Genomic DNA, 144,179 nt, shown 5'->3' with positions numbered 1-144,179 from the left:
AATCATTGTGTATTCTGATTTAAAACTTACTGCTGAGAGAGTAATGGAGCTTAACCTAAGCTTGAAAGAAGGGTAAAGTAGAGGGAAGTGCTACTTTATTGGTGAAAGTAAAATTCTGTGGTAGAGAAGAGGTAAGCGCTGTCTACGGGAAATACAGAATTCTTGTATAATTGAGAAAACTATCACTTTGGTTTTAGCGAAACAGACGAATGGTGTTGTTTTATGTAGTTACTAACTGGTTGGCTGTATAAAAGTGTAAATACAGAGCACAGATACATTTTGTAAAGGAGGGGTCAGCAGAAGCTGCAGAAACCGGAGCAAGATTGACGTCAAAAGTATCGCGCTGGGATTGGTCCACATGACCAAGATAGGGTTAGAGCTGATTGGTGCATCAGGCGAAACAGCGGGATTATTGGTTGAGCAATAAGGAAACGTATCTTGTTCTAATTGGTACGATAGTGTGAACCGCGCTGTAATAGGTTGGTGTTACGAAACAGTTTACAGAAGGGTGCGCGATTGTTTCGAAAGTCCGGAAATCATCAGAAAAATGTAGTTTTATTATGGAGAGGAGAAAGAGAAACCTTCATGGTTTGAGAAATTGAAAAATGTACTTAAAAAGGACAGGGCGATAATAACAAGAGAGGAAAAATTACTCCCTCCGCCTAAAAAGCATGCTTCGTATATGATGCCAAAATATGGCTACCATACATGCATATGGTTAGCAAACTGGGCAAGATATACCAAGAATGATGGTGCGTTAGCATTTCCACAAGTAGGATCCTTTAGCCTTGCAGTATTACGGAATTTGAGAGAGAAAATGATGAAGCTTGAACCGAGACCTAGACCGACTCAATTTGAAGCATTAGTTGAGTGGGAAGATGAGATGCATGAATTAGAGCGAGACAGGTTGGAAGATTATAGAGGACCAAGAGGTAGATTTCTTTGTGGATTTTGGAAAGAAACTCATGAAAGTAGAATGCAAAGGTGGAGAAATTCTGATATGTGTGATGGGATGTATCCGGTTAGAATGATTGATGAAATGGTAGGACGAAAATGCATGGGGAAAAGGGACAATGTGGAGACAGGAGGGAAAGGCTATGAGCATTGTGAATCAGAGGATACGCTGCTGAAGGAAATATTAAATAGAAGACCACCATAGTATCAACCAAGTTTTATAAGTACAAACCCAATTGCTCCACCTGTTGAGGATAGGTTTGCTGAAACTCCAAAACGATTTTCAAATTTTAAAGACCTTCCAGAAAGAGTAGAAATGAGATATGATTCAAATACCCAATTGATAGAAACTAGACTTACCGGTACCCCTAAACAAAATGATGAAACCAGAAGGAGTGTGACTAGAGTAGAGAGACAAATTGAAGAACAACCGAGTACCTCTGAATATATTCGTTCCTACAAATGAATTAACCGAAAAGATACAGGAACTTACTAAAAACATAGAAGCTGTAATGGTCCCAGTAACAATAGGTCCTGTAATTCCAGTGTTTGAAAAACAGAAAATAAAGGAACCATCTTTGACAATTCCTTTGAATCAAAGTTTACAAAAAGTAATAGAAAAAATGTATCCAGATTTTTCTGAGGTTAGGCGTACAAGTCATATAACACCGCCTGACTTGACTTTAAATCAGAGTCTACCATATAAGTTTCCAACTGGTGCAGAATCTGATTCTGCGACTCCAGAAAGGAGTATAGAAAAAATTGCTTTATCACAGACCCCAGTAGGACCACCAGAACAGGAATTAAATGATTGGATCAAAACTTTAAAAGTAAAAGATCATTAACCCGAAGTATTAGATGTGGCTAGACTAAAAATTGACATGGAAGAATTAATAATTGGAACAATTGGAACAGATAGGCTGAAAACATACCAAGACTATGAATTAGTATTCATGTGTATGGAAAGCAAAGTCTCTGCATGGCCGATTGGAATGACTAGCTAGTGAATTAAATGTAGACTTTGTAAAGAATACAACATTACAAAAACCTTACAGAGTAGATTTTCCAGAAAAGGACATTGACAATAAGAATACCGCAGGAAGATTAACCTAAATAAAAGAACTAATTGTATTACTGAGAAGATGGGGAGATGTGGATAAGTGGAAAGTAAAATGGGCAAAGAAAAGGGAAGAAGGCAGTGATAAATCCACATTAGCATTCCCAGTGAGAAAAAAGAACAAGTAGGAAATGAATTCCCTATGAGAGAAATACCAGGAGGAGGATATGTACATGTCCCTTGGACTACACAGGACATATTATCATTTACTAATGATTTCCCCAGATTGAGAGAAAAACCAGTAGAATGGTATCGACAGGTGGATCGATTTGTAAAAGTCTTGAAAGTACTTTGGGAAGATCTAGATGGATTATTTGACATAGTAGTACCAGCAGATTTATGGTCTGAGTGCAAAATAACAGTGGATTGGCCGAAAGAAGAATATCCACGAGACAAAGTGACAGGTGTTCCTGGACCTGAAGTAAAGCGAAAGTATGAACAAGTAATAGTGTTTTTGAAAAATAAAATTCAGCCAAAAGAAACAGATTGGGTAAAGATTGACAGGACATTACAAGAACCAAAAGAATCAGTACATGCATTTTATGAGAGACTGTTGTTAGTGTTTAAACAATACAGTGGATATGAAGAGTTAAATGAAAAGGATATGAGTCATTTTGTGCATCGCTTTGTGTTTGGATTAAGACCAGAAATAGGAGACATGATTAAACATAATTTGATGGGTTGACAATCATGTTCCGTAGATGAGGTATTGAGACATGCAAAATATTGTAGTGATGAAATTGAAGTAAAACAGAGAAAGCTTAAAGAAAAAGCCATGTGGGCACAAGTGAAGGTAGCCGTACATCAAGGGGCCCAATTGGAAAATAACATTGCAGATAAGAGTCAAGGAAAAATTAAGGGACATTTTATTAAACCTAAATTAGTAGGAAATCTGGATGAACTTAAGAAAAAGTGTCCTTGTCATAATTGCGGCAGAATAGGGCATTGGAGGAAAGAGTGTAAGTATCCACTAAAGGTTAATACCGAAAATACATAATTGAATCTGCAGGTGCAGAATGAGGTAATTCAGCAGCCATCGCCACAGCAGCAGGTAGCACTGGTTAAAGGAAGATGGGAGTGAGTCGGATAACAGTTTCTGACAGTGCCTGAGAGAGGGAGAAGAGTGTGTACTTGGCGCCACTCTCGAGGTAGATCAATCTGGTCCTTTTGTGAATGGAAAGGTGAATGATGTAGATGTGACTTTCCTAGTGGACACAGGTGCTACCTGTCCTACTGTCAGATCAGTAGAAGGTGAAAACCTTCCTCTCTCTGGAGAACATATCCAAGTTGTAGGTGTAGCGAATAGACAGATCAAAACTTCCCTAACAAAGCCAGTTGAAGTAGAAATTGGGAATTTCAAAGACATTCACCGATTTGAAGTGTGTGACAGTAGTCCTGTTAACTTGCTAGGTAGAGATATTCTATGCAAAATGAACTGTGCTATTTACTGTTCACCAGATGGCATTGAACTTCAAACCTCAGATGAAGATAGCCTGTACAAAATGACTATGTCGCTGATAGAATCGGAAAAGAATGAAATATTTCCTGTGTTTGATCGAGAAAAGATACCTGTTGAATTGAAAGAGGTAGTCAAAGAACAAGTGTGGGATTTTACAGAAGAAGATATTGGACTAAGGAAAGATGTAGATCCTGTAAAAGTTTCTGTAAAAGAAGGAGTGAGTTATCCAAACATTCCCCAATATAAAATGACAGCAGAAACAATTGAAGGAATAACCATAATAATAAACAAAATGATTAAACAAGGCATTCTGGGAGAGATAGAAAGCAGTCCTTGTAATTCGCCAATAATGGGATTGAAAAAGCCTAATGGAACGTTTAGGATAGTGCAGGATTTGAGAAAAATGTATAAACTCGTTATCCGATGTTGTCCGATTGTACCAAATCCACTAGTATTCCTGTTAGAACTGGGGGTCTCTAGTTGGCAGAGGTAGGTACCACTGTCCAAATAGGGACCCTTGCTTCTAGTCAGGGTAAGGAGGAAACCCTCTGAGATAACCCCTGCTCACCCCCTTGGTAGCTTGGCACTAACAGACAAGGCTTATAAAAGGCAATGTGTAAAGTATTTGTACCAACACTCCCAGTAACACAATGAAAACACCACAAAACGGACTCCACAGCAGTTTAGAAAAATAAATGCATTTAATCTAAACTACACAAGACCAAAACAACAAAAATCCAACATACAGAGTTCAAGAATATGGTTTCAAAAGAGTACTTAAAGTTGCGATAAAATAATCCACAGTTGCGGGAAAAGTTCACAGTTGTGTCACGTTTAGCCAACAGTACCATTAAATGCGACAAAGTTCCAAAACAGAAACTGGTGCGGTGGAAAACAAGCGATGCGTCACTCCTGAGACCCTGGGGAGGCGATGCGACAGCTCCGCTGGATGTAGCGGGCGTGATGCGGTGACTCCGGTCTGTATGTGGAGGAATGCGATACCTTGTATGGATTCCGGTGCGGAGGTTCCTTTGTGAAAGAAGCTTGAAAAGGCAAGATGCGATGATCTTTGGAGTAGCGACGATTTCTGGGGCGACGATGGGCGGACCAGCGATGATCTTCCTCTCGCAGCTCCTCGATGGGATGGCTCTGCGACGACACTCACAGCGACGTGATGCGGTCCGCAAGCAAGCGGTGCGACAATCTCACCCAGCGACGACAGGCTCTGCGACGACACTCGCAGCAATGGTAATCTTCCCGCACCGGTCTGGTGCGTCCCGCAAACGAAGGATGCAAAGACTCTGGTAGCGGCAACAGGCGCTGCGACGATCTCAGCCTTCGTAGTGGCAGGAATTACCTCGCACTGACGGGGATGCGCTCCGCAAGCGAGCGATGCTAGTAAACTTGCAGAAAGTCTTTAAAAGCTTGATTTCCAGCTACCCAACACAGGTACAACTTACAGAGGCACCACGACTGGCCCAAGCACTCTCGGAAGGACAGAACTCTCTCAGCAGAGTTCAGGGAAGCCCTTTTGTTCCTGGGACTTCTTAACAGGGAGCCAGATCTCCTCAGGCCCTTGGAGATTCCTTCAAGCAAGGGGACACAGCACCAAAAGCAAAGTCCTTCCCCTCTCCTTCGCAGCAAAGCAACAGCAGGTCAGTCCAGCAGAGCAACAGCAGGACAGTCTTCCTTCTTCAGTTTCAGCTTTCTCCTTGGCAGAGGTTCCTTCTTGATTCCAGGATGATCTAATTTTCGGTAGTCAGGGGTCCCTTACTTACACCTCTAAACGTCTTTGATCCCTTTGTGCAGGAGGGCTCTGATCCCGATCTGAACCAGTTCTGGGTGTTTCTTGAGCACTTTGTTTTCTTGGCCACTCCATTGCTTTCAGGGAGAGGGGCAGGGTCGTCAGCCGCCCAGCAGGAGGTGGAGCCAGCATTGTGGAAGGCAGGCACAGCCCTATTCAGGCCCAGGTGCTATCCCCTCCCACCACTCAAGAAGCAGATGCAGTCATTCAGCCTAGGGCTGACTCAGCCAGCCTCCTGGGGGTTTCCAGCCCCTGTCACTCTCAAACCAGACTGCCAAGTCACAAACAGGCCAAGGCACACAGAAGGGTCAGACAAGAGAACAGCAACTTTCTCAAACACAGGATTTAAAAACAACCTTTCCTAAAATATGTGTTATTATTTTCTGAGTTCAGGGATACCAGATTTGTATGTCCTATCTTGCTCCTATGGGATGGTATGCTGGTAGCCACTGTAGCCAGCATCCCCCATGAAAGGCTATGGGGCGAGATAACCTTACAATAGTCAAAAACGAAAAAGGCTGTAATTCACTACCAGAGCATGTCACCTGCACACGTACATGCTCTACCTTTCACAAACACTGCACCATGCCCAAGGGGGTCTTCCATAGGGGTGACCAATGTGTACAGAAAGGAAAGGGTTAGGCCTGGCCAGTGGGGACACTGACCAGGAGGACATGGCAGTTCACAGACTGACCACAGGCACTGCGGTGGCAGGACTGAGACACCATTTTAGGGCTACTTATGTGGGTGGCACAACCAGTGCTGCAGGCCCACGAGCAGCATTTGTTATCACCAGCCCTGGCACACTCAGTGCACTTTGCTAGGGACGTCTTGGTGACACAAATATGCCAATCATGGATAACCAATCTCAATAACAATTTACACAGGGAGCACTTGCACTTTGACACTGAACAGCAGTGGCAAAGTGCCCAAAGCATCTAAACCAGCAAAAACAAAATCCAGCACAGCAGCAAAAATACAGGCGGTAGAGGCAAAAAGATAGGGAGAAATCACGCCAAAGATGGCAGGTCTAACAAATCCTATATCAAATTCCGCATGATGCCGAATGGTACACCATCATTGATCTATGTAATGCGTTCTTTACTGTTCCATTACATCCTGAAAGCCAGCCAATATTTGTGTTACGGTTCGGAGAGAGTGGTTTTGGCATGGTTTCGATTTCCTCCGGGGTATACTGAGAGTCCATCCATCTTTAATCAATTGCTAAAGAAATCATTAGAAAGTTTCAACATACCTGGAGAATCTGTATTGGTTCAATGTATTAATGACCTGTTGGTGGCATCAAAGACAAAATATGCATGTGTATCAGACACTGTTGCATTGCCGAATCATTTGGCAGAAGAGGGACATAAAGTGTCTCCATCAAAATTACAATTTTGTCAGAAAGATGTAAAATACCTAGGTCATAAAATTTCTAAAGGAATTAGACAAGTCACTATAGAAAGAATCAAAATGATACAAGGAATGCAACCACCAAAAACACAAAGACAAGTGAGAATGTTCCTAGGAATGTAGGTTACTGTCGGCAATGGATTAGTGGGTTTTCACTGATAGCTAAACCATTACAAAGAATAACAAGAGCAGATGTAAAAGACCCTGTAGTATTGAATAAGGCTGAAATAGAAGCATTTGAACAGGCAAAAACAAGTTTATGTGAAGCACCAGCCTTAGGAATGCCTGACTATGAAAAAGAGTTTGAGCTTTATTGCAGTGAACGAGAAGGATGTGCATTGTCAGTCCTAATTCAAAGCCATGGAAAACTGAGAAAACCAATTGCATATTTCTCAGCTATTTTGGATCCAGTTGCAAAAGCCTTACCAGGTTGTTTGAAAGCAGTAGCAGCTACAAGTGTAAGTCTGGAACAAAGTGAAGGAATAGTGATGGGATTTCCTGTGAGGGTATATGTACCTCATTCTGTGGAGATTCTTCTCACTAGGACGAAAATACAGTTCCTTACTAATAACAGGATGACAAAATATGAGAAAACAATTCTGGGTGCAGATAATGTGACAATTTCACGATGTGTGAATGTAAATCCATCTACATTGATTTGGATTTACATCTACATTGGGGGGGGGAATGGCAGACTGAAGACGCCACTTGGTGCAGCTCGAGTCTGTAGCTCCCTCACCTCGATGCTTTAGCTGATGATTATACCCTCTGATTTGGCTAGTTAGCCCTAACTTTAAACAAATGATAAACGACCAAAAAAGAAACTGTACAAAATCCTTTTTTCTACAATTCTGCACAGAGGCAATTACCTTCGGGAGAGCAGCAATCACCTTCGGGAAAACGGCGGATGAAGCTTCTATTCCTGGGCAGACACGCCAGATGGGTCGACCTCTGTCCTGGAGCAGGCTGGGCTCGTTGGGCTCGCTGGACGTTGTTTTCCTGGCTCGGCTCTTTAGGTCTGGGTCGTGGCTCTGGCCATCACACCAGGCGGGCAATTGGTGTATCTGGCATGGAGAGGACGCAGTGGAGACTGAGCCCAGCGCTTAATCCTATAGCGCGAACAATGGCTCCGAAGAACCCTCCAAGGGGATCACAGACTGTGAAAGGTGCCCCGGCAGCAACGGCGGAGGAGGGCGGTAGTCAGGGGAATGTTGCGGCCGCTGCGAGCAATGCACCGGCTGAAACGCTGAAGATTTCCGCGAAAGTCTTGGCGAGTGCACCAGCCCCAACAGCAGGAGCGAGTTTACAAAGTTTGGAGACTACGGGGAGACAGGACAAGGCAGCAACTCTACCCGGTAAGCAGCAAATCATCCGCCCCCCCTTTGTTTACTGTCGCTGACAAAAGTACATTGATTAAGTTGAAAACGGCCACGGCTACTGTTACTGCTGCAGTTAATGACATTAAAAATAGGCAAACTGGTACTAAGTTAAATGATCAATTAAACATGGATACTACAGAGAATAAACAGCGGGATGTGGGAGAAGCCCTTAGTCAAGAAGCAACTGATCAGACTGAGATGATTGTTATTGTTGAAGGCCCTATAGATGGGGATAAACGTGTAGCAGTGGCATCAGTGGTCTCAGCAGCAGATAAAGAAAAGGAGCCGGAGCAGGAGCTGGATTTGGAGCTGTTAGATGCTGATGCAGAGCTAGATTTAAGTGGCTCTGAACTGAACAACGCAATAAACGGTGCAGCTCTTAGTAACTTGGAACCGGCTAAGCCTACGCAGGTCGCTGTTGCGCAAAAGGCCCTTGATTGCAGTGAATTAAACAGGCCCCCCGGCGATCTCCTTTTGGGGAACATGGAAAAGGCTGATGGCTCTAATGATGAATACGAGGAATTGATCGATGAGGAAGAAGACGGGGGGTGGACTCTTCTTTGGATGCAGCGAAGCAGCTTGGTCGGAAAAAAGGAAGGGGTAAGGCCAAAAGCAAAGTTAAGAATAAGAAGAATATTAAGCCCTCCACTCTCTCTACGGTTATATCATTCTCGAACACTAGAGGCAAACCTATCTTAGACGAGAGTCCACTGCGAAAGTGGATCCAGGCCAAGGGGGGGGGGTCAAAACCATGGCTTTACGGCTATCAGGAAATAGCCCAACGGAGTTGCTTCTCCCCTTACAAGATGCAAGTAGCAACGCCATCTCTCCTAAATCCCTCAATCAACCTCCTGCAGACAGATCTTTGGACACTACCACAAAAGAGGGGAGATGCCCGCAGGCAGCAACTGATGGAAGAGAGGGGGCCAATAGTACAGCTCCTACTCACATTGCTAACACAGGCTCTCCTACAATAGTTTCTATGGCCGAGGAGAATAGTCACCTTGGTATGGGCACGCATATCCCTTCAAAATCATCTTCTGAGACATTATCCTGTATGGATATCCTGCCTGGCTTACCACAGTCTGAGAACCCTTCTCTAGCTCTAATCCTGCACACTCTGACCGAACAGCGGCACAAAGCTCAACAATATTTTTTACAGTTGAAAGAAGACAATACTAAGATGCAAAATGATCTACTTGAGGTTAATAGCAAAATGAGTGGTCTCACTCAAGAGGTAGAAGAATTACAGCAGAGGGTGGTGCAGGTAGAAGAACAGTCAGCAGGTACAGAGCAAAAGACTGCCCGCCATGACGAAGAGATACGAGCCTTGCAATATAAAATCGAGGACATGGAGAATAGACAGCGAAGGCAGAACCTTATACTCTTTGGGATTCCAGAGGGCTTGGAAGGCTCAGACCCTCGCGCCTACATCGTCAAACTCTTTCAACGTGTCTTTCCCGATCTGGCGGATTGGGACTGGGACTCTCAATTACAGAGGGTTCATAGACTGCCGCTAGTAAATAGAAACAAGGGAAGTAAATTTCCTGATCTTTTTTGGGAACTTTTTACTTAGGCAGGCGGTCTCTTTGAAAGCAATAGTGACAGAAGATGTAACCTTTTTTGTCAGGTCAGATCTATGTAAGAACACAATGGAAAGGCGCTGGAATCTACGACAACTAATTGATTCTTTTAAAGCGGCAGGGGCACAGGTCTTTCTCCAGGAACCGGCCTGCTTAAAAGTCACCAAATCAGGTCATACGTATTACCTCAATCAGGTTAAGGACGCGGAGGCGGTGTTAGCAAAAATTACTAATGTATAAAGGTGTTAGGATGCACAAACTTTCTGAAATATAATGGAATTTGACTAGGAGAGGATCGATTGATATTGTACTTGGGGGGTTTAGATTTATACATTTTCTGGTGAGGGTTTTATAGATAGCTGCACCTACAGGTGGCTGCCCGTCTAGCGGCAGCAGGTGTGTAAGGGGGTGTTTTCCTAATGGTACGGGGGTGGGGGGTAGGGTAGGGGGCGGTATAGGGAGGGGGTGGTGTGGAGGGAAAAAAAACAAAAAAAGACATGACAAGTCTAAGTGAGAGCAACTTGACAGTTATCAGATTAGAAAAGAGTAGGAACTTAAGGAAAGGTACAGATCACTATGATTCAATATTTACTCAAAATGTCGCATTTTAGTGGCTTAGCATGGAATGTGTCAGGCCTGAATAATAAGACTAAAAGAAGCTTGGTTTATGAGGAATTGAAAATGTATGATGCACATTTGGTTATGCTAACAGAAACACATATATGTTTTAAGGACAAAAAACTTCTGGCCCAATTGGGATATGAGTTGGTGGTATGCACCACCTTAAATGCTCCTATTCGGGGAGTGGCAATTTTGAAAAAGCGACAAGTGCGTGGAGAAGTGATTAAAACTGCTGCAGACAACGGGGGTCGATGGGCAATAGTGCAAACACGGATAGAAAACTGCAACTATGTCTTCTGTGCCATCTACGGGTCGAATAGGGAGGAACCACCCATTTTTGATTGGCTGAATGTAGAATTACTATCTTGGGAGGGAGAACTTATTTTGATGGGGGACTTTAATTGTGTGCTAAATTATGAACAGGATGTGACGATAGAGAGGGATATTTCCACGCATGCGTAAAACCAGGGCTGCAATTTTGGAATTAGCAAGGATACATAATGTAAAAGATATATGGCGTAATTTCCATCCTGGTATACCAGGGTTCACCTACTATTCATCCCCCCATAATCTATGCTCTCGAATAGATCTGGCGTGGGCATCGGATGAACTAATTGATTCAGGACATATGGAGATTATCCCAAGAATATCTTCCGATCACAACCCTATTCTTTTTACATTCAATATAGCTCAAAGGCTATTAGAACTGCGACCCTTTACGTTCCCAAGATATTTATTAACAGATGTAGTTTTGTAGCAGCCCTTAAGGAACCTATAAAAGAATTTATTGAAAATAATAATAATACGGCTACTCTTCTATCAGTGTGGGATGCTTGTAATGCCTCAATTAGGGGGCTTGCACAACAATATGTATTTAAACAAAATGCATTGCGTAGGAAAGAAACCAAGGCGGCAACCGCTAATATTTTACTTGTCGAAAATCAATTAGCTGACAATCTTAGGGCTGGTGGGCTAAGCAGTCAAGACATTGCTCAATTGGAAAACAAACTTGTGACATTACGCTCAATTATTAAAAGTTCCCTCAGGGAGAAAAATAGTTGTAAAATACTTAAATATAAACTGTCCCAATATGAATGTGGGGATAGAGTTGGGAAGCTCTTGGCTTACAAAGTTGCTGATGATCGGGTAACAACTTTAATTAAATCCATAAGGGGCCCCAACGACATTTTATACTCCCAACCTGCACAAATTATGGGACAGTTTGCCTCATATTATGAAAATGTATACACCCCTGAGAGTAGGAGCACGGAAGATCAGATTCAATCTTATATAAACGAGAAACTACAGTTGAGAGAATATTTAGATCAGGAAAGCATCGACCAACTGGAGGAGAAGTATACACTAGCAGAATTGTGTCTGGCGGTTTCCTCTCTTCCATCTAACAAGGTGGCAGGTGAAGATACACTTCCGATAGAATTATACAAAATTTGCGCAGACAAAATTCTGCCTCTTTTTTGTTCAGTAATTAATTTGATTGGTGCTACAGTGAAGGCCCCGGACTCTTGGAGAACAGCTAAAATTATGTTCTTTTTAAAAAAAAATAAACCACCTACGGATTGCGGGTCTTACAGACCTATTTCTTTGATAAATGCCAACGCTATGGCTTACTCCAAACTGTTAGCAATGCGAAAGGCACCCCTCATGCCATATTTGGTAAATGATCATCAGCATGGCTTTGTTGTAGGGAGGGATACCACCACCCATCTCAACATGGCCATCACTGCTTTTGGTGTGGCTGCAACTAATCTCACCCCACTCGGTATGATACTTCTAGACGCAGAGAAGGCGTTTGACTAGGTGGGGTGGGATTATTTGTGGGGGGTCCTGAAGCAATTTGGCATTAAAGGGCAGTTCCTCAGAAGCATACAGGCACTATACAGAGACCCTAACACTAAAATCAGCTATTCTGGGTCACTTTCTTCAACTTATGTGATCTTAAGGGGGACTCGGCAGGGGTGCCCGTTATCATCCCTGCTTTTTGCTCTCTCTATGGAGCCTTTTATCAATGCCCTGCAAAATCAAGTTAAGATCGTACTGATGCAGCATGAAGACAAAATCCTTAAAATAACCGCATATGCGGACGATTTAGCTATCTACACCACTAATGTGGTGGCTGCATTAATAGGAATAACAGAGGAAGCCAAAAACTTTGGAGTTATCTCCGGCTATAAATTAAACATCAATAAAACTCAACTTATCATGAATTATCAAGCTAACTCTTTAGTGCAAGGACTCGGTAAATCCGCAGTTTACTTAGGGGTAAACATTTCTTCTAAGGTTACTGAAATAAACACGTTAAACTATGATCCCTTACTAAAAGAGGTGACCATGCTGCTCAAAAAATGGCACAAGATCCCGCTCAATCTACTTGGTCGAATCCATCTGATCAAGATAAACATTTTGCCGAAATTTTTATATTTCTTCCGCTCCATTCCTTTTCGGGTTAATAATTTATACTTTAAAAAATTAGATGGAATCCTCAGCAGTTTTATTTGGGGCTATAAGAAGGCTAGAAGGTCTATGTCTATATTAAAATTACCACCTGAAAGAGGGGGTTTGAATGTCCCGGACTTAAGTGCTTATTTTTTTGCATCCTTTTTAGGCCGGCTTCGTAGTTTGTTTATAGTTAGCGATCAATACTCTTTTTATCAATTTATGCTTGGTACTAACTCAAAACAGTTCTTGGCAAAAGTGCAAGACCCAAACTATTTTAAACGTGTAAAATTTAAGACCGCGAGAGATGCAGTACGTATTTGGAACTCGATCTTGAGCAACTGTGACACTTCCTTTTTTCATATTGAGCTACCACTCTGGGACAACCCAGGGCTTCCTGATATTTTCAGTGATAAAACTGGGCAGGACTGGGCCAAGTATGAAATTAAGATGTTAGGAGACTTATATGGTTCAGATGGTTTTCTACAATTTGCAACATTGCAAACTCTGTATAACCTGCCCGAAGTAATGATATACAAATACTTTCAAATCAAGGATTATATGATACGCAAGATGAATCTGAAACAAATGAATAGCTCAGGTATATGGAGTTGCTTCTATTCTACGAAAAAGAAGTCACTAATTAGTCTGAGATACAAATGTCTCGGGCAAAACAAATTGGACGATTGCCTTAGATTGGCGTCAAAATGGACTGCTGATTTGGGATGTAATGTGACATCCCAGAATGTTTCAGCCGCTTTAGATAATATTAACAAAGTAGTCCGCTCTTCTAGCCTGAAACTACAACTTTATAGGACGGTTAGTCAACTTTACTATACTCCATTAAAAATATCTAAATGGTCACAAAACATTTCAAGTAGCAATCGCACAAAATGCCCTAAATGTGGTCTGGTGGCAGCAGACCTCATACATATGATTTATTCATGCCCATTGTTAACCAAATATTGGTCAGAAATTGAAAATATTTAATTTCAAAAACAGTTGATTATTACTTTAATTACTGCACCTTTGGTACTACTATCTATATATCCTACGGGCACCACCAATAGGAGTTGGTTAAGTATAGCTCTGTCCTGCGCCAGATTGGTGATAGCTAGGGCCTGGATCTCACAGAACCCCCCTCACACGATCGAGTGGTGGAATCTTTTACATGAAATTTACACTATGGAAAGGGCACTGGCCAAGAGCAGAGGCTTAAAAACAATTGCTAAGTTCGAAAAGATTTGGGTCAACTTTTTGCAAATTGTACACGGATCTGGTCAATGGAATTTTTGTGTTTTAGTTGATACTATCGATTTTGACAAGAAGTTTTTTTTTTTTTTTACTATTGTACGTTGATCTTTACCTGCAATAACCGAAAACATTTTCTTTCTGTATGTATATGAAAAATGTTACACTGCTTGACTTACTTGTCAAATATTTTTTTTTTTTTTAAAAGTACATCCATCTACATTGTTACCTGATGTCATGGAAGCTGAAGTAAGAAATGAGGTTGATCACAAATGTTTGGATGTTCTTGAGTATTGTACCAAACCAAGACATGACATCAAAGATGAACCATGAATCTGACTATGTAATGTTTGTTGATGGTTCATGTCTGAGAACAGATGAGGGTGCTCTGAGTGCTGCATATGCTGTATGTACAGTAGCAGATGTTCTGGAAGCATCTTGTCTTTAAGGAATTCGTTCTGCCCAAATAGCAGAATTGATTGCTTTGATTCCAGCATGTGAATTGGGAAAAGAGATAAGAGTTACCATAGTGACTGAGAGTCAGTATGGATTTGGGGTTGTCCATGATTATGGGCAATTGTGGTCCCAAAGAGGTTATTTAGCTTCTGCAGGATCCCCCATTAGAAATGATGAATTTGTGAAAATGTTGATTGATGCAATTCAGTTGCCTGATAAGATCGCTGTAGTCAAGTGTGCTGCCCACAAGAAAGGAGATGACTACATCACCAGAGGCAATCGGTATGTTAATTCCATTGCAAAATACTGTGCTAAAAAGCTGGCATCTATAAATCGGGACAGAAAAGAAGAACATGTTTCAAGTCCATTAATGCTAACCACAGTAGTTCAGACTTGGCAGGAAGTGAGACAGATGCAGGAAGAAGCTAGTGAGGAAGAGAAAACCATCTGGCTAAAAGCAGGATGTAGACAGAGGAAAGAAGATGACATTTGGATTTACAAAGATGAAAGACCAGTAATGCCTGATAACATGATTTCAAATATGGCCCAAATGTACCATGGTCAAGCTCATATTGAAAGAGACGCAATGATTAGAATGTTTAGACAGACATGGTATAACCCTAAGTTTAGGATGATTGCCGAGAGTCTGTGCCAGAGATGTCTGGTATGTCAGCAATTTAATCCAAGACGAAAAAAACAGTTGTGAGCTTGGGAACCATAGGATGGGAGGAAGGTCCATTCACACGAATGCAGTTAAATTTTATTAAACTACCACCCTGTAACAGACTCGGATATGTACTTGTGATCGTTTGTCTGTTTTCTCGGTGGGTAGAAGCTTTTCCCACTAGGAGGAATGATGGAGTAACTGTTGCAAAATTGTTGTTGCATGAAATTATACCACGCTACGGTTTCCCAGCAACCATTGAGACAGATCTTGGAACACATTTTCAAAATGAGCTATTGCAAATGATTTGTGAAGCACTGGGAACTGAGTCTAACTCGAAAGAAAAACATCCAGCTCATTATCTAGTCCCTGGAGATTGGGTCGGATAAAGGTACTCCGAAGAAGAAACTGCTTAGTACCTCGCTGGCAAAGACCAAAACAGGTTATTCTGGTCAGCACAACTGCAGTTAAATGTGCTGGAGTGAAGAGGAGGGTGCATGCCAGCCACACCATCCGTGTGCCTGAGGCTGAAAATCCACAGAAGGGAGGTGAAAGCACAACTGATTCTGATTCCGAAGGTGAACCAGAAAGAAATCCAGATACTGAAACTCGACCTGGTCTTCGACATCTGGAGATATCAGATGCTAGCTCTGCATCTGGAGGAGAAGGTGAACCTATTGAAGTACCAAATTTTGAAGATCGACCTGAAAGTCGAGATTTGGTAGGGACTGATACCAGTAAGGACACTGAGCAAAACAAAGATAAAACTGGTAATCAGGAAAATACTGAAGAAAAGTCAGAAAGCTCTGGAAGCAGGAACCAAAATCCTGAAGCTGGAAAAGAGGAAATAACTCACGATAAGGATGAGCTTCCAGGTACCAGTTATGGAGATGGTCCTAACAGAGTGAAAGTACTAACCAAAGAGAAATACTTTCTGGGAAAGGACAAGACATTATAAAGTTCATCATAAATTAAACTGTTGAAAATTCTGATACTGAAACGGATGACAGTGAAGATGAAACTCAATTGAGAAGGAGTTTAAGGAAAAGAGCTTGGAGAGTAGAGCGGAACAATATTGAACCAAAAACAAAAAGAGCTCGTAAAGGATATAATTGGCCTAAAGGAGCTGATGGACTGACATTTAAACTGGTTAATAAAGCTAGAGAACCAGAAGATCAAGTAAATGAAATAACCAATCAAAGGGAGTCATTGGGAAAGAAAATAGAGGTTGTTCAAAGGCCAAAAAGAGTAAGGAGACCAAATCAAAAATATAAGGCACCTGAATGGACTTACATGATCTTACCTCCTATTGGTGAAGTAAACAGCAGCCAGGAGAACCTGAATTGTCCAGGTGAAGTAAAAGAAAGTGAGTATAACTGTGACTCAGAGAAAGAAAAAAGATATTTGGTCTGAAACTTGGAAAAAGAATAGTATAACCAAAGACAAGATTTGAAATCTTGGTAGAAGAAAACATTATAATTGTAAAATAAAGATTTTTTTAAAGAGAATATTTTTCGAAGAATACATTTTCAAGGTTATTATCTGAGTATGTCAAAACTATGGATGCTAATGACTGCTATGTATTTGTAAAATTACCAGCATCAGTTTCGGAGGGGGTGACTTACCACCATCTTCCACTCACATATGGAGTTACATGTTGTGTATTAACAAGTTTATTTTATAGAACAGGTAAATTGGAGTATTATTAGAACATTGGAATGTTGGGAGCTCCATTGCAGACAATGGAGTGCTCCCTGCTTCTACAGGCCGGTAAAGGCCTGCAGAGCAACATTCCAATGTTCTACAAAGGCTTCTCGAAGTTCGAGGGGGTTTATATCCCCTCGAGCTTCGAGAACCCTTTGTTTAATTTGTTAGAACATTCTGCCCTCTAGTGGCAGAATGTTCTAATAGCCATATAGCCCTACGTAGCTGGGCTACACGGCTATTACTGTCCCGCTGTTTTGTTAAAGTCCCTTGCGGGCCTTTAACGATTCAGCGGGCCTTTAATAGCCGGTATAGCCCGCTACGGCAAGCTATAAGGCTATATTATTCAAATTCTGATTATGTTTTTTGCGAAACTGAAAATTGTAGCTGAACTGAACAAAATTAAGCCTTCAAAAGTTGACTCATGATTATGCATTTAAACATAATTTGACTTGTAAAATGAGGAATGAAGAAAAAGCATTTTTAGATATGGTTGAAGAAATCAGTACAAAAGGAGGGAAAAAGCGAAGAACACTAAATCTAATATGTGGACATTTGATGATGATGAAAATATTGAAGGGCATTATGTAAATGTGGCCATAACCATAGATACACCATTATTAGGGAAATTAGGTATTTGAAGAGATAACAATTATTTTGTGGGAGCGAGTCAATGTGAAGATACGTATATCATAAAGGCTGGTTGGGGATTTAAAGGTGGTAATGACCCTGTCTTTCCTGGAATCTATTTCTTATGTGGGAATAAAGCCTATTATAGATTACCTGATCATTGGTACGGGTCCTGTTATGTAGATTTGGTCTTTCCTAAAATCCTCCATGTAGATAGAGGTACTAATGGAATACATGAGATAGGTAAACCTTTAAGTCGTAGAAAAAGAGAAAGTGTGTTAGAAATAATAGGTGATGTTTTTGAAGCACTGATACCAACAGTGGAAATATCCTTTAATGCAAACAGAATTCGAAATTTGTCAACAGATGGATTTTTAATGGTAAACACTGAAATGAATGCTATGAGGACTTTGGTGATGCAAGATCGTCTTACTCTTGATATAATTTTAGCAAAAGAAGGAGGAATTTGTGGAATTTTGAAGCTACAACATTGTTGTACATAAATTCCAACAGTACAGCAAAGACCTAGACTATATAGGCACTTATAAAGTTTATCTTTGTTTAAGATATACCATTTGTTGCATTATATTTGCAAACCTTACTCCCCTTTTACTAATTAATGGGGTAGTTGGTATATCTTAGGGTTGTGCCTCCTTTAAACATTCGCCTGGTGCAGATCTCAAAAAATGAAAAAACGCCAAAAGTCAGTTATTCCATCTTCCCCTTCGAATTTCGCAATGGTGGAAGATATCAGGCCGTATCTCAGCCCCTTGGTGGTGCGCCCGTGAGGTGCCATCTTGCTCTCACGCACTTTTTTACGTTTTAGCACTTCACAATTTGACATGAAAGTGTGTGGTATGAGTGGTCTCACAACTGTCTTTTAGCTATTGGGAACCAGGCGAATGTTTCAAACTACACCCAGATGGCAATCTAAACTAAAAGGAGACTCGCTTAAAAAATTGGCTGAATTGGGTCACTCCCGTTCCTGCTGTAGCACTGTGAAGATCCGGCCGGAGAGGGGGACAAGGTGGTGTGGTGCCCTGACTCCGGCTACAAAGGCTACGCAAGTCCGCTGTGGTCCACGAGGCGCCCAGGCTTCGCAACGCGGACTAGGAGGAAGAACCAGAGGCCTAAGACTGAGTGAGAGCAACAACGCAATATCGGGGAAGAACAAAATGGCGGCTCAGGGCGGCTTCAGGCAGTGAAACTGTGGGGCTGGATCAGCACAGGACGGCAGTGGCGGCAGTGGGCGAGTAACGTGCTGCACGGTAGGACATACACCACAAGGCCCACCGCGGCTGGGAGGGCGGTAGCAGCCGTGGTGTGGTGGGGCTAGAGCGTCCATAAGCACCTGAGTCCTGAGCCTGGAGAGTGTGGGGGGTAGCCCCTACCGTGACAGTTTTGCGGGTCCTGGTGCTGGCTTGCGCGCACATTGAAGATTGGCAGCTGGTGTGGCAGAGCGTGCTGCCCCCTGGAACACGTGGAGTTCCCCTTGCTGCAGTACCAGAGTTCTCCCCCTCAGCGCAAAAGGGTCCGCTCTGCACCGGGATCTGCTCAGGTGGTGCCGGCCTGGTGAGTGTTACAAGCCATTGAGGCGCGGATTTCCTCGGGAGCCGGACGAGCTGCGGGAGGTCCAGAGACTTGGAGATCGGCGGGGTGGGGCTCGGAGTCACCCAGCGGACACTAAATCGAACCCCAAGGGGCCTTGTGGTGCAATACCAGCTGCACCCTCGCTAGTGTCTTGGATAGGCCTTAGGGAGTGGTACAGCAGGCCGAGGCGACTCCCGGGGTGGAACCCGGTGCAATGGGCAGCAACAGACTGCCAGCGCAGGGTCAGACAAACCATATCCACAAGTACACGGTCAGCATGGGTAGAGAGGAAGATCACCTAGGAGGGAGCCAGCACTGCGAAGCGGTGGACAATGGGCCTGACCTATCGCTTAGAGACATTATGTTGGCCATACAGGAGATGCGTGGCGCCATAAAATAGATGCGTGGCAAAATGGATCCCAAGTTGGACTCAGTAACGAAAGAAGTCAACTTACTCCGTGCAGACTTTGGAAAGATGTCCGACAAGGTTGCGGAGGCGGAAAGCGGCATAGGCAGCCTACAGTCCAAAACGAAGAGGCTTGAGGAGCAGGTAGTCACAGTTACAAAAAATCAAGCAGATATCGCCGCCCGCCTGGAGGATCAGGAAGGCCGGGCGAGGCGCAATAATATCCGTATAGCGAGTGTTCCGGAGGGCATTGAGGGCCCGTCTGCAGACAGCTTTGTGGAGGATCTTATACTTAAGCATCTCAAGCCGAAGCGCCTCTCAAACTTCTTATCGGTTGAGAGAGCCCACCGGGCGCTGGGGGGGAGGCCCAAGCCGGAGGCCCCTCCACGCTCTATCATTGCCTGGATCCTGGACTATAGAGACCGGGATGCTATCCTGCAGGCCTCAAGGCTGTCCGGAGACCTGCATCTGGACAACGCTTCTTCCCAGATTTCACGCTCAATGTACAGCACCAGCGCAGATCGTTCAAAGGGGTCAAGAGGGCCCTCAGGGATCAAGGAATAAAGTACATGATGCTGTACCCTGTGAGACTTAAAGTCCTGATGGTGAAAAGTTGTTCTTTTTCAACTCACGGGCGGAGGCGCACGACTGCATGGAGGGCTGGCGGACCGTCAGAGTGGTTCACGATGTTGGACCCACACCGAGTTGGACCGAAGACCCAGAACAGCAACACCCAATGACGAGAGTCCCAACAGAACGAGCAGGCATCTCTCAAGTGACTATTCTGGTAGTGCTGATGGGGTGTGCTTTGTTTATGGGAGGCGGGGGGCAGTGTGCCTCATGTGTCCTTGCCTGTCGGGAGTGGTCAAGCGAGAGGTTCAAGGACTGTGGACTCCTCTTAAGCTGTAAGGGTTTATTGGTGAACACTCAAGGTCTCTGGCATTTGTTCTTTGAGATGGGGGGGGTTGAGGGGGTGGGGTCCAGGTAACGTGATTCATCCATGGGGTGCGCACTCCGCTAGCCAAGTATGTCTCCTGCAGATGCAAGCTTATGTTTCCTCATTCTGTTAATATGGGGCTATTGGGGCGACAGGCACTCTGCTTGTTTCATAGGTGTGTGGTTGGGGTCCCACTTTGCAGGGAGGCAGGGAGGGGGGTACGGGTTGGGGCGGGGGTAGGGATATGTGGGGTTGTTTAAGTTTGTCTCTTGACGTCTCAAACTCAAATGTTCTGTTGGTGAATTGCAACAGCAAGCAGTAGTATGCAACTTATGCGGGACAAGCTAAGCCTTTGTCTTTCAATGGGTGACCAAACACACATAAAGATGGAATGTTAATGGATTGGGCAATAAAATAAGCGGACGTTAGTTCTGCAGTATGTGAAACTCCATGCCCCTGACGTAGTGCTCCTACAGGAGACTCACCTACGGGTTAATACATGCCGGGCTCTGGACCGGTTCCGTTATAAAATGATGTCCCATTCGGGGTTCACGTTTGTTTCCAGGGGGGTGGGGATTCTAGTCCATAATGCCTTTCCAATGTTAGTTACAGGCACTTGGGAGGAGGATTCTGGGTGTATGGTAGCAGTGGTGGTCATGTGGGAAGGGCGCACGGTAGTGTTTAGTTAATGCTACATTCCACCCGGCTTGCATGCCCTGACATATGCAAAACTTGGGACCCACTTGGCAGACCTTCCCCGGGGCAATCTGGTATTGGGGGGGACACTAATGCGGTCATGGAGGTGGGCTTAGATCGCTCTGGGGAGAGGCAAGGTAAAAGGGGGGAAGCGGGCTTGCGGAGCTTCATCACAGCTATGGGCCTCAGTGACATATGGCGCACACATCACCCCTCACAAAGGCACTACACTTTTTACTCAGCCAGGCATGGGTCCTTCTCCAGGATAGATCATCTTTTTGCCCAAGGGGATCAACTAGGCGACTTTGAGGACTCCTGGATCATGGCCCGGGGAATCTCAGATCATTCACCAGTGGGCGTCACTCTTAGAGGGGTGACGACTGTTAGGGCGGCCTTCCCTAGGATAGACCCATGGCGCCTCAAGGACGATTCTCTAACCGACAAGCTACGAGAAGGATCAAAACTGTACTTCGCCGAGAACCAGGGCTCGGTTGACTCTCAGATAATCCTGTGGGAAGCATGTAAAACAGTCTTAAGGGGCCAGGCCCGAGAGCTTATTGGGGCTCAAAAAAAGGAGGAGGCACTTCAGGTCTGACAGTTGGAACAAGAAATTGAAGCGCTGGAACGGGGTGCCGGCGGGGCCCCCTCGGCGGAGCAAAAACACGAGCTTGCCCTCAAGCAAAAGGAACTCTGCTTGTTGGCGGAGGAAAAGGCACGCGCCTATTCCCACGCCAAGCAACATCGGATATACAATGCGGGGGACAAGAGTATGAAACTACTAGCGTGGCTTGAGCGCAGGGACCGGGAGCGATCATGGGTAGCGGAAGTAAGGGATGAGTCGGGATCCTTGGTATCCACTGGGATAGCCATAGCAGAGGCCTTTGCATCTTACTATGAGAGGGTTTATACCCGGGTATGTACTAGATGCGAGTCGGAACTTCGCCCTACCTATGTTGTCCCAGGAGCAGACTGACATTCTAGAGGCTAAACTGCCAGGATTGGAATTGGGAGAAGCCCTTAACTCACTCCAGGTTGGGAAAGCGCAGAGGCCCAATGGGCTCCCAAAGGAACTACACAAGAGGCAAGCTAACGTTGTGATTGACCCACTGCGATGGATGTTCCTTGTGGCGCGTGAGGTGGGGAGGCTCCCACCCGACCAGAGGGAGGCCACGATTGTGGTCATCCAAAAGGCTGCAAAGCCGGCTGACCAATGCTCGTCTTATCACCCTATCTCGCTCCTCAAAGTGGAGGCCAAGGTGTTGGCGAAGGCCTTGGTGAGGAGACTGATCTGGGTTCTGCCAGACCTGATACACGTGGACCAGTCGGGGTTCATGCCTCACAGGAGTACTCGGCATCATTTACGATGGTTGTACGGGGTTCTATACATGACGGAGGACGTGGGCGACACCCAAACGGCATTGATGGCACTGGACACCTCAATGGCATTTGACAGCATTGAATGGCCGTACTTATTTATGCTTCTGCAGCGTCTGGGCTTTGGGACGGTCTTCTGCAGCTGGGTGCCCCTGTTGTATGAACAGCCGGTGGCATGGGTGAGGGTTAACGGAGCGATGTCTCGTACGTTTCCCCTGCGTAGGGGTACCAGGCAGGGATGTCCTCTGTCCCCTCTCCTTTTCGCCTTGGCCCTGGAACCATTGGCCCACTGGATTCTAAGAGATCGGGCTTTCTGGGGTCTGGCACTTACGGACGAGTGGGAGGAGCGTATATCACTGTACGCTGACGCCATTGTCATCTATATGGCCAGACCCTACCACTCAATGGCGCAGGCGCTTCATCTGTTCGAATTATTCGGTAGCTCCTCCGGCTATACGATTAATTGGGCTAAGTCTTTGATTTACCCACTCTTGGGCCCCCACGCGGGTCCCGAGGGGATGTCCAGCCTCGATAGTTGCTGGGGGATTTAAGTATCTCGGGGTGTACGTTACCAGGGACATGGCTGAGTTCTTCACTTAAAATCTTGAGCCACACCTGGTGTGCTTAACATCGGACGTTGCCCACTGGAGGTACTTGCCTCTCTCCTTGATGGGGCGCGCTGCGCTCTTCAAAATGTTGGCATTGCTGCGCCTTCTTTATATCTTAAAAAAACATAGGCTTTCCTGTTTTCAGTTTCTATTTTTGGTAAATTCTGGTGGTGTTTTTTCAGTGTTTTCCAGTGATTTCTATACCTCAAAAAAACAGTACTTTTCAGTGTTTACTCATTTTCGCGCCATAAAAAACAACTGAAACGGTGTTTTGCCGGTGTTTATGGAACACTTTGCTTTTATGATTGCTTTTTCAATTTTTATTCATAAATTGTATACTGCTGTACAGTTCAGAAGCTTAAAAAAGTCATGAAATACTTTCCATTGTTCTTTGATTCTGCAGCTCAGATTTAACAAGCATTTGCAATGCAATAGTTCTCGAATTTATGCGAGTTCAAGCTATTGGCATTGTAAATGACAAAGACTTTTATTTATGTTTTAAAAACAAAAACAAAAATAAAAGGCATTGTTATTCGCAATGTGAATAGCTCAAACTGCTTAAATGCAAGACCTATTGCATTGTAAATACTTGTTTTAAGTGGAAGCATGCATTGGTCACTCAGCAAGTGTTTGTCAAATATACGTAGAGAACTTTTTTTAATGCTATTATGAAATTGCAATGTGGCTGAAGGGGCATATGCAAGTCAAACAAGCATTGGCATAGCCATAAGGTCTCGCCTTTGGGACCTTACAAGTGTTTAGTTATCCAGCACAATATCCTTCGTGCAACAACATCAACTGTTGCATGGCTTAACACTTATAAGGTCCCAAAGGCGAGACCTATTGCCTATGCCAATGCTTCTTTGGCTTGGTGAGCTTGCACGTTCTGTGTGCTCAGCGCAGACTTCGAAGGATTTTAGCGAGGAGGTCAGGCAGAGAATGTATACAAAGAAAGATTTTTTTTGTTTTGTTGAAAAAATGCGCTTTGGTTCTATTCACCTGAGAGTATGGGCTCGTATGACGGCATCAAAGCACCCAAGCCTTAACAAGCTTGTTAAATGGAGAGTAGATAAAGGAGCCCTTTGCTTGTGCTCCCAGGTTACCCTGGTGCCCTACCCTTTTGTTTAACTGGCTATTGGAATTTGGCGCCATTCCACTAATCTGTATTGCCCTGCCTCCACAGCAAGTGTAGTCCTACAACAAACTTACTCTGAGCTTTCCGAGCACGAGCAGCAAGGGTGTAGGAGACATCCCATTTCTGGGGAGAAAGCACAGCCTGGGAGAGCTAAGCCAGGGGCTCTGGCTCGGCCCCAAGAGCCAAGTACGAGTCATCAAATGATGTAAATCCGACAATACCTCATGAAACAATATGATCACGGTTTTAAAATTAAAAAAATAAATGTACCAGTGTCTCGGGTATATAAGATTTTCATCAAGGTATTTTTACTTTTTTAAACATGAAATATTCAAGAACACATACATATTCCCATGCCCTGACTACCTTCCCACGAGTTACCCAAAAGGCTGGTTTACTTTCTCTAATTGTTTATACAGCCTATATTACTATTAAATGTAAAGCAAGATTGTTTTATGTTACACACAGAGAAGTTCGGTTTTTAGAACACAGATCCTTTACCAAATTATTTCAATGTGCTCGCAAAGTGAATAGCTAAGGAAAATGATACGTAGTTGTGGGGCACTAGAATTATGCGGCACAAGAGGGCCAATTATGCTGCAGAAGAGGGCCAAATTACGTGGCAGGTTTGACGGAATTATGCAGTAAGAAAATGTAAACTATGCTGCCTAATGCGGCACATTTGCTGATAGTATTGCTTCACTATTTCAACACTTGTTAACACTGTCTGGGAATAGGTTGTACCTCATTAGTACCAAGTTTAACAGTCATACATAGCCATAGGCAACAGAAAGGTGACCAGTCAACCTTTACAATGGGCCTTCCGTTACACTGCAACACATGGCAGGATGCTTTGCCAATGCTTGTAGCTAATTGCGATCAGGAGCTAAACTTTCCTAAAAACACTTTGTTTTCAAAACAGGCATTCCAGCTGTAGCTTTAACATAAAATAGCACCTTCATTCCCCATCGCTGGGCCCCTTGGCTTACATAACTGAACGATATTGGTAGAAGTTCAATACCTTAAGTACCACAATTAACCCCTTGCCTGCTGATGACGGAACCGCTCCGTCATCAGCTGCGGTGGCGCTGTGCTGATGACGGAGCGGTTCCGTCATGGCCCGCTCGGCGCTCCTGCGCGGCGCGAATTCCGCGCCTGCGCTGAGCGTTCCATTGTGCGGGGCGAGCCATGACGGAACCGCTCCGTCATAAGCACAGCGCCACCGACGCTGGTGACGGAGCGGTTCCGTCACTAGCATGCGGCCGCCGCGCGCCCGCCCCGCCCCCTTAGTGAAGGGGTTAAAAGAAGAAAAAAAATTAAACAAAGATGTTATGCAGTCCCCAAAGAACTGAAGAAGATTTGTTTATTCTTCATTTGCCACTTTAAAATCTGGTGATGGGAATTGCCCCTAAACTCCCCACTCAAAAATCTGGTTGAAGGGTGATACATCCCTCGTAGTTTGTACCCCCACCACGAGCAGTGGGTGTTTACATGTGCACTCTGCGCAGAAGCACGACAGAGAGCACTAGGTCACGAGCGAGATTTATTTATATTTATTTATTGGAGCTCGGTTCTTGGGTCCCGGCCATGGCTAGCACTCGGAACTGCAGGCAGTGGCAAGAGAACTCAGGAAGGGGAGGAGGTGGGGCTCCACTGCTGGAATAGCAAGGGGTGCTGGACAATCAGTTGGGGTCACGGTTTGAACAGGGGTGCTGCTGTAGCAGAGTTCTATGGCTCCTGATCAGGCGGGCAACTAGAGCCAAATTTCGGGGGTGAGGGCGGGGCTGAAAAATATCTCGGGGGGGCCTAATTCTAACAACCATAGACAGTAGCTGTAAGAAGGGGTGAAAACATAACAAAAGCCTACATTACAAGTAAATGGTATTTTAAACACCTGTTATCTACTCGGGTGCGGCTGCAATCAGACGGTCGCCAGGCACCAAAGCTGTGTCAGCGCGGGCTGACACACACGACGGGGTGAGGGGTGGGGGGGGGGAATAGGGGTGCGGGGGCTGATACAATGAAGACGAAAGGCGCCGCGAGTCCGCTTTAGGCTGCTCCCTGTCACTGTGTGGCATCATTCTCTGGGCTCGGCAGACCCCCCTTGCCAGGACGATTCATTATTCTGTATGGTCCTGCTGGTGCTCTGCTACCATACTTACAGAAGGCAATTATTTTTTTAAACAATTTTCAGACATAATCCTCAAATTACGCAAGTGAGGTTCATTGGAAGGCATAAACTCTTGCCGTATACGAGGCAGATTATTACGAGTTTATGCCCCATTACAGATGAAGCATTAGCATTAGGGTCTGCTCTGTGACACCTCGGTGCTCTCCGTGACCCCCAACACTGCGGCAACTCTCTCCTCACACCAAGGGGGCGAAGCAGGGCCCTGTAGCCCCCGCAGTGCCTGTGTTAACCACATCAAAGCCTTGTTAAGGAAATGGTCTTTTTAAAGACCTGTCAAATACTTGGGAGCGGCCGGCGGCAGTAAGACAGCAGAGCACAACAGCTCCTCACCCCCCACGTGAGCCAGGTAGGGGGCCTGGTGTTGCTATGGCCCTTGGGCCATTCACACCACGGCTCCCCATGAGCATGTGCTGAACCGGCCCAGAAGCACTGTTTTCGCCTCACAACTCCGCGCGTGGCACCATAGTTTATTATGCTTTGGCTCCCTCAAGTTGCCAAAACCTGCAACAACGATGAAAATCAGTGACACTCGGTTTAAACCAGGTCAGCTGATTTTCATCCTGTAGGGTATTTTCGAGTAGAGTCGGTTTTAACCGAATTCCGGACATCCTAAAAATACACCGTACCCGATGCCTAGTGGGGTTTTCAAGTGCATATCTCAGGCTCTGCGGACGCTGCTTTGGGATGGTGGGAACATGAGGTTAGCATTGTGCAAGCTCACAAGGGGGGTGTACGATGAGGGGCTGGCCCTCCCGGACGTTCAGTTGTATTATTGGGCATCCCAGTTGCAGGTGGTTAATGACTGGACGTATTTGACGGTGTCAGAACCTGCCTATAGAGTGGATAGGTATGTCATGCCCGGGGGCAACTGTGAGCCTCTTCTCTACTCATGAAAGCAATGCCGGGATCTGCCCTCGCACATGGGGGTGGTGCTTCAGTGTTGGAGGGAGGCTAATAAATATCTGGGATGGGCAGGCACCATTACAGGCAGGACCCTGCTCTGGTTCGGAGACCCGTTGGCGGAAGTGACAAGACTAACAGGCTTCAAGGGATGGAAACTGATTGGGATTTATTACCTGGGCGATGTCTGGAAGGGGAGCGCGCCTAGGCCCTTTGACTACCTCAAAAAAGAGTATCAAATGCACGACTCCCAACACTATCATTACTTACGCATGCCATACGCACCCATATACCCACAGACACTTCAATCCTGGAATACTCTCCTATGGAAGACAGGCTCCTGCTGGACCCCATCTTAGAGAAACCCACGGCCACTATCTATCGTAAGCTCATAAATAATATGCCCGACCCCCTTGTGACCCTGCAGGAGAGATGGGAGGAAGATCTCGGATGTCTGGAAGACAATGATTGGCAAAATGCCCTGCAGAGCCCCCGGGAAATAGCAATTCGGGTTAGCTTTTGTCTGGTACAATTAAAAATCTTGCATCTGGGGGGGCGTGGCCTGGCAGCGACCAAGATGGCCTCATAGATCTGCGGTGCTCCAGTAGTGAACCCGAGAACCCCTAAAATCCGCAAGTTCTCCAGCAGTCAGACGACGTCCCGTGCTGGCATCGGGGAGATCTGCCCTTCCGACGCCTGTCGCTGCCTTCCCGGTCTCGGGCCGACCGCAGGTGGCGGAGAAATGGGGACTGACGTGTGCGGCCTGTGCAGGAAAGACCCACCTCTGCAGCACCGGCCTCGGGTGACCAGTGAGCCGAGGCAAGAGGGCGAGGCGGCGGCCTCCGTGGCACCCGACCCCGGGGGGACCTTGCGTGAGGCGAAGTGAGGCCTCCTCCTCCGTTCCCGGACCAGAGGCAGCAGATGTGGACTCACCCCCCTCTCTACCGGGGGAGCGGGGACGTGGAATACGGCACCACACAGCCAGCGGGGGGGCAGCGGTGAGGCGCCTAGACCTCGCGCATTGTGAGAATTGTCCACACCAGCTGGGGCCCCTGTGATATTCTGCCTGGAGGGGCTGTAAAGAGGGAATATAATCCGAACCCAGGACCCCAGAGGCTGGTGACTGATAATTGAGTGCCAGACGCAACCTGCACGGTGGGGGCCTTGTGAAGCAACGCTGGCCTCAGGTACCGGGTGAGCTGTGGCGAGTGCGTGGGGAGGAGGCGAGGAGTGCCGCTCGGCGCGGGGGTGTCCGGGAGTGGTGTGGACTTTCCTTACTCCCCTACGCAGAGGGAGTGTGACCAGCTGCCCCCCCCTTGCAGTGGGAGAGGGGCGTAAAGACCGGACTTAGCCGGCCACAAGGGACAACCATAGGGCGGCGAGGCCTACTACTCCAGCGCGAGACCCCTGGACAACGGGTCACCGTGGGAGACCCGCGGCCGCGACGGGGAGGTGCCCGGGGCAGACTGATCCGAGCCCAGGTGCACGAGCAGTGTTGGGCTAAGGAGGATCGATCCTGCTCCTCTCCAGAACGACCGGGTACGAGTGACCGGCGGAGGACCCGAAGGTTGCCACGTGCTGTCTTCAGTGGCCATGAGGAACAAAAAATCTACGACGACCCAGTCCAACACCATGGACAATCACACGGCGGACCCGGGCGGTAGTGGTCTGCCCCACCCCGGGTCATCTGAAGAGCCCCGGGAGCCGTCTCTCTCCTCCATCATGCAGGCCATACAGTCACTGGGCACCACACTGGAGTCTAAGATAGACAAAATGTCCATTGAGATGACGATTCAGCGGGCGGACCTGAACAAAACATCCGAAAAAGCTACGCAGAATGCTGCCGCCATTACGGACCTTCAAGGGACCACCAAAACGCTGCAGCAACAGGTCCAGCAGCTCACGCACCAACAAAGGCAAATGGCGGCACGACTGGAGGATCAGAAAGGAAGAGCCCGAAGGAACAACCTCCGGGTGGTAGGTGTGCCGGAAAAAATGGAAGGGGCTAGCGTAGAGCTGTTCATGGAGGATCTCATCTTGAACACCCTGAAACCCAAGAGACTGTCTAAGCTCTTCGTCATAGAACGAGCGCACAAGGCGCCGATCCCGCCGCCGCGCCCTGGGGCCCCGCCGAGAACCATCATCGCGCGGATACTGAACTATCGGGACAGGGATGCAATCCTACAGGCGGCGAGACAATTCGGCGAACTGCGAGTGGAGGATGCTACGATACGCTTCTTCCCTGACTTTTCGCTCAAAGTCCAGCAGGAGCGCAGATCGTTTGACGCTGTCAAGAGGAGACTTCGAGAGCATGGCCTCCGCTACATGATGTTCTTCCCGGCGTGGTTGAAGGTCTTGGTGGAGGGGAAATCCTTCTTCTCCAATACCCCGGAGGAAGCCCATAACTGGCTGGAAGGGCGTCATCAACAGCGGGGGGGCCCGGACCACGAGCGGAGCTGGAGGAGCGCGGCCCCCCGGTCTCCGGCCTCGTCGGTGGGGTCGACAGGGAGGGCGCGACGGCAATTGGAGAGCCAGCACCAACAGGCTACATGGAGGACCCGCAGCCTCTCGGCGTCACCGGACCTAGAGTGAGGAAGTGGACTATATGGACTCGCACTTGTAGGATCTTGCAACCTTGCAATGTTGAGGGTAACTATGATTGCCGGCACTGTGGGCTGGCTATGTATGGGGGGAGGCCTCGGCCTGCGTAGTGGGTTCTACAAGAATTGATGGATAGCCCGCACAGGTACTTGAACATATTGCTAGCTGTCAGTCTGGCCAGGAGGCAAAACTTGTGTCATGTGAGGACCTTACTTTAAAACATGACACTGGACTAGCTTAAGATGCACGTCAGACTGCTTATTAGACTATGAAGAGGGGTTAGGGGGGAGCCCTGGATGCTGAACTTGGTTGCACCGCTCACCCCAGAGTTTATCGTTTTGAGGGCTACAGGTGCTCTGCTTGTTGGGGATGTCTGGCATGGTTGGCCGGAGTAGCAGGGTAGCAGGGTGGGGTGTTGTTCAGGGGGGGGGAATGTTTTGGTTGTTATTTTCTGTCTTTGCATTGTTTGAAGGCGTTGACTCCATCGACAAACACAGGGGACGGGTGGGAAGGGGGTGGGTAGGTAGAAGTGGGCACTACCCATTCTTCTCAACAGAGACAATGGCAGGGCCACACACATATAAAGCGCAGCACATAGACGTCCTATCCTGGAATGTGAATGGCCTGCAGAATAAGATCAAACGCACTGTGGTGCTGCAGTACCTCCGCAGACATGCTCCACATGTTGTCCTCCTACAGGAGACGCATCTGCTAGGAAACCACTACAAGGCCCTAGACAGATTTGGTTACACCCTCCGTGCTCACTCGGGCTTCACATCTGGATCTAGGGGAGTGGGCATACTCATTAAAAACTCCTTACCATTGGTCCTGGGGCGATGCTGGTCGGACCCCTTAGGCCGATATGTGGCACTGTCTGTGCAGTGGGAGGGCCGCACCTTAAACATCTGCTCACTATATGTACCTCCGAAGCTGCATGCGTCCACGCTTCCTGATGTGGGGAAGCTTCTGCTGGAAATGCCTCAGGGAATGCTGGTCATAGGAGGGGACATGAACGATGTGATGGACAGGGAACTAGATAGGTCATCGTCTACACAGGGTAAGGGAGGGGTGAGCCACCTCAGGGATTTTGTGCAGGCACTGGGTCTGATCGACTTGTGGAGAACACATAATTCGCACATGAGACAGTACACACACGTCTCCCCAGCCCATGGGTCCTCTCTAGGATCGATTACATATTTACACAGGCAGACGGCATGTACCTGTTTCGTGATGGACACCACAAGGCCAGAGGGATCTCTGACCATGCGCCAGTGGGGGTTCAGTTGATGGGGCCCAAGCGGGACTGGAGCGCCCCGCCCAGGCTTGACTCCTTTATATTTAAGGACAGAGATTTTCAGGAGAGGTTCAGGGAGAGGGTTACTCTATATTTTGAAGACAATGTAGGCTCAGTGGACTCCCCTGGGATAGTGTGGGAGGCATACAAGACTGTAGCCAGAGACTTTGTACAGGCTGAGGTAGGGCGGCGGCGTAAGGACAGGCATGCGCAGGTGGAACAATTGGAATCGGAGCTTCTGGCGCTGGAAAACGGGGCAGGGATCACTGTGACTCAGGATCAAGATAAACTGCATAAGGCACGCCTCTTGAGCAAAGAAATACGGGACATCCTGACGGAACAGGCGAGATCGCTCGCATTAGCCACCCAGCGGAGGGTGTACGACCTAGGAGACAAGGCGAATAAAATGATCGCCTGGTTGGAAAAGAGAGACCGAGGCCGTAGTTGGGTGCCGAAGATAGAGCGATCGGATGGGTCAGGGAGCACCACAAGCACGGCAATCGCGGAAGACTTCGCAAGATATTACGGGGAAGTCTATCGGTCGCACACGGCGAGGGGCGAGCTGGAGTGTCGTGATTTCTTGGCCCCCCTGCAGCTCCCGGTACTGGAACCTGCAGACAGACGCAGATATTACGGTCAAGGAAGTGGAGGAAGCCATGGGGGACCTGCAAACAGGGAAAGCCCCCGGACCCAACGGGTTCCCGGCGGAAGCATTTGGATGTGTGGCTAGCCTCATGGCGCCCCACATGTGCAGCATGTTCCTCGAGGTGCGGGAGACTGGCCAGCTCTGCAGGGACCTACGGTTGGCCACAATCGTTGTGATCCATAAAGCAGGGAAACCACAAGGGGACTGCCTCCTTAACTACGAAGCGAAGGTCTTGGGGAAGATCCTGGCCACACGCCTGGGCGCGGTGATCCAGTCGCTGGTTCATCCGGACCAGTTGGGCTTTATGCCCCACAGGAGCACGAGACTGAACCTGCGCCGTTTATTCGGGGTCCTGCAGACGGTGTCTGCGCGTCAGGGGGTGCCTGCGTCTCTGCTCTCTCTCGACGCCCACATGGCCTTTGACAGTATCGAGTGGCGATACATCTTTGCAGTCTTGGAGAGGCTGGGCTTCGGGGACAACTTCTGCTCCTGGGTGAAGCTACTATACACAGGGCCACTGGCGAGGGTTCGGGTCAACGGGGCTATGTCGCTGGAATTTCAACTGGGACGCGGCACCAGACAGGGATGCCCCTGTCCCCGACCCTCTTTGCCCTGGCATTGGAGTCGCTGGCGCACTGGGTGAGGACGGACCCTGGGGTGTGGGGCATATATATGGGAGGCGGATGGGAGGAACGCATATGGCTATATGCTGATGACATATTGCTCTACACCCAGCGGCCGTCAGGCTCCATACAGCGACTGATGGTCGTGTTACGCAGGTTCAGGGAATACTCCGGATATAGTATCAACTGGAGCAAATCCCTGGACTATGTCTTGGCGGGACCCCAGCTGCAAGCGGTGCCCGACTGCGAGGGTCTTGTTTCTCGCGTAGCGTTTCGTTATCTGGGGATTTGGGTCACACCGTCCGACACTGAGTTTTTTCAGCTCAATGTGCAGACACTACTGAACCGCCTGCACAGTGATGTGCAACACTGGCGAACCCTCCCGGTCTCCCTCATGGGCAGAGCCGTTCTATTCAAAATGATGGCCCTGCCCCGTCTGCTATATGTACTGCAGAGCTCGCCCTTCCCGATCCCGGAGCATGTCTTCAGAACGGTGGAATCGGAGCAACACTCCTGATTGTGGGGCGTAGGATGTCTGAGGATTGCTCTTCGGAAATTGCAACGGGGTCCCTACGAAGGGGGACTGGCGGTACCTGACATCCGCCTACTCTACTGGGCGACACAGCTGATCAACATCAATGGATGGGTATTCGCCCCACAGCTGGAACCGGCATACGGGGTGGATCGAATGACCCTAGGAGCGGGCTCCTACTTAGCAGCTCTCTACACCAAATCACGGCGCGACCAGTCCTTGCCTCCCCAAACGGCGGTAGTGGTGGACATATTGAAATGAGCAACAAAACTGCTTGGATGGGGAATGAGGCTCACGGCCCAAACGCCCTTATGGAGAGGAGACTTCCTTAGGGAAGTGGTGAAATTCCGGTACCTGCGACAGTGGAGCCTGATCGGTATTGATACGCTGGGGGATGTCTGGAGGAGGGGGCAGGTTGTGGAGTTCACAACTTGCCAGTCGGACTTCCAAATGGGGGATGGCGAATTCCTGCACTATCAGCAATTCAAACACGCTCTATATAGACATCTGACACAGGGGGATCAGGTCCCTGACTATGCCTCTCTCGAGGACAGGCTACTGTTAGACCCCATGAGCGATAAGGCCAAATCACTCACTTACAAAAAGCTCATTAATAATGTTCCTGATATCCTGGGGCCACTGAGGGAGAAGTGGGAATCCGACCTTGGCTTGCTAGAGGACGACAACTCGAATGAGGCCCTGCAGTGTCCTAGGGAGGTGGCGATTCAAGCTCGATTCAGGTTGGTGCAGTTGCGCATCCTCCACAGGTCCTACTACACCCCACGAACGGTACAATTTAAGACGGGATATGCAACGTCACACTTCTGCCTGAGAGGCTGTGGGGAAGAGGGGACATTCTTCCACATCCTGTGGGACTGCCCTAAAATCCGCACATATTGGGTGAGGCTGAAGGACATAATGGAGGAGGTAGTGGGGGCGGAGGTACCGCTAGAGGCTAGGTGGCACGTTTTGGGGGTCACGGGGACATTACATGGCCCAAAGGAGACAAGATATGGTTGGCCTTTGCGAGTATGGTAGCCAAAAGAAACATCGCAAGACTCTGGGGGAGTGACTGAATTCCGACAATTGAGGAGTGGGAACGGGATATAGACTGGTGCCAGAGGGCAGAGAAAGTCATCTATAATAGTAGGGGGTGCCCCAAAAAATGGGAAAAGATATGGCAGGCTTGGAGGAGATATAGAGGAGACTGGATGGATACCCCGGATGCATCACCGTAGGAGTTCCCCCCAAGGGGTACCACGAACTACATACCTTTGACACAACCTCTCCCTGGGAGGTCTCGGGCCTCGGCTGGTAGCAGGGTCTGATCACATCACCGGGGGAAGGGGGAGGAGGGAGGTAGGGGTGTGGGTCATGGCCAAGGAGGGGAGTATTGGAGGAGAGGGAGGAGCGGATTCGTTGACCCGCTTATATTCTGTTGGGGCATGACCCGGGGGTAGACTGTTTCATTGCCCATTAATGGCTGCTGAACTATACTCATCTAATGTGTGAATGCCACTGCTTTCTCGCTACTACCTGATGTGTCTTTTGATGGAGCTGTTTTGTTTCAATAAAAAGATTTTTTTTTAAAAATCTTGCATCTGGTGTACTACCCGCGTACTCACCTGTTTTCGTGGGGAAGGAGCTTGTCCCCCCTGTGTGCGAGAGGTTGCCAGGGGGAGGGAACCTTTTTACATATTCTTTGGGACCAAAGTAGCACATACAATGACGACAGTGGTGGGATCGTCGGTCCCGGTGGATCCCAGGTGGTTACTATTGATAATTGAAGGTCCCACGGACTGGTCCAGGCATGACAAGATCTGGTTGGTCATGGCGGCCGGGGTAGCTAAACGAAATATAGCCAGCAGTTGGGGGCGCAGGCCCCCCACAATGGGATCAGTGGGTGTGTGACCTGGACTGGTGCCAGAGGGGGGTGGAAACAATCTACAAGACTATGGGTTGTGTGAAGAAATGGAGGAGGGTCTGGGGAACCTGGCGGAAGTACCGGGCCATGAGGGGTGGAGGTGGCCATAAGGGATAATTGTCATTGATCTAATTTATTGCCCTGTATGCATATGAAAGTGTAATGTACTGTCATCCTGTTACATGCCTACTAAACACTGCTATGTATTGTATATGTCACAAGTTAATAAAAAAAGATTTTAAAAAAAAATCCCAGACTTGCATTTAACACAAAACAGGCATGGCCCATCATATATAGACATGAAAAATTGCAATCTCTACTTAATTGCTCAGTTGTAATTATGAAGCAATATACAAGAATGTACTTTTGAAGGACTATAAACTATGTGTTCTCTACACACAAGCATGTTCTCAAATGAGATCCATCACTGTTATAATTGTAGTGGAGCCAATAGGCAACCATGTTTCAAACCATTTTTTGTTGGATTTATGGAAGACAATCCCCAATACCCGCCCGGCAACATCTGACACCAAGTGAAAGAATAAAAGGAGAGTCTCAGGCATAACTATCTTTTTTTTTTTTTTTTTTTAAACCTTTATTAAATTATCAAAGCATTACAAGCGCAGGCCTACAACCACAGGGGCCGGCCGCAAACTCAGGGTAAAGATTCAGGTGGCATGCAAATGTATACGACCGCGTAATATCAACGAGAGAAGCATAGCATATGATTGTATGTGCCACTAGGCGAAGGATATCAAAGGTTTCATTTTTTAGTTATGAAGAAACAGTAGGGGCTGCACTATCGATGGCGTCACACCATAGAATAGAATTAAGAAGAGATGGGGGGACGTACCCCGCATTGCAATCAGAACCAGGTGATGAACATTACAGCCCTAAACACACTACGCCCGCTGAGGCAGACAAGGAGCAAAAATCAGTATAATAGAGAGCGATACAGCTAGAGCATCATCCCGAAAACCCACCTTCCAGAGACAGTGAGGCATAGGCAAGTATAGACGCCAGATAGAGAAAGAAGTAAGATAGAGAGAGACAGCCAACCTACTGAAGAGGAAGGGAAACTCCACCGAAGAGAGAAAGGAAAAGAAAGAGACCATAGAACAAAACAAACTAAAATAATAACCCCCCCCCCACACCCGCCACCCTGCATCCCTGTAATGGCTACGGCCAACCCCACTAACAGCGTGCCTGTCGCCCCGGAACTCCCCTAAAGAAAGGAAAGAAAGCAGAGGAGGAGAGCAATAGACACACTCCCGGTCCTCATTACCCCCCACTAGCAGCAACCTCCCCAAAATTCAATGTCGACTATTAAAGCAAGTACTGAACACATACATGGGGAGAACTCCAATAAAAACCTCCCGTCTCCCAGTAGTATACACGGTGCATATCCGGCAAAAAGCACATAGAAAAGCTAACCCCGAATGTAAAAGTCAACCCTGACCAGTTCGGTTCTTCACGAAAGCCCATGTCGTCCAAGCCACAGCAATCACGAAGAAAGCGAAGCGTCCAAGACAGTTCAAAACAATGGCGACGGATCGAGGAGAGGAGACAAAATGGCGGCATCCAAGAATTCGACAATAGAGGATGAAGAAGGAAGACGAACCTCTCCGAAAGTCACTGAAGAACTGTCTTTGGCGGTAAAATCCTTTAGCAACAATGTTCGGTCGAACAGGAATGGAGCAGGGAAAGCCAACGACGATCACAGGTGCACCCTCCATGAGGCCAGAGTCATCAAAATAGGTTAAAATAGGCTTCCGTCCGGGGGTCTCTAAATGGTGGGGAGAATAATCCACGGGGTTCAAGGCATGCTGACAACTTGTCGGATTATCCACTTCTGGTTCCAAGTGTACGTTATCCAGCTTTACAGACATCCGTTGGCACAGGACGGTAAAGTGAGAGCGGAGCGCCCCAATGGCGGCCATTACAGACCTCAGCGATGGTGCGCTGTCAGTCCCCCCCATCTCCTCCAGCATGAGACGAGGCAGGATTTGGACCCCTGAAACACCGTCCAGGAACCAGGCACACACGGGGCTTATGACAACAGCGAGCGCTCACACAACAAGCAGGGTCGGTATTTCGCCACTCGCGGGGGCCAGCCCGGCAACCCGGGCTCCCCAGGGGGTCCCCGGGCATAGGACCCCCGACCGTGGTCACCGATATCACAGGCGTCACTGTGCCGCGTCCTTGGATTAAGCTGGTTACCCAGTTGCCAACTGGAGTTAGAATGATTGGACCGAGGTCGGGAGACCGGAAACCACCCTGGTCCCACAGCCGATGTTGATCACTTCCAACCCGGATGGGCCAGAAATCGAGGTCCCGGCGGAAGCCCTGGAATAGGCCAAGAAGTATATGCAACGTAACTTTGTCACCCGATAAGTTGGAGGGTCCGGGTTCGCACCGCAGGAGTCAGGAGCACTTCATACGTGTGGGAGTCCGGCGTGCGTGAAGGATGAAAGGCAGGATATACGAGCTGCCGGTGGAGGTCGGCGGAGACGGGAGCTTATGCGGCCATCTTGAATCGTAGCGTAACTCCTCCCAGGCATAACTATCTTAATTATTTTTTTCCACAATGTTGGACAGTCCACCCTATCAAATGCTGATGAAAAGTCTATGAATGCAACACATACATTAAGCCCTCAAATGGAACATTACTTTTTCGCTATAAACTTCAACATGAGAATATTATCAAGCGTACAATGTTTCTTCCTAGAACCCTCTTTTTCTATAGGGAGAATCTTTTCCTATTCAACTTTCCACACCATGGCCAGCAAAGCTATTTATAGATAATTACAGAGGACATTTTTAGGGCCTTTTTTGTGTAATTGTATTAATATGCTTCTAGACCAAGAGGGGGGTGTAACTCCGAGTAGATAACAATAGGGAAAAAGGGGAGTCAGATGCAGCCCAAAGAGAAGGCTCCAGTGTATTAATGGTGCTAGGGATCTCATCAGGCCCCATCGCCTTGGATAATCTCATTCCTATGATAATACCCTCAATCTCTCTCTCTTGTAGTAGGGGCGCAGCATGCTAGGTGAGGAGGATTGTGATCAGTGGAAGGAATATAATATCGTTCTGCACCAGCATTGCTTGATTATAGCTCCACTAGTTCTCAATTCTGCTTCCATTATCTGAATTGGAAGGGATTTTTACACTAGTGCCACTACTATTGGATATAATTTTCCAGAATCTCTAAAAAAAATCTTTGAAGAGGCCGCTTCTTTTAGCTGAAACCAGTTATGGTCATCCATTCTCCTTTTTAAGGGATAATTCAGACAATGTCTTCTTCTTTTCAGGAGATTTATGAATTGACTTTGTTCTGTGGAGAGGAGGACTTATTGGACCCTCACTAGTATATTTACCTATTTATATGAAACACAGGGTCAGGGTACAGTCTTCTAGAGGAGACCGAGTTGTTTATTTTACAGGTGGTGACCAACATTTTCATATAGTTTCTGTGCTTTAGTAAGGGGTCAGCGCCCATAAACTGCAGATCCTCTACTAATTTGGTCACCAATCTTTTTAGCTTACCAGATGACTTGGAATTCCAATGGGTTCTACCATCTGATCTCTCAGACCCCACTGTTATATCTTTGGAATTCCAGGCTTCTACCTCCTTTGGAGCAACCTCAATCATGCAGGAAACCAACTTGTGGTCACTTTAGGGATTATCATAAACATTCATGTCAGAAATCATATTGTATGTTGAAAATGGAATGATCACATAATCATTAATAGAGAAGCTAGAAGAAGCTTTATGAGTAAAATTGGCAGTTGTCTCATTCTCTATTCTCCAATTTACTGTTAAGAATTCATTGTTCCTTAACAACACTTCCAACAATAGTAATCCCCTTTTATCAAGTCTACTGTTAAGAGGAAAAATTGTTGGGGGAATTTTAAAGCTTTCTCTTTGGGTACATTTGCGAATGGCCTTAAAGCATGATTGGAAATGTTTGCATTTATGTCACCTACTAATACTATAAATTTACAAGCCTCTCTCTTCATAATACTAGAGATCAAGGAAACATGTCAGTTACCAGTTGAACATAGTAGGATCAGGGGGGATGTAGACATTAACCATCAAGAATAATTCCTCACTATTTTGTTCCTCCTTAAGAAAGATTTTTACCACTTGGATTAATTTTGAGCCGTGTGTGAATACATTAACTGTCCAACTATAGTCGGTACTCAGCAGTGTTGCTACACCTACTTTTGCATCGCCAATCCTAGAAAGGGTTGTGGTGAATCTGAAATAAAGTGTCCTTTTAAGGTCCAATAATTTGTAAGCCAGGTTTCTTGGATGCATAGTACGTCAGGCTTCAAGCTGTTCAGAAATAGATTTTATTACTAACCGTCAGTAATCCAGCTGCATTCCAATAAACCAGTTTAAGATTAATACTGGTTCCTTTTTTTACAATTTTGCCCCCAAGAACCCTTAGAATTAAGGGCTCCTGCAACCCAACCTCATCACTTCATTGTCTGGGACCGGGGCATTGCTCTCCTCTTTCTCACCAAACAGGGAAGCCCTCCTACTCCTTTTTCCGAACAAGACCCCAAAGTTATTTAGTTTCTCAGTAGTTTGGCTTTGGTCTGTTTACAAGCATGTGTATAGACAAGTCTCTCAGAGCGTATTTTTTTGGCCGTCATGGCTTCTACTCCCTTGCAAGGGGGGCCTATTTATTAGTGAAAACCGAAAATAGCTATCGTACTCTGCTAAAGAGACCACAATCTGCACCCATTCTGTCAGCCAAGCCTACCCCACCAGTAAGGCACACACCTTTCCCCACACCCCTTCTCCCTCAGCAATAGCAGCTACCAGCCTCAACTCCCTCTGCCCTTACCTGAATATTCTGGTAGCCTCCATTTCCGAGATTCCAGGCCACGCAGATGAGAGGGCAGTAAGCAGCACTTCTCAGAAGCCAAAATAGGGCTAGTTTGTTGGACGTGCACCAAGGCCGCTTCAGTTGGCTCAACTAGCACCAGATGCTTCCGTAAAGGCTGAATCAAGGTATTTTAGCTTCCAGCTGAGTTTATAGGTTAGATGTGTAATAGACTCAGTCTATTAGTCAACATAATAGACATGGTGATAACAACAAGCGAGGGCTCCCTTGATGTAGCTGCATCAGTTTTCCTCAAATACGATGCTTTCGAAATAGCACCACTAAGCTTCGCCATCCAACCATCAAACCTCGGTCTCTAGTGCTCACTGGTACAGTTACTGCCTCTGACATTCTATGTGGTTCTGTGGTTCTTGAAGAGCTCAACTTTAGTGGCACCACAGGTTTGCAAGATGCGTTTTAACTAGGTTTAGGTGCAGAGGAGTACACAGCATGGAGTAAATTGTACCATTGGCCGGATCGACCCTCGAGAAAAGTGCTAAAACTCCATCCACTAACCCTGAACCTAGTTGTGGTCAGAACAGGAGATGTTTGTTGCTGCCTTAGCTTGCCTTGGGCCCTCAAGAACTGCCTCCAATAGGCCCCTCTCCACCACCCTGCCTCTGCTGAAATTGATGCACCTTACACCTCCACTGCACTCCTTAACCTCCATCTCAGTCAGGTGCAAATTCCCTTCAGTGACTCTCTTTGCTCCTGCTTAGCTTTGAGGCAGTCCAGAAGTGGAAACTCTTACCTTGCACTTGGCCTGCATTGCATGCTGTAACAATCCAATCTCTTGCATCCTCCTTTACTCTTAATTTCCATTGCAGCAATTCCCTGTGCCTACCCATTACCCCTCTTCAATCTTACCTCTGCTGTGCCACAATCTTAAATGTCCTAACTACATTCATACACACATACATACACTATTACACAAATGCATACAACTCACCTCTCCTGGATGTGCCCACTGGTGATCTTTGTAACCAACACAGCAACAAATACCAATCCACAGGAAACATTTTGGATTCACTAACAAATTGCAACAATCCTTTTCCTATAAGATTCTCATTCCTTGAACACATGTCCATCCCAACCGAGAATCACACATCCTACATCTGTGCATAGTTTTTTGCTTGAATCGCAATGAAACCAATATCAGAGTCCAACACAGTGGCAATGTGCTACTATGAACACCACGGGGCGTGGCTTGACCACCAACAAGAATGGACGTGTGAGCACGGAGCTCCGTGCCTACCTCCCAAGTTATCCTGTAGAAACTTGCCCTGATGTCCCCAGAGGGCAGCGTTTGATCAACCCCCTCTGTGTGGGCTCTAAGGTGTGGTCCGGAGCGGTGACCGGCGGCCAGCAGCGGGGATATTCCGGACCTCTGGAGGACTTGCTCTGTCGGCGCCGGCCATTTTCTAACGGCCTAGGCAACTGGGCACATCCCCGGCCTTGTGTGATCTCCAGGCTGAGTCGGGATAGGGGCGGGCCAACCCCGGTCGGCAGAGGAGCCGGAGCACAGGAGCCGAAGGGCGGCGGGACGCTGGAGCAGCTGCTGAAAACATCGGCGGTGCCTCATTAGAAGCCTGGCGACACTGGGGAACAACCCCTTTCCCCCACTGACGGTGCACCTGTGCTGCAAGGTAGGCTGTGCGGCCTGTGACCTCCCTGGCAACCGCGGGAACCCCGAGGGCCCGGACGACCTCCGGACCCGGGACATACGGTGTGGGGTGACGACCAGCTGTACTGCGGAGGGCTCCCCGGCTGTCCCGGCTGCCCTGGCTCTGGCCTCCCTGGCACATGGCAAATGACCGGATGCGGGCCCGCTCATCAATTGGAGAGGACACAGGCCCATCTGGGGACTGTGTTTGACACTCCAACCCCGTGGTGGTTGCTGGACTCAGGGACGGGCATGAGCGGCGGCAGGACAGGGGCCCTGAACTAGGCACCATCTACGACATGAGCGAGCTCACGAGGGGGCAACTGTGGACATACTGCGCTGCTCGCTCCTGGGGCCGGAGCGTTTGCATCTGATCCTTGGCTTGGTACATGCAGGAGGCTGCCTGCGATGGAGGTTGGCGGCCCCATCTGGACATTACATCTGGCCCACGGGTCTACCGAGGTGCTGGTGGGTGGGGTGAAGTTTTGGGCCCAGCTGTGGCACTGGGAGACCGTCGGCTGCGGCTGGAGCTGTCATCTTTGTGCTCTGGGGTGCGTGTACCCGGCGCTGGCGGGAGCTCCTGGCGGACCTGAGTTGACGGAAGTCTTCGCTGCCGCAGGGTTTTGCCCACTGATTGACGACCGGCGCTATGGGGAAGTTGCGCCCGAAACCGGGCCCAGCGCCTCTTGACCCTGCGGGCGACCAATCTGGGGACCGAGAATTGGAACTGTCCGGGGACCCGGCGGCGGGGCTGCAGCAGCGCCAGTTGGATCAGATCCTGAAGGCCATAGCCGACACGAGAGAGGCCCTGCACCGTGACATCACTCAAGTGTCCACGGGCTTGGGGCTGTTGCGGGCCGACCATGGGAAACTGGTGGACCGAGTCAAGCAGACTGAGCTTACGCTGGACGTGCTAGGACGGGGCCAAAAAGCGACGGATGCCGCCCTGGAGGACTTGCAGAGGAGAGTGCAGACACTGGAAAAGAGGGCTGAGGATGCGGAAGGTCGCAACCGGTGTAACAACATCCGAGTGGTGGGTCTGCCCGAAAAAATTGAGGAGGTTGACATGGTCACCTACCTAGAGACCTGGCTACGGGAGGGGGTTGCGCCTGAAGGGTTGACGCAATTCTACACGCTGCAGAGGGCTCACCGGGTCCCGGCCCGTCTCCCGACTCCTGGTCGACCCCCTCGACCACTCGCCTGCGAATAATGGTAGACGGAACCTCTTCCTTCTATAATAGCCCTGAGGAGGTCTGGCACTGGTTGGAGTCTTACAAGGCTGGAACTGACGGCCACACGGCAATGGGGAGAAGGGGGACGATGCTCCGAAACGCAGAAGAGGCCGCCGGGCCAGGAGACAGCCGACAGCGCCTCGGGTCCCTTCCGTGTCACAGACTGAGCTGGAGTGCCAGCAGGCCCTTAGGGCGGTTTCTACTATTTCAAGGGCAGCGACATCTACTTCTGCCGTGGATTCTGGATCTCGGAGAGGTTCGAAACATGCAACATCTGAGGGCTCGGGAGGCGAGGACCAACTGCTACCTCATGTCACACCAAGGACTGCTGATGGACTTTTGGACGAATAACCCCAGTGCCTCTCTCATTGTGGTATTGTAATGGAAAGTGATGTTGTATGTGAGGTGGGGGAGACGGATGCATGTTATGTCATCGGTGGCTTGAAAAGGGGGGTGGCGATGATTGGAATATGTTCATGATGACTGACTAAGGCTCTGGGTCATCAGGGGAGTTATTTGGGAGGATGGGTTACAAACTTGCGAGGACTTCGTTGTCCAAATTGTTGTGGTTCTGCACCCCCTCAATCTCACACTGGTTGTGAGACTCTGGTGGCTACCAGAGACTTTCTTTAATTGGGATTTTGAATTTGGATGGGTTTCTGCGGTTTGGTACCCGTTCTGGGGGTGGGTGGGAAGTGGGTTGGTTTGGCTGTTAAGGGGTTCCGAGGGAATGTCAGTGCGCCTGGGGATTTGCCAATGAATCGGACTGTAATTGTGAATGGGGACCCTACCTGAACTGAAATGTATAACCTGGACTGTACGGGGACTGAATTCCATGATGATATGGCACAAAGTACATGCCTATCTTGTTCGTAGGGGGCTCCAAGTGGCTTTTATGCAAGAAACACATGTTGACCAATCTGAGGGACGGGCCTTACAGCGCAGGTGGCGGGGCCAACTGTTTTGTACTACCTACTCTGCCTTTGCACTGGGTGTTTTGGTTTGGGTATGGGCAGGAGTTCCGTTTCAGCCCCTGACAACATTGGTGGATCCTGATGGGAGGTTCGTGGCTGTGCAGGGCCGGCTTGATGGGAGGGATTTGAGGCTCTGCAGTGTTTATGCCCCGAAAGTAGAGCAGGCTGCCTTTTTTGCGCGATTGTCTGGGAAATTACCAACAGTTTTAGCTGGCACAATCCTAATTGGCGGAGATTTTAACTCTGTTGTAGATGTGGGGTTAGACAGATCGCACCCACCACTGGCTCAGTCTGCAGTTCATAGAATAGCTAAGGGGCGACGGGATTGGCAGAATACGTGGGGTTTGGTTGATGCATGGCGAACGCAATACCCTGCTGAGAGAGATTATTCCTTTTATTCCCCCCACATGATCTGCATGTCCGGCTTGACAGCATTCTAGGCTAACCAAATGTTCAGAGTTTGGTCCGCCATAGCGAGTATCTGGCAAGGACGATCTCTGACCACACTCCCTGTTTGGTAGTGGTCCAGTGAGCCCGGCTACGTCAGGCTATTCCCACTTGGCGTTTGAACCCTCTGGCGGTGGAGGACTTAGCTTTTAAGACGGCAGTTCAGGAAGGCACAGAGCGCTATTTTGCTGAGAATGAGAGAACCGCGTCGAGTAGGGCTCTTGAATGGGACGCCTTCAAGGCGGTGATTAGGGGGGTTTGCATATCCACTACAGCGGGGACCCGTAAGACTCTCCTACAGGATCTTGCACAGAGCAAGTTCGGCTGCGTTCTGCGGAGCGGGCTAGCCACGAGGATTCCGGGTCTCACTGGGCCATTTCGGCTGCTCGTGAGGAGTTCGCGATGCAAATGGAAAGGCTCCGTTGCTTCGACCATAAAGAATACCTTGTTCAAGCTCATGCTGAGCGAGATAAGGTGGGCTCCCTGCTGGCTTGGCTGGCCAACCCTGCGGCCCGTGGCACCCCGAATCTGGTCCTGTCTACTGCGGAGGACCGCTTGGTCTACACCCAGAAGGGAATCAATCACCAGTTCTTTCAGTATTATGAGCGCCTTCATGGGAGTACGATGCTAAGTGTGCCCAGCGGACTAGATGATTTCCTGGCTGCAGCTCAGTTGCTGCGCCTCGAACCAGACCAGGTGGACAGTTTGGGAGGGGAGATTTCGGTGGGGGAGATACGTACAGCAATCAAGCACATGGCTTGCCGTAAAACCCCTGGCGTGGACGGTTTGGCGATTGAGTTCTACGCGGCCTATGTGGATGTACTAGCTCTGCGGCTGCATGCGGTTTACAGGGAGGCCTGGGACACTGGTGTTCTACCTGCGACCGCCCGGGAGGCCATTATGGTACCCTTATTAAAGCGTGGGGGTGATGCCCGTTCTCGCTCGGCCTATCGACCATTATCTATGCTAACGGTTGACTATAAAATCTTGAGTAGGATCCTCACGACGCGACTCCTCATCCATATGCGAACCCTGGTTCACCCGGATCAGGTGGCTTCATCCCCCAACGCACCACTGCGACTTGTATACGCCGACTGCTCAGGGTCATGGGGGGCCATTTCGGTGAGCTCCCGGTGGCCTCGGTGCTTTCGATCGACATTGAAAAGGCCTTCGACAGTGTGGAGTGGCCATACCTGTTCCGGGTTTTGGAGGCGTTTGGTCTGGGGGAACAGTTTGTGAAGTGAACTATACTACTCTATAGTTCAGCTACAACCAGGGTGAAAACGGGAGCCACGATATCGGCCTTGTATCGAGTTGGCCGCGGGACGCGCCAGGGGTGTTCCCTGTCCCCATTGCTGTTGCGTTGTCCCTTGAGCCATTGGAGTCTCATGCTCTGATTGGACGGGCATACGAAGGCCTGGTGCTGCGGTGCGAGACCCATTACATCTCTTTATACGCGGACGATCTACTGATGTTCCTGGCGAATGCTGACAGCTCACTTCGCGGAGACAAACTCCTACTTCAGGATTTTGGCGATATCTCGGGCTTGAAGGTCAACTGGGGGAAGTCCTGCCTTTTCCCGGTAACCCCAAGAGAACGTGCGCCCCAGATGGAGGGGAACCTTCGATGGGAACACCACTGTCTCCTGTATCTGGGTACTCATGTGTATCATTCTCAGCTAGACTTGCTGGAGGGCAATGTGAATAGGGCGATCAGGAACCTACAGAGTAACATGGGATTTTGGCGTACCCTGCCTCTGTCGGTAGCGGGATGGGTGGCTTTGTTGAAAATGGTGGCACTTCCCCGCTTGTTCTATTTGTTCCGCACACTGCAAGTGTGGATACCAGCGTTGATCTTTCGCAAACTTCGATCTTTGACTACGGGGTTCATCTGGGGTTCGGGCAAGCGTCATGTCGCTCTGGCCACCCTGATGCGTCCCAGAGTGGATGGAGGGCTGGCAGTCCCTGATTTTGAATGGTACTATCTGGCGGCGCAGCTGCAGTAGCTTACTCAAGCAGTGGCTCGGGGGTTTAGAGGACCGGAGGGGCCACAGGGCAGACTGCTTCCTAGACATGTCATCTCTTTTATAATATTAGGCCAGAAGATTGATCCACTCACTCTTGAGGAACGCACACTTCACCTAAGTTGGTTTCGCAGCCACAAACGCTCGGGTGTCGTTCACCCGTATGCCCCAGAAATTCCTTTGGGGATGTGTACAGCCCTTCCGCACGGCGGTAACTGGTCAGCTTTGGCGGTCTGGGAAGAGCTTGGGCTGCACATGATTGGAGATCTGTACGGAGATGGGGCTCTGCTGACTTTCCAAGAGTTGCAGAATACTTATGGCCTCCCGAGAGGGGATTATTTATTACATGCCACTCTAGTGGCCAGTATTCAGAAACAATGGAACGTAGGGCTTTCCGAGCCCCCGACCTCTCTGGGTTGCCAGTATGTGGTTATGGCGGCTGGCACTTTCAAGGCCGTTACCTGCCTCTACAGGAGGCTGTCGACGGAAGCCATGCTGCCTTTAGATGGTTAGAGAAGTAAATGGGAACTGGACATCGGAAAACCCATCCCAGAGACGACATGCCCCCAGCTGGTTCGGCGCGCCTGGAAGGGTACGCGGAATGCTGGATTCCAACTGGTCCAGTTTTTTACTCTGCATCGGTCATATTTGACACCTGTTAAGATATTGCAATATTTTGGGGGTACTACTTCACACTGCCCGAGATGTAGGGCTGACAGAGCTGATTTCTCCCATATGTTCTGGTCCTGCAAGGGACTAAATAATTATTGGAAAGAAGTAGTGGCTTGTCTGAATGCTGTCACGGACCAGCAGATAGAGGCGGACATGGGAACCTACTTGTTACTCTGATTCCCACATACCCCCCGAACGAAAGTTACTAGCAAATTCTATGACCTGGGCTTGATTCTGGCCAAGAGGGAGATTACCATGCACTGGAAATTGAACCTGGGCCCTAGTTATTCATGATGGAAAGTGAATCTCTTACGGTGGGCGCGGGCTGAGAGCACACTTCGGCTGCAGCAGGCCAGGCGCTTAGATAATGACAAATCCTTGGAAGTGGCCAGAGCATGGGAGGCACTGGTGACAGCGCTCCAGCGACCTGCCGATAGTTCGAGTGAGGGGGAGGAGGATCAAGCGTAGGACTCGACACTCTAGTGGGAAGGAGCCTATCACAAGCAGGAGAGATAGCGGTTAATGCGAGGTGCGAGTTTTGGAGGCTGTCCCTGTAACACTACCTGGCACGGGTGGAGTTCACGATTGATAGAGGATACCCATGACTATTGTGTTTTATATATTGGTTGTAGGCGCACTGACAGGGGTGGGGAGCACTGAAGGGGTGGGGGTCCTGGGTTTTTCCCTTTCCCCCTTTTTCATTTCCTATCCAGGGGCTTGAGTACCGCCAAATGCGTTGTAAACTGTCGCTCACACGGCCTGGTTTAATTTTACAATATGGTGCTCATTTTGTTTACAAATGCCAATAAAATATATTTACAACAAAAAAAAGAAAATACTATGAACACCACACTTTTTCACTGCTTGGGCCAACCTCTGTCCCAGATGTATCACTCCTCTCCATGGAGTCACCACAAAACTCAAAGTTAATATTCATAACAAAGTATAGTGAGTACGCAACCACCTACAACACTTTATCAGAGATGCTTTTGTGTCATGCATACACACATGTGTTTTTGTTTTAGAATTTCTTAAAGACCACAAGCTTCAAAAAGTATGATGCTGCTGAATGTGCATCACTTCTTCACACTTCACCCACTCCCCAACCAGCACACTCTCTTTTATGCGGATATACAAGCCTCCTCCCAACAATAGCTCTCTCAGGTGCTCTTCTTGATGCCACCACCAAAATCACTATGGACTAAAACAATCTCTGTACTTTGGGAGACTTGAACATCTGTTTGACCAATGCAACTTCCCTCAAACAATAACCGTTCTGATAAACCTAGAGGCTTTCAACGTATGCCAGCAAGTTCCCAGGTAAAAACACTCAGTTGGACCCATGCAGGATATTACTTTGTCATCACCAAAACAGAACATAGTAACAGGAAATCTCCCCCTTTTAAGCGGCAACCACCATTTCATCTCATTCGAGGTAAACCTGCCTCTGGAACCATAAAACATCACAAGCCAATATTGATACCTACAGACAATAAAACAAGCTCATACTCTTCACACTTGACTCTCACTTAGATACCTCCATCCCCCAAAATCTCTTAACAGAGTTGAAGTAACTCTACCACTGGGTATGTGAAGGCTTTGACAGACCGATACTCTTAAAATCCCCTCATCCTCAAACCACTGGCCCCCGTGCATAAAGAAAATCTAACCATTTGTATAAGAGACAGATGACTTAAAATTAGTACACTGTAGAAACCAAATGGAAAATGATGCTTCCAAACATAACATGATCTAAAATGTACAGGAAAAAAGGTAACCTTATTTGAATTTTTTCGCACCGTCTCTCCAAACTAAACACCCAGCCAATGGACAACATCACATGTCCACATTCCATAATGCACTGCATAAATGTACCTAAATTCTCAAGTTTCTGTGCCCTCCATCATAGACCACCGCATAACAAGAGCGAAGACTCTGGATTACAAACATGTAAGGAAGTCATCCAGCAACCTCCCTCTCCAAATCACAAATAGCAAGACAATGTCCGCCTGCAGACAACAGACACTGGCTAACGTCAAACAATGTATCACCACTGAATTCAAAGAAATGCTCCAGGTGAGCACCCCAGTTCATAACTGACCATCTCACCTTTTGAGAAAATCCTACTCCCCACTATCTCATCAAGAACGATCATGAACACGTCTCTAACCTGTGGTATCTTCCTCTATGACCTCATACATAAAGTTGATCACAAGAAGAACCTCAGTTCATCTGACCCAGCCAGTCACTGACTGATCACCAATGGATCATTCCTATGAAAGCCAGTTTAAAGAGAGGCCTTCCCTCAGATCTCCAACTTTATAGGAGTAAACAGCCTACTCTCGGACTACCAAACGTGAATCCACCTGGACAGAGGACCTGAATCAGATCTAAATTGCTTCTGGGATGACCTGAGAACCAGTTGGCAGAAATGAAGTTGCTGCCTTATGACTTGTGGAGGGATCCACTACTTTTGACATAGTCAGCCATCTGTCTCCATTGATGAGGGTTCAGAAGGTTGGCTTTCAAGGTAACTTCCCAGACAGTATCTCTACTACCTTTTCAACAGATCAAGCTTCATTGTACTCTCTTTCTACACCTCCGATCCTTAACTCTACAACTGAGGCATCAGAAATCAAATAGCACTGACAGGATTAGTGCAGATCTCATTACTGCTCTGCCAGCGCACTGAAGTACAGGCTTTGCAAAACAAACCTGATTTGTTTACCATAAATAGTACATGCGCATGACCATTTAATGGTAGGTCTTTCTACTGCATTAGAACCAAGTGCAATCGTTGTCTTTGACACTTTTTATTTTGTTGTTAAATTAACATTACCAATAGGTGTGTTACCTGCTCTGGGGAGAGGGCAGCCATGTAGAACAGCTTTATTCAGCAAGATACTGAGTGCAGCTCTTACTACAGCCTGCTGTCCTTGGCTTGGAGGTTTTCTGCTGACTCTGTGACCACCTGAGGAGTGTCTCTTCACCGATGCCCTGGAGAAAATTGCTTCTTGGACTCTTGGAGCAACGACAGCATTCCACAGCTTTGACATCCAACTGCAGGCATAAATGGATCATGATAAACAACTGAATAGTATACACTGCTGATGATTAAACTAGGTTTTTGCCCCTGCAACATTTCTTTAACATGTTTCCCAACAATGAAAGCTGCATCCACAACGACTATATTGTGACTAGGTTCAGGGAACAATCAATAGCCAGGGAGCGAGGCTAACATTTCGTTGTAAATAATTACAGATAAAAACGACGTATACATTAAGGCATGGGCAAAAGATAAAAGGCCATTGCCTTTTCACGGCGGAATGATTCAGTGGAACAGAAGCTCCAAAAAGCCACTTTTAAACAATTCAGAAATATGTTATGGCATCAAATGTTCAATTATATTTTTAATAAAACCTTTTCTGTAAGATATGGTGGGAGGGACATCATTGTAATTCATTATTCCTGTCACATACTTGCAGCATTCTAATTCACCATTAAATATATTGCATGCAAAACTCATTCGACCAGAGTAAAAAAGAAACCCATTGCATATAATGTAGTCATATTGAGTTGTAAATATGTTCAATCAACAGCTAGTGACAGAACATATATTCCCTTCCTATATGTATAATCATAAAGTGAATTAGGTACTCTTTAAATTTAAAAACAAATACGATGCTAACTGTTCAGGAGTATAACTGAAAGGGCCTCTTCAGTTACCGATGAGTTTAGACATTCAGCCATACATTCTGTCATTCTTGGCTCGTCCATCCATTCATTTGCCTACAGACTGATTTTTGTATTCAGCCAATTACCCAAGAGTAATAAAACATGCACACCTATTTAACAAGAATAAAGATGATAAATTAAAAAAATAAAAGTAGAAAAGCAGAAATGACACCAGCTAAACTGTCCATCATTATTTTCTGTGCTGATTTATAATCCATGACAATGTCTGTATTTCCATAATAAATGTGCTTTGAATTCATGCAGTTATATAGTACTGTGCTGGTCTTACTTTGAACCCATAATCACACAGAACATGGCCGATAGGCTAGAAGTGGCAAATGGCAGTGGGTTTAGAGTTATGGGCTTAATAAATGTAATTGCTCTGTCTCTCCTGCCACAAAGGATAGACCCAAACTTCCTAGGCCTCCATCAAATTAGGAGGCCACACAAAAAAGCAAGTTATAGCCCTTCATAGGGCTAAAGCCCTTCAGGACTGATGCTATGCCTTAAAGTTATGGGGGCAGACTAGACCTTTTGAATGCTGGTACACTATGCAGTATATTAATCAACATTTTGCTGTGGCCGATGAACTGATGACTATTAAAGGTTGTTAACATCCATTCCTATAATTTGTAGTGCAACAAAATAGCAAAACCAACATCTTATTGAGATACAAGCATACACACAACCACAGATTGAGAAGCCCCTTCAGAAATCTCGGTACCATGGTGTTAGAACTGGGGGGGGTCTCTAGTTGGCAGAGGTAGGTACCTTTGACCAAATAGGGACCCTTGCTTCTAGGCAGGGTGAGGGGGATACACACTTTAGATAACCCCTGCTCACCCCCTTGGTAGCTTGGCACGAGCAGACAGGCTTATCCCAAAGGCAATCTCTAAAGTATTTGTACCAAACCACACCAGTTTAGAAAAACAAAGTATCTTTATCTAAACTACACAAGACCAAAACGACAAAAATCCAACATACACAGTTTAAAAATATGACTTTAAAAAGGCTTTAAGAACTTGTACCATAGGAATCTATGGATGCGTGACTTTGCACCAAAGTACCTGGAGATGCAACAAAGGTTCCCAAGGTAAACAGCTGCAGTGTCAGAAAACAAAGAGATACAACACTCCTGAGACCCTGAGGAGGCGATGCGACAGCCCCGCTGCACACAGCGGACAGGTTACGTTGAGTCCAGTCTGTAGAGGGAGCGATGCGTTGAGTCTTTGTGCCGGTTCCGGTTCGCAAGTGATGTGTCGGGAAATCGTCTCACACAGGTACCATGTGTAGATCTTGGGGATGCGACAGCGATCGATGCGGTGGCATTGTGCGGCACGGTGTGAGTCCTCTTCAGCCGTGATCACTGGATGCATCGGTTCTTGGAGCGGCGACAGGCGCTGCGACGATCTTTGCAGCGGCACAGCGAGGCAATGGAAATCTTCTCACGCCGTCAAGATACGCCAGTGAAACGTGCCGCCAGGAGGGCAACGCGATGGTTTCTGCAGTTCTTCTCATGCTACTTCTTCTTCTTCCAGCTCCCAAAGCAGCAGAAAACAACCTCCAGAGGCACCGCAACTGGATCAAGCACTCTAGGCAGGTCAGAACTCAAACAGCAGAGTTCAAGGGGAGTTGGGACTTCAAAACAGGAGGCCAGCTCTCTTTAGGCCCTTGGAGATCTTCTTGAAGCAGGGGACACAGCACACAGCAAAGTCCTTCTCCTTTCCTTGGCAGAAAAGCAACTGCAGGTTAGCTCTAGAACACACAGCAAGGGCAGTCCTTCGCTTCAGTTTCTCCAACTCTTCTCCTCGGCAAAGGTTCCTCTTGAATTCCAGGATGATCTTAAGTTCAGGGGTTTCAGCTATCATATTTATACCCCATTGCCCACATGCATCAAGCATTTTTGGAGTCGCAAACGGTGCGATTCCTTAAAATTGGCCGTTTGCGATTCCAAAAATGCTTTTTGAGATGCATAATTTTTTTTTCTCGCTAATTTTGCGATTTTCTAAAAAAATGTGATTGCATTTAAGGAATCACAATTTTGCGATTCCTTAAATGCAATGCATCATTCTTAAAAAAATTGCGATTTTACAAATTGCAAGTGCAAATTACCACGAGGTTGAGCCTCGTGGTAATTTGCGAAAAATGTTTAAAATGCTCAAATTAGCATTTTAAACACTGTGATATTACAGACACACATGTCCTTAGGACATGTGTGTGTGAAACATCCATTTTAAAATACATTTCAGGGGTGCAGGGTGGGGTCCTTTGGACCCCCCCCCCCCTGCACCCATGGAATGCATCAACATTTTGCGAATTCCAAATTGCGAATTCGCTATTACCATTGATTCCTATGGGCCTTTTGGCCCATAGGAATCAATGGGATTTGCGAAATCGCAATTTGGAATTCGCATAATATTTGCGATTCGGTTAAAAATAGCGATTTTTACCAAATCGCAAATATTATGCACTTTCAATGATGCATCCCGTTTTGCGATTCCTTATTTGCGATTCGGTAAAAATCGCAAGTTGGAATCGCAAAACGGGAGTTTGATGCATGTGGGCACAAATGTCTTAGTTCTCTAGGTGTAAGGGGTCCTGGACCCAGTCCAAACCAGTTCTGGGTGCACTTTGTCAGTGCACAACTTCTTTCTTTTTGAATGTGAGGCAGGGTCTGCATAGGCAGAGCAGGTGGTGGAGCCAGAATTGTGGAAGGCAGGCACAGCCCTATTCAGGCCCACGTGCTACTCCTCCCACCACTCCAAATGCAGATCGATCTATTCAGCCTAGTGCTGACCCACCCAGACTGCTGGTGCCTCCCCAGATCCTGTCACTCTCAAATCAGACAGTCAATGCACAAACAGGCAGAGGCACACAGAAAGGTTGAACAAGAAAATAGCCACTTTCTAAAAGTGCTATTTTCAAACACAGAATTTAAAAACCATCTTTACTAAAATAGGGTGTTATTAAATTCTGAGTTCAGGGATACCAGACTCCAGTTTTCTATATCACTCCTAAGGGAAGATATGCTGGTAAACATGTTACACAGCATTCCCCATTTTCGCCTATGAGCAAGATAGCCTTTCAATAGTGAAAAACGAAATTGGCAGTATTTCGCTATCAATACATGTTACACACACTAGTACATGTCCTACCTTTCACATACACTGCACCTTGCCCAGGGGGGTACCTTACAGATGTCCTTTACTCCAGGTCAGGCAAAACCTGAACCTGGCCTCCCAACCCAGAGACTAAACCCTGCAGTTGAACACTTGCCTGGCACACCAGGACTTCCGGGGCACACACAGCTCCCTCCGAGGATAACACATGCTCATGTGCTGTGTGAAAGTCTGCCTGGCCATCTGACAGTGCACGAAGATCCCCCAGGAAAGAAGTGGTGTCGCCATGTCCACTTCTAGGAGACTCAGCCCTTATGGCTGGCCCCTGACCCACTAGTTCTTCCACTGAGGACTCATTTCCCCTCTCACCCCTGAGGTTCCGTGATTTCCGTACCCGACTCCATTTTGTTTACTTTGTCTAAAAACGCCATTTTGTGTTGCCCTCACGTAGGCCGTGGAGGTAACCGAACGAACAAAGTTGCATGGGCTTCATTATTCGCGTACATATTAACTAGGCCTTTTCTGACTTGCGCGTGGACTGCAAAGACGCTGACCCCGTCACCTGAAACTGACCCTTTGCGAGGCCAATTTCCCTGGCTGATCGTTGTCTGAAATTGCCAATCACTGTTCAGGATATTGTTAACTTTTAGTACGCTTGCACATATCTTATCCTACTCAATATCTGAATTACTTCTTTCTTTATGTCCTTTTGTTACATGGGTAGTGCTTTCAATTATGGGTTTGTCCGGCTTGTGGAAATTGAATTTGGGACATTCCTAATAATTAACTTGTGGGTTGGTACAATGTAAAGTGAGTGTTTTACGATATGACGAGGCATGGGAAAATGTATTTGATTTGTTCGAATTTGTCGCAGAAGGTGTGCATTAGTAATGAGTAAAGTGTGGATAAATACTGATGTCTTGCTCTACGAAAATTGAACAGTTTCTTGAGTTGTACACCGTGTTGTATTGCTGGGAATACTGTTACTAGCTGCAGCTAATAAATTTGATCTCTGTAAATGTATTGGCATTTATATAGCGCACTACTTACCCGTAGGGTCCAAAGGCGCTTCGACCACTGCGAAACCCTTCCTGGCTTCCCTGAGAGATGGTCCCTTAATGGGTATCTCCAGGGTGAGACCAGGCATCCCCGGCGGTCTGGTGGGGCCGTTAGTGAAGATGAGGCAAGCTAATGCCCAGAGTTGCCGAGTGTGATCGCTGATCAGAGTGGGCACCGAGGCGAGAGAATTATCGAGTCCGCTGACCCTGGTCCAGAAACCTGCCGCGCCGGGAATCGAACCCTGGTCCCGGGCCGTCCTCTGCTCTCGGGTCTGCCGCCTCTAACCAGTGAGCCACACTACTTCACTACTTCTCTCACGCCACCTAGAAGTATTCCGTGTCTCTGTATGCCAAGACAGGTGAACTCAAAGACTTCGGGCGTGTCCCTGGTGCCGCTGGGTTCTAAAAACCCGGTTCTTCAGTTGGCGCCCAACGTGGGGCGACTTCAGCGGTACCGGTCCAAGCCCGAGGATCGTGAGGAGCCACGTGAGAAAATTCTGGGGGGAAGGCCGCCACTTCATCGACCCCTGAATGTTGACGTGGACCGAAAGTCTTTGCTGCGAGGCTTCCCGCTTTCCGACGGCTACGAAGGACTGCTACCCTGACTGTCGCCCTGTCTTGGACCCTTGATTGATCCTTTGTAGAGCGAGACGATAGACGGTCTTCTGGTGGCGTGACAGATACTTTGGTTAAGTATAAGTGGGTCGCTCCCACAATCTTTGTTCTGGTTCTTGGTTTTGATTCAGATATTGCAATAGCTGAAGCCGAGGGGCTCGTATATTTGCGAGTGTATCGATAGATGATAACCCCTTGAAGTTTGAAGCTAGATTAGTGAGCTATAAGATGCCTGGTCTTAGAAAATTTGGGAAATGGTTTGGTTGTGGTTGCAACAGGGATTCCCGATTGGAGGATTCGTGTCCGATACCTCCGGTTGGAACTCCAACTTACGAGCTCTATTCAAAACACGGAGTCGGTCCTATTACGTATAATGAAGTATGGGTCCGCTATACTACAAAAGATGGTGTTTTACGATGGCCCCAACATGGTAGTTTCGAAATAAATATTTTAGATAACCTGGAAGTTGTGCTATTTAAGAAGAAAGCTCGGACGGCGATGTTTGACTCTTTCCGCCTTTGGTGTAAGGAAGCCAAACAGCGAGAAATTAAGCAAGCAAAGACAGACAGGAAAGATAAGAATATGTCAGTGCTACAAGCTGCTAGGCAGTTTAAGGAAGATGGAGAAGAGCGTGCAAGTGAAGTCTTAGATAGACAGCGTTGCATGGCTATCGATAAATGTTATCCGGCCTTGCCGCCTTCCCTTTCAAAAGTGAATGAAGACCCTGAAAAAGATCCTTTGATCTCTCATTTACTGAGATTACCACCTCCTTATGTGCAGGGTGCTACTGCACCTCCATTACCCCCGGTTGTTGCACCTCTTGCTGTTCAGCCTCCTTCTGTTGTTTAGCCACCCGTTGCTGCACAGATGGTTTTCCCTCCTACGGTGCAACCCCCTCCAGGGTCGCCAACTTTGCTACCAGCTTTGCCTCAAACTCTTTTGCCTTCTACTTCTGTATCTTCGACTCCTGCTACTCTTGTCCCTACGCCTCTTTTGCCTCAAAATACTCTTTCTCCTGTTCTTATGGCTACTTCATCCCCTTCTGCTCGAAAACGAATGACTGAGACTGTTGTTAATCTTTTGTCTCCACTCTTTGGGTCATTGAAAATTACCCCTGTTTCGGAACGTAGACAGAGTCGTACTCAGTTTCCTAGTCCCGAAGAGCGGGCAGTGTTGGATCTTTTGGCTCGAAGATGGGTTTTAAATGCTTTGAGGTATAATTTACAAGCGATTATGGATGTTTTCTTTCAGCGGGAACCACCGAAGCAAATGTATGTGTTTGATGTGATGTGTACTTTTCTCCGTCAGGAATGGGAGAATAACGAGTTGGGTCCGATTCCGCAGGAAGTGCTTGATGTCAAGTCAGATTTTGCTCAAGGGACGATAGTGGAGTCCGATGTTACAGATGCTGTAGAGACGATACTTGTTTTCAGGTCTAGACTACCGCCTCAGACATTGTACGAACCTGATTCCTTCGTTAGGAGGAAAGTGAAGCAGTATCCCATGAGAGAAGTTACCCCTGTATGGAGTTGCTGCTAATGTTAATCAGGGTATTCAAGCTGAGCCAGCTCATTTTCAGCGAGTATGGGTACATGTCCCTTGGAAAAGAGCAGAGGTCTTGGCTCTTAAGCAGACCTTACCTGATCCCCGTAAAAATCCTGCTGGTTATTGAAAGAGTTGTCTCAGACAGTTGAAGCGTGTATTATGAATTTAGCTGATATAGATATGTTAATAGGTAATGTAGTCCCTCAACCTTTGTGGGCGAAGATTTGTCATGAGAATCATGATCAAGAATTAGGAGATACGTGGGCTAATATCGTTGCTGCAGATGGTCGGCAGGTAGGAGGTGCCAAACCTGAACCTTTAGTTGCAGAATTACGTGGTAGAAATATTAATTTGATGAAAACTATGATGCCTGCCTTACCAGTGAATTGGGATAAGTTAGCAGCATGCAAACAAAAGAAAGATGAAAGTGTATCTGATTTCTTCACTAGGTTTGAAGAAACGTTTATCGATCATAGTGGTCAGGATATGAGCACTAAAGGTGGTCAAAGATTGTTTGTGGACAAATTTGTCTTTAATTTGCTTCCCGAACTTTCTAATAAGTTGAAAGATTCTGAGAGTTCATGGGCTGTTTCTTCGTTAGCCCAGATATTGGCTACTGCACAATATTACGAGAACAGGGATAAAGATGAGAAGGATAAAGTAGAGAGGAAGACTAAAGACTTAAAGATGAAAGCTCTTTTGCAGCAAGCTTATCTGCCTCATACGAATCAGCCTCAGTATCAGCAACCCCCACAGTTTCAGAGATTGTTACAGAAGCCCGAGAATTTTCCTCCGCGATTTTTCCCAGGCCCTAATCAGTGTGCTTATTGCAGAGAAGAAGGTCACTTTAAGCATAGTTGTCCGGTTCTGCTACAGCGTGCGAATGGTGTATCGGATCAGAGAGGTCATGGTGGTTTTCAACAAGCTCCTAGGGGTAGGGGACGTGGTGTGTTTCCTCGGAATGAGCGTTCCTTTCCCCCTCAGAATTCTGCGAATTGTTTTGACAGACAGAATGTTCCGACTGTTCAGTCTGCTCAGTACTATGCTGATGATTACTGTGTTGAGAGCGAGAGTGCTGGTTATAATGATTGCTAGGACAGCCCTGGGCAAAGAGAGGGAGTAGTGTCAGTTCCAGTAGACCAGAGTGGACCTTATGTTGAAGTGGTTACCTTAGGTGTGGCAGAACCTTTTCTTTTGGATACTGGTGCGACAAAGAGTTCTATTATGCACTCTAAACTCCCTGGCACACCTTTGTCTGGCTTGACCAATGTTTCAGTAGGATTTTCTGGCGCCCCAGTTCGTAATCCGGTTTCTAGTCCTTTGCCTCTTTCTATCGGTCCTTGTGAATTGGAAGCTCCTCTTATTTTAACGACTCGTTGTGGTGAGAATCTGTTGGGTTTGGACTTGCTGAAAAGATTGTATGCAACATTGCATTGCTCTCCTGAAGGAGTACATCTTACGGTGGATAAGAAAGTGATTTCTCCAATGTATTTGTCAAAAGATTGTCTTCCACTGGAATTGCGTTCTCTTCCTGATACCCTTTGGGCCACAGGTCCCAATGATGTTGATCTCTTGCAGATTCCACCCTATGTTGTTACTCACAAGTCGAATGCTAGGCTACCTCGTATTCCGCAATATAAGATCTCGAGTGATGGCGAGAGAGCTCTTTTGGCGATCATCTATGATTTGGTTGAAAAGGGTGTGGTTGAAGAAACGAGAGGTAACGTGTGTAACAGTCCTGTTTTGCCTGTCCTTAAGCGTACTGATGCTTCTCAGCCACCTGTGTATCGGTTTGTGATCGACCTTCGAGAAGCGAATAAGATTGTTGTGCCACAGTTTCCTGTTGTCCCGGATATCACTGCTTTGTTGACTCTGATTCCTGCTTCAGCTGCCTGGTTTTCGGTTATCGACTTGAAGAATGCTTTCTTCAGTATTCCGATTGCTGAGGAGAGCAGAGATATTTTTGGCTGCTCTTTAGGAGGCCGAAGCTTCCAGTTTAATAGAGCTCCTCAAGGTTATTGTGAAAGTCCCTCAATCTATAGTCAGGCGTTGAAAACTCAGCTTGATAATTTTGTGTTGCCTTCAGGTGCTACTCTTATCCAGTACGTTGACGATCTACTGATTGCTGCTGATGATGAAAAGATTTGTAAAGAAGCTACTCTTTCTTTGTTACGACATTTGTCTGACCTTTACCATACATTGTCTCCTTCTAAGCTACAGTATTGCCGCCAAGAAGTGACCTACTTAGGTCATCTCTTGTCGAAGGAGGGACGACGATTGACCCCAGAACGAATACAAGCGATTGCCCAGAGAGAAGTGTGTGCCTTTTTAGGTATCACTTAATATTGTAGGCAATGGATCCCCAATTTTTCCTTGCTAGCAAAACCTTTGTTGGCATTGACTCTTAACGATACTTCGCATCCTCTCCCTTGGTCTGACGAATGTCAGAAAAGTTTTTCTGAATTACGTGATGCATTGTGTTCTGCCCCGGTGTTGGGTACTCCGGATTACAGTAAACCATTTACATTGTATGTTCACGAGAGAGAAGGTTGTGTGTTGTCAGTTCTGACACAGCAATTTGGCGATAAGCAGTGTCCAGGTGCGTATTTTTCATTGACGTTAGATCCGGTAGCTAGAGCGTTGCTGAGTTGTCTGAGAGCTACAGCGGCAGCGGCTGTTTCTATCCGACAGTCTGCTGATTTGGTATTGGATAATACGTTGATTGTGATGGTCCCACATGCAGTGGATGCCTTATTGAATAGGACCAAGACACAGCACCTTACTAGTGCTCGTCTGTCAGGTTACGAGTTGACGCTTTTGCATAGCCATGTACACATCAAAAGATGCAATGTGTTGAACCCAGCTACGTTGTTGCCGATTTCTATAGAAACAGATGTTCAGGAACAGCATGATTGTTTTCTTCGGACAGAGGAAGAAACAAAGGTTAGAGTTGATTTAAAGGATACTCCTCTTTCGGATGTTGATGGTACCCTATGGGTAGATGGTTCATGCTTTAAGCTTCCGAATGGAGAAACGACTGCAGCATATGCTGTCACAACTTTACATACAGTTGTTGAAACAGCACGTATTGTACATAATTCAGCTCAAGCAGCAGAGCCAATAGCATTGACGAGAGCGTCTGTGTTGTCAGAAGGAAAGCAAGTGAATGTTTACACTGATAGCCAGTATGCGTTTGGTGTTGCCCATAGTTTCGGATGCCTGTGGAGAGAGAGAGGATTTTTGACTTCGCATGGTACGAAAATTCAGCATGGGCAATTGGTGAATGAACTTCTTGAGTCACTTACGTTGCCAAAGCAGATTGCAGTTGTGAAATGCAGTGCTCATAGAAAGGTTGTGGATGATGTGGGTCAAGGAAATGCGCTTGCAGATGAAGTTGCGAAAGAAACGGCGAGGAATATGACGAGTCGAATGTATGTTGCAGGCCCCGCAAGATGGGTTGCGGAAAGTGGAATGTGTGAAGACACAATAGAAAGTGTGAAGTTGATTCAGGCTGAAGCTACTGAGAAGGAAGTGAGTACGTGGAGAGAAAGTACGGGTATGTTGGATTCGACAGGTTGTTGGGTTGATGTTGTCGGAGCACCAGCGATGGTTGTTACCTGATGCGTATGCGCTCCCAGTTGTTACTATGGCTCATGGAATGGCTCACATAAGTTCGAAAGGAATGCTGGAATTCCTAAATGTGCTGAGAATGTGGTGAAGCATTGTATGATTTGTCTGATGTACAATCCTGGAAAGGGAACTCCAACTCCAGCTGGTCATTTTACTCCTCCAACGTATCCGTTTGAAGTGATACAGTTAGATTACATTCACATGGAGAGATGCAACAATTTCAAGTATGTCCTTGTGGTTGTTTGCACCTTTTCCAGATGGATAGAGGCCTACCCCCTAAAGGATAATACTGCCTTGTCTACAGCCAAGGTTTTGCTTAACCCCTTCGGTGCTCATGACGAGCTCAGCTCATCATGAGGCACGGTTGAGCTGTGCTGATGACGAGCTGAGCTCGTCATGAACAATGGGGCTCAAAAATAATCAGCACAGGAGGGGAAAAGCCATAGCAGCCAAGGTGTTAAAGAGTACTTCCCTAGGTATGGATTGCCGAGAATTGTATGGAGTGACAATGGGAGTGAATTTGTGGGCCAGATCATGAAGAAAGTGTGTGCGGGTTTGGGTATCCATCAGAAATGCCATTCTGCGAATCACCCCCAGTCAGCTGGTCTTGTCGAGTGTTACAATGGCACATTAAAGCTGAAACTGGCTAAGATACAAGCAAGCTCTGGTCTTACATGGCCAGATGCCTTGCCATTGCTCTTTTGTCAACGAGGACAACAGTACATTCTCGTATGGGACTTAGGCCCAGATGTAGGTCGCCAATTACAGGTCGGTAACGGCCGATTTCGGCCGCTACCGACCGGTATTTGGGAATTGGCATGTAGGGGGCATTTTATTTACAGAATCGGTATATTTACCGATTCGGTAAATTTACAGAATCAGTAAAATACTGAATCGGTAAATATACCGATTCTGTAAATCCATATGTAGGTGGCACTGTAATCAGTGTCACAGGCCCTTACCGAATCGTTATTTACCATGGAATACTATTCCATGGTAAATAACGAATTCTATTGTACATGCACATATGTGCATGTACACCTGTGCCATGTGGCACACAGACATGCCCTAAGGGCATGTATGTGTGTTACATGGCACACAAGCCAGAAACAGGGGTGCAACAGGGTGTCAAAGTGACACCCTGTCCCCCTTGTAAATTCGGTAATTTTACCGATTCTGTAATTACCGATTCGGTATTTGCTATTGAATCCTATGGGCTTCAAGGCCCATAGGAATCAATGGCAAATACCGATTCTGTAATTACAGAATCGGTAATTACCGAATCTTACAGATTCGGTATTTTTACAGAATTATTTACCTACATAGAAATTACTGAATAGTGAATACCGAATCGGTAAAATTCGGTATTTACCATTCGGTAATTGCCTATTACCTACATCTGGGCCTTAATCCCTATGAAATTGTGTTTGGTCGTCCGGCCAATGTTTGGGTTGTCCCAAGGCCCAAAAAGTACAGTGACATCGAGTACCCTATGTTGGTGGATTATTTACATGACTTGACTGCTAAATTACGTGTTCTCCACCAACAGGTCTATGACAGTTTGCCGGCAGCGTCTGCGGATCCAGGTCAAAAGATCCAACCCGGCCACTATGTTCTGCTAAAGAATTTTCAGCGATTGAAAAATTTGGAGCGGAGGTGGACTGGACCGCATTTAGTCTTGTTAGTAACTCGGACTGCAGTTAGAGTAGCTGGTAAAAAAAACTGGGTGCATGCCACCCATTGTAAAAAAGTTCAGTTACCCTTACCGTATGATAAGTGGGTGAGGGGAGGTATTGGCGATTCTGAATGCGAAAGAACTCCTAGATTCATGCCTTTTAGTGATGCACATTTGGAATGGACTCAATCAGAACGTGCAGATGACGACATCTTACAAGCTGCTGTGCCTCCTGAATTGAGACTTTATACGACGGATCCAGAAACCCTGTTTCAAGACCAGACTGTGCCTGGCAAAGAACGTTACAATTTGAGACCGAGAAAAGATAAAAAGGACTAATAAAGCAAAAAAAAATTTTAATGTGAGTTACACCTTTTCAGACCAAGAGACTTTTTTACTTTTTTCTTTTTCGAGTCACCATCCGGACTCAGCTGCTGGGTCACGGTAGGAAGTTCTTAAGGGGTGAACCGCAAATTGACAAAAGGTCTGTGGTTCATGGTCGTTAGTACGGTCTTGACGCACACGTAAGTGAAGAAGGTAATAGCCGCGAGCAGCACGTTAGATGATGGAGTCTTTTGGGTCTGATAAGAGTGTTGAGGAAAATGGTTTCAAAATGAAAATGTATATATTGGTCCGTAGCAAATGTTTTTTAATATTGTGTTTCTTAATGCTTCTGAATATTATGCTGGGTTGTGTGGGTTGGATTTTCTATGCCATACAACATACGCCTACGTCTACGTCCCAACCTACTCTTTCTTCCTTTACTGATTCTCCACATGAGTTTCATACGTTGCCTGAACATGAACAGACACGCAGATCAGAATTTGTTAACAACTCATTTATACAGTTGTTGCATCAGCATCAGCTAGTTGTAAATACCACAAACTGCTGGGTATGTGGACTTATGCCGCATACGACAGATAAGGGAATGCCATATTTGGTTTTGCCCTTTTCGCCTAATGGGTCAGTGTGGGCGCTCCAGTCAATGTTTATTTATGTGAATGAAGCATCACCTGTACGTTCCGTCAAAGATAATGCGAGTAATAATGCCTTGATACGGGGAATAGTAGATATGATCAGAGATATCGATGCATATAATGCTATCCCTAAGGATGAGGTACGAGCATATGTTGGTTGGAACAAGACAGAGTATAGTATTAGTTTGACAGAGAAGGAGAGACGAAAAAGGTCTCCCCCTATTTGGATTGTACCCCACCGAGGTAATTTCTGTCTGCAAGGTAATGGTCAGAATCCGAGAGCTCAGTTTGGTAAGAGTGTGTGTGTTCACACCTATGTCTGTACGTCCCAGAATTCTCCACCGTTCGTGCCAGCTAAAGGCACGTATTTTGTTTGTCACGCTAGAGTATACACGTGGTTGCCATCTGATTTTTCAGGCACATGTTACGTGGCATTTTTGCTTCCCCCTACATACACTGCTGTTTTCGATTACCACAAGACAAGATATGGTAGAGGTGTCATCGATGCGGAAGATACTGACGCACAAGAAGTTGGAAACTTCTTTAAGGGTTTCGTGCCCTTTTGGGGTCCTATGGCCAATAGCAGGAATATTCGTCAGCTTACGAGAGTGGTCGAGGCCACTATTAATGAGACTGCTGGTGCCCTAAGCAATATTACAGCGGAGCTTCAGGCGGATCATCTTATGACGTTACAAAATCGTATGGTTTTAGACATCATACTCGCAGATAGAGGTGGGGTATGTAAATTGATCGGATCTAGTTGCTGCGTTTACCAGATAATGCCCCGACAGTGTACCAAGCCATCTTTAGGTTACGTAAGTCCGCTGAGTCTATACATGTAGACGAAGGGGACTGGTCATTGACAGGATGGATTTGGGAATTGTTGTCCAAATGGGGATGGAAGGTTCTGATGTTCCTTGGTATGACGTTAGCTATCCTTTTCTCGTGTTGCTTGTGCATCCAGTGTGGTCCCGCCATTTGTAGTCTCTGTGCAATGATCTGTGTGAGACCAGTCCCGAGAGAAGTGAAGGAGAATAAGATGATGTTACAGCAACACCTTGATGACCTGATGAGAATAGACATGGACTTGGATTCAGATTGACGTGAGTTTAGGCTATTTCCTACGTAATGGCAAAAGGAGGGTCTGAAGTTCCGTGATTTCTGAACCCGACTCCATTTTGTTTACGTTGTCTAAAAACGCCATTTTGTGTTGCCCTCACGTAGGCCGTGGAGGTAACCGAACGAACAAAGTTGCATTGGCTTCGTTATTCGCGTACATATTAACTAGGCCTTTTCTGACTTGCGCGTGGACTGCAAAGACGCTGACCCCGTCACCTGAAACTGACCCTTTGCAAGGCCAATTTCCCTGGCTGATCGTTGTCTGAAATTGCCAATCACTGTTCAGGATATCGTTAACTTTTAGTTCACTTGCACATATCTTAACCTACTCAATATCTGAATTACTTCTTTCTTTATGTCTTTTCGTTACATGGGTAGTGCTTTCAATTATGGGTTTGTCCGGCTTGTGGAAATTGAATTTGGGACATTCCTAATAATTAACTTGTGGGTTGGTACAATGTAAAGTGAGTGTTTTACGATATGACGAAGCATGGGAAAATGTATTTGATTCGTTCGAATTCGTCGCAGAAGGTGTGCATTAGTAATGAGTAAAATGTGGATAAATACTGATGTCTTGCTCTACGAAAATTAAACAGTTTCTTGAGTTGTCCACCGTGTTGTATTGCTGGGATTACTGTTACTAGCTGCAGCTAATAAATTTGATCTCTGACGCCACCTAGAAGTATTCCGTGTCTCTGTATGCCAAGACAGGTGAACTCGAAGACTTCGGGCGTGTCTCTGGCGACGCTGGGTTCTAAAAACCCGGTTCTTCACCTCTCCATCTGGACTTCATCACCCTCCACTTAGGAGAGACACAGCCAGACACCAGAACCACGGGAGCTCCGTTTACAGATGCTCCAGTTTCTCCTGACACTAGGAGATCCCCTCAAATAGCCTACTAGTACAGTCTAGGTTCCCCACCTGGTGTTCCCTTAGGGAACCCTCCAGGCCCTGAGACTGAGTCTCAGGCACCTTGGGACACAGCCCCCACTCATTCCTTATCCGCTGAGACAGGACGTGAGCCCCTACACCCCTCCCACTACACCGGGACCTAGCTGGGCCACTCTGAATCTCTCCCACCACACAGATCTGGAAGATACCTGAGCCACTCCTTTTAGGATCATCCCCCAAATGCCTCTTCAGACCCTCTGGAATCCACCAAGAGGTCTGCCTCCAGCGCAAGTTCCCTGGAATCAGAGAACTCACTCTCCACCGGGTGTTGGCATAGCTCTGGAAAACAAGGACTTAAAATATGCTCTCCAACAAATGAATCACACAGCCCCCTACAGTTGTTAACAAAGCTACCCTTTGCCTCACCATCCAGTGCCTCACACAGGTACCCCACACCATTCTCTTGAGATTGGCAATGCAGTGTCTGACTGTCTCTGTCACTCAACCCACACTCTTCTGGGCAGTCTTCACACTCACACACCAGGACATCTACCATGGGAAACCCCTCTCCACCTTCGCCTCTCATCTAGAGTCAGTAGAGTGTCCCTCCCACCACTAGGAATATGATCCCTGTGTCAGTTCCCCCATGTACTTCAGGGACACTGCACACCACTGGGGCTGCCTCGCAAACCTCAACCCCCTGGTGTAGGTTACCCCCCTGCCTCCCTCAAGACAGGCGCCACATCTCTTGGTGTTTGTACTTCTCCCTCAGCAGTAGATAACACAATCTTGCTGCCACCATCTGAGCTGGACTCCACCTCCAACTCAGCAAAGCTCACTTCCTGAGCTACACACTTTTCTTCTTTCCTAGCTAAGGCCCTCTTGATCTCAGCCCTCTTGAGTTCCTGGTTTAATTCTCTCAGCCTCCAATTAACAGCAATAAGCCACTCACTTTTCTCTCCCTCAATGTCAGAGAAGTCCTCCTCCTCTGAGTCGTCTGTTAGTGTTGCTTCCCAAATTCTGACCTCATAGGAATACAGGCGGGCCTCAAGATCCCTCCTTATGCACCCTCTCTCCACGGGCAGCCCCCTCTCTTTTATCTTTTATCTCTTTCGTTGTGTAGAGATAGAGGTATAAAAAATTGACTTACATTTTGCCAAGAGTGCAACACTAACCAGAGTCTTAGTATCAAAACTACTTCCAGGAGGACACCAGGAAACAGACCAAACAGTATGTGGTTGCGTAGTGATCTGCACTAAACTAGTGATGTACACCAATCACTGTGGGTCAAGTACAAATACATGTTCAAATCCTCACCACTGCCCACCAGTGTTAGAACTGGGGGTCTCTAGTGGGCAGAGGTAGGCACCTTTGACCAAATAGGGACCCTTGCTTCTAGTCAGGGTAAGGGGCGATACACCATTTAGATAACCCCTGCTCACCCCCTTGGTAGTTTGGCACAATCAGACAGGCTTATCCCAAAGGCTGCAGCAGGTTTAATTCTAACTGCCAGCCACAACTCTTGTAGTCTGTTTTTAACCATTTCATCAGTGTCCAGCTAATAAAGGTTTCCTAGGGCACTCATAGCTATTTTTAAACACACTCACTGCACCCACTCGACTCACTACTCGTTTGCCCCACCACCTCTACACATAGGGCCTCCCAGCTTACAACACAGAAGAACTCCGGCAAAGAGCCCCCCTGCCGGGACCACTGGGCATTGCAGCGCCAGCCCAACGAGGAGTGGGCTATGATGAAGCATAACACCTCTCGGGATGTGTGAGGGTCCTTGCTCCTTATTGGAGCTCTCCCCCTCCTTGGTCCTTCTAATACCTGGAACTGCATACCACTGTTGACTTAGACGTTTTAGGGCATGCATGCTGGCCCTAGCTAGTAAAAGCCCTTGTTCCTCCAATTGTGTATAAATGTCTTCTTGTAAAGGCCCTTTGCACATTGAGTGAACTTGATATTCGAGGTAAGCCGAGCTGAAACAGCACTGGACGCTCTGTACAATATCATGAAGAGCTAAGGCAGGATAGCTCACCTGTTACAAGACTCGGCCTATTAATGCTGGTTGTGCCCTTCTGATTTGTACTGCTTCTATTTATTTTCTCACCGCTTGTATTCTGATCCATTTCCCCTCTTTTGCTCTCTGAAATTTTGAAAATGTGTGCATTGTTTCCTTTAGTGTTCCTTACGATATAGATGAATTAGGCAAACAAATGAATTCCTGCATTATTTCTTTTTAAGCTATCTTTTGTATATATTTTTTTTTCTTTACTTTTGCAATGTTTGCAGTGATTAAACACTGAATAAACGGACCGGGCTGTTTTTTGGTTTTGATAATCCTTGTAACTGACTGAATGCAAATAAGAAACCTCCACTTGATATGTTTGTCAGCGAACCTGCCTAGCCACATCACCCGCATCCTTGACAGTACACAGCCAGGGGCGGAACGCCCAGCCGAAAACCCACAGCTCGCCTTGGCTTTCTGAGTCTAACTTGAGAAACGGACGGGAGGAGAGCAGGCTAAGTGGACATGGACCAGCCATGCAATGTATTCCATTAAGTGTCCTGCACTGCTTCATAAGATGCATCACCTATAATTTTTAAAAAGTGGCTAGCAAGCAGAGAGAGCTGTTACTGCTGCGGATTCCTTTACCCAAACAAACATGTACATTTGTTTCTTTTCATTCTAGGACAGGGTGCTTGGATTTAGAAAAGGACAAACAAAAACTCCCAAAATTATCAGGATTACAACTCTCCTAACGCTACCCTTCCATAATCGCATGTTGATGTGGCCAAAGGGCTAGAGCAGTCAACTTCAAAGCTGGGGAATAGAGTTCGAGGCTTGGCAGGGACGCTCAACATCGAGTGATTCTGAGCAATTCACCGAATCCCTCTGTCCCTAACAAAATGACTGTGTCCATCTGTAACACAGCTGGTGCTCATTTAAAATACTCTGATACCTTCTGGTCGTGGTTGTGCTATATAAGACTCTACAAAAAATAATCCTTCCAGGCAGCTAATCCTTTCCTGACTTTGTAACCAGGGACATCTTTTGAGTGGTGCTAGACAGGGTCGGATTGGGATCACAATTTGACCCGGGCACTGACGAAAAAAGTGGCCCACATTCAAGGGGCATGGCCCACAATTAAGGGGTGTGGCCCACATTCAAGGGGCGTGCCCTTTCATGGAACACCATTTGGTTACTTTTGAGGTCTAATTTGTAGAGAGATATTTAGTAAATTAAGCCTTTTAAATCTTACAGAGCAAGTAACATTGGTAAAGATTTGGAGCACTGCAGTTCTGATAACTGAATACTTACTTGCAGTCTTAATGCCCTGCACAATGCCGTTAGATACTCTTTCCCAACCAGCTATGTCCTAGACTCTAATCATCACATAAATCCGAAATCTAGCACAAAGTCAAGGAGAAAGGGTAAGACTGGAATCTCTGGGAATAGAACATGTAATAACAAAAGTAAGAGGAAAAGGCAGTCTGTGGTGTAAAGAATGTTGGAAAATGTATCTGTACAATCTAGTATTTCACAACCAGCAGGTGATGTCCATATACGAAAAAAAACAGTTCTATTTATGAGTACCAATTACAATACACAAGATCCGATTTTTTATTTAAGGGCTTTGGCGATGAAGTGATCTGCCCAGAATCACAGGTTTTTGAGCAGACGCTGGGACTCAAACTTGAATCCCGATCTCAGCAACTCTGGCGTCAGGTCACATATGCCTATGCACAGACCAGAGACGTTTTAAGGCATGGGCAATGTGGGCTCTGGCCCAGGGCCCCAGCCTTTCAGGGAGCCCCCTGATAGAGCCAGCTCTGTTCTGCAGAGAATCTTGCCCTAATGACCATGCATACTCCTTAAACAGATTATTTTAAATACCATTTTTTCAAATTTATTTTTAATATGGGCGATGAGTAAGAACCTATCACAGAGATTTTGCAGAAAAATGTGTTTATGTTTCATGCAACATCCATAAAAAAATGTCTTTGAGATCAAACATGCCATCACATATGAGAAAAAGGAGGATGTCACTGAAATTATTTTCAGTAATTTTAGTGAGCTGCTACTGTGTTGTAATATTGAAAACACATATCAATGTCCTTGAATATTGGATGTAAACAGATTAAGAATTTGGACAAGTATGGTAGTGCTCTGTCCAGTGACCAGCTGAAAGAGGGCATCAAAGAGCAGAAATTGGGTTATAAATTCAAATCTGTTCCGAACAGGGGCCCAAAAATATGTTTGGCCCAGGGCCCCCAAAATCCTTAAGATGTTTGGCACAGACAAGGAATGAAAGTGAGAGGATACTCTTCCTGCACAGGACACAGGGCCAAGGTGACAATGGCTTATATGCTGAGCAACTAAAAAAACAGCAAGGCCCCTTTCTGTCACAAAATGATTCGAGCCCTCCAGCGAAAGAGCACCTAATAAGCAGGAAGCCCCTGCTATTACTAACCTACTCAGCCCTCCCCAGACCTTCAGCTCAGGAGCACATAAACAGCGTTAAGGCCCCAACAATACAATAAGTAAATTAAAAATTAATCAGCCCTCCCCAGCCCTCTAGGCCTCAGGGCAATGTCCTGGCAGGGGAGCACAAAAAACAGCTGCTGGGTCATCCACGGTAGCCAGCGGGAGCCTGAGGTGAAGATGGTGCAAGTTGCAAAAATCACCTGGCCCCCACAGTGAGACCCATTCTTCCTCGCCCACTATGCCCTGAATGTGAAGGGCTGTGGGTGAGGTGTTAAAACTAACACTGTTTATGTGCTGCGTGGGCCCCTGGGGGTCCGAGGTGAAAATGGCTCAAAGGCCTGGGCAACACCTGGCCCCCAGGGAGGCTGATTTTTGCAAACAATCACCCCCTCCCCAGCCACCCTCAGCGTGATTGCTTTGCAGGGCAGAGGGTAAAGGAGAGGCCACAGCGGATAATCGCTGTACAGCCGCACAGTGAAGCTGCATTCATTTCTCTGTCTCTGTCTCCGTGCCCTCTGTGGGCCGTTTTTTTCCCTCCCCTTTCCTAGTCCACAGAGAGCACGGAGACAGAGACAGAGAAATGAATGCAGCTTCACTGTGCGGCTGGGAAAGGGGAGAAAAAAAAACGGCCCGCAGAGGGCACAGAGACACCGGCCCTTCGGCCCATGCCCGAATGCCTGCATTGCCAATCCGCCCCCGGTGCTAGACCAAGTGAACCACTAAGGCTAGACGTTCTGCCACCATTTCTGTTAGCTCAATACTGTGACAGACCACTGTATGTTGGTCTTGCATAAAACACTTGTGCACGTATACCAGACATGCTGAGCGAAAGCTCCCTGCATGTCAGGTACACTTCACATGTGGGCAGGCACGGCCGGTGTAGGAGCGGTGTGACAGGGCGGGGCATGATAGGGCAGGGGGGAGTCTCCAGACAACAAAATAGGAAAAATAAAATAACCAAATAAATAAAACCACTTACCTTGCGCTTGGCGACGCGACGAGTGCAAGGTAAGGGGTTTTATTTCTTTTTAAATTTTATTTTCCCTATTCCGTTATTTGTCAACTTCCCCTACCCCGCCCACCCTCCTTTCCTGCACAGCGCATGCCTGCATGCAGGCCCAGACTGGCCGTAGCGGGCACGGGGCAATCCCCCGGTGCGCCGCACGAGTGGGGGCCGGTTTTGGGCCGCAAGGGGCCGATTTTGTTTCAGGGCCGTTTTTGCAGCAGGCCCTGTAACAAAATCGACCAAAAACCGGCCCTGGCAAAGAGCTCGGTGGCCCCCCACCCCGCCCCCTGGTGGGGGCACGGGGGGGCCGGCCGAGCACTTTGCCAGGGCCTGTTTTGGTTACCCTGCCTGCATGTGGGTACTGGCAGTGTATATTAGTAGTGTTCACGTATGTTGCTGGACATTCTAGAATGCCACCTGTGCATGGTGAAAAGCAGCAGAGAACCTGATTCACAAAGGGCCTCTGCACTCATGGCGGAGACCCCCACACTCGTGGGGAAGTCTCCGCACTTGGGCCGGAATCCCTGCAATCAGACCTTATTCACAAAGGGCCTCCACACTTGTGGGGTAGTCTCCATATTCAGGGCAGGATCTCTGCAATGCCATTGTGGAGATTCCGCCTGAGTGCGGATTGCGGAACCTTCCTCACAGGTGTGGGACCGCCGCCATGAGATTAGAGGCGCTTTGCGAATCAGGGCGAGTTTTTATCCTGAAGTGATTCCCACAATGGATGTGCAAACAACCTACAGGAGAAAACCAACCATGGGAGCCATAATTACATATGCCGCCCAGACTTCTGCCAACGTAGCAGAGGTGTTCCTCTGACAAGCGTGTCAATTGAACATCTGCTGTGTTTAACTTCAAACCAGGTCCTATGTGAAGGAAAATACTAATCAGCTAGAGGTGGGTGGGCCACCGACGGTTCTATCCAGAAGCCTGCTTTTGGATCAACTCAAAGTTCTGTTGCATCCTTGAGCAAACACAAGCACAGCTCTCTTGTGATGTAGACAGAACCAAATCCCAAGCTCTGCAGTGAAGGGATGGGAGGGTACAGGAGTGAGGTAGGCCTCATCACATTCTGCAGGGGAGGGCCTTATCATTTTGAGCTATGCCACAGCATTGATGAGCAAATATGGAAAAGGCACAAAGCGAATAAAGTTGAGTCTTGTGGGGCGCAGGTAGAGTGCACTCACTGCAGGTAATAAATCAGTTCTATACAAAATACACCAGCCTCCAAGTGTATGTCTGTTTTTAAGTAGTTCTTTAATATTTTTTCTCCGCTGGGCACTAAAAAAAGGCAAATACGTCCTCTCCTACAGAAGTATACCCACACCTGAAGGAGGGCAGTGATATCTGCATAGCACTTGACCAAGTTCTTTGGCTAAACTTAATACATAAGCATGCATATTTGCACATATTCCTGAGGCAATATGATGCCCATGCATTTTACAAAAAATAATAATTTGTAAATATATTCTCTTTTAAAATTATTTGAAATTGTCATAAGAACAACAATTGGTGCCTTTTCTGCGACCATACGAAGGGCATATTCTTTAATGTAATAGTCACAATTTATTTCTGTAACAGTCTATCAGACATAAGGAATGCATTTCAAAACTATGCATTTACTTTACGGTGGTTAGAGCAGGTAGAGGCAGTCCCTGCTTGGACCGTTTCGACTTAGGCTGTTTGTAGAGATTAATTAATCTGCTTAAATCTGTTTAAATGTGAACTGGAGCTCTATATTTGAGTGCTTGCTATTTTACATGTTTTTAAGTGCTTTGCTATTTTAAATATCGTTCTTGCATTGCTGCTACATTTCTTTTTCTGTTCCCCTTTGATTTGGCTCGCACTTACCCAGTCTTTCAGCCAGGGATGTGTACTGTCCCTGCCCCGGCCCACCGCGGCTCCTAGTGCTAATTGAGTGGAGGGCAGGGCTCCATCTTGGGAGTCCCGGATCCCGGTGCGACGCAAGTTAGCGCTCTAGCTGGAGGAGGGAAGACGTATAAATTGGCAGGCAGTGCAAGGTTCGCGGCGGCTAGAGCAGGTAGTAGCAGTCCCTGCTCGAATCGTTTCGACTCAGGCTGTTTGTAGAGATTAAATAATTTGCTTTAATCTGTTTAAATGTGAAATGGAGCTCTATATTTGAGTGCTTGCTATTTTACATGTTTTTAAGTGCTTTGTATTTTAAATCTCGTTCTTGCATTGCTGCTACATTTCTTTTTCTGTTCCCCTTTGATTTGGCTCGCACTTACCTGGTCTTTCAGCCAGGGAGGTGTGCTGTCCCTGCCCCAGTCCATCGCGGCTCCTAGTGCCGATTGAGTGGAGGGCAGGGCGCCATCTTGGGAGTCTCGGATCCCGGTAGGACGCAAGTTAGCGCTCTAGCTGGGAGAGGGAAGACGTATATTCTCCCTCGGACACGCAGCAGGCGTGCCACCGGCGTGCCAAAGGCAAGCCCGTCTGCGCCCATCCGCACCCAGTGCCAGTTATGCTGCAAGTTTGGGGCCAGCCGATCTGGGGGGTAGGCGACTCTATAGCTGTGATAAACTCCTGGCTCTGGATTCACTACCCTGCGCTGGAAATAAACAGTGGGCCGTTCTACATAATCTCTCTAGTATGTGTCCCATCTGTACCTTTTGTTTTAACACCAAATGGCCCTGCCCGGGTCCTCAAGCTGCCAGTGAGCACAGAATTTTTGCGGCTACTATTAATGATCGTTCGATGACCAAACATGCTCTTAACATCTATGAACTAATCCTGGATAACAAGTTAGACGTTCTATTCATTACAGAAACCTGGCTAAGTGAGTCATTTGCGCCGGTGGTCGAGCTTGCTGTCCCTCAGGGGTATCGTATAGCACGTGCTGATCGCACAACTGGGAGAGGGGGCGGCACTGCTGTGGCATTCAGGGAGGCTTGGGCTTTTACGTGTGAAACCTCTAAGGAATTGGCGGATGGGGAGGCCCTGGATTTTACCTTCATCCTGTCACCCAACTTCACTTTGGGGGGCATGCTGGTGTATCGCCCGCCTGGCCCTCCTGGAGCTTTCCTGAAGACACTGGGTGATGTCATTGCCCCTCGTGTTCTTCGCTTTCCCAAGTTCCTACTTCTGGGTGATTTTAATATTCATTTAGATACGGCTCCGGATCCAGCAGTCTTGCTGGATCTATTTGACCTGACTCAGCTGACCCAGTGGGTCAATTTGCCGACACATATGGGGGGCCACCTGATCGATCTGCTGTGTTCTAATTTTGATATGTCTGCCATGGATCCACTCCGTGTTACGTGGTCTGATCATTCTCTGATAAGGTTTACATGGGACATGGGGAAACCTTCTCCTACCTTGGCCTTGACTCATGGCCCTCTCTCCCGGAAGATCAATATTCCTGCGCTATCTGAGGCTCCCGCATATTATCTCTGTGGGGGAGGGGGGGGGCAGTGGATTGTTTCAATACCTGGGTTAGTCAGGGGGTTGAATTTTCTTCCAAGCCACCGGCTAACAGGCATCATCGATCCTCCCCTTCCAGCACTTGGTTTTCGACGTCTTTAAAGGAGTTGAAACTGGGCTGCAAAAAATTGGAACGCCATTGGGTGTGGCGTATTGCCCTGTGGATAAATCTGCTCTTCGCTCGGCTCAGAGAGATTACTATGCAGCTGTTAGGAAAGCTAAGAGTGACTTTTATGCCGAGCGAATCACGAAAGCCAACAACAATAGTAAGGAGATCTTTTCTACTGTCAGAAGTTTTATGTCCCCTTGTGCGGAACAAAAGACTTTTCTAGTTTCCACCCACTGGTGTGAGAAGCTATCCTCCTTTTTTATTAATAAAACTAGCAGCCCGTCCCGACCTTGTCCGGGAGCAATCGCTTCAGGGCACCCGCCCGCCCCGACGTTGTCCGTGGGTCCCCCGGATCCTTCCTTCATATATTGCAGTATTATACCTCTATGTTTCCTTTGTACGCTTTGTAATCTGCACACGTCACTTTTTCCTCATGTAATGCACCGTTTGCTAGCTCTTGTATTTTGTTGGCTCACGATTCTCACTTTTGTAATGCACTCACTTTTGTAATGTCCGTGGGTCCCCCGGAGCCTTCCTTCATATATTGCAGTATTATACCTCTGTTTCCTTTGTACGCGTTTGTAACCTGCACATGTCACTTTTTCCTCATGTAATGCACTGTTTGTTACCTCTTGTATTTTGTTGGCTCACGATTCTCACTTTTGTAATGCACTCACTTTTGTAATGCATGGTTTGCTACCTCTTTTGCTTCATTTAATGCTCACCGCTCCTCCCCGCCTGTATTCCACCTAAGCTCACCGCTCCTCCCCGCCACTTTTTCCTCATGTAATGCACCGTTTGTTAGGTCTTGTATGTTGTTGGCTCACAATTCTCACTTTTGTAATGCTCTCACTTTTGCCGTTTGCTACCTCTTTTGCTTCATTTAATGCTTACCGCTCCTCCCCGCCTGTATTTCACCTACGCTCACCGCTCCTCCCCACCTGTATTTCACCTACGCTCACCGCTCCTCCCCCCCTGTAGCTTATCTATTTCACCTACCTCATCCGCCGCTTACCGATCCTCCCTGCCAGTCCGCCGCTCCTCGCCGCTCCCCTCCCCGCCACTTTTTCCTTATGTAATGCACCGTTTGTTAGCTCTTGTATGTTGTTGGCTCACGATTCTCACTTTTGTAATGCACTCACTTTTACCGTTTGCTAACTCTTTTCCTTCATTTAATGCTCACCGCTCCTCCCCGCCTGTATTTGACCTACGCTCACCGCATCTCCCCACCTATAGCTTTTGTATTTCACCTACCTCATCCGCCGCTTACCGCTCCTCCCTGCCTGTCCACCGCTCCTCGCCCTCCTCACCGCCTGTCCGCCGCTCCTCCCCGCCTGTCCGCCGCTCCTTCCTCGGGCTCATGTCCGCCGCTCCTCCTCGCGTACGACGCTCCTCCCTGGCTCCTGATGTCAGCACGCACGTCGCGGCCGGCCGGCGCTACTTCCAAGGGACTACTTTTTTTTTTTAGGTAAATATTTTAAATAACGTATTTTTTTTATTTTATATAGCCTATGTCCATCTACAGACCCTGCCAATTACAACGATGTATTGGGTGTTTGGATTGGCGCTGTGGTTCCCGAGTTTACCCGCCTCAAAGGTTCAAAGTTCTTCCTTTATAATAGTTGTATAGATACAATCCATTCAAGATAGTTTAGGAACGCTTTCGGTGGAGCAGAGGATCTCCTCATCTATAGCTCCCCTGCCTTACAAACTCATTAGCCCCTCGTTTTCTCAGTTTTCGCCGGCAGAGGATTCCGACATTCTTGCCATCCTTAAAACCCTTAAGTCTGGTTTCCCTTCGGACCCATGCCCAGCAAGAGCCTTAGCAGGGGTAGTGGAGATTGTGTACTTGGAAGCTGCTGCCATTGTCAATCGATCTCTTCAGTCTGCTATTGTACCAGCACAATGGAAACAGGCCAAACTTCTTCCTCTTCTTAAAAAACCGACTGCAGACCTCTCTGTACCCACCAACTATCGCCCTATTTCTCTGCTGCTGGCGCTGGCCAATGTGTGCGAAAAGGTGGTCTTTCACCAGCTTGAGACCTTTGTGGAAACCTCTGTGGCCCTCCATCCAGCCCAATCTGGATTTAGAACATCATACAGCACAGAGACCGCGCTGGTAGAAATGGCAGAGGCGATCCGAGATTGCCTGGACCGGGGCAGCAGAGCGGCCCTGATTTTGTTGGACCTCTCTGCCGCCTTCGATACGGTGCCTCACCAGCTCCACCTCGCCTGGCTCTCCTACATTGGCATTTCTGGTGCTGTGTGGGCTTGGTTAAAATCTTTTTTGGATGAGCGCACCCAGCAGGTCTGGATGCCTCCCTTTTCATCCTCTGCCAGGAAGCTTTTGACCGGAGTCCCTCAGGGCTCAACCCTGAGTCCTCTGCTTTTTAATATCTATCTGACTCCTTTGATCTTCCTGGCAGAAGAGCTGGGTGCCAAAATCATGGCATACGTCGATGGCACCCAACTAATATTCACTTGGAAAGGCTCCGACCTAGGCACTGGTGTTGCACAGAGGTGCCTCTCAACCGTGTTCACATGGCCGGCACGGGCCCAACTCAAGGGCAATAAGGAGAAATCCTAGATATTGCTGTATGGCCAGTTCCCTCCGCTCTTCAGAGAAGCCATGTGGCCTCCGGATTTCCCTTCTCCACGCTCTGGGGGTGGCCCAGCAAATAACTTAGTGGTATGGTTCGGAGATGATCTTCAGTTCTCAGAGCATATCAAAAAACTTATGGGTGTCTGCTTTGGAACCCTTAAGACTCTGAGAAGGTTTTTTCCTGTGCTACCGCGGCCAGCTAAGGAAATGGTGGCTCGGGCCCTTATCCTTTCCAGGCTCGACTATGGCAACGCTTTATTCATCGGTATCCCCGGCTACTTGATGAATAAACTACAATTGATTCTGAATGCGGTGGCCAGACTCTTATATAATATCTCTAAGAGATCCAGTGTGAGGCTACACCTGCGTGACTTACACTGGCTTCCTGTGGCTCAGTGGGTGCAGTTTAAGGCTCTCACACTGGCCCTGCACGACTTGGGACCATCTTATATCAAGAAGCGCGTGGCTTTTTATAATCCCGGCCGCTCCTTGCGCTCTGCTTCTCTTCGATTGATGACCACTCCCTGGTATCGTCGCACTAGGATGGGAAGCCAGCAGCTTTCGGTAAAAGTATCCATCTTATGGAACAATCTTCCTGACAAACTGCGGCACACACAGGATTTCCGCATTTTTAAGAAGTTACTTAAAACTCACCTTTTCAACCAACCCATTTAATTAATCTTTACTCTCTAGGCCTCAGTCTATTTACGCGCCAGGACATTCCTGAGTATCTGTGCGCGCTACAAATCATCTATAACATAACATAACATAACATAACATAACATTATAAAATCATTTATTATACATATCGTGTAATAAAATCCTAACATTATAATGCAAATTCATTTTGTAGAACCATTGAATATCTTGCTAGGGCTATTACAACATCCCTAAACCTCATTACCTCCACTAATATTTTTGCCTGATATCGATCCAAAGTGCACTATTTGACAAAATAGGTTTTAAGAAGCTGAAACGAAAGCCCACACTAACATAATCCTCCTGAAAGTTTCAATTTAATTGGAGCTGAGATAACAAGATAAAGGGGTTGTGGTACAATTCTGAACTGGTATCATTGATGACGCATCCTCTGATCCAGAAGAGAAGAACGGTAACTAAGTATCTGTTCCCAGTGAATTGATTGTTAAACTCACTGGACATTTTTTCTCCAGCTACAATTTCTTGATTTTGTCTTTTTTCGGAACGGTTGATACAGAAGAATTGTGATGAGCAATTTGGCAACAATACAAAATACATTGTCAAACTAGAGTTATCCTGTAATGAACTAAAAAAACTGCTTAGCAAACAATCAAGTTTTTTAGAATTTATATAGGACAGGAAAAAATAAAGGAAAAGCATTCTTGGGCCCTAAAGGAAGTGCATAATATAATTACCTACAATCAGACAATAAAATATCATACGCAAAATTTCCAATCAAAAAATATTCATAAATTATTACAAGATATGTTTAATTGTGCGCCAATATGAGCACATAACAAAAGAGTATTGACACACATTAATCCCATAGTGCAACTGCTATTAATAATCAGAGATAAATGACTGCATTAGGTGGTAAAATTATCCCAAATCTGTTGATATTTCCATAGCACGAATATTGAGCAATGTGACCCCCTGAGAGGCACAGATGATGGCTTACTGTCAAGCCTTGTTCTATCAATGTATAATAGTGTTATAATGGTCAGAAAGAAGACTATCCAGGTGAATTCCAAAGCAGTGCTCTCAGGAAATCGCAGAGCAATTCGTTTGTGGGTTGGGACTATGGAAATGCCTAGTAGATTGTTAATTGTTATTCAACTGTTCCCAATGAGACAAGATTTAATTGTAAGTAGCGAATACAGGAATACTATCTGCATCAAGAGAACTATAGCATAAAGATGAAGATTTAGCATGACACCTCATAGAAAAATAATGAAATCACTTTGTTGTGTCCTATATCTTTAAGGACTGATGGAGCGGGTTAATGAACAATATTTTGTTCAGGCTTGTGAAGTCAGACTTCCATAATGTTTAATAAAACTAATATGTTTGCTGCATGTTATTAAATCAACCTAGAATAAACTGTGCAACATTAACATATGGAACTAACATTATGCTTATTTGTGCAAAATGCAAAAGAAATAATACAATAATTATTGTCTATTGTCTTTGTCATATACTAACTGCTGCTGTCAAAAAAATAATAGCATGTGCTTTTAAATGTGCTTTTGTCTTGTCTTTTCTGTGACAAATGCAGTTCCAGATTGGATTGGCATATCAAAGGTAATATATGCTGCTTAAATGTGCTTTTGCTAGGTAACATAATTAATGGGTTAACATTTAGCAAAGGGGGTGGGTAACAGAACAAATGTCAATTCTTTAATTAATTGATGTTTTGTGTTTGTTTAAATAATAGTTTTCCAAAAGAAGCATAGAGTTGGCTGCAGAATAATAATGCATTTTTTAAAAGTGACACAAGAAAAAGTGGCGCAGAAAATTGACGCTTTCTGAAAAGCGGCCTGCTGATGTAAAGCCACAAGAGAAAACGTATTTTGAAAAAGATGAGAAGCCTATAAACTTTTATTGTGAAAAGTTTCTTTGAAAAGAACTGCCAAAGGAGACTCTGTGGAGAGGTTTGCTATTGTGCCACGGGAAGCTCAGAACGGACGGGCTCAAGGCCAGGATGTGAGTTGTGGCATTTTTGTGCACTACATGAACATCTTTGCTACAAAATGTAGCAGCCTAAGGAAGTGCCATCAGGACTCTGTGCATGAACAATGGGTTAGTGAAAAAGCCCGGACCTGAGGTGGAAGATGTCACAATTTACTGTGGCATGAGGTGGTTCAGCCAATGGGGAGCCAGAATTCAGCTGTTGGAATGTGAAAATAGTTAGTTTAGCCTTAGGTTTAGGGTATAAGAATTGACTCAAGGAGCAGACTTTTTCCTACGCTTCTTGATTCCAGAGGGTCGTGTTCTGCTGATCGACGAGCGCACGTAAGGAAAGGAGACTTTTAAAAGACTTTGTTTTCAGGCGATGAGGGTAGAGTCAGGGAATTAGTTAGGGTTTGGAAATGCTCTTATTCACTTATTTCTATTAATGAATAATATTTCTTGAATCAAGCTCTCTTTATAAATGCTGAATAAACCTTTCTTTAATGACATTTTTCTAATACTTGTTTAATAAAGTTCCAAAACCTAAGTTTTCATGAATATGTTTGAATAAACTTACTAAATGACAAGCGGGTCTTGTTTATTGTAGATAGTTTAAACAACATATTAGATTCATTCGCCTCATGATTCAGCTGCTCTGTTATTTTTATGGGCCTGGTATTGATTGGTAGTAGATGGTGACATCATTTATGCAGAATTTTGGTAGGAGCGCTGGATCAGTTTTTGGTACCATTCGTACGGTTTTATGTTTTTTTTACATACATGACATATGCATGTTACATACATGTCAGTATAAGTCATAGGATTAATGTTTAACATATGTTGAATTGTTGATTATGTCATACTGTTATATGTAGTTGTAAGGGTTTTTCCAGCAGTGAGAAAAATTTGGGTTTGCCATGGCAAGAGTAGTGTGACGCTGTTATCAGGACGCTGTTATCAGGTTACACAGTTCATTTGTTCTGCTTCAAAAGGTGATATTGTTGCATATCATTAGTGTTGTGGACGTACAACACAAGTTTAGGGTTCTAGGTGTGTTGAGTAAATTGTATGTATGATAGTGAGGATTGTCTATGAAATCGTAGCTTTGAGTATAGAGACTTGGAGCCTGTTTTAAAACTCTCTGTGAAAAGAGTAATAGGATTTATCCAAGCTTGTGTGAAGGGTAAGCGTCGCTTTCTCTTCTAAGGTTAGAGTCCTAAGGAAGAAAGATAAGCGTCATTTTCGTACTGGCGAAAGAGGTTTATTCTAAGGTTAGAGTCCTGAGGAAGAAACAAGTATGCATGAATAGGGATTTCCTTTGTATGAGTAAATGTGGTAGAAAATATTATGGAGAAGTAGCGTTGTCTATTTCAAGTGAATGAGTAAAAATCTGTGTGTCTGAGAAACTGTCCTTTTTTAGGGAAGCAGGCAAATGGTTTGTTTTGTGTAGTCACTAATTGTCCCAAAAGTAATTGTAAAGCGCTTTGGAGCCTTCGGGTAAAGTCCGTGCTATTTAAATGTATTAAAAAGTGTTCCGCGCTATTCTAAAAGTATTTCAAAGTGTACCGATTGAAATTGTGAAGGAGGGGCCGTTTTTATGAGTGAGAGCGCAAGGGGAGAGCTTGAAGCCGCAGCAGCTATGTACGCCAGAGCCGCCGCGCTCTGATTGGCTGAGGCGTCCGAAGTGTCACAGCAAAGCCGCGCTGTGATTGGCTGAGGCGTCCGAAGCGTCAAAGCAAAGCCACGCTGTGATTGGCTGGAGTGTCACGGCAGCCGCGCTGTGATTGGCCGAGGCATTTGTCGCGCTGCAATTGGCTGATGCGTGTTGTTTACATCTGCCGAGAGTGTTTTGGCTTTGATTTTCTTAGTGCTAGTGCCCAGAGCTTCGTTTGTATTAAAACCGATCACATAACTGTACAAAGTTTTACCATGCTGGAAGGGTTCCAGCCTTCAATGATGATTTGAATGTACTTTGAGGAGGTGGGACTTGCTGTAAAGTAGTGGATATCACAGCAGCCACCCTGGTAAGGACAACAGCAGCAGAGGTGACCAGAGCAGGGACAGCGGCGATATCGGCTGTCACAATATTGGGTAGCAGCAAAGCATTAGCAGCTGCCACCAGAGCTGCAAATACAGCCACAGCATTGCTTGAATCAAGTGCACTGTCCACTAGAGTTGCCACGAAAGAAGGAACAAATAGTGGCAACAGTAGTTTCTACTAAGAACAGGGATCATAGCAAAAGCCAGCACAGCTGTGATCTTAAAGCTGGTTGACAGAGGGGGAGAACGGAGGATCGTGCAGCGTAATTAAATAAATAAACATTACAAAGCCTTCCCCACAGCTGATATTGCGTGAATGTGTGTATAAAAAAATCGGGCTGCAGATGCATTCTTAAGTAAATATTGTTGGCTGCCATATTAATCACTGCTGTGATTATAGTGCCCCACAAAGCTGCATATGATTTATTGACAGCAACGTAGCAGCAATCCAGTAAGATAGACGAAGTGCTTTAGAGAGGTCGCTCTGTGTTCAAGGTGGACGCGCGTGTAGAAGTATAATTTAATTAAAATATACACAGTCCTTGTTCCGTTTTCAGGTGGTTCTGTCCCTGTTTTTGATTTATTAGTTTCATTGCTGCCCAAAATTAAAGTGAGAACACAGGGAAAAGAGAAGATTTGTTGATTAAACAAAGTCTGACATCGCTTGGCTTTGTGGACTAATTAGTGATTTTCGCGTGTTGGTTAGCTAGTGCCACGGGGTCAATAAAGTAAACTATTTTTTTTATTGTGATTCATTTTAATAAAGGTGATTATTTTAAAATATGGATAATTATTATCCAAAGAAAGAGAAAATGTTGTCTTGGTACAAGAAAATTAAAAAAGTATTTAAACATGATGAAAAGGTTGTTGACACGTGTGGGAGCCAATTAGATGAAAATAATAATGATAAAGGACATATATTCTGAAAGAACACCACCTTTCCCAAAATAAATAGTTTTTGATGAGAATTTGATTTCTAAACCTGTCAGAGTAGAATTTATTGATCAGTGTAGAAATTATGTTGTAAATACAGATCAGGACAAAAATTCAAGCAGACCTCCAGAACAGATTAATTAACGCCAAGAGTCCCAGTTCAGATTAATAGAGTCCCAGCCCAGACCCCTTCTCAAGGTGTCACAACAGAAAGGTATGATGAGATGCCTAGTACTTCTGGAATTAATATTCATGATCATGTAAATTCTACAAATGATCTAACTGAACAGTTAACCAGGAACATGGAAGCAGTGACAGTTCCTGTGACAATTGGACCTGTTCTCCCAGTGCTTAGAAAAGATTAAACTAGTTCCACAGCTTTAACGGTCCCAATTCGAAATTTTGTTGAAAAACTTTATTCCAATGTATCTGAAAGTCCGCTAGTAATGATTCCAACTCAGCAAGAGAGAGGATGACTCTAGCTTCAGCTAGTGAGGACTCTGATGTTGACCTGTTTCAGAAAGATTACAGAATGGATTTCACTGAAAGGGACATTGAAAGCTTGAACAATACAGGTAGAATTGCCCCTGCCCATATAAAAGATTTAATTTGGACTTTGAGAAAATGGGGTAATCTGCATAAATGGAAAACAAAATGGACGAAGAAAAAGGAGAAGGAAAAAGCAAATTTAGCTTTTGTAAGGAAGTGTAAAAATTCACCCAGAAATATCATTGAGAATGAATCATGGTGTCCACAGATGCAAAATGAGATAAATGAGCTGAATCAACAGCTACAAATACAGCAACAGGTGGTGATTCAGCAGAATGAGATACTTCCGCTGCCATTTCCAAATTATGTTAATGAGCAGAAATACAATACAGATACAGGATTCAGTAGAGACCAGGAAAACAGACCAGATCCAGTTAAAATTGCAATCAAGCAGGGAATTGAATTTCAAAATGTTCCACAGTACAAAATGAAACCAGAAACAACAATTGAAAGAGTTATTCCTGTTATTGAAAAATTCATTAAACAGGGTGTTCTAAAAGAGATTGAGAACAGTCCTTGTAATTCACCAATTATGGGTATTAGAAAGCCAGATGAAACGTACAGAATAGTACAGGACCTGAGAAAGGTTAAAGAGATAGTTATCCCTTGTTGTCCTATTGTGTCCAACCCAGCAGAGATCCTTTGTCAGATACCACATGATGCTGAGTGGTATTGGGTCCCAATGCACTCAGAGAGTCAACCAATCTTTGCTTTCAGGTTCCAAGAGAGAATTTTAGCATGGTGTTGCCTTCCTCAAGAATTCACTGAGAGTCCTTCTATTTTAAATGAATTGACCTAAATCAACATTGGTCCAGTGTATAAATAATTTGTTTGTAGCAGCAAAAACAAGAGATAACTGTGTAACATATACCATAACCCTTTTGAATCATTTGGCAGAAGAGGGTCACAAAGTGTCACCTGCGAAATTGCAGCTTTGTAAAAAAGAGGTTAACTACCTTGGACATAGAATTGCAAAAGGAACCAGACTGGTAACTATTGAGAGAATTAAAATGATTCAGGCAATGGAACCCCCAAAGACACAAAAACTGGTAAGAATGTTCCTGGGCATGGTTGGTTATTGTTGTCAATGGATTAGTGGTTTCTCAGTAATTGCAAAACCATTGCAGAGACTGACAAAAGCAGATATAAAAGACCCAATTTTCCTGACAAAAACTGAACTTGAGGACTTTGAGCAGTTAAAAGGGAGTTTATGTGAAGCTCCTGCTCTGGGCATGCCTGACTACAACGAGGAGTTTGAGCTTTACTGCAGTGAGAAAGAAGGATGTGCATTGTTAGTTCTCATTCAGCGATATGGTGAATTAAGGAAGCCTATCGCCCATTTCTTAGCTGTTCTTGACTCAATTGAAAAGACATTGCCAGGTTGCTTAAAAACAGTGGCAGCAACAAGCATGAGCTTGGAACTAAGTGAAGGGATTATCATGGGTTTTCCTGTGAAAGTTTTTGTACCACATTCAGTTGAGATTCTTCTCACCAAGAGTAAGACTCAGCACTTGACGAGCAATAAACTCACCAAGTATGAAAAGATTATTTTAGGGTCAGAAAAGTCTCAATTTCCAGATGTATAAATTTAAATCCTTCTACATTATTGCCAGATATTTCTGAAACAGAAATTATTATCCCTGAAAATGACCATGAGTGTCAGGATGTATTAGATTTTTGCACAAGGCCCAGACAAGACATTAGGGATGTTATTTTACCATAAACACATGGTACCATTGCTAAGTTCTGCGCTCAGGAGAGGGTTGCAATCAATCGGGAAAAATTTAATGAACATGTTTCAAGCATTCTCATATTAATCTTTGAAATTCAGACATGGAAAGAATTAAAACAATTACAAGATAAAGCAGTTGAGGAGGAGAAAATTGGATGGCTGAGACTGGGCTGTAAACAAAGAGAAGGTGATAAGATTTGGGTTTACAAGATGACAGATTGGTCATGCCAAACAGCATTATTTCAGATATGGCTCAAATGTATCATGGTCAGGGTCATGTAGATCGAGATGACATAATGAAAATGTTCAGAAAGACATGGTACAATCAAAAGTTCAGATTAGTTGCAGAGTCACTTTGTCAAAGATGTCTGACATGCCAGAAATACAATCCAGGTCAAAAGACAATTGAGAGTTTGGGAACCATAGGCCGGGAGGGTGGTCCATTTACAAGCATTCAAATAGATTTCATTGAAATGCCCCAACATAACAAACTCAGATATTTCCGAGTCATCATTTCTTTATTTTCAAAATGGGTAGAAGCTTTTCCAACAAGAAAAAATGACACAATTACTGTGGGAACCGATGTGATTTCAAAAGAAAACGAGCAGGCTCATGTATTGCCAGGAGAGTGGGTCAGGACAAGAGTTCATTGGAGGAGAAACTGTTTAGTACCCAGGCGGCAAAAAGCAAGACAGGTGATATTAGTCACAACAAATGCTATAAAGTGCAAGGGTTTGAAAAGGTGGGTGCATGCAAGCCATACCATTCGTGTACCAGCACCTGATAACCCTGATGAAGATAGTGACGATACTACAGCTGATTCAGATTCAGAAGGAGAACCTGAAGATCCAGATTCTGAAGATCGACAGGGAAGTCGACATCTGGAAAATTCAGAACCAGATCAGGCATCAAATGAAAAAGATCTAGACATCGTTGTTGTTGATTCAGAGAATGATGAAGATGCTCTAGAAAAGAGGACTGAAAAAGAAACTGTGTCAGAAGAAATTCAAGATCAGAAGAGTATTGAAAAGCAGATCGGAAGCTCTGAAATCAGGAACGGAAAATATGGAACTGGGAAGTTAGAAGTAATTCCTGAAGAAGAAGACGGATTGCCAAGTACCAGCTACAGATAAGTTTTTCCTAACGGAGTGAAGCTGCCGAGTAAAGAAGTTCATAGATACAGTATTGAAATCTCTGAATCTGATTCAGATGACAGTGATGAAGAGTCTGAGATAAGAAGATTCGGAAAAAAGAGCTTGGAAAGCTGAATGTAATGAAATTGAGCCTAAGAAGAAACTTTTGAGAAAAGGTGATGTCTGGCCAAAAGAAGACTTAAAATTCAAACTGGTTAATAGATCGAAAGAACAAGTCAACAAAATATCAAGTCAGAAGAGTGATTCAGACAAAAAAGAGCAAGCTGGAAAGAAGATTGAAGTAATTACTAGAAAGAGCAAGAGATCATTAAATCCAAATAACAAGTACAAATCTCCAGAGTGGGCCTATATTTTGATCCCACCAATAGTTGAGGTTAGCAGTAGTTGTCAGGCGTGCCACTTCAGAAGTCCAGGTTCTTTCCGTCTTGATGATGACTAATCCCAACACCTCCAGAAACCAACAAATGTGATAAGGAATACAACACCTGTCACAAGTGCTGACCCCTAAAGGGGAAGGGAAGCGGGGACGGAAAGGGGTAGTGGATGGGACGGAAAGTGAGAGAGAGAAAAACAACACTGGATCTCTTCTTGAGATGACCGTTTCTCTCTTTGAAGTACTCTGGGCCTTCACGGATCAGTATTGTTTGATTAAACGCTGAGCTGCATTAAAGAATCATCATTTAGGACATCCTTCCTAACTTCTCAAGTATCACAAATGCTAGTAAAAACATACATGCATACCTACTGATTTACAAGCCCATTCCTGTACTTCGTGCGCAAGGTTCTAACGTTCACTAAACTTAATTGCAGTCTAGCAGTCTTTAATCACCTTAAGAGATACAGAGCATGAGATGCATGAGCATTACACTTTACCGTTCTATTAACTGGTTAGTAGTAACTATAACAATTGGCATGCAGCGCTCTTTCTTACCTTACACTTACTACGTGAGGTCTTTAAAGGGGATTCTGTGAAAACAAGGGAAACAAGAAAGAAAGAACAAGCCCCACAAGACACTGCTATCAAACATCAATCACTGTAGTTCAATCACTACAACATATCAATATTGAATACTGGGCGTTGTACATAACCAGGAATTGTACATAATTAGAAATTCTAGGAACAGTTCAATTTTCCTTTGCCAAGGTCTCTTTGTAATTGCACCAGATCCGAATTGCTATTACCAATGTTTGTTTCTTGGCCCAGATCCGAATTGCTATTGCCAATGTTTGTTTCTTGGCCCAAAAACATAGAAAGGTCTTACTGTCCTCTTTTGATGCCTTCGGTGTCTCCGGGAATCCAAGTCCTGAAACCGGAAGGGAGAGGCAGGTCCGCCTGTCAAACTGCTCCGATGAGAAAACCGGAAGCCGGGAGACTCGTCTCTGCCGGCACTGGAAGCGCTCCTGTGATCACAGGAAACCGAAGAGGAGTCCGGTGATTGCTGGGCTCTGCCACAAGGAGCCAGGTAGGCTGCAGCTGTCGTGCCCCCTCAGTGAAGGGCGAGGTCCGGGTGAGGGCGGGGTCCGGGTGCGGAGATCGAGAGCCTGGAAGCTCCAAAGTGACGCGCAAGCCGAAAGAAGCGAAGCGTCGGCAGGGAACCGGTGAGCCTTTTTATAGGCAGTGTTGCACGTGTGTGACAGCGTGAGTGAAGCGCACCAATTCAACGTGAGAGCACGCACAGACAGCAAACAAACATTGGAGTAATCCTCCACAGCGTTATAACCAGCAAACAAGCATTGCTACATGCAACTATGAATATCAGGCTCAATTATTACCAAACATCACAGTCTAAACATCTTTCATGCCCAGTACCAGTGTTTTCATGACAGTTCCTCCCCCCAAAGGCCTCCTCAAGGGTCGCGGTTTAGTGGGATTCTGAGCGTGGAAAGAGCGAATCAAACGGGGGGCGTGGACATTATACTCAGGTTCCCATGATCTCTCAGAACTATCATAACCCTTCCAATCAATCAAATAATACAAACGCCCCCTCAGTCTCTTTGAGTCCAGGATTTTCTTGACTTCATACTCAACATGGTCTCCAACAACAATTGGAGGGGGCGGAGAATCGGGACGAGTGTCAGGATGCACAGGTTTAATCAAGGATACATGGAACACCGGATGGATCTTGTAGTCTTGGGGAAGGGTCAATTTCACAGAAACAGGATTTACAATTTTTTCAATGGGAAATGGACCAATGAACCTTGGTTTTAGTTTCTTAGGTCCCTCAATTTGTATATTCTTGGTTGAAAGCCAAACCTGATCCCCTGGTTTATAAACTGGCGCTGGTGTCCTATGTCGGTCTGCATAAAATTTCATCTTTCCTTTTTGTTTAATCAGCGTTTCTTTCACATTTTCTTGAAACTTACGCAAACTGGCCAGTCTATCGGAAACTGCAGGCATGGTAGTGTCTTTCTCAGGAAATACTATTGGTAGGGTTCTGGGATGTTGGCCAGTGAGAAAATAAAATGGAGAACAACCAAGAGCGGAGTGTACTGTGTTGTTATAAGTAAACTCAGCTAAAGGCAGGGCATCTATCCATTCTGAGGACAAAGTGGTGGTTAAGCAACGCAGACTTTGTTCTAGGTATTGATTCACCTTTTCAGTCTGACCATCAGTCTGAGGATGGAAAGCCGAAGACAACGCTAAAGCTATTCCTAATTGTGTGCTCAGTTGTTTCCAGAATTTTGATAGGAATTGTGGACCTCTGTCTGAGATAATCTTTTGTGGCAAACCGTGTAATCTAACAATGTTGGTTAGAAACACATTACTGAATTCTACTGCCGAAGGAAGTTTAGGTAAAGGAACAAAATGTCCCATTTTTGACAGCAAATCCACAACCACCAAAACTGTGGTCATTCCTGATGATCTCGGTAAATCTGTGATGAAGTCTACACTGATAGTATGCCACGGTGTTGGGGGTACTTCCATTGGTTGTAACAGACCTACAGGGAATGAGTGTGAAATTTTTTGTCTGGCACAGACCGGACAGGCTTGAACATATTGCTGTATGTCCGACTTCATTCCCTTCCACCAGAAATATCTTTGACATAACTCAGTAGTCTTGGTAATGCCAGGATGAGCGACTAAGGCTAGATCGTGATTCCATTTAATCGCTAGTTCTCTCAGGTCTTCTTTGGGAAGGTATATTTTGTCTTTTAGATAAAATATACCATCTGATACTGAAGTCAGCTTTTGTGAGAGCCAATCGCTTTGATCCAGGTCTTTGATCTGGTCCCTGAGCATCGATAAAAAATCTACTTGAGTGACTTCTGCACAAACCTTTTCTATGGGTATTATGCTCTGTTGTCCTTTTCCTGTCTCACAACTTTTATCGCAAACCAGACGTGAAAGAGTATCGGACAACAATTGTTTGGTTCCAGGCCTATAGGTAATAATGAAATCGAATTCGCTAAAGAATTGCAACCACCGCATCTGCCGCGGTGTGAAGGCCTTCACGGTGGAGTAGAATTGTAAATTTTTGTGGTCCGAGAATATGGTTATTGTATGTTTGGCTCCCAGGAGATGATGTCTCCATTCTTGAAAGACAGCCTTGATTGCCAGAAGTTCGCGCTCGGCAATTGTGTAGTTCTGTTCAGCTGGTAGCAGTTTTCTAGAAAAGAAGGCTATTGGGTGGAAGTTTCCTGAATTTGTGTCTTTTTGCAGCAGTACTCCTCCAATTGCCGATTGCGAAGCGTCTGCTTCAACAAAAAATGGTCTGTCCGGGTCGGGATGCGTTAAAATGGGAGCAGAAGTAAAGGCTTTCTTTAAAATGTCAAAGGCTTGTTCTGCTTCGGCACTCCATTGAAATTTTTTTCCTTTCTGTAGAAGGCTTGTAATTGGCACCACGATTTCCGAGAATTTTGAGATAAACCTCCTGTAGAAGTTTGCAAAACCCAAAATTCTTTGGATTTCTTTGACCGATGTGGGGGTAGGCCAATCCAGAATTGCCTTTACTTTTTTGGGATCCATGACTATTCCTTCTGGTGATAACCAGTAACCTAGGAATTCTACTGTTGATGTATTAAAAACACATTTCTCTAATTTGACAAACAAGGAGTTATCCCGTAGTTTCTGTAAGACCGATCTGACATGTAACACATGATCCTCAGGATTTTTGGAAAAAATCAGAATGTCGTCGATATATACAATGACGCAGACGTCCAACAGCTCATGCAAAACTTCATTAATGAAGTATTGGAAGGCTGCTGGAGCATTGCAAAGACCGAAGGGCATCACTGTATATTCGAAAAGTCCGAATTTGGTGCGGAAGGCCGTCTTCCACTCGTCACCTTCTTTTACTCGGATCAAGTGGTAAGCCCCACGGAGATCCAGTTTGGTGTAAATTGTAGATCCCTTAACCTGGTTTAGTAGCACAGGAATCAGAGGCAATGGGTATCGGTTTTTAATTGTAGCTTTGTTCACTGCACGATAGTCTATGCAGGCCCTCAAATCACCAGTCTTTTTTGCCACAAAAAACAACGGAGATGAGACCGGGGAAGTGGAATGCCGAATGAAACCCAACTCCAACAACTCGTCCAAATAAGTCCGTAGATGCTGGTTTTCAGGTTCAGTGAGTGCGTAAATCCGACTGCAGGGTAGCACTGCTCCAGGAATTAAATCAATCCTGCAGTCGTAAACCCTATGAGGGGGTAGCTTGGTTGCTTTCACAGGGTCAAAAACGTCTGCAAAATCTTGGATTTCAACTGGCAACTCGACAGCATTGGGTTGGGTGGCAGCACAGATTAGGGGTAATTCAGGATCTCTATGCTCTTGATAACAATGAACTTTACAGTGTGTGGAGTCCAAAATTACTGTACGCTTAACCCAATCAATCTTTGGGTTATGGAGCTCCAACCAAGGAATGCCTAAGATCACCCCAAATGCTGGCGTGTCAATTAAATCAAATACCGTCAGTTCAGTATGACCATTGTCGGATAGAAGAAGTAGTGGAGAAGTGTGAAACTTAATTAAACCAGATGAAAGTGCCGAACCATCTACAGCTCGCACGGGTTCTGGTTCTTTCTTGGGAATCTTATTCAAATTTAGAGTTTTAGCGAATCCTAGGTCGAAAAAGTTTCCGGTAGCTCCTGAATCAATAAGTACTGGTATGCTATGTTTTTGTTGATTGGCCAGGATCAAAATCATTCGTATCGTGAAATGACGAGGTACATGTTTAGTAATACTAGTTATGTACTGAGAGATCTTAAAAGTGCCTCCCGAGGAATCGACCTCTCCTTTCCTCGAGACTACTAGTTTTCCGATTCCTGGTCTTGAATCGTGGCCAAAAGTTTCTTCTTGGCTGGCCGGATTGGACACTCTTTAGCGAAGTGACCTGCCTTCCCACAGTAAAGACACAAATTGGCTTTCCTTCTTCTATCCTTTTCATCTTGTGTAAGGGGTCCTTTGATTCCTCCAATCTGCATAGGCTCAACCTGGGCATTCCTATCCTCAGTAACCTTTTTCTCTGATTTGAAGTGTAAAGTCCTGAAATCTGCCTTCGGTCTTTCTGTTCTTCTTTCACCTAGTCTATGATCTAACTTGACTACGAGGTCCTGAAATTCGGTGAAATCAGTAGGTAGGTTCACTATGTGTGCCAAGGAATCCTTCAATTCCTCTCTAAGCCCTCGGTAAAATAAGGATGTTCTTTTGTCTTCTGGCCACTGTGTTTCAGCTAACAAGCGGTTAAAGGTGGTCACGTAGGAAATTAAATCCCGAGACCCCTGGCGTAGATTGAGTAACTCGTTATCGGAAGCTTGAAGAAAAACGTGTTTCGCAAATAAACCAGACATTGCTGCTTTGAAATTGGTTAGATTATGTAGAAGGGGGTCATTTTTATCCACCAGTGGCATGGCCCAATTTGCTGCTACCCCCCCTAAATAAGAGATTATAAAGGCTACCTTTGTGGTGTCTGAAGTGAAAATGTGGGGTTTACATAAGAAGTGTAACTGACATTGACTCATAAAGGTGGTAAAATGAGCACTGTCTCCCGAGAAGCGCTCTGGATTGGCTAAGGGAACCGGTTGTGGAGAGACAACTGTGATATGAGCAGACTGGCCTTGACCCAAACTTGACCCCTGGGTTTGAGTTTGAAATGGTACTCCAAACTTAGGTGGTGTTAGAATAGGTTTTTTGGCTTCCCCTGCATCCCTCCAAGAGGTAAAACCGTCTCTAGTGCTCTCCAACTCGTCCCTGGTGTGGTCTAGTTCTTGCCTAAGGGATTGGTTTTCTAAACGTAGGTCCTGTATTTCGTCATTCATTTTACGCACCAACTCTGCTAACTGGTTGATGTCCATGTCCTCCATGGGATTAGTCACACAAGAGGAAATAAGGACTTTTTTTATTTTTTGGCTTCGCTTTCTGTCAGGCGTGCCACTTCAGAAGTCCAGGTTCTTTCCGTCTTGATGATGACTAATCCCAACACCTCCAGAAACCAACAAATGTGACAAGGAATACAACACCTGTCACAAGTGCTGACCCCTAAAGGGGAAGGGAAGCGGGGACGGAAAGGGGTAGTGGATGGGACGGAAAGTGAGAGAGAGAAAAACAACACTGGATCTCTTCTTGAGATGACCGTTTCTCTCTTTGAAGTATTCTGGGCCTTCACGGATCAGTATTGTTTGATTAAACGCTGAGCTGCATTAAAGAATCATCATTTAGGACATCCTTCCTAACTTCTCAAGTATCACAAATGCTAGTAAAAACATACATGCATACCTACTGATTTACAAGCCCATTCCTGTACTTCGTGCGCAAGGTTCTAACGTTCACTAAACTTAATTGCAGTCTAGCAGTCTTTAATCACCTTAAGAGATACAGAGCATGAGATGCATGAGCATTACACTTTACCGTTCTATTAACTGGTTAGTAGTAACTATAACAATTGGCATGCAGCGCTCTTTCTTACCTTACACTTACTACGTGAGGTCTTTAAAGGGGATTCTGTGAAAACAAGGGAAACAAGAAAGAAAGAACAAGCCCCACAAGACACTGCTATCAAACATCAATCACTGTAGTTCAATCACTACAACATATCAATATTGAATACTGGGCGTTGTACATAACCAGGAATTGTACATAATTAGAAATTCTAGGAACAGTTCAATTTTCCTTTGCCAAGGTCTCTTTGTAATTGCACCAGATCCGAATTGCTATTACCAATGTCTGTTTCTTGGCCCAGATCCGAATTGCTATTGCCAATGTTTGTTTCTTGGCCCAAAAACATAGAAAGGTCTTACTGTCCTCTTTTGATGCCTTCGGTGTCTCCGGGAATCCAAGTCCTGAAACCGGAAGGGAGAGGCAGGTCCGCCTGTCAAACTGCTCCGATGAGAAAACCGGAAGCCGGGAGACTCGTCTCTGCCGGCACTGGAAGCGCTCCTGTGATCACAGGAAACCGAAGAGGAGTCCGGTGATTGCTGGGCTCTGCCACAAGGAGCCAGGTAGGCTGCAGCTGTCGTGCCCCCTCAGTGAAGGGCGAGGTCCGGGTGAGGGCGGGGTCCGGGTGCGGAGATCGAGAGCCTGGAAGCTCCAAAGTGACGCGCAAGCCGAAAGAAGCGAAGCGTCGGCAGGGAACCGGTGAGCCTTTTTATAGGCAGTGTTGCACGTGTGTGACAGCGTGAGTGAAGCGCACCAATTCAACGTGAGAGCACGCACAGACAGCAAACAAACATTGGAGTAATCCTCCACAGCGTTATAACCAGCAAACAAGCATTGCTACATGCAACTATGAATATCAGGCTCAATTATTACCAAACATCACAGTCTAAACATCTTTCATGCCCAGTACCAGTGTTTTCATGACAGTAGTAGCCAAGAAGATTTGGAAGAAAATAGTGACAACGATTAGGGTTTCGTTTTCTTTTAGGTTGAGGTTTGCGTTTTGGCATAAGGCTGAAGAAATTGTGTTAGCTGTAAACACTTTTATGTAAGACGCAAGGTCGAAGACAATATGTTTTAGAATTTGAAAAAAAAAAAAAAAGAGGGGGTATATACTATACTAATTTTTTATTTTATAATACTCAGATTGATATTTGTTTTGTTGGTGCAATTCAAAATGTAGATACCTATAAATTCATTAGGGGTTGGGGATTCAAAGGTGGAAAAGATCCAACTTAGCATTTTGTAGGACTTAATATGAGAGTTGCAGAAATATAGATGAAATTAGAGTTTAAATACTAATCCTGAGTAAGCCTGAAACATGTTCAATAGGTAACATTTAGAATAAATTTTTGGGTGGTGTTTGGTGATTTTTAAAATCACCAGATGAGGGAGTTGATGGAGCGGGTTAATGAACAATATTTTGTTCAGGCTTGTGAAGTCAGACTTCCATAATGTTTAATAAAACTAATATGTTTGCTGCATGTTATTAAAACAACCTAGAATAAACTGTGCAACATGAACATATGGAACTAACATTATGCTTATTTGTGCAAAATGCAAAAGAAATAATACAATAATTATTGTCTATTGTCTTTGTCATACACTAACTGCTGCTGTCAAAAAAATAATAGCATGTGCTTTTAAATGTGCTTTTGTCTTGTCTTTTCTGTGACAAATGCAGTTCCAGATCGGATTGGCATATCAAAGGTAATATATGCTGCTTAAATGTGCTTTTGCTAGGTAACATAATTAATGGGTTAACATTTAGCAAAGGGGTGGGTAACAAAACAAATGTCAATTCTTTAATTAATTGATGTTTTGTGTTTGTTTAAATAATAGTTTTCCAAAAGAAGCATAGAGTTGGCTGCAGAAAAATAATGCATTTTTAAAAAGTGGCGCAAGAAAAAGTGGCGCAGAAAATTGACGCTTTCTGAAAAGAGGCCTGCTGATGTAAAGCCACAAGAGAAAACTTATTTTAAAAAAGATGAGAAGCCTTTAAACATTTATTGTGAAAGGTTTTTGAAAAGAACTGCCAAAGGCGACTCTGTGGAGAGGTTTGCTATTGTGCCACGGGAAGCTCAAAACGGACGGGCTCAAGGCCAGGATGTGAGTCGTGGCATTTTTGTGCACTACATTTATTTATTTATTTATTTGTGTCACTTTTATAGCGCACAGCTACCCCAACGGGGTGTCCCGGCGCTCCAGCGGATGAAATGATTCTTACTCCATAAGGATTTAGCAAAAGAGGTGAGTTTTCAAAGCCCTCCTGAATTGATCGAATTGACTGCGGGAGTTTATTCCTATGGGTTGCGGCACAGATTTGGAAAGTTTTACCTCCTGATCGCGTCTTTTTAAATCTCGGGATAGTGAGGAGATTTTTGGAGCCTGATCGCAGAGGTCTGATATTTTTGTATTGGCGGAGGCAGGAGGAAAGATATGCCGAGCCCTTCCCTTTAATTGCCCTATGGGCCAGTAAAAGTGCCTTGAATTCAGCCCGTTTCTGTATAGGTAGCCAATGGAGAGAGCGGCGATGGGGGGAAATATGTTCTCTGAGGGAAATCCTGCATACTAATCGGACTGCAGCATTTTGTACAATTTGAAGACGATGGCAGAGGCCTACGGCAAGTCCAACATACAGGCCATTGGAATAATCCAAGTGCGATGTAATTAATGCTTGGACTATTGTCCTTCTTGTATTGCTGGGTAAAAAGTTAATCAGTTTTTTTACCATCCTTATTTTAGAGAAGTAGGCGGCAGAGACTGTATGAACTTGATTGTGAAAGGAGAGAGCAGAGTCCCATCTGACTCCGAGATTCTTTACAGATTCTTTAGGAGTAGGGGGTGAGCTTAAATCATGTGGCCACCACAAATTGGAGTTCAGCGGGGATGATTGATGGAAAAAAAGAACCTCTGTCTTTCCCGCGTTCAATCGTAGACAGTTGTTCTCCATCCAACCTGAAACTTTACGCAGGCAATCTATTTTTTTTTTTTTTTTTTTTTGGGTAAGTCCTTTCCGTTTTTACATTTCGCTTTTGCACCCGTTAGTTATTCAAACGAGCAAAAACACCTCCATTTCTCATCACGGACCAGGTGCTGGCCTGGGAGGTGCCTCACAGCGGTTTAGCACACCGCCGCCATGTTGCCCACGCAGGCAATCTTTTAGTGGATCGAATGTGGTATCTGAGATATTTTCAGATGAAAAGAGCAGTTGGATGTCATCCGCGTATAATGTCGCTTTGATTCCCAACTGGGCAATCAGTTCGGCCAAAGGGGTAAAATAAACATTAAAAAGAAGGGGACTCAGGGAAGAGCCCTGGGGGACTCCCCATTTAAGCGGGCGACTATCTGAGGTGAAAGGGGGAGTAAACACTGCCTGGGTGCGATTGGACAAGAAATATGACATCCATTTCAAGGCCTGGCCTTGAATTCCTATCGAGTGGAGACGGTTGAGGAGGACAGGGTGAGAGACGGTGTCGAATGCTGCTGATAAATCCATCAGCACCAACACCACCCTCGCTCCTGTATCTAATTTCCATCTAACCGCATCCACCATCTCGATCAATGCCGATTCTGTACTGTGGCCCTGTCGAAATCCATGCTGTGAATGATGGAGTAAGCCTTGTGTTTCCAGAAACTTTGCTAGCTGCTGTTGTACCAGTTTTTCTAATATCTTCGCAGGTGCTGGTAACAGTGAAATGGGCCTATAATTGGCTGGCTCATTAGGATCAGCGTCAGCCTTTTTCAGAATAGGAATAATGCGCGCATGTTTCCACGAGTCCGGAAAGACGCCAGTGCTCAGGGAATCATTCCAAATACTATTCAGAGCTGGATTGAGTATAGGGGCAAGGGCTTTGTACTGTTTGGCAGGCCAGGGGTCTATTGGCGAGCCAGATCTACAACTAGAGAGTTCCGCAAGTGATCGGTCAAGGGAAATCTTATCGAACTCTGAAAAGATCTGAGATGGAGCAGGACGGGGTTGTGAAAGGGCTATGGGATTATCCGCTGTATTGGTAAGATTTTTACAGGGGAAAGAATCATAGATAGTGGCAATTTTCTCCTCAAAAAAGTCTGACAGACGTTTACAAAGAGATTGGGATGACTGTGACTGACGTGTGAGAACAGAAGGATTTGTAAAGGATCTGACAGTGTTAAAAATTTCCCTGGTTGAGCCATGGGCATTATTAATTTTATCCTCTAGATAGGCTCTTTTGTGTTCTAGAATCCTTTTCCTGTAATTTTTCAAGGCAGATTTGTATTCCAATTTACTTTCCATAGAGTATGAAAGTCTCCAATGTCTCTCCAAAGACTTACATTGTCGAAGTTCGTCTGAATACCATGGCGAGGATGGGACAGAATGATATGTTTTAATCGGCCTGATTGGGGCGATTCAATCTATAGCCGAGGTTATCCAGTCATTGAAATTAGTCAGCCTGGAGTCTAAATCAGTAGCCTCGCTGGGGTTCTGCAAAGCCAGTAGCGCTCTTAAGCTTTCTGGGCAAATTTTGCTCCAGTTACGTCCCATAGTTTTAGCTAAAACTTGAGGTCTCGCTTGATGGGGTAACGAAATCAAAAAAGGAACAAAATAGTGATCTGACCAGATCACCGGATAAGGAACATCTGTCGTCAGACCAACATGATTGGAGCATATAAGGTCAAGGGTATGACCGCTTTATGCGTAGGGCAGGAAATCAGAGAATTTAAGCCGCCAGCAGACAGTGTATTCAAAAAATTAGTGCTTATTGGATCAAGTATGTCTTCCACATGAAGATTAAAATCACCAAGTGAGGTGAAATTAGCATCTCGAAGGCTAGCCTGGAGGACATAGTCCAGGAAGTCTGGAAGGAAAGCAGTTTTAGATTTGGGGGGGCGATAGACTAATAACCCTGTAAAAGTAGAATTCGCAGCTAATTTAATGGAGAAAGGAAGAGCCTCTATGGCTTCTATCTGTGTATAAGGAAAAGAAGCAAAAGTCCAAGAAGATATATAAACAATGGCAACTCCTCCACCTCGTGTAGAAGTTTGTCTATTAGCACAGGATATATGATACTCAGGAGGGATAGCCAGAGATAAGGCGGGATTTGTTTCCTCCCCTAACCAAGTCTCTGTTAAGAAGAGAATATCCCAATTGTTGTCCATAAGGGATTGAGGTATGTCCAACGAGTGTTTGACAAGAGAACGGCACTTAATAAGGCCTGCCTTGATGGAAGTTTTTTTATGACAAGTTAAAGGACATTGAAAGGGGGTTTGAGGCGGGGAGAAAGTCCCCGAAAAGCTACCTGCATGATCAGCTTTACAGGGAATACACGGAAAAGACCGAGTAGTAAGGGCTGAAGGAATGTTATTGAAAAAATCACAATGGTGTGTCCTTAGATTAAGTAAAGTACTCCTATCATACCTTAGTAAGGAATGTGTGGCAGACTCAGCATGGAGAGTGGCCACGGCCGCAGTCCGGTCGCGGACGGGCGCAGACGGGCAGGACTCTGGCACGACTCCGGCGCAGATCCGGCGCGCCCGCAAAGCGCGTCCGCTGCGCGGAGTCATGCCTCTTCCTTTTATAGTGTCCGTCAGGGTGCGTGGAGACGCTTCCTCACACTAAGATGGCCGCTACAGATTACACCCCGCCCGGAAACCCGCTGTCTCAGCCCTAAATCGGCTGGTGCAAGTCCGGGTCTCCGAGGGGCACAAGGAAGGATCAAGGGGTACCACGCTTTTAAATCAGCTGTGGACCAGATGGAGGGTAGTGGCGCTGCTATCAGCGTGTGAGTTCTAAACGTTGCGATAATTCAAAATAATGCCGAGTGTCAGGTAAGGGCAGTGCTGGAGTTTTAAAAATGCAATAAGGCAGGTAACAAATAAAATAAGCAACACAACACAACCTCCCGGCTTCCGCCTCAGGAGGGAATAACAATCACGCTAGAATAAGCGCCTATGTCGAAGGAGTCCTTTTATAGTGTCCGTCAGGGTGCGTGGAGACGCTTCCCCACACTAAGATGGCCGCTACAGATTACACCCCACCCGGGAACCCGCTGTCTCAGCCCTAAATCGGCTGGTGTAAGTCCGGGGCTCCGAGGGGCACAAGGAAGGATCAAGGGGTACCACGCTTTTAAATCAGCTGTGGACCAGATGGAGGGTAGTGGCGCTGCTATCAGCGTGTGAGGTCTAAACGTTGCAATAACTAAAAATAATGCCGTGTGTCAGGTAAGGGCAGTGCTGGAGTTTTTAAAATGCAATAAGGCAGGTAACAAATAAAATAAGCAACACAACACAACCTCCCGGCTTCCGCCTCAGGAGGGAATAACAATCACGCTAGAATAAGCGCCTATGTCGAAGGAATCCTTTTATAGTGTCCGTCAAGGTGCGTGGAGACGCTTCCCCACACTAAGATAGCCGCTGCAGATTACACCCCACCCGGGAACCCGCTGTCTCAGCCCTAAATCGGCTGGTGCAAGTCCGGGTCTCCGAGGGGCACAAGGAAGGATCAAGGGGTACCACGCTTTTAAATCAGCTGTGGACCAGATGGAGGGTAGTGGCGCTGCTATCAGCGTGTGAGGTCTAAACGTTGCGATAATTAAAAATAATGCCGTGTGTCAGGTAAGGGCAGTGCTGGAGTTTTTAAAATGCAATAAGGCAGGTAACAAATAAAATAAGCAACACAACACAACCTCCCGGCTTCCGCCTCAGGAGGGAATAACAATCACGCTAGAATAAGCGCCTATGTCGAAGGAGTCCTTTTATAGTGTCCGTCCGGGTGCGTGGAGACGCTTCCCCACACTAAGATGGCCGCTACAGATTACACCCCACCCGGGAACCCGCTATCTCAGCCCTAAATCGGCTGGTGCAAGTCCGGGTCTCCGAGGGGCACAAGGAAGGATCAAGGGGTACCACGCTTTTAAATCAGCTGTGGACCAGATGGAGGGTAGTGGCGCTGCTATCAGCGTGTGAGGTCTAAACGTTGCGATAATTAAAAATAATGCAGAGTGTCAGGTAAGGGCAGTGCTGGAGTTTTTAAAATGCAATAAGGCAGGTAACAAATAAAATAAGCAACACAACACAACCTCCCGGCTTCCGCCTCAGGAGGGAATAACAATCACGCTAGAATAAGCGCCTATGTCGAAGGAGTCCTTTTATAGTGTCCGTCAGGGTGCATGGAGACGCTTCCCCACACTAAGATGGCCGCTACTGATTACACCCCGCCCGGGAACCCGCTGTCTCAGCCCTAAATCGGCTGGTGCAAGTCCAGGTCTCTGAGGGGCACAAGGAAGGATCAAGGGGTACCACGCTTTTAAATCAGCCGTGGACCAGATGGAGGGTAGTGGCGCTGCTATCAGCGTGTGAGGTCTAAATGTTGCGATAATTAAAAATAATGCAGAGTGTCAGGTAAGGGCAGTGCTGGAGTTTTAAAAATGCAATAAGGCAGGTAACAAATAAAATAAGCAACACAACACAACCTCCCGGCTTCTGCCTCAGGAGGGAATAACAATCACGCTACATGAACATCTTTGCTACAGAATGTAGCAGCCTAAGGAAGTGCCGCCAGGACTCTGTGCATGAACAATGGGTTAGTGAAAAAGCCCGGACCTGAGGTGGAAAAGGCCACAATTTACTGTGGCATGAGGTGGTTCAGCCAATGGGGAGCCAGAATTCAGCTGTTGGAATGTGAAAATAGTTAGTTTAGCCTTAGTTTTAGGGTATAAGAATTGGCTCAAGGAGCAGACTTTTTCCTACGCTTCTTGTTCTGCTGATCGACGAACGCACGTAAGGAAAGGAGACTTTTAAAAGAATTTGTTTTCAGGCGATGAGGGTAGAGTCAGGGAATTAGTTAGGGTTTGGAAATGCTCTTTTTCACTTATTTCTATTAATGAATAATATTTCTTGAATCAAGCTCTCTTTATAAATGCTGAATAAACCTTTCTTTAATGACATTTTTCTAATACTTGTTTAATAAAGTTCCAAAAGCTAAGTTTTTATGAATATGTTTGAATAAACCTACTAAATGACAAGCTGGTCTTGTTTATTGTAGATAGTTTAAACAACATATTAGATTCATTCGCCTCATGATTCAGCTGCTCTGTTATTTTTATGGGCCTGGTATTGATTAGTAAGTTTGGTGGTAGATGGTGACATCATTTATGCAGAATTTTGGTAGGAGCGCTGGATCAGGACTTTATAGTTACCTATCTTTAACCGTGAAATATTCTAAATCCTATGACTGTAATTAACAGACTAAGGGCCTGATTCCGAGTACAGTGGTCCAAAGCCCTGTACTCATAGTGGTAGTCTGACTGCCACAAGCTCGCGTCCTTGTGAAACGCAACTGGTGTTCATGTAAAGCACTCTGATACCGGATACCTTTGGGTCAAGTTTGTGCTATATAAATCTCTGGGGGAAAAAACTCAGTGCTCTAATTGCCGAATTACAATTACAGCGGTCAGACCGCAGCCTGTCTGATACAAGACTGCTGCCACCAACAGGATCCTGGATCCTGGTGCGGTGTGTAAAGCAGCAAGGAATGAGGTTGTGCCGATGCAGGCACTTCTGTGCCTATGTCGGCCTGCCTTGCCGCCGCCATTTTCATGCAGGGAACTCACCATGAAAAGGTCAGTGGAAAGGCATGGAGTGGGCCCCAAACAGGGCCCCTGGCTGTTTTTTCCCATTGGGCGTTGTGGCTGGGGGCACATGTAGTGCCCCCCCATGCCTGCACTGTCTTGTGCGCACCGTGTCCCAAGCACAACATGGTGCATGGTAACAGTGCACGCACAACAGTGCTGGCGCTGCAATGCAGCAGCATTGACTTCAAGCTCACTCTGTGAGCCGAAGCATGCCGCCACAGCAAGGCCAGCTCAGTCAGACTGCCGCCGGGTCGGTGGTCAAGTTAGAATACGGCAGTTGGGAAGCTGCAGGCTTGATGGCATTCTCCTGACCGCCGCAATAGGGGGCTGACGGTTGGACCGCCAATCTTGTAATCGGCCCCATAATAATGTCTTCCTTTCCAACCAATACACCTATCCTGTGGGACCGTCTATTTGCCACAGATTGTAAATGATCAGTTTGATCTTTAATAAGCAACTGATAAGCACAACCAACCCTCCAATTACACCTTACAAGTCTAAAGGCCTGATTACAAGTGTGTCGGTCACAACGACTGCCTGCCGCAGCAGTGGTCGAGAAAACATCCCCAAGGCTGGGGCATCCCAACCACCGCATTACGATGTTCCCGCGGGCGGTGTGTGGGTGATGCAGCCATTGCGGCAGCACACTTCGGCTCTCAGAAAGAGTCTGAAGCCAATGCCGTCTATGTTGCAGTAGCTCAAGACAGTCAGGTTCTCTGTTTCCCTGCATTATGTTGGGCAAGGAAACAGTGCGCACACTAACATCTGTGGCTTATAGGGAACACAACATTTGACCTGGAGCCAGTTTAATGGCCATTTACCTGCCTTTCTGCCAAACTTTTCCTGGCGAGGGCACTGCCTGGGAAAGGTCAGCGGAAAGGCAGGTTGTAATTGGATCAGGGGTTCATGGGCAGGGACCACATCCATTGGGCACCTCTGCCTCCCGCGTCCGAGGGAGCTAGAACATTGGTGGAGGCAGCGGTCGTGTGAGGATCTCCCGTAATCAGGCCCTTAGTAATTCCATAAAGGAGATCGATGGCAGATTGAGCTTATGCCGTGGCTCTTGGCCAATTAAATTAACCATTTGCATATATTTAAATATCTCAGTATCAGGATGTTAAAATGTCTCCCTTTAAGCCTCAAAAAAGTACTTTTGCAGAAGCATACCTACGTACAACTTGCCTACATGATGTATTAACCCTTGAGGAATAATAGAATCGTAAGAAAATGAGAGAAGTGTGCCTTAATGCATAAGGAAGTGTACCTAGAAATCTTGGGGAATGAAAAGCGATCAGCAAGACACTTCCAGACGGCTATGTAAATGGAAAAATTCTTGAATTGTATCACATTTCCAAGACCAGAGAGTGTATCAAAGTAAATAGCCTGCAGAGGTTAAGTGCCCCTAAAAGCATAGCTTTACAAAATATTTTCATTCATTAATTTAATAATTGGCAATGCTCAATTAACAGTGGCCGGGATCTAAGTAAATAATTTTCTGACCGGACTGGGAACCGAACTCGGCCCTGGCAAAGTGCTCATCCGCCCCCCCCCCCCTGGTGGGAGAGTGGGCAAATGCTATGATTGATTTGTCTGGGCCGGTTTCGGGTGATTTTGTTACAGGAGGCAGATATTGCCGGCCCCTGGTAACAAAAACGGATCCCCAGGGGCCCAAAACCTGCCCACACCCTGGCGGTTCACCGGGAAAATGCTCGGAGCCCGCTACAACCAGTCCCGCCCTGATTTTCAGGGAAACCTGCCATGATGATAACTCCAAGTTAATAGGACTCAAACTGTCCCTTAAATCAACTTCACAAAACCCCTGTTCTGAGGAGGACCCCAAGTTCATAGGGTTCAAAACCCATCGACCTATACCAAAGTGATCCTTCTAGAAGAATGTATATGTAAAACCAAACTTAATCCTTCCCCCTTGTGGTTGACCATTAACAGTGAGCTAGATATTGTTGTGCTTGAACAATCATGTAATATACGACCCCCACGTGGATTGTAAAAAGTTGGACTGGTGGATATTGACCCATACCAATCATAGAAATGGTTGTTTTTAACTCCCTTGAAATTTTAACTGGTATTTTGTGAACACTTTGTGCACCTTAATATTTCCTCACTGGTGACAGGTTTTATAACTTTAAGAGTTCTTCTGTACAATGTTACGAAATTGATGTGCATTGTTGTAATCAAATGAAGATTAATTTAAAATTATTATACTGTCCTGTTTTCAGTGTTTACTTTTGGCAGATTTTATTGATGTTGTCTAAGTCTTTTCCAAAACTTTAGAAATCTATGGTTTTTCATGTTTATTCAGCTGCCTAGGCCCCAAAGTAGATAAAAATTGTGTTTTTCCAGTGTTCTGAAAACCTGTTGTGTGCAGTGATTGATATGAAGCACATATTTAATTTAAAGGAGAAGTAATGTAGTGTACGTAGTGTATGTTGTGTTTTCCCGTTCTCTCCAATCGGGACTTTGTACTGCATGCACAAAATTCCTTATCCCAACAGAATGTCTTTTGGATCCAGGCAAACCCAAAGATTCCATTGACGCTTCGACCCACTAGAAGAAAGTGTTACTAGCACTTCAGAAAGGAGCCTTAATCCTGATAATGGGAACACTCAGGTTGCCTTTATGAAACCATGAAATACAGTGTCAATGACTAGGTGGGAATATATTCCCTTTACCACTGAGTAGCAAGAATCTTTTCAATTAAGACCAGTATCTATAACATCCAGGCAAACTCCATGGAGAGGCACAGACACATTAGTGATTTCTCTGTGAAAATCACATCCCAAGCAAGAACTGCAAGAAGTGGGCGACTTCTACAAAGTTGCTCCAGTGTTTTTTCAGGTGTCCTGATTTTTTGTGCATTTGTACTAATAAAAATGTCTTCTTTTTCTATCATACACCAGTTGATGCACTGCAAAAGCACTTTTTCACTAACCTCGTAGCACTCATCTCTGTAATTTTTACATTGATGGGAATAACTTAATGAGTCTGATCCTGTCTTAAATTGCTATATTTTTTTATTTTTACCATTCCTGTGGGTGTGTGAAGGAAGTATTCAATTGCTTTCTCGACATATAGAAAGCTAATTTGTTAGAAAAGGGGAATAATGTATCAAAGGTTTTACCCATTCTGTGTCTGTGAGTAAATTTGATAGTAAACATTGGACAAAATTCTTATGAGTGAGACACTTCACCAATCAGTGAAAGAGTTATACACTGCCAAAAGATCAAATATGATTTTAATACTGGTTATTAGGAAATAATTATGGGTCAGTGTTGATCCTTTTGAGGAGGGCTCTTAATGTTCTAGTAGTAAGGGGTGCTTTACTTGCACCCACCTTCAGTATTTGTGATTACCTCCAAAATCCTTAAGCCCACTTATGGAGACCACCAATGAGTATAACCTTCCACTTGCTGAAAGGTAAAATTAGACTTCAGCAAAACAAAATAGTAGGAAAGTGCCCCTTTTGATCACCGTAACTTTTTGCCTGGTATCATTTGTAATTTTGACAGAAGTGCACTGGGTACCTGCTATTCAGGACCAAAGAGACAGATTTCTTTCCCTAAAAAGCTACAATTATTCCCCCAACTGGCCATACCTGTAGTTCCCTGGTAAGTCCCTAGTAAATGGTATCCCTGGTACCGAGGGCAAGGAGGCTAAAGAGGGTCCCTAAGGACTTCAGCATGAATGATGCCACCATATGGGACCCCTCAGCACCAATATGCCAACTGCTGTTGCGGAGTGCATGCCATGGTGCAGAGAAAAGTGAGGGCACAACATGGTACACCTCCTAGGTGCCTGACTGAGCATGCACTACTTGCAGTATAGGTAAGTTACACCTACAGCAGGTCTTACAGCCCTAAGGCAGGGTCCACTGTTCTACATGTGTGGGCATATATGCATGAGCAGATATGCCCCTGTGATTTCTAAGTCGATTCTTAGATATTTCAAGTGGAAAGGGAAGCCCTTTTGAGTATATGTCCTGGGCACTGGTATTGTGTGTAAGAAGAAAGGGGGTATCCCCTATAGTTCCTAATTCGGGATATATGAATCAATTGAAAAAACAGGTAATTAGGAACAAAGATATTTGGTGGACATAAACTGACATCAGACAGTAATAACTATATCTTAACAATATGCATGGTACAAAAATATATATTTTTTTATTTTTTTATTTTATTTAGTTATGGTCTAAAAAGCATACGTTTTTGTCTCCTATGAATTTGTGATATACAATCTATATATACATAATGCTGTACAGATTTGTTCATTTCAGTTTACAGTACAAAATTACAAAAACATACAGTGTTTCAATATTTACAAGGTTGTAAATATTGAAACACTGTATGTTTTTGTAATTTTGTATGATTAGGACAACACACTGACACTGATAAGTATTCTTATGTATTTTCTGTTTGCATAGGTTCATTTGGAAAATTCATCATGGCTTCCTGATGAAGGCTAATAGCCGAAACGCGCGTAGTAATCTTTAGCCATGTTTTTAGATTGAAATGTTAGTTGGATCAATATCCAAAACAAAGTCTCTGTTCAATGAATTGTAATGCAATGTACTGTAAACTGAAATGAACAAATCTGTACAGCATTATGTATATGTAGATTGTATATCACAAATAAATAAATATATATATATATATATATATATTTTTTTTTTTTAACCATGCATATTGTTAAGATATAGTTATTACTGTCTGATGTCAGTTTATGTTCACCAAATATCTTTGTTCCTAATTACCTGTTTTTTCAACTGGGCACTGGTATTACAAGTTCCCCACCTACATGATGACTTCACTGAAACTAGAGAAGTATGGTATCAAACACCTCATATTAATAACGCCTCACTGATTCCAGTAATGTATTTATTAATACATGCACCTACAGACTACTAGTGCTCTGGCTGACTGGTGTAGACCTGCCTGCCACCACAAATGTATCCCAGCAGTTGCTCAGGCACCACCATCACGTAGACCAGATGTCACAGTTTCTTCGTACAACATCTTTTTCCACTCCACTTGGTCGTCAATCTGCTCCTCAGGCAAGTGCAACACTCATTTGGACCAGGACACATTCCTGACTACCTTAGTGTGGCCTTGATGAACAGTGACCATAGTTCCCAGGATGTCCACGATCTTCCATATTTCCTTTTCAAAATGCTTATTGAATTTCCACCCAGTGTGTCGATCCCGCATGACAACCTGATCTCCCATGGATAACGTGGGTGCAGTGGCAACCGGAACTGGCTGCAACGGTTGTTGGTGTCCCTCTGTTTTTCCTGGGACACTTGCACATCAAGGGTCACTGGCAGTCTAGTGGACTGGTAAGCCCTGTTGGTCGACGAAGTAAAGGATGCGCCCATGACGGAGACAAGCCTTTCCAAAGGCCAAAGAGGCACTCCTCAGGAAGCAGTGACAAAACTTCCTAGATGGTGCTGGGTTGCTAACTCCCATTGAACAGACAACAATGACCCAGCTCTGGAGGGTCATGGATGAACTGAGCCCCAGGGAGTTTTCCTATTTGAGATGGCAGAATATGTATCCTCATTTTAACTTTCTAGAGCACTAACTTTAATTTCTGTGATAAAAAAGCACACATACATTTTGCTCATTTCTAAAAGAAATGGTTTATGTTTTACTATTTTGATTCCGTCAAGAGGATTTCAGTTGTGTCACACTTTTGTCCTAAATTCTGAATGTTAACGCTTGATTTGCTCTTTAGAACACTGTGTGGGGGGAAGGGACAAGGGCATGGAATCTGCAATGAAAGACCGGGGTGAGTGAACAGACTGACAACAGTGTGTAAGTAATGCCAAAAACAGTACGGAATGGAAACAGGAAAATAACTTATTTTTCTCTGTAAAAAGAGCAAAGCCTGCAATAATGGTACAGCTTCCATAGAGTTTTCTGCTCCTTATCAGAAACAGAACTATAAAATGAATACAGTCATTACAGGCAAAATAGACTACATTGTATATGTGACTGAATACCCCTGTGGAAAAAGATATATAGGCAGTACCTCAACACCAGTAAAGAAACATATTTTACCAATGGAGATTTCACATACCTAGTAGTAAAACACTTTTTTCCTGGAACATGATCATAATGCAGAACTGGCTAAGTATTTTGCATTGATAACATCACTAAAGATCCAAGTGGAGGAAATAGAACAAAATAACTTCGAAAATGAGAACCGGAACTTATCATTTTACTAGAAACTATACATCCAGGAGGTTTAAACACCATTGAAAAACTAAATATGTAACTGGGCTGTTAAGCCTTAGGACTAATATAACTATTCTCTGTCCCTTTCCACAGCTATTGTTCCTCAACTATTCAAATGTTATATATTTAAACAGTATTTTAAGACTGAAATAATTATTGGTAATGAGGTATCAAAGTTTAACACAGATGTAACTGACTCAAAATGCAGAATTCTTTTTTATATGAATGTAATTGTACAAATATTACATCCACAGACATCCCGTTCATATATTTATTTATTCATTTATTAGTAATTGAACTGCTTTGTAGTGAAATCCTGTTTTTGAGCCGTTTGAGAAATTAGCATTTAAATAAAATGGGTTCGGCGTGAAGGGGTTAAAAAGTGAGGCATACTTGGAGCACTGGTGTCCACATATACTCTGATTGGCCACTTTTGAAGGGACCAGTCTATTCTGACTGGCTGGCCACAACATGAGAATATCAACATATTGTTGCAGCCTTTACTGTACTCAGGGACACACTCCATGCACCCTGAAAATGAATTACAAAAAAATATAAGGAGGCAAGGTCAACACATCCAGACACCTCCGGGCATATGGGTGGAGGTCCCAAGAAGACTACTCCCCTTGATTGGCTGGCCACAAAATAAACAACATTTTGTGGCAGCCATTTCAGGACTCTGGTGCATGATCCTTTAAGAAGCACTGTAGAGAAAGTCTGATTTGGAGAGTCAGAAAAGGGAATACAATTGAAGGGTGAAATGGAGTTTAGTCACAATCTAAATTACTTATTGGTTGTGGTATATGAATGTTAGGAGTTCTGGTGAGTTCTCAGATGATTTTACAATATGGAAATAATGACACTCTGTTGGGATTTAGGGAACTATGTTTCAGTGAAAACTCTTTTCTCTCATGATTTTCTCACAGAGGTTATAGAAGGTGCTCCAGAAGCTAAAATGAGAGCACATGTTCTATAAGTTCACACTTTTTTTCCTCAGCCATATGAGAATATTGTGTGATATTCTGAATGAAACATGTTCTTCCAACACCGACAGCAGGCGGTCAGTTGATTCCCCAATGTTATATTGCAGCTTCCCACATTATTCTAACTAACAAGTAGAGCACCAAAAGAATGAATTTATGACAAAGTGTGGCACATCTGAACACCATCTTCATGGAACCAAAGCTGTAAATCTTAAAGCATTTGCTTTATAAATGGACGAAATGAGAGGGTTCATTTTGCAATAGACATTATGATTAGTGCTATAGAAAGCACCAATTAGGACATGTTTTCTATGAGTTATCCGATTTCCCTTCACACCCATATTAGTGATATACCCGGAAATTCACATTGAAAGATGCCCTTTCAACATCAGCAGTGATCTCTATATTTACTCCCCAGTGATAAACTGCAAATTTACCACAGAGTTCTAATGAGCAACTAGAGTGTTAATATTCTGTATTTATGACAAAAGTATGGTACACCTATAATCCGTCTTGATGGAATCAAAGCTGTCAAAACTGACAGTATTCCCTATAGAGGAGACTGCAATAAAAGAACATAATGAAGGAGTTTTGGTCATTGAAATCATGGTTAGTGCTCTAGTAAGCTAAAATGAGCACTCACTTTCCTATGAGTTCCTAAATACCTTCTTCATCCATGCCAGTAAAAGATTCTGTAATGCAGAGAGAAACATGTACTTTCAACAGGTGCCAATTAAGGGCCTGATTACAATGCCGGTTAGACCAGCTTCCGCAGTCCTGTCGGAGGCGGAGTGACCACAGGGGTCTCATTGGAAGTGGTCGGTGCAACCACAGGATTACGACGCATGTCTCCTGTACTCTGAGCGACCGCTGAAAAAACACCGACTTTGACAGCCTTTCTCTGGCCATGGAGATGTTGGTCGGAGAAAAACAGCATCCATGGCAGTACAGATTTCTCCGACTGATGTCCAGATTACGATGTGTGTTTCCATCTACCCGACCGTGGTAATCCGACAGCCTGCCTCAGGTTGTCAGAAACTATAGATCTGAGGTGCATACTCACCCAAATCTGCTTCTCCCAGATAGTCTCCAGCATGGATACCTTTCTTCAGGTTCCCCCTACACCGCGACAGCTGAACCCTGCAGACTAAGACCCTATGGGCGCAGGAATGCAGGTAAATCCGTAGATGACATGTATCCACGTTGACTGGACTGTGCACAGATTGCCACACTCCAGCAATGGGGCACATGGTGCACAAGGAGTATCCCCACATATGTCATGCATTTGTGTACATATCACATGTTCCCTGTGATTTTGCACGCACTTGCCGCTACATATTTGGGATTATGTGCACCATTGTAGATGAGACTACCGCGGTAGCAGCTGATGCATCATAATACAGTGGGGGGAACTTTTCGGGCCTCAGCGATTGGAACTGGGCCACAGTAGTTGGACGGTTGGTCTGACCGGCATTATTATCATGCCCCAAGTCGCTAGAGATTAACTGCAGCTTCGCCATATAGTTCTGATATACAACTACAGCGGTTACATTTTCAAGTAAAGACAAAAGTGTAGCACGCCTTCACGCAATCCTGATTGAATCAAAGTTGTAAAACTGAAAGGAATTTTCAAAAAAGGGTACTGTAGTAAATAAACACAATAAGGGATGTCTTTATGTCATAAAAATAATGGTTTGTGAAAAATATGTAACAAATACTAAAAATTAAAACAAATAGCAAATAATTTAAATAGAATAACATAAAATTAATTTACAATATTTTTAAATGTATACTTTTAAATTAAATATGCTCAAAAATTCCAGGACAAAGTGATATGTAGTAACCTAATTTCGATCCAAAATAAAAAAAATTTAAAGTAAACAAATAGCTAACTAGATTTGTACAAAAATTGGGAAAATGCACATATTGTTGGGTAATCCAAAAAAAGCTCTGCACAATTGGTTCCTTTTATGGAAGCATCATCACCTACATGACGCTTGTACATTCATAAGAAAAAAATATAAAACTTGTGGCACCTTTTATTAGTTCTCTTCCTTTATAAAAACACTTCTGATTTTGCAAGTTATCTTATTTCATGATTTTGAATCAAATTATTTCTGTTTGTTATATTGTTTTTCTTATTACCTAATTCCTATAATGCCATATGAGTTCATTATTCTTAGTAAATACTTGCCATTCTTAGTTAGTCTTTTCCGACACATATTTAGTGACTATTGTTGGTTTTTCAAGGCCACTCAGGTTTCAATCCTGAATTGTAATCCCATTACATTTTTATTTTATCATCAACATGTGTTATCATTCTAGGGGCTGTAAGTGGAAAAGCAAACTCAGGTCACTCTACAAGAAAAAAAGCAGATAGAGATTCCTAGCAGAGCTTCCCTTGGAATCTTTCTACCCATTTTGTTTCTTGTAGAGTGACCCGAGTTCGCAGTTGACACATGGAATATTGCATACCCTCAAAGTCTTCAGAGATTCTGCCTTGCAATCTCTCCATGCAACGAAAATCACATGAGTCATTATCACTAACTCCACTACCACTGCAGTCATATTCACCAGTATACATTGTGGCTTAGATCCCATTCCTTTTATGCCATGAGCTCAGTTTTATCCCCTTCTACAAAAAGGGTTTTCTGGGCCAGCTGTTTCTTGTGATACACTAGCAAAGACTCTGGGGTTGTGACTGAAGAGCATCAGATATGATTAGATGAATGTAAATATATATATATATATATATATATATATATATATATATATATATATATATATATATGCAGCTCAAGGTTTCCACCAGATTTGCCCAAGAAATGTATATATTTATGCGCCAAAACAATTCCCACCACTTCCGTTTCCCGGCGAAGAAGGAACTCAGACCACCACAGCAATTCAGGCAAGATGTACGTTTATTTGCGTTTCCCACGCAGCCTGCAACGACGCGTTTCGGGCTTCAGGAGCCCTTGATCACATTCAGCAAGAATTACGTCACTGTTACTTTTTATACATTTTTTACCTCAATGTGCACACCCCCTTGTTTGCGTGGACTACAAGTCACGTGATTGAATGAACAGGAAAGAAAGACTACCATGTAGCTTATGATCTCCCAGAGTCGTATCAAAGAATTATAATATCTGCTTAAATGCATTTATAAAAACAATGATGTGTCCACTACTTGATTTAAACCAAAGGCAAAGTTGTACACATTAATTGAGTTGAATAACTTCTAACAGGATTAATCCCTATTTCATATATTTACACTGATATCCTTTTAAAATATATGCTATAATCCAACTGTGAACACAATTGCCAAGATTGACATAATTTAAATGATGTCTATTATACATTTAAAAACCCCTTCATTCAAACAATCACTTAAAGTTCGCTTGAGTCCTGCTTGACTGTGAATAGTGCAAAATTATCAAAAAGTGCTTAATACTGTGCAAAGGTGCAAAGATAATAAATATAAAGTGTCCATTGTGCATATTATATCAACAAAGTCAACAATATCACAACAATATCACTGTTCATAGCCGGTCAATGATATATGAAAAAATGGTTTCATCCAGTTGGGTATCAAAACCTATATTACCCATGTCCATATATATATATATATAATGCGCCACAGCTATGGAACAAGTCGATACAAACACTATTACAGAAAGTCTTATGGACAACAGAGAGCTAGACAAACAGCCCAATCTTGAATCCCTATGCAGGAGAAAATGTAGTTGGACTCAGACTTGGCACTCAGAGGAAAGCTTTTCTAAACCTTGGCAGAAAGATAAGAGAACAAAGACCCATGCAAATCGTTTTCACTCTAGGTGTAGTGGCAAAACCTCCCGAAGTTAAACATAAAATTCAGGTCATACATTAATGAGTAATCCGAAATTGATCCCCTATAGGCCCCTTATCAGCTAAAGATTTGCTAGTGTAGGGCAGAAATGTTCCTAGAATACCGAGCAAAAGCCTGGCAGTGCTGTTCTGTATTAGCTGAAGTCTCTACATAATTTATCAAAAAGACAAAGATAGATGGAGTTGCATGAATCTATACAATAAGTTATTACAGCCTACACCACAGATCACGATGTTTAGTGGGAAGCAAATGAAGGACTGCACAGCAGCTGTAGACATAAAAAGCAAACACAAGTCAATTTACTTATATTCATTTATATTATCCGCAAGCAAAAGCAAGACCAGAATCAAAATTGATTCCTAAATTCTTAAAGGAATTTGATGGCGTGGAAAGTAAGCCAAGTTCATCCGGCCACAAATGAGAGGACCAAATGGAAAGTTGCCCACCAAAAAAGGAAACCTCATTTTTATCTTTTGTGAATTTGTTGCCATCCATATGACGGCTTCTGACATACAAGATCTAAAATCATCAAATGTCTTTGAACGAAATTGTGATCTGTTGATAGCATATGAAACTAGTAGAAAACCAAAAAAAACTGGATGATGATCTGCTAACGGAGAAACAAAGAGAAGGACTGCAGAGAAGCTCTTGGGACCCAACAAACCAGAGGAGCAAAAAAAGAGAACGATGGACTTATTGAGATCTAAGATAATGAAACAAAGTATTCACACAAGGACCTGACATTTGATCCCAAGCTTTCTCAAGTGATATAGCAGAATGAAATGGGACACTGCAAAAGCAGAGCTTAAATCTATAAGAATAAGTCCAGCTTTTCCATCTTGATCCAGAGACTCGCGCAAACATTCTGAAACCGATGAATGCACTAATTCTGTACAAAGCAAAGCTCTAAATCCAAACTGAGATTAATCCAGCACCTCTGAAGAACCAATGAAAAGAGGGATTGGTCTATTGACTTCTATTTCCAAAATTCTGGAAGGAGGTAGCAATAAAAAATCCAACTACATGTATCCAGCTAGGGCAAATGAAAGCTGTACTCAAAGGCAGATAAAAGTTATATATAGGAATAGATGTAACTTCACTGCATGACAAATGGCACTACTTGATCTGGCACATGCACAGAGGTTGTAATGAATTTTCCGTTTGGAAGGATATGTCATTTACGAGACACTCTCTGAGGCCTATCCACAAAGACATTTTGGAGTACGTAGAGAAGTTCTCTTGTTTTACTGTTTTGTGTACTCTTACATGCCTTTGGTAATTGGTCTCAAAACATCTAAAATAGGGCTAAACTGGGAATATTATGAGAATATTCATATACAATTAGCACAAACAGTAAAATATTGTTCCCTCTTTGCACTTTTACGAAGGTATATATGAGCCCTCCATTGTGTTTTGAGAGGGAAGGACCTATCCACCACCTGCCTTTGACTGGCACAATTGTCATTGTGTATTTCTGCCAGTTTTAGGTATTGCTTCACGGCTTGCAAATCTAGTGTATATATCTAAAAATGTACTAGTACATTTGGGAAAATACCTCATAAAGGACGGTACAACCTAATGCTTATTGGATGCAGTAATTTCTGGTGGTGATTATACTCCTGCTGAACTTTGGAAATGCCATGCTAGTCGCAATTAAGTTCACAATAAAATAGTTAAAATTCAAATTAAACTAAAAACCGTTACATTAGTCTAGATTACTGCATTTTCATGCTGCAAAATAAAAACCAATAGAATGTGTGAAGAGAGGCTTTGCCATAAACAATAATTTGAGCAGACAGATGTGTACTTGTGGATTCAAGCGATTAAACCTTTTTGCCTGGAATGTTCCCACCTATAATGGAAGTCTACCAATAATTTGATGTTTTCTTGCAATTAAAAATGTTACAGAATATTTGAGCATCTAGAAAAAAACTGAAAACCTGGCTATTTAGTATGTAGCTGTTTTTGTGTGGCCGTCGTAACTACTCTAGATTTCTATGTATTACTAGCTCCAGGACACCTTTGGATAATAGGAGGAGTTAAAAACATTATCAGTAATAAATAATAATAAATGTAAAATCAAATAGGCATAAATCAGCATTAGTATCCATGGGAGTTTTCTTGCACATTAGGATGTCTTGTAAATCACATCACTATGCACTTTAATTGAGAGGTGGCACTGGCTCATAAACTGCATGATGAATGAAAAGTACAAGGTGTAGTGCCAAATACTAGGTCTGCCTTCAAGGCTGGTCATAAAAGTGTCTTTAATCGTGGCCAGTGGTCTATTGCAGCAGGAGAGGCTGCTTCGATGAATTGTACAGAACGTTTCCAGCTTTTCTACTCCTCGCGTCCCGGCTGCAGACATGCTCTTTGTCTCAGTGGCTGTCCAGACATAATTACCTACAAGACCAGTAGTGAGAACTTTAATTGGAAGCTGCAAACGGTGCAGCAGTGGTATGCAGTACATTAGCCTTGAGAACCGCACACGATTCTTCAGATACCTCCTCTGTCACAAAACGTTCCCTTTCAACGTCTGCCCACGGTAAGCGTCCTGCAATAACAAGAAACTTTCATTGAGTTTTAATTACTAGGGTAAACAAACGACTTCAAAACTTAGAGTGGCAAATGAATGAGCTCTACAAAGGCTTCCATTTTAAGCGGTGAATATTCCAGGCAACCCCCAGCATCCACCTGCACCCGCCTGACCGCTCAAATGAAGCCTCTGCGTGTTGAATAAACGTCATCACGCATGCCATCGCTTTTGATGAGCATCATGAAGAGGAAGTCATCTAGACCAAGGGGACGTTTTTTAATTTAATTTAAATTATAAGCGTTATACTGAGGAGCTCATTTACCTAACAGTGATATTTCCAAAGTTCAGCAGAAGTGGAAATGCCACCAGAAATCACCGCACTCACTAATTTAATATTTGGTTGTGCTATTCCTCATTAGGTTTTCCCCATAGGAGGAATAGTAATTATTTGATGAATTCCACTTGATTTAAACGTCGTGAAAAAATACATACAACAGGCAATTATACTCTAAGTAGACAATTTTGGCAGCGAAAGGCAAGTGGTAAATAGTCTCTAGTAATCTTTAAACTCGTACATGCCACTGTGAATTGGCACCAAAACATCCAACTGTCTATTTGCAAAAGCGCAAAGAGAGCTCAGTCTTTTCTATTTGTACTAACTGTAAATGGGTTTTCTTTGAATATTCCCATTTTAGATGTTTTGCAACCAATTACCAAAGACATGTAAGAGTATGAAAAAAGGTACTATAGGATTTCTACTTCACAAACTTCAAAATACCTTTATGAAAAGCTCTCATAAACAATATATTTACGACTGCAAAATTCATTGCAACCTCAGTGCATGTGCCCAGACAAGTAGTAATATTTTCAATGTATGTACACTCATATTGGGGTAGTAATTACCTTTGCTCTGCTTTGAACACTAATGTTCCCAAAAGAAGCATTGAAATTATGCCGCATAGTACAGGTTAATACTTGCGTATTGTCAACATTGGCATATGGTCCTAAAAGAGCTGTCATTGTGTGTCACTGAAGGTGGTTACCGTTTGTGCAGTGGTATCCTCTGCAGAAAAATATGATGCAAAATCTGTGATGTCTTGCAGTGCAGTGCACAGAGTCCTTGTAACTAAGAGCTACACTTATTTACAACTGCAGAATTGCAGGACAGGAGATTTCATCACAATTGCGGCGGATGTCCTGTCCATTGTATTACAAGAGTAACATAGCCAAAGCCACTAGGTATACATCGGAAGGGAAGGCCCAATGTATGTTTCATGCTATGTACATGTTTGCCTCCTGCTGATGTTATGTGTGAGGGTTCTATGGGATTTCATATTTGAAGGCTTTACACGTCAGTTGACCCTCCTGTTGCCCTGGGGAGTTAGGGGCAGGCTCAATCAATGAATAATTATGTTCAGGATCATTCCAAGTAGCTCAGGAAATGTAAAATGCAAAGGGAATAGGGGGGCTGGAGCAGCCGGCATGGCTCATGGGTGGCGGGGCGGGTGTAAACGGTGGGGTCGTTGGGGGATCGTGCAGGACTGGTCGCGCATAGACACATTACATTAAAAAAATAATAACAATAAACTTACCTTGCCACTGGCTGGGGTCTGCGTCTCTGCTCCTGCTTTCCTCAAGCACATCAGGACACAGGATGTAGACCCCACTAACCAATCACAACGCTGCAGTGCAGCATTGTGATTGGTAAGCACCCAGGCCCCACTGACCAATCAAAACACTGCAGCAGAGTTGTGATTGGTTTTAAGCATCCTAGTTTGACGCTCAACTAGGGAATGGGGGTCTGGGCTTTTTCTCTTAGCAGTCTGCAATACAGCCTTCATGGAGAAGGGGAAAGTGCACCTGACTGGTTTGGGCGACGGAGAGGGCCGACCAAACAGTCATTGCTCACTTGAGTGGGCAAACCACTCCGCCCCTGCCATGCTCAAAGAGCAGAGCAGCCCCGCCCACTCACCCGCATGCAAAGCAGCAGTAAGCAAAATAAAATGATAATAACACAAAGTACTATCATTTTAGGTTTCTGCTTACCACTGTTTAAAAGCAGTGGGGCGACACTCGTTCTCCATAGTGGAGGAGCCGCCTCTGGAATAGTGTTTGCACCTAATTGGGCTCGGAATCACAATTCTTCCGGGCACACATTTCTCCAGGAGTACCATCTGAACAATGTTTTTGGCCCTCCTTGTATACAGTGGTTTGTATTCCTCCATTTACTGGGATGAACAACTTTCATAGACCAGTTTTACCATATCTTTTGTCACAAATGTAATTACTTTTTGGGTGGTTATTGATAAATGAAGGTTTATAGTAATTATTATCAATGGTGCAAGAAGTAGCAGTAATAATATTGGTAGTATTACAATTATTATTTGTTACCAAAAGGCATCATAGCGATATGAATCAACAGTGAAAACATACAGCGATTCAGCTAAAAAATGAAAAGATAAAACATCAATTGAATTTGCCAGAAAAGTCACTACAAAGAGGGAAAAGGGGAGTTTTAAGGTTCTTATTAGTACCCCTTATGAACGAGGCAATGGTAGAACGCGCACTTCCGGACACTTTGCAAGGACTAGCTTTGTTTTCCAAGTGAGGGAAATACTGAAAATCACAATGTTATCAATGATGTGCGTGCACATTATGTCCTCTGACCAACACTGACTACATATAGGTACTTCCCAATACTATCTTTACAGCTCAGTGCCTTCACGTCTGATCAGTGCTGATGATTGGCAGTCAGATATGTTTTCTCAGTGGATTAAAATGTATTTATTGCCTTAAAAAGGTATATAACCTTTACAATGCAACTTTTACAACGACCTACCATTACAACGGAACTTTTACAACGCAAAAACTTTTACAACGCATGTATTTACAACGCATTTTTTTACAACGCAGGTACCTTTACAACGCATACCATTACAACGTAAGTATTGGTAAGTATATAATTATATTTTAAATGTTATATGTTTGGGGTAAAGGGGTACTTTTAGGGTTCAGGGTCAGTTTTCAGTTTTAGGGTAAAGGGGTATTTTTAGGGTTCAGGGTCAGTTTTTAGTTTTTGGGTAAAGGGGTATTTTTAGGGTTCAGGGTCAGTTTTTAGTTTTTGGGTAAAGGGGTATTTTTAGGGTTCAGGGTCAGTTTTTAGTTTTTGGGTAAAGGGGTATTTTTAGGGTTCAGAGTCAGTTTTTAGTTTTTGGGTAAAGGGGTATTTTTAGGGTTCAGGGTCAGTTTTTAGTTTTTGGGTAAAGGGGTATTTTTAGGGTTCAGGGTCAGTTTTTAGTTTTTGGGTAAAGGGGTATTTTTAGGGTTCAGGGTCAGTTTTTAGTTTTTGGGTAAAGGGGTATTTTTAGGGTTCAGGGTCAGTTTTTAGTTTTTGGGTAAAAGGGTATTTTTAGGGTTCAGGGTCAGTTTTTAGTTTTTTGGTAAAGGGGTATTTTTGGGGTTGAGGGTCAGTTTTGGGTTTTTGGGGTACAGGGGTACAGGGTAAAAATAAATTAAAATTAAATTTAAATTAAATTAATTAAATGAAATTAAATTAAATTAAATTACATTAAATTATATTTTTTTCAATTAATTTACTATTATAAAATTAATATATACTTACCAATACTTACGTTGTAATGGTATGCGTTGTAAAGGTACCTGCGTTGTAAAAAAATGCGTTGTAAATACATGCGTTGTAAAAGTTTTTGCGTTGTAAAAGTTCCGTTGTAATGGTAGGTCGTTGTAAATGTATGCGTTGTAATGTCATACATCCCCTTAAAAAATAAGTATTATAAAATCTCCACTTCGCACCTAGCTTGCATTTAAACTTTAATATATATATTTTTTTACTATTTGATAGGATTCATAGACATGAGCCTTACAGGTAGTGTCCCGTGCTCACTACACCACTGGATTCAAGCTAGCCTGGCTGATGAAGGGTGATGCCCTGATACTGGTCCCAGGATGCTTGTTTACGGTCCACGGAGGACCTGGCTTCGCAGGTCGGGCTGGACTGTTCCGATAAGGATCAGGGTCAAGACTGATTTGCATATGGCTGGGTCCAAACTGAGGTGATCTGGTGAGCAAAAGAATGATGGATTTAACCCAGATCTTTGTGACTGGGGGTGAATGATTGCATTGTCCAGCATTCCGTCCATCAATTGTTTCTCTTGCTTACAGGTAGTTTGGCAACAATCATTGTTCAGCAGTCATTACTTCATTACGCACACCTTAAACTTATTACCAAATGCCAGTCTTCCCTAAACCCAATCTAATTCACAGGACTTCTTTCCCCCTTCATTGTAGAGTCAGTCCTCATCAGGAGGGACAAGAAAGTTACAATCTGCAATGTTCAAGGATAGGTCTTTCAGTACCCATTGTGCCCAGTAGTAAGGAAGCTGATACATCTTCAGCCACTTAAATAGATAGAAGGGGAGAAGGAGCCACGTGCGGAACCAAGATGGCCGCGTGAGCTCCATGCTCACAAGACCCCATCCTGCTATCTATCCTGGGCCCTGCGTCACTTATCCTGTGGCGGAAGAGGAGCGACGCCCGGCGCAGCAACTCCCGTTGGAATCCATGGTCGGGTTCTCTGGATAAGCCGCCCGCTAAAGCGAGGCCTGAAGCTCCCCCAAGCCGGGACCTGGAGTAGTCCCGGTCCCTGGCCGCAGAGACAAGAACAGCGGGAGCCGGAAACCAGAAGTCACTAGTCCGGCCCCGCCATCGGCCCGAAAAAGCAGCTAATATCAGAAGGTGGCACCCGCGCTGTGTCTGAGACACTGGAATCGCCTGGGTAAGGCAGATGCATCACCAATTGGGCCACATACGAAATTAGCTGGCTGCAGCCGGGGCCAATAATGCGGGAGACACACAACGAAGACCCCCCAGAATACACAAGATTGCGCAACGGAGGAAATAGACATGCAAGGTGCCTCGGACCGTGGTGATGGAGCTGAATGTGTATAGCGAGACACGCTGGAGGCGCACTGTTGGGGCTTGGTAGATTGGTGCCGTCCGAGAGACGATGGCTGGTTAGACTGTGTGAAAAGCTACACGGGACTCACTGAACAGCCGACAGGAGACAGTCGGCTGGAATGCTGGAGGGCTATAAGCTGAATAAGTGTACCGCACAGACGCTGGAAGTGTGGGGTGACTTCTGTGCTGCCTTAAGGTTCTGGCGGTGAATGGAGATCGGAGATGTGGTGGCTTGCGTTCCTCGCCAGGTCCCTTGACCTTTGGAGTCGGAAGATGACGCAATAATCCTGACGTGTTATTCCTAAGGAGGTACCGCACGTCTGCGAGTGGGGGAGGCTGTACGCATGGACTGAGTTACCCTCGGACATAAAAGCCTGCAAAACACGTCCATTCGCGACAGAAGATAACTGATCTCCAAACAGAGGCACGCGATCAACGCTGCGGTGCTTTAAGGGTGAGCGACACTCACAGAGATGGCGACGAGACTTGACTCCGATATGGCCCTGACCTGGACATCGAAGGGGGTGAAACAGGTGCAATCTAACAAGCTCGTAGATACACAATGCCTAAAGGGTCGCCGGTGGAGCTTAAGAAGGCTACAGGGTCGGGTGGGGGCGAGCTTGTTGCCCTCACTGAGCCAACGCTGACTGATGTCATGGCTGCAATAAAAGGGGTTCAGGCTTCCCTCTGGGGAAAAATTGAATCTATGGACAATAAACTGGATGCGGTTACGATGTAGGTGAACCTGATACGTGCAGACCTCACCAAGGCTAGTGAGAAGGTGAAGTCGCTTGATATCAAAACCACTAGTTTGGGGGGGCGTGGCTAAGATGGCGACCTGAACGGACGCACTCTCGGAGGCTCCGCGGCCCTAAGCCCCTGTTTGCTGCAATATAGCGGGTTATCTCCCCTTTTTCCCCGATCGATCGACGCCCCACAGCTAGCCGAACCATCCGGTGCTGCAGGGGAGTCGCTGTGGCGCAGTTGCTGGCAGAAAACGGCGGGCCGAGAATCGGCCTCTGGAGACGCGAGGCCACAACAGAGCGGCTGTGGGTGGCCGGTGCCTGTGGGGCTCCCCTGGCCTCGGCTGAGCTAAGCGGAGGGTGCGGAGAGGTGCAGTGGAGGATCGGTGCCGGCCCCGGGGACGGGGGCCGACCGGGAGTCGAGAGAGGCGCCTGCGGAGCGACCTGGCCGAGAGCTGGGAGAGGCGGCGGCCCACCGCAGCAACCAAGCCCCCGGCTTCAGGCCCAGTCGGGACCCGGAGCGCTGAAACAGCACACACGCCGAGGAAGGCGGCCCGGAGGCGGGAACGGTGGTGACGACCCCCCCACAGGCAAGCGGCCCCACCGGTAAGGTGCAGAGGGAGGCACAGTGGGACAGCTAAGAGCACCGGGGAAGGCCGAGCCTGAGCAAGGGACCCCCGACCGCGCGCAGGACGCGAAATTGGCACTACAACACTCGGCCTTCACGCTGAAACGGCGATTACCCCCAGGGACTGTGACAGAGAGGGGGCCATGGTGGAGGCTGGAGGGAGTGGACGAACAGCTGTGCTGCCTGGTTCCCCGGCTGGGGCCTGGGCTCGGACCAACAAGAGACACAATCATCAGGCAGTCCACGCAGACCCTAAGAAAAGTAGCCTTCAGGGGATCGGGCGGGAGTGCGAGAGGCGTCCAGGGTCAGAGTAAAATCCTGCTGCCCGCGTACATCTGATTGACCCTTCCTGGGGCTCGAGTCTGCTGGGCCCAGCGTGGTGAGTTCTGGTGCTGCAGGGGCTGTCCCCGGGAGCTGGCGAGCAGACGGCGACGGGTGCAGACGCCCGCAACGGATTTGGAAGACGTGGAGTTCCTCCCCTGGGCCAGCGCTACGGCCTCCGGGGCCCGGAGCGTGCGTTGACGGCCTAGACTGGGTGGTCCCCCCTGGGGCGGCTAGCACGACTGGACCGGAGCTGCCTGCAATTTTTAGCAGCGGAGGAGCAGAAAGCCCGGACCCCTGAGCCGGACGGCCCGACGAGGGCGGTGGACCTGTCTCCCCACGTTCCGTCGCCCCTGCCTGATCACCGACATGGCCAACGCGGGGCGCAAGGGCAACCGCACCATAACGGACTTGCTCCACAAAAATGCCGCTAAGACTGAGAAAGCCCCGGCGCAATCGCCCCCCAAGACCCCGGTGGCCGCCTCGAGCACAGACGATGACTCTGCACCCATCACTAATGCTTTCCTGGCCTCCCTCTTCAACACCCTGAGAGATGACTTTCAGACCCTGAAGCAGGAGCTAGCGGGAGAGCAGAAGGAACTGTGTCGAGACGTGGATAGCCTGGGGGAGCGGGTGGCGGTGATGGAGGAGGCAGATCAGACCCGCAGCATGGAGGTGGAACGGCTACAACAAGAGATCATCCGCCTACAGGACCAGCAGGTAGATCTCCAGGCCCACTCGGAGGATCTGGAGAACCGTTCCCGGCGGAACAACATCCAAGTCAGGGGAGTTCCGTCGAAATCGGAACGGGGCAACGTCACAACGTATTTACAGGACCTTTTCCGGGAGATCCTTGGGGAACCCAGCGACTTTGAGATCCAAATTGACCGCGCTCACAGGGTCGGCCCAGCGCGCCGAGCGCCAGCCCCCCCTCCAGACATACTGGCCTTTTACCCGGACTTCCCTCTGAAAGAACGGATCTTAAGAGAGGCCCGGGTAAGACAGCCGGTCATTTTCCAGGGAGACCAGGTGGCTCTCTTTCAGGATCTCTCCGCCATCACCTTGAAGAAACGGCGCTCCTTCAAGGTTGCGACTGACTTCCTGAGAAGCAAAGACGTGCCCTACACCTGGGGCCACCCGTTCCGTCTCATCTTCAAATGGAAGGGGTCTCTACACCAGCTTCGTTCTCTCCAGGACACTTGTGCCGTACTAGACATTGACCTACCGGAGGAGGAGACCACGACCGAGACCCCCTCGCCCGGACCTACGGACGGCGCGAGTCAGAGGTCCAGGGGCTCCTGGCAGACAGTGCGGAGGCGACGTTCCCCTAGATCTTTCAGGAGGCCGGACCCTCTCCTCACTGCTCAGGAACGAGAGGCTGCAGTGCAAGAGGTGGCGGACAATACTGCTGCTAAACAGTGAGGGGTCAGACACAAGGGTTTACCCTCATTAGCCTTTCCTCTCGGGGGGAAGGGGTCGGGGGTCCGAAGGGTTGGCCGCCACCATGTCCCCACTTTCTACGATGAACTACGGACCTGGACTTTGTCCCGATAGGCCCGAGACTATGGGAGTTGTTTTGGGGGGGGGGGGGGGGGGGGGAGGAGTTCAAGGGGGGGATGTGGGGAGAGGTTGGGAGTGGGGGGGAGTGGGATGGGGGGGGACAGTTGGGGAAGTTGGGGTCGGGGGGCGGGGAAGGAGATACTGGATCCCTCCCGGTGTGGTACAATAGAGGCAGTGCGGGCCGACATGGGGACCTGGCAGACCCCGTGCAAGCCGAACATGCTGCACTACTCACAAAACCCCACGGATGGCTAGCTCCACGTTGAAGATCCTCACCTTAAATGTGAAGGGGCTTAATAACCCTGTTAAGCGCAGGGCTGTCCTGTCCTTCTTGGAAAACTCAGGAGCGGAAATTTGTCTGCTCCAAGAAACTCACTTGCTTTCCAAGGATTGGCACAGGATGCGCTCACGGGCCTTCCCGACCCAGCACTACTCCTCGCTCCTCGAGAAGAAGGCGGGGGTGGCCTTACTGGTGGCATGTCATTTTAGGGGGACAGTAGGGGACAAGGTGGATGAAATTAAAGGGAGATTCCTAGCCCACACACTCCATATGGGGGACTGGAGATGGTTGTAGGCTCTCTCTACGCTCCAAACACCAAGCAAGAACCATTCATTAAGGGGGCGCTGGCGGACGCACTGCAACCAAACATTAAGGCAATACTGGTGGGCGGAGACACAAACTTAGTGATGGATCCCAACATTGACTGGTCGGGCCACCGACAGGGGTTTGCCGGGGCGATCACGCGGGAGGGGAGCCAATGGCTGTTGGAGGAGGGGTTCGTGGACCTATGGCGCAAACACCACCCCGTCACCCCGGGATACACTTTCTACTCCCACGTACACCGCACTTATGCACGCATTGATCATTTTTTGGCAGCGTGGACACGTCTCCCCTGATAGAAGATGTGGAAGTGCTCCCGGCGGCGTTGTCTGACCATGACGCACTCTTGCACTCTTGCTCCACATGCAAGCCCCTAGTGTCACACAGAGGAAAGTTAGATGGCGCCTCAATGATGCACTCCTGCAACATGAGGGGGTGACGCAGCGGCTTCGTGACCGCATCGTAGAATATCTGCAAACCAACAACACTCCGGAGGTTCCCCTGACTGCGGTGTGGGGGGCGCTTAAGGCGGTGGTGCGGGGGGAACTGATCTCGGTGGCCGCAGCGGAAGCCAATGTACGGAAGGAAAAGAGACAATCCTTGTCCGCACAAGCGATTGAACTCGAGCAAGTACACAGTCGGACCAGGGCCCCCAGGATATGGCGACAGCTTAAGGCGGTCAGGGCCCAACTCGCTAGCCTGGATTTAGATAGGGAGGAATATGCAGCCCTGCGACTGCCCCATACTTACTATGTGGGGGGTGACAAGACAGGGCGTCTACTGGCGAGTTGCCTTAAAACTAAGACCCTGCGGGCGAAAGTCCCCTCCGTCCATACCCAAGACGGGAGAGTCGTCCGAGACGATGACCATATAGCAGAAGCCTTCCGTGAGTTCTATGCCTCGCTGTATACGGCGGAACCACCGGACGAGCGGACTTCGGCCGACACTTATCTCCGAGACACGGAGATAACGCTCCTGGATGAACCCACCAGGGCCTCCCTTGAGGCTCCCATCAGAACCGAGGAGGTCATCTCTGCGATCGCGCGTCTCAAGCCTCTAAAAGCCCCGGGCCTGGATGGCTTTTCGGCAAGCTTTTACAAAGCCTTCTGCCCCTAGGTCGCACCGATATTAACCAGGCTTCTTAACTCTTTCCAGGGTAGAGGCTCCATCCCGCAAGACATGCTAGACGCTGACATTGTGGTTATCCCCAAGCCGGGCAAGGATTCGTCCCACTGCAAAGCATATAGGCCCATCTCCCTACTCAACCTCGACCTCAAATTATTCACAAGCGTGCTGGCAGCCAGATTAGGCCCGTGCCTACCGGGAATCATTGAACCGGACCAAACGGGATTTATCCCCAACAGGCAGTGTGCAGACAATACCAAGCGCCTGCTTCATGTCATTGACAAAGCTCACTACAATGACTCCGACGCGGTCCTACTATCAGTAGATGCCGAAAAGGCGTTCGACAGAGTGGACTGGGGCTATCTGGATGCTGTCCTGGTGCGCTATGGGTTCGGGGACCGGTTCCGCACATGGGTCGCTAGCTGCTATGCTGCCCCGCAAGCCAGGATCACAGTTAATGGGGTGCGCTCAAGACCTTTAGACATCCGTAAAGGAACCAGGCAGGGGTGTCCTCTTTCACCCCTGCTATTTGCTCTGTATATCGAACCATTGGCCCAACGGATCCGTGACAACGGGTCCATTACAGGCGTCCGTTCTGGCGGAGAACAGCAGACCAGTCTGTACGCAGATGACATCCTGGTGGCCCTGGAGAACCCCTTGACGTCGGTTCCGGCTTTCCTTTCGGAGATAGAGAGCTTCGGGAATGTGTCGGGGTTCGAGATGAACGTGGAGAAATCCCTAATCCTGCCTCTTGGTCGGAACGCAAAAGTGGCGCGGCGCTGCCACCAGAACTATGGGGACCTTCAAGTTCAGATGTCCATACCCTATTTGGGCATCTCCCTAACCCCGAGCACAGCCCAGACAGTCGAGGGGAACTATACGGCACTACTGGCTGCCCTAAAAGGGGACCTGGCAAGATGGCGTCGTCAACCGCTCTCCTGGTTAGGAAGGGTGGCAGCGATAAAAATGACCCTGCTACCAAAGGTCTTGTACTTGTTCCAGACCATTCCGGTGACACCCCCAATTGGAGTGCTCAAACAGCTGCAATACTCCATCACACACTTTGTGTGGGCAGGTAAGCGCCCTCGCCTACTCAGGGACCTGAACACGCGGATCACAGCGGAAGGCGGACTCGGGGTCCCTGACTTATTGCGCTACTTCCACGCATCTCAACTTCGCTACCTCCTAGAATGGAGCAGGCCCGAATCGGAAAAGCGATGGTTGTTTCAAGACCGAGCTATGGGTCAGATGTCCCTCTGGAAAGTCCCATTCCTAAGACGGAAAGATAGGCCCTCATACCTCAGGAAATCACCTATTACGAGGACGGTAATGCAGGTATGGGACAAGGTAGCGGTTCCAAAGGGCCTTACCCGATGTCCCCGCTGTTTGACAACCCAGCGTTCCCTCCGGGACTGGCCCCCGGGTCGTTCTCGCAGTGGCAGGAGTCAGAATGCAAAGCTACCGGCGACCTCTTCGACCCCGCGGGCTTCATGCAGATGCGTACTTTGCAAGACTGCTATACACTCCCACAGATCCAACCAGTGCTTAATTTGTAAAATATGAAGTGCAGGTGCTAAAATGTTTGTTGAAGGCCACACCTACTTTTATCTGGCTCCACCCACTCCCTCCACTAGCTCCACCCACGTACTCTGTTAGCTCCACCCACATCTTCAACTGGCACTGCTAATAGGGACCCTACTCCTGCCGTCACATTCGGTATGGTTGGAACTTTACCTTCAGGTAATCTCAGGAATGGGCTGGAGAGGTGAGCTGGCCTCCCTTGAAATAGGAAAACTCACTTACCCAGATAGGAAAAGCAGACCCGTGCCTTGGGTTAAGCAAGGCCTCAATGGCACCTTGCGGGCAGCATCTAGGCCAGGACTATGTGTTTAATGGTAAGAGTGAAACAACTGCAAGCTATCCCGATTCCCAAGCCTATCCCAGAGATGCTGTGCTGGTAGAAGATTCTTTGTTGAGCTTCCTACAACAGCTGTGCACTGTAGCTACTATTAGGTGGGGTAAGGGATAACTTTACACCTCTGTTCGGGTGTGAGCACCTGTGGAGACTTATTTAACACATTAAACTTACAGATTTGAAAAATAAACTTTAATGCAATGCCATTCGGAAGTAGGAAACTAATAAAAGCCATAAACATGAGAAGTCCAGCCGAAGGCTTTACTCAGAGCAACCACCAACAGATCCAGCTCACAACCCCAGCACATCCAAAGTCCCAATGATTCCAGACAATTCATGCGGTCATAGCATTCTACATTCTACATCTAGCACATGCAAGTGGATTACAACAGAATCCAAGGCCTAAAGTATTATAGATAATTTGGACTAGAGTTTTGTTGCAGGCCACACTAGAGAAATATTTTTTCTATGCAGCAAAATAGAGTACATTTTCACCACAAACTTGTCGTCAATCCTAAAAATTACAAACATTGCTCAAAGTTGTTGAACAATCACAGACGTGCAACGCCCTCTTTGGGAGCAGAATAGCAGAGTCCTCAGTATTCTTTCTCTCTCTTACTTGCTTCTATTTTTCTCTCTAACCCCCACAGCCCCATCTACCTCTAACTCCGATTGTCTTTACTTTAGCTCTACCTGCTATCCCTCCCTGAACACCCTGTCTTTCAATATATATCTCTCCTTCTCTCCTCACCCATTTCTTGCTCCATCATCTCTCTCTCTTGGTATCTGACCTCACGGCTCACCCCTCTTTACCTCTGCCTCTTTCTCTCTCTGCTGTCTACCTTTTCCTCCCTACCCTCTTCGAAGTTCGCTCGGGAGTACATATCAGCCGGAAGACAATTTCCTACTGGGAACATGGCTACGTGCAATATGATCAAACACTGTGCTTCATGGATATGTTTTTGGGAAGAGGTTGGCTTGGAGTCTTAGTTATCACTTAAGTGATTACAATTTAGACAGTGTCTAACTGGTGCTGCTAAAAACGAGGAAGGTAATATGTTACAAATGAAACACACTAGTGGTCAGGCATGAGAAGAGTGTAGAAAGGGACTAGTAAGTATGCGGCTGCAGACAGAGCAAGAAAGAAATAAAACAAAGGAGAAGATTGTCTTTTGAGGATAGCATGGTCTCAGAGAGTACTTGCACACAGCAACATTATGGTAGAGGAATTCTCTTTGAATGGTGTGCATTTGTCTTTCGTGGCAAATAAGCGTATCTGCTGAATTTAAGAGAACAGGTGGTAAGCATCTAGGGGAAAAACGTGTGGTGCTAGAAGGATCAGTGATGTTGGGTGATTTTATGTTGTGGTGGGGCAGGAAAACACCAAATCGGGGTTTCCTAGGTGTCTAAGCATTATGAAGGTCTAACCAGCCCAGCAGGCGTGATGGGAGCAAACAAATAAGACACCTCAGAAGGTGCAGGGGCAAGACATTGAAAGTTATGAAAACTGTCTGTGGCCTGGTATAGGTACATACATCGATGAAGTAGGAGATGGGGTGATAGATGGTATAAGTTACAGTTGGGGGTAATGGTTTGCAACACCACAAGTTTCAACAGTCGGGTAGTTAATAAGAGCATTAATAAGAGCACAATTTTTGTAAGTGAAGTAGGTTATTTTGTTGTTGTATTGAAGTTATTGTGTTACATTGCAGACAGCAGAGCTCTACCGATAAGGCAGGCTTCTCGCCCAATATACTACGGTCTCACAGCACTATTCAGTTGGGCAACTTGGGTGCCTGGGCATTCAGCAGGATGTGCCTAAAGAGGAAGTTACCTGTTTTTCAATTTTTCAATGACAGGCAGTAGTCTCTCCAACATCACAGTAAGACTTAATCAGTCTTCCAATAACAGACATCTCTCAGCTAGTGTTGAAGGTGTCGCCTCGATGTAACAGGGGTCCCGTATAATTGCAAGTCTCAATTTGCACAGTGTGGTAACTTGTAAATGCACATATTAGAGGCAGGGCTAGGATTTGTGGGGATTTATCGCGACATCTGCATCGCCAGACTAAATTCCAGCCAGTAAAACGTGGAGCGGTTTATCGGAGAAATATGCAATGAAAATCCCAGGACCTGCAGATTTTGCCTGCGCTAAATACCAAAACCGGAATGTAATGTAATGCCCCAATTTATGGGCAAAACTAGGCTATCATTGTTGCGCAAAATTAAATCCGACAACACCTCTGTGTGTAATATATTTGGAGAATTATCGAACAGGATATCGAGGCACACCCAACAATGGGCCTCTCAGTGTTGTTTTATAATAAATGAAATCTGCAATGGCACTGCAGTGAGGAGTCTCTCACAGAAGTGCTCAAGACTGCAGCTGTATCAGGGACAGCGACGTGCCCAAGGCCTCTCAAACAGAGTTAAAGATGTCTCGCTGCCAAGCATTTGGGTCAGTGAGCACAAACTCCTCTTTGATAACAAAATTTTGAAGCTCATGCCATGCGCCCGAGTCGTTTATTTCAGTTATGATTTATTTGTGACCCAGCACGCCTCAGAAATTCGGACGGCCGACGGAGTGTTATTTTACAGGACCGACCATCATCAGTTTATGATTTTAGTAACTCGTAGACGCATATATAATTGTTATTGAACCCTGCCATCGGGGCACTGGTAACTAAGTACGGTTCAACGAGCGCCTCAGAAAAGTGAGTGTTGTGCTCGTTTACGAATGAACAGAAGCAGTTATGTAAGGTACCCTCAAATTAATTCCACCAAAAGGAAAGTTTTAAATGTCCACTGGTTCTGTTGCTGTATTATAACAAATATTCACAAAGGAAAACGGTGGGCTAAATAGCTGTACTGGCGGAAAGAAAACAAAGCTGGTTAGGTAATTGCCTTACAATTATTACCCCTGGGTGGCAGTCTACTAATTGTCATGCTCTGCTAAGTTGCTGCGTCATAAAAACTGTATGGCCTTCATTTCCTGAAATCCCTTTCAGCGAGGCTGGGGCTTCCAGCGTGGCTGTGATACATTCACTGTCACAAACCTTTCCTCCGTGCAAGGGTTAATTATAATAGACCAGTCATTAATGGAAAGGGTGAGACTTCAGCTAACCCTTTATGTTCGGAGGGGGGAGTGAAACACTTACATAGACTGTAGTGTGTTTCACAGCCTTGATGTGGAGTCTGAACTTTTTTCAAAGTGGCTAACTCCAGGCTCTTTAACCTTTGAGTGCAATTTTAAGAGTGTGACGTGGATTTAGACCGATTATTTCATGTACGATCTGGGGCAAATGTGGTATTGTAAGATCTTTGGCTGCTGTAATTGACTATTTTTTATTATAAATGTAATGCTGATGGAAGGCAGAGGGAATGCCGTTGCGTGGCTGCCAATCTTTTAGGGAAGGCCCGGGGTAACTAGAAGCAGTTTGTTGAGTGTGACGGTGACATCACGTGAGAAAGTGAAAGTATGAAAACAAACTGTTTCCTCGTGGACTTGGAAACTAATTTGTGCCCGGTTGCGCGCCAGCTGCGATGTTGGACACGGACATCTCAGCAAGCCAGGGGCTGGGGCCTGACGGGCAGGGTCATGACCTTTTACATAATTGTGGTCTTAAACCGGGCAGGCCCTATATCGAGATTGTACCGCTAATCGTATTGCTTATGGAGGCGCGCTGCTTCCCACCATGCCGGTGATCTTACTAACAATCGGACCGCCACGCTAGCAAAAAATAAACAGCGTTGGTTTTGGCACGGCATATTTGACAGTAAATTGGAATAGTTAGCTTAGCTACTAGTACTGTAAGTCAGTTGTTTTCTGCTTAGCGTCTTACCGTTAATTGTGGCGGGCTGGCCGGTGGGGGGACACAATGGCTGCATGCACTACCTTTGCTCAGCATCAGTTTAATAACGGATTAGTGCAATTAGGCGGCGGCCGGGGGCTGCTTCCTACCAGACACTCTCAGTAGAACTGTACTACTGGCAGATCAATGTGGCGATGCCTGCACATGCTTCCCAAGGCCGTCATCGGTCGGATCGGGCTGTCTTCAATGACGTTGACGAGGACGACTCGTGGTGTGCTGGGCGTGGCCATGTGAAAAAAAATCTGCGCGCCCTGCGCCCACAGCCCCTACCTCCTTAGGAAGAATCGTAATGCAGCCCGCCCAAATAAATCAGTGTGTGTCTGTCCCGCGGCCCGCCCACCGGCAAGTGAACAGTCAAATCAACACTGCACTGAACTAAGGGCCACGGCAGCCTGATCAACTTATATATTAATTAAATAATCTTCTCTTGGGCTCAGGCAGTTTGGTTAAGAAGTCTCACAGGCAGCCGCAACACTATAAACGGCCGTGACGCACACTCTGGAGACGTGAACACGCTGCGAGTTCAGTAAGGTACATTTTAAAAAGACATCAATCTGTGACGTGCGTAGCAGATGCATAGACCCGGCCCTGGTAATTAAGTGCCAAGGCTAAGCACCGGAAAGCACCGGCACAAATTAAGCACTGGATCCAACGCTGCCAATATTTCCAGATCAGACACTGGCTCACAGAGAAGGATGTGCTACCTCACGTGAGCAGACCCCTCACAGACTATGAAAAATGGCTCCACACGAAAAACACCGACAGACACGCAATCACTGACCTCTACAAGATGCTCAGCCCACCTCCCCCTGCTGCGCGGTCTGCGGGGCAGAATAGATGGGAACAGGAACTAGGATGCTCCTTCACAGATAAGGAATGGCAAGACATTTACTACAGGGCCCACCACACCGCCCGTAATGTAGCCAGTAAAGAGGCAGCGGTGAAAATAGCGTACTATTGGCACCTTACACCAGTGCGGCTTCATCGAGGTAACCCACGCAGAGACCCTAAGTGCTGGAGGGGGTGCGGCCAACAGGGGACACTCACTCACATCCTGTGGGAATGCTCTGAGGTTCAGGGGTATTGGGAGGAGGTGCTCAAGAGCTTCGACACACACTTTGACACTGAAATCCCCCGGTTCCCGGCATCCACGCTCCTTGGCCTTCCTAACGCCATCACATTTCCTCTCAAATCGATCAGGGGGAAACAGATGGGACTAGCAATGGGGGCAGCCACCCAACACATCCTAACTCTATGGGGCACCCCTAGGAAACCTACCCACACGGGTTGGCTCCATCGCCTGTGGTACATCATGGGAATGGAGAAGATACAGGCCTCCCTTACCCAAACAAGGGACACATTTCTTGATACATGGCAACCCCTCGTCTCTCTCCTGTCGGAGGAATTCAATGAAATCACCTGCCCCAGATATCGCAGGGTGCTTCGGCTTCCAGACGACTTCCGGGGCGAACCTCGATCACCCAACTGAAGGCCGCCTATCCTGCCAGCTTCGTGAGAACTGATATCACCGCAAATACCACACCGGGGAAGGGGAAACGTGGGTGGGAAGCGGGCGGGAGCGGGGGGGGGATGGTTGGGTGTTCATGGGACTGAATCAAAGCTTTATTTCGCTTGCGGGGCCTTCTCAGCACTCAAGGACACACTCTACACAGCACCCATGGGCCCCGCCACTTGGGAAGAGTGGGTCTGCTGTTCCTTGCAGGGCGGTCGCATGCATGCCCGTGTTGTTGATGTGTCCTATGTCTGTTTTGTTGAAACTTCAATAAAAGATTTAAACCAAAACCACTAGTTTGATAGACAACATGGCGGAACTGCAGCAGGAAGTGCGTGCTCTTAAGGCCCCTTGTGACTCCACAGACCGTAAGCTTGACGATTATGAGGGGAGAGCTTGACGCAACAATGTGCGCATCCTTGGGGTTCCCGAAAGATCAGGGAATCCTGCGCCGGACCTGTTCATAGAAGGCATTATCCTCAACCATCTCAATCCAAAGGGTCTTAGCAATTTCTTCACCGTCGAGAGGGTCCACATAGTGCCGAGAGGGAAGCCTAGGCCGGGAGCACCGCCTCGCCCAATGATCGCCAGGGTGCTTAATTTTCGAGACCGGGACGCTATCCTGCAAGCGGCGCGGATGGGGGCTCCACTGCAATACGAGAACACAACTCTCTCCTTCCCAGACAGTGCAGAGGTTAAGACGAAGTTTCCTACCAGTGAAGAAGAAGCTACGGGACAGAGGATTGCGATATGGCATGATGTATCCGGTTCGACTGCGCGTGGAAATTGATGGAAAGGCCTGGTTCTTCGACAATCCGGAAGTGGCATTGGACTGGCTTGATAGTAGACCTGCGGCCGAGGCCGAGGGACAAGAACGCGAGGAAGGAGAGGAGAGAACGGAACAGTAGAATTGAGGGCCTGAGTTTGGATATACCTGTGAGACACTTCGAACTATGTGAAGTATTTTGTTTGCCATCTCTTCTTGATCAGGAGAGCTTTTGTTGTCTTTGTATTGAAAGCAGGGCAAATGATGTCACTTTGGGGGCTGGGGATAGGGGCAGGGCATTGGTTTCCTCCTCACCACTACTTTTAGTTATTCAGTTGGGGGGATATTGGGCGACAGGCACACTGCGAGTTGGGGATGGGCATTGGCCATATGCAGGGGTGCAGGGAGGGGGGATGGAAATTTGGGGCGGTGGAATGAGTGGGTTTTGTGATGTTATTCGTTGCAGTAATATTCTCATTGTTTGGTTTATTCTTGGTTGTGTATTTTTGCATGTTTGATAAGTTAGAGGTGGGGGGAAAGCATTTTCCACTTCCACTTCAGGGGAGATTAGGGTTTGTTTTGTATTTGTTTTCTTTTTGCATCATGTGACGGTATTGCAATTAGATGCTAGCTGTGTGGGGTAAATATCACATACTAGTCAGGGATCGGGGATAGGGGGGTTGAGCTGGAATGTCAATGGTCTGGGTGACAAGATAAATAGAGGGATGGTGAATCAGCTAATCAGAAGACATTCCCCGGACGTCGCATTGTTGCAGGAGACACATCTTGTCGGGAATTGGTGCATGGCCCTCCATAAAGGGGGATATAAACTTGTGGAGCACGCTGGGTTTACATCGGGGTCTAGGGGGGTCGGTATTCTAACAAAGAATTCCTTTCCGTTCGCAATTTAGGCTACTTGATCGGACCAGAGAGGCAGATATGTAGGTGTCTCTGGGCAGCTGGGGGAAAAGACGGTTACCTTCCTGTCAATATACGTACCACCAGGTCTTCAGTGAGATACTTTCAAAGATTTGAGTGCCGTTTTTCTCGCCCTGCCCCTGGGTCTCCTGGTGCTTGGGGGTAATTTCAATCCTGTACTCGATGGTGGAATAGATAGATATCCAGCATGAATGCACACACCATCGCAGAGGTGGCTCCCCGATTTCCTTGAAACGCTGGGGTTGGTTGATAGTTGGAGGGTACGTATTCCGACTCAGAGAAACTTTACTCATGTGTTCGCCGCACACAACAGTATGTCCAGATTGGACTACATATTGATACCGGCGGCTATGGTAGACACAGTTAGAGAAGCACGATACCTTGGCAGGGGCATCTCAGATCATTCCCCGATGTGGTTACAGGTCGAGTTCGGGCAACCAGCGTTTGGCAGGGTAGCTCCGATTAATGCATGGCATCTGAAAGATCAGGCCACTAAAAAGGAGGTACTTCGGGTTTCAGAACACTATTTTCAGGAGAATGTGGGTACTGTCGACTCAGCGCAGTCACTGTGGGACGCATATAAAGTGGTGTTGAGGGGTGACGTCCTCTCCTTGGTTGTGGGCAAGAAGAAGAAACACCAGGTGAAGATGACTAGGGAGGAGGCTGTTGTGATAAGTTTTGAGGAACAGGTTCCTGAGTCTGCCGCTCAGGGAGACCTTCACCTACTGAAGTTAAAAAAAGATGAATACAGGGGCCTCTCTGTTGTGTGGCGTTTAAGGACCCTAGTGTAATTTTCCCAATTCATGCCCATATATAGGTATAAATAACCCTATCCTTATATAGGCATAGAAATCATAACCATATTTAGACTTAGCCTATGCAGTCTAAATACGGCATGGCTAGTTCCACTAGTTCGGAAAATCCACAAAGATTTCTTGGAAAAACCCACCTTCAGCAGTCAGGGACTTCCCCTTGCTTGAGTATTGATTTATCCAAGAACTCATGGAGTTTTCAAAGAACTGAGTCTTTGATGATGTTATTATGTCCAACCTTACGTCAAAGAAGGCACCTTCAAGGTATAAATATGTCCACAATTGCCCAAGAAAACACACGGTAGTTTGAGCAGTTCAATTATCTACTTGCCTGACGCCTTGCTGCAGCAAGTTCCGAAAGAAGCCGACCCTCCAGCTGACTGAGAGAGACGCTGTCTTTTCTCTTGCCGAGAAATCCAGCTCCAGTGTTTCCAGGCTACCCTTGCGGGTTGCTGGGAAATCGAGCCCTGAGAGAGAGATACAAGACCTCCTTCATTCCAAACCAAGGTACGAAGCTGATTAGACCCTCAGAGAATTCTTGGAATAGATTCTTGGCAAAGACTACTTAAACTGAACTACAACTCACTTACTTCTTTCCTTGTACTAGACCTAGGTTAGGTACACCGGGGTAGGCGTATTTTAGAAGCACCAGTTGAGTACTTTTAGTCTTTATTTAATAGTATATGTATTTTATGTATTTTATGGCTTAGAAACCATATCATGCTTTTACAGTATCATTTTATAATACTCTTCGTACTGTACGCATTGTACTTTGCAACCAGTATTACGATTGTAGCAGTTCATTTCTTCGGCATGAAAAAGAAGACTGTTCAATAAATACCCTTTTATTGAAAACACCCATCTCTCTATTTCTCTGCACCTCCGGTGAAACGAAGCATGCACGATTGACTGAGTGAAATAACTATCTACTGTTTCCACAACTCTAGAGATAGATTTCTTATTCTTAAGAAAAAAAGTTGTCATGTGTATGCGGTTATCAGAAATTAATCCCTTCTTGTGAATTAGAGAAAGTTTCTAGTGATCTCTGAGCTAGCTGGCACTCACAATTAAGTCTAGTATATTCCATAGAGACCTAGTAGACCTCAGTCCTACGTCAAATCTATAGTATGTATGTATGTATGTATGTATATGTATGTATAGGCATTTATATAGAGCACTACTTACCCGTAGGGTCCCAAGGCGCTTCGACCGCTGCAAAACCCTTCCTGGCTTCCCTGAGAGATGGTCCCTTAATGGGTATCTCCAGGGTGAGACCAGGCATCCTCGGCGGTCTGGTGGGGCCGTTAGTGAAGATGAGGCAAGCTAATGCCCAGAGTTGCCGAGTGTGATCGCTGATCAGAGTGGGCACCGAGGCGAGAGAATTATCGAGTCCACTGACCCTGGTCCAGAAACCTGCCGCGCCGGGAATCGAACCCTGGTCCCGGGCCGTCCTCTGCTCTCGGGTCTGCCGCCTCTAACCAGTGAGCCACACTATGCACAGAGCCTATTGGGAATATAGGAACTACACTACATGGCACCCATCGTTTTGTAAGGCAATAATTTAACGTTAGATACTAGCGTAACTCAGTTGTGCTTTTCACACAGACCCCTTTTTCCCATAAAAAACTCCAATAAAACGTCTGGAGGGGGTTAAAGGATATAATATCTGCCATAACTGAGTAGGACGAAAATCCTATGTATTAGTTTTTGGTTTCTTCAACGTTGAAGGATACAGTGTTCCAAAATATTGTGCGCCTAATCTTTGTTTCCTTGAAACTTGCTCTGCAAACTTTCGGTCAACAAAATGACAGAAAGTGACAACGAGAGGGAGAGAGCTGCAGCAGCAGCTCAGGCAGTTTTAGATGACACAAATCTCCAAATAAATGACCCGGATGCTATACTCATCCCGGTAAATATAAGGAAAACCATAACTATAAAACTTATAGAAAATGGAGTATCATCGAGAGGTGGTAAAGTAATCTTTGTAATAGAGGCACATGAATATCGGCAGACAGAGGTATTCTATTCGTGTATTCTGTTTCCTACAGCAAATCCAGTAACACACAAGTTCCACTACTACAAAGTAGAGGATTACGTTCCTTTCGAGGACGTTGAAATTCCACTAACTTACCAAGAGCATCATCTCTGGTTTACTGGCGCCCTACAACTTCAAAATCACATCAGGGGTGACTCTAGGCTCATGGCGGCCCTGGGCAGGGAGCGTAGGTAGGGGGCCCGGGAAGAGGGGGGGTCAGGGTGTTCGGAAGTGGAACAGCGCCAGATGCCGCCAATTCCCTGCAAGGGGCCGCCACGCAAATATGTATCCATCCTCAGAGGATTATTATATTAAGGATATATATTCGCGTGGTGGCCACTGGGGTTTGGTGGCCCTGTGCAGGTGCACAGCTTGCACATGCCTAAAGCCGCCCCTGATCCACTAGGTAGACCACGAGCAACATGGCCGGTATTAGCCAGCTATACACCACATCCTGACATTGACAGAATGACAGGTCCAGAACTGTTAGCTCAGCTGAAATAGGTAATTAAAATACACAGACAATCGGTTCAACATGTCCTGCGGACTTTAACAGTCCAACCAGCTGTAAGGATACCACAGCACACCCCTCATCAGAACACAAACAAAATCACACCACAGACTATACAGTCAGTCATTGGTAAATTGCCTGCAAAAAGGGAACAAATTCCGTTGTGGTTAGCCCAAGAAATCACTCAAATAGAGGCAGTATTCCCTGATAGTACACCTCATGAGAAACACAGAATTCTGACAATCTGTTTACCAATGGGGATAGCACCACATGTAGAGGACTGTGACACTTGGGGTACAGTCTTTGATTCAATCTACAAAAAACACATGGTGTTCCGTCTATGGTGGTAATACCAGACGTCCTAAGACAGATTCAAAATGAATACGGACCAGAACCTGCCTTAAATCTGGGTATGAAGTTACTATAAGATTTCAAACAGGTCTCGGCTATATTATTAGCTAACATCAAAGGTGAAGCAGCATCTGTGGCAATCCGCCGAAAATGAAAAGAAACAGATATTACTGAGCAACCATATGAGCTTGCCAGAATTATTGGAAAATCCTATGAAGAACTAGGTAGAGATAGTTTTGTTGGGAAACCGGTAAAGCCCCAACTAACTGAAAATCCTGAAAATTTTTTTATTAAAAATAATCTCACTACTCCTAAAAAGCAGTGGAAAAACACCAAACAGAAGCTTCCTAGAGAGAAGAGCTCTCAGTCCAGAGGAAGTTCTCCTCAACAGGAGTCCTCTGAAAAAAGATATAACCTTAGAAATAGGGATAATTTGAGAAAACCTGATAGATATCAAGATACTGATACACGTTCCTCTCATACCTTTCAGACTTCCTCGCAGAAATCCGAAAGAAGAGGACGATCTGAACAGAAAGAAGAACGCGTGAAGTCCAAAGAGGGACAGCATGTTCCAAAAAATAAAAAAAGCCAATTTCCAAAAAAGAAGGTAGCAAGTCTAAAGATAAGAAATGGGGGGCGTGGCCAAGATGGCGGCGTGAGCAGACGTGCTTTGTCGGAGCTCCCGCCGCCGGCCGTTAACTACAGCATACTTCCTAGCGAAACGCCCTGAACCGAGCACTTCCCCGGCGGGCCTGAGGCCAGCATTGCTGCGGGGGAGTGCAGGACGACTGTGCGGCCGGTTCCCGGCGCGGAACCCCGGCTGGGCCCGGCCCGGCGACCTGGTGGCACTGACGGCTTGGAGGGAGCGCGGCACGACAGCGAGGCCGCGAGGGGCGGAGCCTGCACGCCGAGTCGAAGGCGCCTGTGCCCGGCGGCTGCTGAGACGGCGAGCCCGGCCCGCGCGGCTGAGCGCGAGGCCCCCGTAATCACCTGTCGGGGGCTTCTGCGGGCTCGCCACACAGACCTGCAGCTTGTGGGTGTGCCTAGCTGGTGGTGGCCGACGGCGGACCCGGCCTGGGTCGAGTGAGGGACCCCAAGACAAGGAGGTGAGGAGCGGTGGTGGAGGGGGCCCCCACCCCCCCGGCCCAGCAGACCCCCTTTCACGTGGGGCCGCCGAGAGACAGCGGAGGCCGGCTGGCACCCCCGCAGGCCCGTCCACTGGCAGCACGACACGGCGATAGTCCGGGACGGTCGAGATCACGATCGGCCAGCGCAGGGCCTATCGGCGAGACCCCCGCGGTCGCCGGTCCCCGCCTGCAGCATTGCCCCGATCTCTGGCTGCACCCACGCGCTTAGGCATTCGACAGGAGAGGTGGTGGCCGGTCGGCGCGGGGGCGCGGAGAGGATCCACAGGGGCCACGCACGTGGTGGGACAGCACGAGGGCCCTCGACTTGAGCAGACGCTGGAGGCACCCACACGAGTAGCCGAGCCCCCCCGACCACGACCCCCACGGAGGCGAGCGGGCCCCCCTTGCTGCGAAGAGGCCCCTGCGACCGTTCTGAGCTTTCACCCCCTGGACAGTGCACCGCGGTGTGCCGCGAGCGCCATCTTGGGCGGCTTCCCGCCCGGCCCGGCCGGCGCTCCCCGCCTCGTCCTCTGGAACCGGCGCCCCTGCGCCCATCACGCGGCCCCCCCTGAGCCCTGCTGCGGATTCGTGGAGCGGCGACACCACACTGCTCACCCGGAGTGGCGGAGGGCTAGGGGGATCGCGGAGGTGCCACCCACATTGCACTGGTTGTCCCGGGGCCGGAGCGGTGCCCACAAGGCCTGAGGATCGATCTGCGGCCAGCAGAAGGAGATACCGGTGGGCGCGGCTGGGGACTCTGGGACGGTATGTCCGGCGGGAGGCCCAGGAAGGACCGCACCATTAAGGACCTCTTCACCCCCCCTACCGTGGGGAAGCGGAATGGCCCCGCGGGGTCGAATCCCCGGGGAGACGCGGACAAACAGACGGTGGCCTCGTCACCCCCTGGGGGAGCGGATCCCGAGGCTCCAGTCACGCGGTCCTTTCTGGAGTCCCTGTTCACTGGGCTGAAGGAGGACATCCACGCCCTAAAGAAGGAGCTCCAGGACGAGATCAAAGAGGTCCGCCGCAACACCGATGCCATAGGGGAGAGAGTGGCAGACCTGGAAACGAAGAGCGACACACGGGACGCCGAAATAGAGGCCCTAAGGCAGGAGCTGGCCCGCATCCATGACCAGCAGGTGGATCTCCAGACGCATGCCGAGGATCTGGAGAACCGCTCCCGGCGGCATAATATCAGGATCCGAGGAGTGAAAATGGCCCCGGACACGGAGGACCTCTTTCGGTTCACACAGGGTCTCTTCAACCACGTCTTGGGCCGACAGGCGGACGCCCCCCTGCGACTTGACAGGGCCCATCGGACGGGCCCGCCGAGGGCCGACGCAACGCACCCACCGGACATCCTGGTGTGCGTGCAGGACTTCAGGACAAAAGAGGAGATCCTGAGCAAGGCACGCCGCATGGAGAGGATCACCTTTGGCGACCATTCACCGGCGCTTTACCAGGACCTGGCTGCACTTACCCTAGAGAAACGGCGCACCTTTCGGCCAGTGACGGCGGAACTGAGACAGCGCAACATTTCCTACAGCTGGGGGCACCCCTTCCGCCTGGTGTTTCGGCTCGGCAATGTCCTCCATCAGCCACGCACCCTCAGAGACGCCTGCCGCGTGCTGGGCCTGGAGGAGCCGGTGGTCGACGATGGCTCGCCGGGAGAAAAGACTACTAACGAGGCTGGCCCAGGCCGCTGGCAGCAGCAACGACGCAGACGCAGGCCGAGACGCCCCGCGGCAACTGAGATAGAAGAGGGGCAGAGGGCTGCGGTGGAGACGGTGGCGCAGGGCCTGGCACCGGCAAACAATGGCTGACCGCTGGGAGAGCGACGCACTGGTTCCACAAGCCATGGTTGGTTCGGGTTAATCTAGTCCGGCGGCGGGGGCGCGTGCAGAGCGCTCCTTGGTCTTCCCTGATGGTTACTCTGTCTCTTCGTCTGTGGCGGAGTGCTTCGAGCGGGCCGACCTGCTTGCGACGCCACCACTGCCCCCATTCTACGGACTTACCTTACCACGGGTCCAGCGGCCATGAGCCTGGACCTGGGACAATGTTGGACCACATTTCTTTGCCAGTTGGGGAGAAGGGTTGGGTAGGGGGGCGGGCACGGGGAGTTGGATGGGAAGCGTCTGTGCCGGGGGAGGGGGGGACCCAGGTGGGGAGGTTGCTCCAGTTGCTCCGGTTGAGCGGGGACTTGGGGGGGCAGTTGGGGTTGGGGGGGTCTTGGGGAGAGAGGGGGGAGGGGCGGGGGGGTTCTCCTTGTCCAGAGGGTTCGGTCGCCAAGAGGTGCTCTGACGCGGCCCCTAGCGCAGTGTCTTTCGCGACCCGCGGGCCCACAGTCACGGCCGCCGGGCAGGCTTGGCTTTACTCGTACGATCCCAGATATGCCACGACACCTCATAGTGCTTACGCTTAATGTGCGAGGTCTCAACAGTCCGAACAAACGCAGGGCGATATTATCCTATCTCGAGCGCTCCAAGGCGGATATCTGCCTTCTCCAGGAAACACACCTTGTGCGCAGCGACCAGCATAGACTCAAATCCCGCGCGTTCCCGTGGCAGTTCTTTTCCTCTTCCCCGAAGAAGTCTGCAGGGGTGGCGATCCTAGTGGCTAAGTCCTTTGAGGGGAAAATCCTCCAGAAAGAGGCCGAAGTTAGAGGGCGGCTCCTACTCTATAGCTTCCAAATCGCGGGCCACACCTTGCTTGTGGGCTCTGTTTATGGCCCGAACGAGGGTCAGGAAAAGTTCCTGCATACAGCCCTAGAGACCATTACAGCCACCACACACACTCACTTGCTGCTGGGGGGGGACCTCAACATAGTCTTTCATAACACGGCGGATCGCTCGGGTCAGAGATCCGGTCAAGTAGGGGCGCTCACGGCGGCGGGTCACGCGCACCTGACAGACCTGGGCCTCATCGACCTTTGGCGGCACGCGCACCCCCAAACTACTGCCTACACGTATTACTCGGCTGCGCATAAGACGTATGCGAGGCTAGACTATTTTCTGGGCTCCTCGCAGCTGGCGCTACAAGTGGAGAGCGTGGAGATACTGCCAGCCGCGCTCTCGGACCACTCCCCGGTGGTGGCGACGCTTCGGGTGGGAGCCATGCCAGCTCCACAACGGCACTGGAGGCTGCGGGACGGTCTCTTACAGCTGCCTGACACCCAGGCCCGACTCACGACAGCGATTAACCGTTTTCTGGAGCACAACGCCAATGAGGACACCACCAAAGCTACCCAGTGGGCAGCCCTCAAAGCGGTCCTGCGCGGGGAAATCATTTCCATCGCCACGGCCAACAACAAGGAGAGGGAGCTGAAGCGTGCCGAGCTCTCCCAGCGCGTGGCGGAATTGGAACAGATGCACCAACGCACAGGGGCAGCCAGAGCATGGCGTCAACTGTGCGCCGAGCGGAAAATGTTAGCGGCCTTGGACCAAGATGTAGCGGAATACGCCGCTATGCGCCTCAAACACGTCTACTATACCGGTGGCGACCGCTGCGGGAGACTGCTGGCGAGTAGGCTTCGGGCGCAAACCCAGAGGCAACAAGTGCGCTCTCTCCAGTTGCCCAATGGCGACCTGGTCACAGAGAACGCAGCGATTGCGACGGCCTTTGGAAATTTCTATGCGGCGCTCTACGACGCGGATCACCTAGACCCTGACGCCGGCCCAGCCTATTTGCGGGGCGCGGAGCTCCCCACCCTTACCCAAGCCCAAGCGGACTTTTTGGAGCGGCCCATAGGCCTGGAAGAGGTCATCTCGGCCATTGCACGCCTCAAGGTCGGGAAATCCCCGGGACCCGACGGCTATACTGCGGCATTTTACAAGACCTTTTGCCAGCAGCTTGCCCCCCTCTTGCGCGACCTGTTTAACACGTTTGACACGCCCGGCGCCATACATCCGGATCTGCTGGAGGCGTCTATCTCTGTTATTCCCAAACCGGGCCGTGATCCGGCAGTTTGCGGCTCCTACAGACCCATATCGCTACTGAACGTAGACCTGAAGCTCTACACTGGCATACTAGCGAGCCGCATCGCCCCATATATGCAACAACTGATAGACCCCGACCAAGCGGGCTTTATCCCCCAACGGCAGACCAGCGACAACACCAAGCGGGTGCTGCACCTCATTGAGGCCGGTTCGCGCACTAAACCCGGCTGCATGCTGCTCACCATTGATGCGGAGAAGGCCTTCGACAGAGTACACTGGCCATACCTCGACCAGGCCCTCCGTCACTTCGGCTTTGGAGAGAAACTCCGCCACCGCATCTTCAACTGCTACCGCCGGCCCAACGCCGCGGTAAGAGTGAACGGTCATACCTCCCCGAGGTTCGACATTGGCAGAGGCACGCGCCAAGGCTGCCCGCTGTCGCCGCTCCTATTCGCATTGTACATGGAGCCGATGGCCCAGAGGGTGCGGCAACATGCCCTCATTTCAGGTATTAAATTTGGGGCCGACACGCATAAGATCAGCCTGTACGCCGACGACGTCTTGCTGTCCCTCACTGACCCGATGCGATCCCTGCGTGCTCTCTTTGTGGAGCTCCACACCTTCGCCCTGGCCTCGGGCTTCAAAATCAACGAAGCCAAATCTGAGGCTTTGAACATCTCATTGAGCCCGGATGTGGTGGCCGAGATTAAGTCGGAATTCCGAATCCAATGGTCGGACGCAACCGTCCCGTACCTGGGCGTTCGCCTGGCTCCTACTGTCCGAGGCACTGCGCGGGCCAATTACGAGGCCCTCACCCGCAAGCTCCGGGAGCAGCTCCGGCGTTGGAAACCGCTTACGCTGTCATGGTTAGGAAGAATTGCCGCAGTCAAAATGACACTGCTGCCGCAGATTCTGTACCTGTTCCAGACGCTCCCCCTGAACCCCCCGGCGGGTTGGCTCCAACAAACTCAATCGGAATTGTCCTGGTTCATCTGGAACGGCCGGCGACCCAGGTTCAAGCATACTCTCGCCACCCTACCCCCCGCGAACGGAGGGGTCGGCGTGCCAGACCTTACTTTGTACTTCCAGGCGGCACAGCTGCGCACCTTTGTGGAATGGTTCCAACTGGAGTCCGGTAAGCACTGGCTCTTCCTGGACCAGGCAGTGGCCGGCCGTACCCTCCAAGGCGTGCCCTTCATTCCGCGTCGACACCGTCCCCCTAACTTGTACGCCTCTGAAATCACCAGCACCGCCCTGCGAGTGTGGGATAGAGTAGCCGTGACCAAGGGGCTGACCACCTTCCCCTCACCCATGACTCCCATCTTTGAGAATCCAGACTTCACACCGGGCTTGGACACCGGCACGTTCACGACGTGGCGGACGACACCCTGTCGCG

This window comes from Lissotriton vulgaris, chromosome 1_1 (assembly GCF_964263255.1).
Source record: "Lissotriton vulgaris chromosome 1_1, aLisVul1.2, whole genome shotgun sequence".
Classification (NCBI taxonomy): Eukaryota; Metazoa; Chordata; class Amphibia; order Caudata; family Salamandridae; genus Lissotriton; species Lissotriton vulgaris.
The sequence above is the reverse complement of the archived record's forward strand: the minus strand, read 5'-3'. Positions refer to the sequence as shown.